The sequence below is a fragment of the Sceloporus occidentalis genome, unplaced genomic scaffold (genome assembly GCF_023333645.1).
Source record: "Sceloporus occidentalis isolate IW3139 unplaced genomic scaffold, rSceOcc1.0.p SCAF_248, whole genome shotgun sequence".
Lineage (NCBI taxonomy): Eukaryota > Metazoa > Chordata > Lepidosauria > Squamata > Phrynosomatidae > Sceloporus > Sceloporus occidentalis.
In genome coordinates, this window is record NW_028317228.1 from 755,130 (window position 1) to 899,308 (window position 144,179).

At 40.8% G+C, this 144,179-nt stretch overlaps 2 protein-coding genes across 4 annotated transcripts; one reads left to right on the forward strand and one right to left on the reverse strand.

The window, feature by feature from the left end:
* Positions 1 to 1,062: 1,062 nt before the first annotated feature.
* On the forward strand, positions 1,063 to 45,572 carry LOC149276085 (ceramide transfer protein). 2 transcript variants are annotated; one of them, XM_089503918.1, is made up of 17 exons: positions 1,063 to 1,158; positions 7,873 to 8,007; positions 24,330 to 24,446; positions 36,692 to 36,799; positions 36,956 to 37,094; positions 37,866 to 37,949; positions 38,158 to 38,315; positions 38,557 to 38,649; positions 39,601 to 39,684; positions 40,162 to 40,254; positions 40,968 to 41,030; positions 41,427 to 41,522; positions 41,935 to 42,067; positions 42,162 to 42,232; positions 44,089 to 44,217; positions 45,001 to 45,130; positions 45,445 to 45,572. In XM_089503918.1, the coding sequence occupies exons 1-17, from the start codon at positions 1,063 to 1,065 to the stop codon at positions 45,570 to 45,572; spliced, it is 1,857 nt and encodes a 618-aa protein (XP_089360044.1). The 2 variants fall into 2 exon arrangements, with proteins under 2 accessions (XP_089360044.1, XP_089360046.1); XM_089503920.1 differs by lacking the exon at positions 40,968 to 41,030.
* Positions 45,573 to 75,441: 29,869 nt separating this feature from the next.
* Positions 75,442 to 91,219, reverse strand: LOC149276086 (3-hydroxy-3-methylglutaryl-coenzyme A reductase). 2 transcript variants are annotated; one of them, XM_089503923.1, is made up of 19 exons: positions 91,055 to 91,219; positions 90,851 to 90,962; positions 82,839 to 82,926; positions 82,657 to 82,741; positions 81,951 to 82,056; positions 81,746 to 81,852; positions 81,458 to 81,577; positions 80,250 to 80,413; positions 79,789 to 80,021; positions 79,489 to 79,655; positions 79,188 to 79,382; positions 78,855 to 79,013; positions 78,545 to 78,702; positions 78,133 to 78,238; positions 77,670 to 77,840; positions 77,056 to 77,196; positions 76,384 to 76,542; positions 75,898 to 76,052; positions 75,442 to 75,496 (listed from the first exon to the last, which is right to left on the reverse strand). In XM_089503923.1, the coding sequence occupies exons 1-19, from the start codon at positions 91,217 to 91,219 to the stop codon at positions 75,442 to 75,444; spliced, it is 2,646 nt and encodes an 881-aa protein (XP_089360049.1). The 2 variants fall into 2 exon arrangements, with proteins under 2 accessions (XP_089360049.1, XP_089360050.1); XM_089503924.1 differs by lacking the exon at positions 78,855 to 79,013.
* Between the last annotated feature and the right edge of the window lie 52,960 nt (positions 91,220 to 144,179).

The window sequence follows — 144,179 nt, forward strand, 5'->3', positions numbered from 1 at the left end:
GTTGCCAGAAAAATACACCATATTAGAACCAAGTGTATGGTGATCAGCATACCTGGGAACTTCTGAGCTCAGGCTACCCAGAGCCTTCCCTTGCGGGATGCGGCCAGGACTGCGCTCTCACGTCGGTGGGAGTTCCCGCTGATGGCAGCAGGAAACACCCCCATTTTAAGGAAAAACGGGCGGGAAGCGGGCGTGTCCAGACCTCGCTCCCGTGACCCGGAGAACCAGTGCTCACCCAGCAATAGGTATGCTTATCAGATATCCATCCTGCTTTAACCTTAGAGGCATATGGAAACTACTGTATGCATGCAACACTGCATTCAAATAATTACAATTGTAGCTACCGAATTATTTGGCGGCTCCAGGCAGGTGGCGCATTCACCAAAGTGGCTCAATTCCAAAATGCACACCGTGCAAACAGGTTGAAGTCCGTGGATGTAATGCGCTGTGAGATAATAATTTTGCAGGCATGTTGTGGGCATACCTGGAGTCACACGCTCCTTGGTGTTACACCAAGGGATTTGGGCAGTTATGATGTGCAGCCAAACAACATGCGTTTGTTTTCTGTATAATGTTACATTTCTAACCAGTGTTTCCTTGTGTATGTATATATGTGTGTCTGTGTTATATATATTTAATTTGTAACTCATAAGCCAAATCTCTGACAGGCACGGAAACGTCTCGAAAGCCATACTGCCCGTAACAAAAATGACGGTGACGGAAGCACCGCTGCCACGTACCAACGCGCGTAGATTGTAACAGTAATGAACTGAGGCAGGTTGAGTGGGCGGAGCTGCCATAATAGGAGGAGGAGCAATAATGGGCGGGACGGAGTCCCACGGCGGTTGCCTGGGCAGCCCGCCCATTTTGTGGGAGGCTTCATTGCAGAATGAAGATGGCTGCTTTGGTTCTGTGGTAGTTAGTGACACTGCTCCGTGCTCTGTTTATTTAGATCCAGTTCCTTCGCGATTGGTCTGGTCGGCAGACACACAGTACAATCTGGACAAGAAGGTACGATTGGACGAGGCTCCTGAATACGCGCCCGTTTCCGGGCTCCCGCCGATGTCGGATAATCAGAGCTGGAACTCCTCAGGCTCAGAGGAAGACCTGGAGACCGAACCGGGGCCGCCCGTGGAGCTCTGCGGGGTCCTCTCTAAGGTGAGCCCTGTTTCCGTTTTGCTTTTCATAGAGGGCACTCCTCTGAGACTGTAGGGCCCTTCCACCTTTTGGTTCGCCAAGTCTTTACCCGTTGTACAGCGCTGTGGACTATGAAGGCGCTATGTTAAGCAGTCAATAGAAAACTCGTCTTCCCTGTGTGACTTCACGGCGGCCGGTGCCACACGCTGCAAACTGCGGTGTCTCCCAGACTTTAGTGGCGTCTGCCTGATAGCAATCAGCCATTGGGCATTAAACTGCCGTTTAAGCTGCAGTCATTTGATCCCCGCAGGCTGCGGCTCCTTGATGGTGACATCTGTCCTTTGGAGCTGCCCGGCCTTCTGGAGTTTACATGTAGTTCTGGGGAAAGGTGCAGGAAACGCCCCGTGCATTTTCTTATTATCTAATTTGAACCTTTCATTATAAGAGCCTTCTCATAAACTCTTCTTAAGGCTGTCTCCCTATACATGTCTGTGTGTATATATTACATGTCTAGGTTCTACCTTTTACATGGATTTTTTGTATTCTATTTTCTGCTTTGTGTATATATGTGTGTGTGTGTATATATACTTTATGTATGTCATCTTTTGCGGACTGCTAATATGTACAGCGATAAATTGAATAAATGCATAAAAATTAATTAATGAATGGCGTGATCTGCGTGTCATTGATGGTACACTATTTCTGCATCAGGCTGATTAATTAGAATATATGAGTAATATATGTTATCGCAGCTGCGAGTGTACTCTGTGCTTTGCCGGAGCCTGTGCAGTGTTATAATTCCGCTAATGGAATGTGACATTAGGGTATCTTAATATTTAAGAACCTGATTTAAAGCTTCGGATTCCTTTCCGGTGCAGCTTCGGGTCCGCGTGTGTCATCTGGTTTCTGCCTTAACTTAACGATAGACTGAGGGCTGGTTTTGGTGCAGAGGATCGATGATTTGGCTGATTTTGAGTTTACATTTTTTAGATCTCAGAAGCAGCCTCTAGAGATTTTGTTTAGCGCTACATATAATAGGCATTGTTTTTTCCAGGCATTTGCCCAAAGTGGTGCTTTGGGTATCTGAAGAAACATCTGTATGTTGTAGCGCTCCGTGTTTGAGGTTAGAGAAGAAGATGACTCAATACGCCAGCATAAAACACACATGTATGAAGGGAAGTTCTTATACGGTGACTAAAGTGGGGCCCCCTGATGTCTCGTTCGGTCTGTATGTTGGCAGCAGGGGCCTCTCATGCGTGTTGTTCATTTTGTATGTAGTCCGGTATAATGTCGTCGTCTGTTTTGTATTCTGTCATCTCTGCTTAAATGTTGGCTGAGCCACTGCTCTGCCACGGCCGTTCTTGGCGTGTAAGGGCTCAGGTGAGTAACGACCACAATGAGTAGCGTACAATCTGTACAGTAATGAAGGCCCTATGTGTAGGGTGTGGGGAGTTGGCACTCGTAGGCTGTTTGTGTGTCTGTTTTTTCCTTCTCTGTGTTCAGAACGTTATGCCTTTTCAGTTAAGTGAGTCCTAAAATGCTGCTTCATGAACATCCACGGGAACCGTTTGGATGATTGAGATGCTGGAAATAGCCCTGATGAAGCATAATGGTGCTACTTGATGCGTATGCTGGGAATATATAGCTGTATCAATTGACTTTTTGTACTTTGTATGTCGTAATATCACATGTGATAATTGACGTTTTGCAATACTGTGAAGAAAGTTGTAATCTTGCTGCCTCCTTGTTAGCGGAAGAATTAATCATGTGACCGTTGAGATGCGTGTAAATGGTTAGGTAATCCAACACAAGACTTAAGCTTTCAAAAGCAAGTGACTTTTTATGTGCATTTAATTTGCGGTGAAACGAAACACTGAAGCAAATTCCTAACAATACTATTAAATGCAGTACGTGATTATGGTAGATTTCTAGTATTCATAAAAGCCAAACGCAGCGGTCCGAGCCCAATACCCACGGGTAAAGTTAGTGTCGGAATGTAGCAGTTTTATTATTGAGTTTTATTATTATTGAGTTGAGATCTGCTGTACAGTATATGTACAGAGTATACCGTCCTGCCATAATCTCCAGGAATTTTTATTTCCGATGTTATCGCTGCACCTTGAACTTTATGCTTTCTCATTGATATTGAAACATAATTCTGGACTTTGTTCAGAAGCCTACTACCAAAGGTCACTCGAAGTGTTACTTAGCAGTTTTAAAAAAACTGCCCCAAAACTTAGACCAAATTCTGTTTTTTTTGACTTCCGGGTTTTAACTGATCCTTAAATCATTTGTGTCTTATATCCAAAGATAATTACTGTACTATTGCATCGTCAATATATTTGTGCTGCTCTTAACAATAGCAGATCTGTCACTTTTTTTTTTTTTTATAACTTTAAGAAAGAGTGACTTGTCTGCATTTACGCAGAAGAGCTTTATTTGTGATGAGCCTGTTTTTTTGTGATTATGGAAGGAATTATATCCGTGGCTGGAGTCCACGACCTTTACCCGGTATTCCAATCTCACAGCGTTCCATATCGTGTCATTTGAAATAAATTTCTTTGTTTTAGTAATAACCCCACAGACCCATGTGCTGTCCTCTAAATATCACATTTCACTTGGGAGGAATTCTCTTATTATAACCCAGAACTGCTTGCAATCAGGAAGTGGTAACTTCCTTCCTGTCCAACAGCCAGCGTTCCTATTTATCTGTTTCCTGCGGTCATTAGATTTTCCAATTCTCAATCCTTTTTATATTTTCTAATTGTTGCCGTATCAAGGACTCTATAAAAAGCCTGTATTCCTATTGTAACAGTGATGCCGGATCTGCTGCCGCTCTGTAAATAGAACGTAACCCAACGCACATCAGATTATTAATGCTACATTTCAAATCTCATCCCCAGCCTTTGCGGGTATTTAGTCCAACAGCAGGGATACAATGAATCCTCGGGGGGAATGTGCCAGTTACAATGGAGATAGCTGATCTCGCCAACTGGGCCCACCTAGGAGCCTGACCGCTTGCCTCCTGGCATCTCCAGGCCAGATGTTTGTCTATCCCTTGTCAGTGTGCTTTACTGTATTTGTATGGCATTACAGTCTTCTTGCCCCTCCCTGCCATCTCTGCAACAGACTAAACCCAAGTGCAATTTAGATAATTAACTATCTAGTCCTTATCTGCACATTTGCTCTTGCAATGGTTTATTGATGGGCATCAAAGTGGAAATAATGGAATCCAGGTTTACGCTTTACTTAACAATTCTAACCACACAAATACGTAACGCGTGCTAAGAAAACCTGCTGATTCATTTAAAATAGTGTTAATGCCAGAGAAATATCACTTTGGTTTCCTGTCTATTGTTTTTATTTATTTATTTTTGCGAGCTACCATACGCTTCCCATACATGCGTTTACATATACCGACACTTATACATGTACACACTTATATATGCAAACTCGCTCCAAGCGTTGGACACATCTACATTTAGGACCCCCTCCCAGATTACCTAGCTTTGTAAGCTCAGGGCAGGTTCTTTGCTTGTGGTCCAGCAGGTGACAGGTCTGGTCTCCTGCTCCCTTGCGGTTCTCACGCTGCTTGTGTCAGAGTGCTGGGGAATGACATCATATGCCGGCGCTCAACCAGCATGCGGGGACTAAGGGAACTCTGATACAGATAGCGGCGAGCACAGCCACCAGCAAAGCTATCGGTCGGTCATGGTTTGTATTAAGTACCCTTGAAAAGGATGTAATCGATGCTTATTATACCTGTGATTTTATTGTATTTGCTATGCACCTGTTTTAGGACATACCCAGAAAACATTATAGGCATCTTAGATACATAGTGTTGGAAAAGAACCGACTGGTCCATCCATGCTGCCCTTTATGAATCACTTAGTACTCTTAGTATTCTTTTGGACAGCAGTATGATCACCCAAAGCTTTCTTGAGTACGCTTGAGTTTCGCTATTAAATTTAATCTTAACAACTTGTGTTTTGTTTAGGTTGCAGTCATGGTGCCTCTGAATGCTGGCCATTGTGCTAATCAAATTTGTATGTGTATATATATATATATATATATATATATATATATATATAATAAATTAGATGGATGTGCTTGTACATGGTCATATTGAAAGACGAGTTTAGGTTTTGTCAGCTCTGTTGCTGAAGCAACTCCAAAAGCTTGTTAAACATTTGGTTTAGTTGTATGAGCCTTTGTGGTCTACTGAGTGTTAATAACTGCAGGAGACAATGCAACCCAATTTATATCATCATCAGCTTTAGTTTGGGATTTTTGGTTCGCTAAATCATTTTGCCCCATTTAAGCAAAATGAACCAATACTACGGCTTTCCTCTCTGAGAGACCAAGATATGAATGTGACGGTGCTTGACAGATGTCGCCACAATTCTAGAGCCAGACTGACGCTCTTTTTAATCAGCCAACGCTATTTTCTTGGTGGCCAGAGTGGGGATATATCCGTATTTTATTTTAAAATACATAAAACTGTTGGGAACAGCGCCATCATGTTTAACGGCAGGATTACCAATTACAATTCTGCTACCAACATGTAAATACTGACTATTTAATAACTAATCGTTCATATACAATGTGTTTGTTTTCTTCCCCGCTACTAGTTTTCCTCTATATGCTCTGTTTTGCACAAAAACATCATCTACAGTCAAGTAAATGACGGGTCACTGTAGGATCAAGGTCAAGATAGTGCTGGAGTGTGACAAGACCAGCCGGTTGGGATTGGGAAGACTCAATAAAATGCTCAAAGCAGTCTGAAGGAGGGGGTATTTAGTGGGCAGTTGGTAACGGGTGTCTGATAACAGAAAGGTGCAGTCTCCCCCCCCCCCCCCACCTATTATCAGATCATGGTGGGAGTTCATTACAAACCGATGGCTGGAACAGATATTCTTAATCCATTATTAAAAGGCTGTTCTCATAGCTGTGTATATAGCGTTAGTCTTAACCCTAATCTTTTGAGCTGTATAGACAATGCCTGCTAGCTTTGCACCTGTTTACGTTGATAATCTTTATGAGCTGCTATGGACTCCCAGGCAGTGCTGAAAGGATGTTAGAGGGGGCGATTCTAGAAAAACACATTCCCTAGCATCTGCAGACATCTATATAGGTATATCTTTATACACACCAAGAAATGATTTCCCTGAATTAGACGCAATTGCCATAAAAAGCGCTTTCATGTCTAGTTGTGGTATACAACATCTGGGGTAACCTTCAGCATTATGTTACGCAGGATTCTTGTTTTGTACTGAAAAGTATTTTCAGAAGTCTGGAAGAATCCTGTCCTTTTTTCTGCTGAAGGTGTCTCCGCTTGTCAATACTTGTACTCCAGTTTCCTGTTTGCATTAAGGCACTTTTATCTCTTGTGTATGGCTAATTATATATTTGAATAGCCCTTTTTGTTCTTTGCAACACAGTAGGATGAACAACTGTATTAACCACACATGAAATGTAGTAGTAAGCCAAAACCATATATTTAATCAGAAATAGAATTCAAGTGGTCTGGCTACTGGATAAAATATTAGAATCTTCTCCAAAGGCTCAGAAGTCAACATGTCATCAGGTGCTAGTGTCATTGTGTATGACGTAAATATTTGGTTTAGTAAGTAAAAAAAACATTTATTTTTTTTTTGGTTTTTTTTTTTGTTGCTGCCAAAGTTTAAAACCCACGTATGCTCCCTCCATCAACAAATACTGTGTATTTATTTTGATTGTGATTGTAGTTGGCGTGGCTTTGTGAGTCTGGACAGGAAACGGAGGGTGGCTACAACTAAAACTGCAAACACAAAGTGTGTGTGAGCATTTGTGATTAAGTTAATATCTGAGCCCAACCCCGCATTGTAGTTGAGGTTATAAAGAAAAGAGGACAGACCAACATGTCTGTAGTAATGTATGTTTCAATGTAAAGTCAAGATGTGTATTTCTTTATAGTGCTCCTTAAATTCTCATATATTCGTCCATTGCTGTTATGTAAAATTGTTCTTGCTCTGGCCGCTAGCCCAGGTAGTTTGTTTTATGTAATCTCTGGGCACCCAAAGTTGTACGTCTAGGACTGTATAGCCCTTGAGGTAGATGTGACTTCCCCATTCTTCATATTAATGTGACACACTTTCCCGCTGTCCAGTACATGGTTGTTAAAGTAAACTCGGCGAGTCATATGGTTTAGTTTATAAGATTGTGGCAATAGAAATGTAATTTGTTGGTCAGGGTTTTTATTTTGGATATGCAGACAGCGTCTTTGCATACGTCAGAACACATTTCATTTACATCCGGATGATCTTGTGGTTGTGGAACCCATCGCTCTAACTTTTGCTGTATAAAGACATGATATTAGTTCCGATTTCTTTCTGTGCTTTAGAATGAGGTGTATGCTGAGAGAAAGAAGACTCTGGGTTATTTGTTTTGTTGGCCATGTCAAAGTGCTCATAAAGCCACACGGTGGTGTGAGGATAGCGTTATGTCTAAATGGGCATGTGATAGACATAGAGCTATCCTCGCTATGGGACCAGACCAAGGACTGATGGGGGTTTAAATCCCTTGCATCAAGGTCCCTTACAAATGGGTCGAATGATTCTTATCAGCTTCTATGTTCTATTTTTTATTTTTTTTTTATGGTAGCCGAGTGTTTTTTCTTAGTGCCAATATAGCTAAATATTAGTTTTTATTGCTTTAGTAGTAGTGGTAACTAACTGTATATTCTTTTTCTTGCAGTGGACAAACTATATTCATGGTTGGCAGGACCGATGGGTTGTCCTGAAGAACAACACTTTAAGCTACTACAAATCTGAGGATGAGACTGAATATGGCTGCAGGGGCTCAATCTGCCTCAGCAAGGCTGTCATCACGGTAAGCCTGATTTCTCCTAATGACTGTCATATGATATGCATTTTTATTACAGAGCTGGCTTGAAATTGCCATTTTATCTTGCCTATTTCCCTTTAATGTGTCTCTTATAGACGGCCTTAAAATGCAAAACAATGGGAGTGTCTCTGAAATGCGATGCTGCCGTTTATGTGCACGGACGTACAATGTGGTGGGGTTATTTGCAAGTTAGCTAGTGGGCAGTTGTAGCCCAGCGAGTTCCGTCACTTTGTATCAAAACGTCTCACTTGAAAGAACTGTTTATCTTGTTGATGGGCAGTAACTTGAATCAGACCTGATCCTGGAACACTTTGTCACATTGTCCGTTAACGCACATTGGGTCTACTCTTTGTTCTTGCACCCTTATATTTTTAAGAATTGGAATGCTCTCACCTTTTCTGGACAAATAATTGCTGTAGGGTTCTGTGGTATACTATACTTCTGCAACCCGACAGGTGCCTATTTTTAATACATCAACTGTTCTAGCAGATTTTTACATTGAAAATGCTTGTTATAGTTGCATTTAGTAGTTAAGCTACTTGGGTTTGCGTTTTTGGGGAGATTGACTGAATAAAGGGTAAAAGGTCTGTGGCTGTTGCAGCATGGAGCTCCTTGCATTTGAAATAATGTGTGTAAGGCAGTGGTTCTTGAACCTGTCGTCATGAACACCCGTAACCAGATTTCAATGTTAGTAGTCCAGGTGGCTTCTCGATAGAATTAGTCTGTTGATTGACTTTAAGGACTTATGCCACCCTAGGTCAGAGGTGTTTGGTGATGACTTAAGGGACTCCTTGGGCAACATAAATGCTTTGTGGATCAATTACTTGGGATGGATGTAGGGCTGCAACAACTAATCGATAAAATCGATAATAATCGATAATGAAATTCGTTGCCAACGAATTTCATTATCGATTAGTTGAATCGATTATTATCGATTATAAAATGAGGGTTTTTTCAGAGCTCTGAAAAATACCCCTCATTATATAATCCGTTTAGTCTGACTCGCAGCAGCAGCTCCTACTTACCAGCCCCTCCCTGTAATCACTGTGACAACTGGCCCCGCCCCCTTCCTTCTCCCAGAAGGCCAGAACCACATGGCTGTGACACTCATCTAACTGTGAGTATAAAATTAATATTTGGGCTACTGAAAGTTAGGGGAGGTGGGGGTTAATTTAGGGGCAGTTATGGTTAATGGGGTGTTTAGGGGCAGCTGTGGTTAATAGGGTGTTTGGGGTTAATTTGAGGCAGTTGTGGTTAATGGTATGTTTAGGGTTAATTTAGGGGCTGTTGTGGTTGACAGGGTCTTTAGGGTTAATTTAGGGGATGCTGTGGTTAATGGGGTGTTTAGGGTTAATTTAGGGGCAGTTATGGTTAATGAGGTGTTTAGGGTTAATTTAATGATGAGGACTGAGGGTTAATTTGATTAATTTAATAAAGTTAACTTAAGGTGCAGTTAGAGATAAAGGGGGGCCAAACTAAGGGGAATCTAAATCCTGGGGGCAGTGAAGATTAACCCAGTACTTATTTAAAAAAGTATGGTGTCAGTGTGCTGTGAACGGGTCTGTGACTCTATGAGGGGACTATGAGATATCTGGGGGGTATAAGGCATATCAGGGGAGGACGGAGTGACATATCTGGGGGTATAAGGCATATACATTATATAAGGCATATGTGGGGAGGGCAGTGTGGCATGTCTGGGGAGGACGGAGTGGTGTATCAGGGTGTATAAGGCATATCTGGGGCCACAGTGGCATATCTGGGGGTAGACTGGAGTGGCATATGTGGGGAGGTAGTGTGGCATGTCTGGGGAGGATGGAGTGGTGTATCAGGGGGTATAAGGCGTATCAGGCACAGTGGCATATGTGGGGGTGGAGTGGCATATGTGGGAGGCAGCATGGAGTGGCATATGTGGGAGGCAGCGTGGAGTGGCATATGTGGGAGGCAGCGTGGAGTGGCATATGTGGGAGGCAGCGTGGAGTGGCATATGTGGGAGGCAGCGTGGAGTGGCATATGTGGGAGGCAGCGTGGAGTGGCATATGTGGGAGGCAGCGTGGAGTGGCATATGTGGGAGGCAGCGTGGAGTGGCATATGTGGGAGGCAGCGTGGAGTGGCATATGTGGGAGGCAGCGTGGAGTGGCATATGTGGGGGGCAGCGTGGAGTGGCATATGTGGGGGGCAGCGTGGCAAGCCTGGGCTCAAATGTGCATAAATTGGGGGGGGGGGGGCTGGTTGGGAAATACATTTCTTGTCTTTATCAAAGTTTTTTTTTTATTCTGCTGTTTGTATTTACCATCATTTGTTTATTAAATTATTTTAAATAAATGAAAAATTTACATTTTTTTTATCCGATTAATCGATTAGTTGGCCGATTATTTTTTCGATTAATCGATTAATCGAAAAAATAATCGGCCAACTAATCGATTATGAAAATAATCGTTAGTTGCAGCCCTAGATGGATGTGAAGACATATTCAAGGACTCTTGACTGTCGCTTAGTAAGATTATACTTCATTTCTATGAATTTAGACTAAAATATGAGTAGGTCTTTTAATAGAATGGAGGCTAGTCCATATAAACCGCAAATTATTTATGAAGTTAAGAGCCAGAGAAACAAATTGGGAAGTCTGCTTGATATTTTCTTGGTTGTATGTTACCCATAGAGAACAATATAAAATGGCACAAAAAATTAAGCTCTAGACCTAAAGACAAAGGAGACATGGGTCGATTTCCCATTCTAATAATAAAAAAAAAAAAGCTTTGATATTGCATGCTGTAAAATGCGGTCCGTGCAAAATGGTCCTTAACGTGCAGTTCAAATGGGAAGCTGGACTATACTTTCGATGTTTTTCCAGTGGAAGTTCCGTCTTCACATCCAGCATTTCCGGCAGCAGAATTTTCCGCAGACAAACTTGATGTTCGTTCTGCATGTGAAGAGCGACGTCTCTGCCAGGCACAGCGTATACTAGAGTTTGTTTTCCCGGCCTTGCATATAACTCAAACAATGCCTCTCTATTCTCCCCCTCCATGCCACCTTCTTAAACTAGCGAATAACTCTGGACTTTCAGGAATTCTTACCAGTGCGTTCTCTCCTACTCATTTTTATTTAACCATGTAACATTGTCATTACCATAGACTGCTACTAATTATTACAAATAGAAACAGGCAAGCCTTATGACAGCAATACTGCATGGGTTAATAAAGAGATAAGCATTTAACGGTATTGGAAACAACGCCATTGGTACTATATAGTGCTATCTAGACAGCATGTTGGAACTACAGAGCGGATGACTTGGCAGCGATGTGGTTAACACAGCTGCCTGAGTCTTTTACAATAGTGAATTAAGTTATTGCTGCAGTTAATTGGAGACCGCAAGTACTTCATTTACACACAGTTGTCCTTCTTGTAAGATATTAGTGATGAGATAAGCATATTTTTCTCTACCACGTAGCATAGTTTTGGTGGCTTTTTCTATGTTGGCCATAAACCATATCGCCTTTGACTCTTTCCTTGCACCATTATGACTGTATCCCTTTACCTTCTATATGATAAACCAGAGGTGCAGATTATGCTAGGGGGATGGTGGGTGTCCCTTTAACTAATCTTTGTCGTTTTGTGGCAATGTACAGTGAGTGTTCTCACCTTACAAGCTCATGGTGGATAAGCTCATCTGTAGGCTTATAGGAGAGATCTGGAGTGGGGTGAGAAGGTCTGTAACTTGATTCCCTTTTTTTTTTTTTTTTTTATGGGTAAACAATCAACATTTTTCTCTCTCTGCCAGCGTGGGGGCAGCAGCATTGCTCATCTAGATGATACTCGGTTAGGTTACTGAACTTGGGGCTGTCTCTTGATACATAGTCACTCATCTCCATCCAGGTACTAACGCCTGGTGCGTCTTGCTTATGCAGTTTGCTGCGGTAATAAATCCACCTGCGTCCCTTTGGCGCTCTCGGAGCAGAAGTCTTTTGGAAGGGGCATGGCAGCGAAGCGTATACTGTAATGTTGCGTAAATAAGTTATGCATAAAAATTCCTGTAAGCAGAATTGCCTGCACAAGACAAACAGTGGGTACACTGTGGTACCATTCTTTGTTACTTTACAGATTGTGTATGTGAAACGGCCTGCCCTGGGGTCCTGTGGCAAGGAGGGTCCGGAGCTGCCTTTTCTCCTCAGGTTGTTGGAGTGTTTATGTTGAAATGTTCTATTACAGGACATGGCTGGGCTTGGTCCTGGTATTATGGTCCTGGTCTTCACTTTGCAGAGTTGTCTTGATTTGTTTAATTGCTAATCTCCTCAACTGTGCTTGGAAATGTCACAAGGTTCTCCAGCGGGAAGTGAGGTTTAATTTCATAATTATAATCATGTGTTGAGGCACGCTGCTCCAGTGTGTAGCTCTTCTCCATCTGTGTAATATGTCATTCAGCCATTTCCATATGTTTACAATCGTTCCAAGCATTCCTATTTTTTTTTTGGCTGGTTTTTAATGGAAAAAATAAAAAGCTAAAATGACATCCCTCAAAGTCCTAGATTTTAAATAATAATTACTGTATTGGCTTTGTGTGCACAAATGTTTTGCAGATGCATTTTCTCTCCTTCACTAGAATGGGCGCAAAGTCCTACCCAGCTTTTCCTGTGCCTCAAAATTGTTTCCATCAGGAACACCATACATCGTGGTTCATTTGCTAGCACAGGCCCTAGCTTTTTTTTTTTCTCCCCATGACCTTTCATGCCATGAATCTAATTCCACTGAGTTCATTCACGAACCCAACCTTAAGGGGTTTATGCACCAGGCTTGTAAGCATTCCTAGTCCTTGCAGGTGCTGTCCTTTAACTGGGTTTACTTGCAGCTATTTGTATCGACTGCTCGTTGTACATGGTATCCCATTGTATAAGCATATACACCAACAAGTTACTATTCCGATGTTGTGCAGCTTGGGTCTCGCAGTACTTGACAAGCCCTAGGTTAACAATGTGGCTAGACCAGCATCAATGAGAGTGTAGTTCTCCAACACTTTTTGGCTGCACTTAATAATAAATGCAATAATAATACTAACATCTTTTCTATAGTGCTAACAATTTACGCAGCACTTCTTACAGTACATTATTCAGGGTATATGACAAGAGTAGAATTGACAGACTAAGATAAACGGATACTTTGAGTAGAGAGGGTCCTGCTTACAAGATGTGATAAGCGAGGCGGAAAGCCTTAGCATATGGGAAGAAAGTAAAGGTTTTTATGGTCAGAAATGTATGGAGGAGGGGGCGTGGCTAGCACTCGATGGAACAACACGTGTAGCTGCTGAGCTCTGAGGCTTTCGTGCTTTTAAACTACTAAAAGGGTGGCGATTTCCGACATGGGCAAGCACTCGAGGACCGCGACTACTCCCAAACCCTCCGGGGCTAAGGAGAAACACTCCAACACCTCCGTCCGGTCGTTTTTCCAAACTTTTCCTGAGGCAGACAATCGAGGCCTACCTGACAAAATGGCGGCGCCGCCTCCGAGTCCGCGAAGCGCTCGTTCCGGATCTCCTTCCGCGGCCGATTCGGATAACCTGCTGCCCTCTCAAGTACATACTTCCTGGCAGGACGCGGTGAAAGATCTGCCTACTAAGGCGGAGATGTCAGATTTGTTCCGCTCGGCACTTTCTGGTGTCCGCGAAGACCTGCACGACATAAAAGAAAACCTTTCACAACTTGGTGACTGTGTGGTTGCTTTGGAGGAAGAGCGGGAGAAGGTCTACACTAGATGACATCTCAGCGACGGTCTCCCATCACCAAGACACAATCTCACGGCTGCTACGACAGATGGAAGACCTTGATAACAGGGGCCGGAGGTCTAACCTTCGTATCAGGGGCCTCCCGGAGTCTGTCCCTCCTGCGGACATAATGTCCACTCTCACGTCCATTTTTAACAAGCTTTTGGACAGACCAGAGGACTCTCCAATTATTCTTGATCGTGCTAATAGAGCTCTCCGACCCAGAGGTCCTGACGCACAGTCGCCACGCGATATAATATGCTGCCTCCATGAATATCGTACTAAGGAACTGATCCTCCAAAAATGCAGATCGAAGACACCTATCCAGTATGAGGGCCACACCATCTCTATTTTCCAAGATTTGTCGCCCATCACACTCCAGACAAGATGGATGTTGCGCCCACTTACCTCCATGCTCCGCGAGGCCTCTATTCCTTATCAGTGGGGATTTCCCTTTGCCTTGATAGCCCGAAAGGGTACTCGGGCAGTGATATTACACCGTCCTGCGGACTTACCTGACTTCCTGAGCTCGCTGGATCTCCCTCCTCTGGACCTGCTGGAGTGGTCGTCTTCGTTGCGCGGACCGCCCATTACGCCTCTACCGAAAACCGGCTGGTCATCTTTACCGTAACGCCGCCAGCGTAGCAGAAGGATCTCTCAGATGGACGTGGGAAAGGACTGACCGCTACTGCCTTTGCTAGCCGACGTTTTTGCTTCCTTGAGCCAGGCGGTTTAACCTGTTGCCGTTCCTCCAGGAGGACCGTTGAGTATTTCCTGTTGGACTTTCCGTTGCGTTTTCGTTTTGCTTTGTTTATTTTCTTTTATTATTCTCAACTTACTGTTTTTTGCCCACTGAGGCACTTCCTCAGTGCCTTATGGTCACTTACCCTGGCCCATGTCCGCCTACACACACTTGCGCACACTCATCTAGGGCTCTTCAGGCCCTGTGTCTAATCACCCTTAACATGTATGTCTACACTCGAAAGCCTCCCTCGGGGCGCACGTATCTCTGCACCACTACACCTTTTTGTTGCTCCATAACACACTGTTTTTTATTATTTTATTGACATTGTTTTCGCTGATGATGCACATCTTGTGGTTTGGTAGTCTCCCCCCAGAGCCTACCACGCAGGGTTCCTCTGGACTCTGCCTTGTGGTCTATGTCCATTCCTTTGGTCATGATGCTCATTAGTCGATGCTACGGTATCCAGCTAATGTTACTTTAATGAGTATGTTTTCGTTTGTTGTTTGTTTTTGTTTTTTGCTCCAACACTATTGCTCCTACTGATCTTTATTGCTGGTTATTTTGCGTTGCTACTGTCTTTCCACGGTCCTGCCAGACTCAATCCATATGGCGCTTGATCCTATTACATTGATTTCCCTCAATATCAGGGGCCTTAACGAACCCGAACAGAGGTCCAAACTATTCGCTGAACTCCGTTGTACTAAATCCAGAATAGCTTTTATTCAAGAAATGCATTTTAAGGCCACTAAGGAACCCAAATTGACTAATAAACACTTTACCGCCTCATTTACGTCTAGTAGCCCGGATTCTAAATCTAAGGGGGTGGCTATCCTCTTGCACAAACACTTGCCATTTCGCATATTGCATCGCTGGCAGGACTCTGAAGGCAGGTGTATTTTTATTAAGGGGTTTTTTGGGTACTCATAAGGTCACCTTCGCGAACATCTATGCCCCTAATTGTCGCCAATCTAAATTTCTGGTTATGATCTTGAAGAAATTGATGGACTTCCAGGAGGGTATGACGGTTTTAGGGGGCGACTTCAACATGACTTTCCTCCCAATGCTAGACAACTCCTCTGGTACTTCGTCTATCCCCCATACTCAAATTAACTGGGTCAAGAAGCTGCTACATATGGCGCAGCTTATTGATGCTTGGCGGACCCAACACCCTACTACTAGGGACTACACGTATTACTCTGCCCTACATGACCGTTATACCCGTATTGACTCCTTTTTCCTATCTCATCACCACCTCCCCACCCTTCACACCTCATCCATTGGCCCTCTTGTACTCAGCGATCACGGCCCGGTCTTTATGACCATCAAACTTGCTTCGTTCCCTGTTCGGCCTTGGTTGTGGCGCGTGAACGAAAATATTCTTTCCGACCCGGCGGTTTCTTCAGAGGTTGCTGACCATTTACGCCTTTATTTTTCTGAAAACTCTACACCTGGAATGCCCTTGCCCACCATTTGGGAAGCCCATAAGGCCGTGGTGCGGGGGAAGTTTATACAACTTGGCTCTCGGCTTAAAAGTATCGCGTTGGCCGCCACTCTTGACCTAATTGGGAAAATAGTGGAGCTAGAAACGCTGCATAAGTCCCTCCGTGACCCCTCTCTTTTGACCCAACTTGACTCTCTGCGCGCCCAATTGGCTTCTCTCACGAATCGTCACCTTAAGCGGCAGTTTCTTTTGACTAAGCGACATTTCTATGAATAAGGGGATAAGCCCGGTAGACTGTTGGCTAGGGCGCTTAGAGCTCAGACAGCTAAACATTTTATAGCGCGGGTCCGCACGACCGATAGTAACCATGTTTCTTCCACCCCTGAGATCGCGGAATGCTTCCGCAAGTATTACCAGGACCTTTACAATTTGCCTTCCGTCCGGGACTCCTGTCCTGACTTTCAGACGGTCCTTGACAATTATTTGGATAAGCACTTGCCGCGCCCCTTATGACCGGAGGAATCGGACCTCCTTAACTCTCCCATTACACTGGAGGAGGTCAGGGTCGCTATTAAGTCTACCAAGCAAGGTAAATGTCCTGGGCCGGATGGCTTGCCTATTACCTATTATAAAAAATTCCTCCCTATCCTGAGCCCGCACTTAGTGAATACATTTAGCTCCCTTACATCGGGTTCCCACTTTGATCCTCGGTCTAACATGGCGCATATTTCTTTGATTCTGAAGCCAAATAAACCCTCTGACGTCTGTGGTAGCTATCGCCCCATTTCATTACTCAATTCAGATGTTAAACTGCTGGCAAAAATTCTGGCCTTATGGTTGTCACCTTACATCCCCTGCTTTATCCATAGGGATCAGGTGGGCTTCGTCCCTGGGAAGGGAGGCTAGGGACAATACCACAAAGGTCATTGACCTTATTAATTTCGCTAACCGTAATCATCTCCCTCTTACCCTGGCCTCGCTCGACGCGGGGAAAGCCTTCGACAGGGTGGCCTGGCCTTACCTCTTTCGTGTCCTGGAGCGATTGAGGCTTGGCCGTCACTTTCTAAGTTGGGTTAGGGCCCTATATCATAACCCTACGGCGTTGATTAAAGTTAACGGGCTTGTGTCTCGCCAGGTCACTCTGTCGAATGGCACTAGGCAGGGCTGTCCACTCTCGCCTTTTTCGTGCTGGTGATGGAGCCCTTGGCAAACGCTATCCGGACGAACACTTTCATCTCTGGCGTTTCTGTAGCTGGTGTTAAACATAAACTGACAATATGCGCAGATGATATGCTGTGTAGTAATACTGACCCTATGGATTCCCTCTCCCACATGTTACAGGAGTTGCGAACCTTTGGATCGCTCTCCAATTATAAAATCAATCTCGCTAAATCTGAGATGCTGTGTTGTAATGTCTCAGCGGAGATGCTGGCGGATTTGACGCACCATTTTCCGTTCAAGATTTGTGCTCGTGCCCTTTCTTACCTGGGTTTGCGGATTCCTGGGTTTGCGGATTCCTGGGGGCCCTTCCCTTTTTTCACTGAATTTTACCCCACTACTTACCACTGTCTCGTCCGCTCTGCGGAGGTGGGATTACACCCACGTCTCTTGGTTCGGTAGGGTGGCCGTTGTTAAAATGAATATTCTCCCCAGATTCCTGTGCCTCTTCCAGACCTTGCCCATTTTTCTCCCTCGGTCATTTTTTAAGAACTGCCACCGGGTTTTTCGCTCCTATGTTTGGTGCTCTAGGTCCCCTAGGCTCTCCCATGCCCACTTAATTAGACCTAAACTCAAGGGGGGTCTGGGGTTGCCGGATTTGGAAAAATACTGGCAGGCGGCCCATCTCCGTAGAATTGTGAAGTGGTCCATTACGGTCCCTAAGCAGTGGTTGGAGATTGAAGAGTCGTTGGTGGGCATCTCTCTTTCTTGCCTTCCTTGGTTACTGGATCCCAAAAAACATTTTGTCGCTGGGGCGTCGCTCACGGTCGGCGCTACTCTACGTGTGTTTACCAGGATCCTGAAGGAGGGTTCTTTGTCCTCCAGTCCTTGTCCCCTCTATCCGATTGTCCCTAACCCTGACTTTCCGCTCAGTATGTCTGTTCACCAGTCCCCGCTGCAGCCCTCCCTCCCATTGCGTGTCTTGCGTTTTCACACCATGTATGTAGGCAACAGGTTTGTTTCAGCGGAGATTTTTTACGGTAAGCAATCCCTGTCTCCGGCCGAACTCCGGTTTTACATTCAGACTCGCCACTTTGTGCTGTCCATCCCCAAGACTCCCCTCCTGTCCTAGCCGTTGTCCACTTTCGAGTCGCTCTGTTCCTCTTTTTCAGAAGCCCCTCACCTGCTCTCTGTACTCTATGCCAGGGCTTGACAAATTTGTTGTGAATCTAGGCGCCAGGTAAAAAAGTTAGGAGCCAGGATTTTTTTAAACTAACAGTTGGTTAGGAGTGATCGGATCATCATCAGCCCACTTACTAAACTCACAGCGTTTGACCTGGAAGCACTCTGGACTTTCAGGTCAGTGCTGTTTTTTTTTTATTAATTTTTTTTTTTAACCCTTTCGATGCTGATGTTCCATTGGAGCACAGCATTGACTGATATTTAGTCCCCACAAGCTTGTGGGGAAAAATGTTAACCCCTGCAATGCCACGAATGTGTCATACACAAGTGTGGCATTGAAGGGGTTACCGCTGCACTGTCGCTCTCATGGAGCGATCAGGCAGCAGGGGGGTGTTGGGGCTGGTGTCCACACTCATGTGGAGACCAAAGAACCCTCTCCCCTGTCCCTGAAGCTGCCTCTGGCAGCTGGGACTCAATTGCTGGTCTATAGACCAGCCATTGCAGGGAGGGGAGTCTTTGATGACTGCTGTAGGCTTCCATGCCTACAGGAATCATCAAAGGGCTTGTGGGTGCTCGTTTTTGCTGTTGCTGGTCTGCCTGGGCTTCCACCAGCAGCAGAGCCCCGTACAAAACGGGAATTAACCCCTAAATGCGGCATTGAAGGGGTTAACGCTGCACTGTCTCTCTCATGGAGCGATCAGGCAGCAGGGGGGTGTTGGGTCAGGTCCCCACACTTGTGTGGGGAACCAATCAACACACAACCCCCTTCCCTGAAGCTGCCTGTGGCAGCTGATAACACGATTGCTGGTTTTGCAGCAACCGCGGTTTCAGCCTACAGGATCACTCCGTGGGAGTGATCTCAGGCTCGGGGGCGGGCTCTGAGTGGCTGTGCTGTCTGCCCAGACTCATGGGCAGACAGCAGCAGCAGCGCCCCCGTGTGATTACTCAGCCTCTTACATCCACATTTTTTTATGGATGTAAAGGGGCTGACAAAACCTAGGCGCCAGGACAAAATTCTCTGTCGCCATGGCGACCTGGCGCCTGGGATTTGTCGAGCCCTGCTCTATGCCTTATTGTGTGACTCTGCCTCCAGGTCGAAACCTTATTTTTTGAGCTTGTGGGAGGGGGATCTTTCTGTCGTGCCGTCCCCCCAGGACTGGGATGGGGTTTTCTTTGCCACTCATCGGGGCTCCATCTGCAGCAGAATACAGGAGTGCTCATACAAGCTATTGACGAGGTGGTACAGGACACCCGTGGACCTTCACAGGTTCTTTCCCGCAGTCTCTGATGTTTGTTGGAGATGCGGATCCGACAGGGGGACGCTGTACCACATATGGTGGCTATGTCCTGCGGTTCATCCCTTCTGGCGGGTAGTGCGGCGTGTGGGTGGCATGGATCTGTTGGCCAAGCCCGAAGCAGCTCTATTACACCTTACCTCACTCACCTAGGGCTGCAACTAACTATTATTTTCATAATCGATTAGTTGGCCGATTTATTTTTTCGATTAATCGGATAAAAAAATGAATGTACATTTTTAATTTATTTAAAATAATTTAATAAACAAATGATGTTAAATACAAAGAGCAGAATAAAAAAAACTTTGATAAAATGCATTTCTTGTCTTTATTTCCCAACCAGCCCCCCCAATTTATGCACATTTGAGCCCAGGCTTGCCATGCTGCCTCCCACATATGCCACGCTGCCTCCCACATATGTCACTTCACTCTACCCCCACATATGCCACTGTGCCTAATACGCCTTATACCCCCTGATACACCACTCCATCCTCCCCAGACATGCCACACTGCCTCCCAGACATGCCACGCTGCCCTCCCCACATATGCCTTATATACCGTATATGCCTTATACCCCCAGATATGTCACTCCATCCTCCCCAGATATGCCTTATACCCCCCAGATATCTCATAGTCCCCTCATAGAGTCACAGACCTGTTCACAGCACACTGACACCATACTTTTATAAATAAGTACTGGGTTAATCTTCACTGCCCCCAGGATTTAGATTCCCCTTAGTCTGCCCCCCCCTTTACCTCTAACTGCACCTTAAGTTAACGTTATTAAATTAACCCTCAGTCCTCATCATTAAATTAACCCTAAACACCCCATTAAACACAGCTGCTCCTATATTAACCCTAAACACCCTATTAACCATAACTGCCCCTAAATTAACCCCAAACACCCCATTAACCATAACTGCCCCTAAATTACCCCCCACCTCCACCAGCCCAAATATTAATTTTATACTTAGTTAGATGAGTGTCACAGCCATGTGGTTCTGGCCTTCTGGGAGAAGGAAGGGACGGGGCCAGTTGTCACAGTGATTACAGGGAGGGGCTGGTAAGTAGGAGCTGCTGCTGTGAGTCACTGAAACGGTTTATATAATGAGGGGTATTTTTCAGAGCGTTTGCTCTGAAAAAACCCTCATTTTATAATCGATAAAAATCGATTCAACTAATCGATAATGAAATTCGTTGGCAACGATTTTCATTATCTATTTTATCGATTAGTTGTTGCAGCCCTACTCTCACCACAGGCTTATAAACGCACACTCACCATACATCTCCTCAATGCGGCCAAGGCCGTGATACCCATGTTTTGGCGTACCTCCACCCCTCCATCGATCTTTGTGGCTTCGGAAGGTGCAGTTCCTCAAACAAATGGAGGACTTGGTGTGGTCATCCAGGGGTAAGGGTTACCAGCATGCCAGACGCTGTTTCTGGTGGCAGGAATTTGTTGCCTCCGTGGATTTTAGGGCCATTCTTGGTCAGTACCTTCCAGCTACTCCTCCCCCGCTCTCCTCCCTAGTGACTGCTCCATTAAGTTCCCCTGTTGACAGGTAGGGATGGTTGACATTTTCTGTTTTGGGATCCCGGGTTTATTTTCTGGTTTATTTACTTCTCCACGGAATATTTTCTTTAGGTCATTATATGTCTTAGGCAATGGCAGGTCACTTCCACATTGTTTCTGCTATCCCTATGGGTTATTGATTTGACGCCTCATCTCTATGGGCGCTTATACTTACCCGGAGTTGCGGAGCTGTTTGGTTTTGTTTGAATTTGTATTTCTGTTTATTTTTCTTGGCTCCGCTTATTCGATGTACCCAACTCTTATTGCCACCTTTCTTATGCCATATCTTACACGCCTCTCTACCTACGGTTGCTGAGCTGGAAGTGCCAGGTGGCACTCCTGCTTTTCTTTCTTAAGAAACGGAGAATTCATGTCACGGTCTCGAACGTATCATGTACACCATTTCGATGTATTTACTGTGATCCTTTTGTACCAGTGCTTGATGGGTTATTTATTGTCATTTATTTCATATGCCTGTGTATCGTACATGGTCTCTGTATTTTACACTGTTTAATAAACGGAGAATGATAAAAAAAATAAAGAAATGTATGGAGGATCAGTCTTATGGGGGGGATCTTTATGATAGTACTAATAGTACACATTTAATTTGTAAGCTAATAGGGAGCCAATGGAGGGCTTTACTGTGTGGGAAAGCAGAAGGGCGAGAAGCTTAGCATCTGCGTTTTGGGCAGACCTAATGCACTTGACTCAATGACATAACCTTTTACAGATCTTTAGAACCTGTACAGGAGAATTAACCTAATGGTGTGATCTTCTAGTTGGCCAGCATATTCCTCAAGTAAGCATTGAAGACCACACAAGTCCCATCTGTAGATGTAATATCTGACAGCTGCTGATCAACAACTCCTATTTGCTTCTATCGATGGTGCTGTAGGAGGGGGAATGTAGCCTACAAATTCCTTAATTTGTTAAATTCCCGGATTTGCACACGGAGAATTCCAGCACATTATTCTAATTATGCAATTACATCTCTCATTTAGAGCCATTTGACTTTAACCACACTGGAGGATTTGAACAGTAACACATTCAAAACATCTCTCTAAAATTTTAATGAGGTTTTAATGGATAATGTGATGTATTGACTTGTATAATTCAGATGTGTGTGTATATGTACATTGGCAATAAAGTAAGTGAAATAGTCATTTACAACATTAACTTCTGCATTGTGTTTCTTGTCCATTACATTGTATTTTATGGACAAAATTTCCTTTTATTTCAAAAACTGGTAAACTTTCTTAGTGATCACAAACTCTTGAATGGTAGCGTATGTTTCTTTAACACAAATGAATGTCCTCTGTTAAGTGATAGAGATGCAAGAAGTCCTTACATAATCATTAAATAAATCTTTCATTAAAGCTGTATTTGGCAGCGTAGAGCAGTTGAAAGTTGTCCAGAGTCTCCATTGAAAGGAATGGAATTCATTATTCCTGTGGTTCAAACTGCGTAGTGCTGTTCTACGTTTTTTTTTTTTAATATTTTTAATCCATTAGTTTTTCCATCAGGCGCAAAGCCAAGGTAGACCTTGGACTATAGAGAACAGTTAAAAATGCTAATTGAGTGCATCCTTGGACTTGATATGTGCTAGCGTCTCCTCAGTGATAATGTTTTTGGTCCCATATTCTGGTCAGTTTTAAGCTTGTATTGGCTTTTCCTTTCCCCAGCACAGGAGCTAACTTGCCCCTCCAGTGGTTGATGTCTGACTTTGCCACTATAGGGAAAAATGTAACAAAAAACAAAGATAACTCCAGCTCACCATTTAGATGTTTTGCAGAGACGCTTCAAATTGCAGGGAGCACGGGATAGAAGGCCGAGCCATATCCTCGGTTAATCCAAATGACAGTTTAGATAGAAGATAATTAGACCAGTTAAAACATGATAGACAAAAAAAGAGAAAAAAAGAGAGATGTGCTCAAGTGATTGAGAAAAAATACGCCAATTTGCCACTATAGGGCATTTCTCAAGCAAGAGGAGAGCTTTGCCAGAAGGAAATAATTGCCCATCCTGGTCTGCGGCAACTAAGATCAATTTCAGTGAAGTCTGGAGCTCATAGCTAGCCTCCCGAGCGATAAGATTGTATATCCCACCCATTTTTTCAACGTACTTTTTGTGTTGTAACCAACTGTACTTTTATGCAAAGAAAAAGCAATGCTATATATTTTTTTTCCCAATTTTAATAAAACTAAATTAATTATGTTGACGTTCACATCGAACAAACATTAATGGTGAATAAAATATCACAAACACAGGTCAAAAAACATAATAGTCCCCTTGGCTGTGACTATATAAATATTAAAATTGAATCTGTATGTAAAATATATGTAAGCGGTATGCTGTCAAACGTGTTGTGATTTCACACTCTGTATGATCTTTATATTATTACAAAGGTCTGTATAACTTTTGATGCCAAGCACAGTTTTCATATGCGTTGGATGTAGGTGCTTGTTCTGGCTTCTTGAGGGAGCAGAAGAAATATTGTTCTTTTGTACCATAGAATACAAAGCTGTAGCTGCCAATCCTCCAAAAGCTTGACAACATTCCTTTATTGTGACTCCAAGAGAGGAAAACTGTGCCAAGTTTGTGAGCATGGGCTCCAGTATATTTATTAGCTCATCTTGGCAGTGCACAGCAGGCCGGTGCTGCATAGGAACTGGGCATCTATAAGGGTCTCGGCGTCAAGTTCACACTCCTTGCATGACCCTGGCTTTTGGTGTGTTTGTATATGTGTGTGTGTGTGTATATATATATATATATATATATATATATATATATATATATATATAATGTATGTAATACACACAGGTATTCTAAGCAGAAAAAAAATAGTGTACGTGGCCAAAACTCCTAATAAGTTAAAATGTAGTTCTGGGGAATGTGTTGGGCATTAAACAGTACTAGGAATGAACATAGTAATGTTGCACTAAGTTACAATCATGTTAAATTTAATAGAGTAGATGCAACTACTGGGACGACACTTGCTGTGCGCTTTGTCTTCACTTACACCACAAGCCTCGTTTCACTGGACTATGGGAACTATGGTTCGCCAACTCTGTGCCAGGGAGTATCTGCATCTAGCAGACAGTTTCATTGCATAGACATGTTACCTGCTTTTTGCTTGACTTTATTTTTCTCTTCTTTCTTAGCCCCATGAGTTCGATGAGTGTCGCTTTGATATCAGTGTTAATGACAGTGTATGGTACCTGCGTGCTCAAGATCCAGACCACCGACAGCGGTGGATAGATGCGATTGAACAACACAAGGTAAGTAAAAACCAAGATGCTGTTATATCTATTTACAAAAGGACATAATAGGTAAAACGCGTTAGGAGAGAGTGTGTGAATATATATGTATATATAATTTAACGCTTTGGACAGGTGAGGTCTTCGAATGTTTAATAGAATTGGGTTTCATTTCCAGTCTTTCCACAATAAATGCTGCGTATCCTTTTGTTAAGCACTGAACACAAAAAAATCCACTATTTCCTCATAACACTAGATTCTGTTTCATGAATACAGATTTAAGAGTAAAAGCTTAGGTAATGGTGTTTTGCAAGTGGTTAATTGAAGTAATTGTATTTTGGGTATTTACATAGAAACCCAGAATTAGCCTGTGTTCTCTCATGAAGATGGGTTTGAAGGATGTGGTGGTTATATCCTAAGTGGCATCCTATTCTGAATGATTTCAGAAATTACTAGTTTGTATCTACAGTTGGGCACGCATCATTGTCCCAAGGCCAAGGTTTTAAATTGTGAAGTGAGAGGTAGAAGTAAGAGCTGACTTGGCTGAAAGCCCTGTTCTCGTTGGGTTTTTAGTCCCTGGGATTGCCCATGCAGATGTGTGCAGACTTTCTTTCAGTTTGTAGTGCTTTCAGCTCAGCTCATGCATAGCTCCCTAAACCAAGCGTGGAATCCTTGTTGACCCTGGCATAACAGGCACCTCTGCCCTTGCCTACAGATTTATTTGTTCTTGCGTAGCACCATCCGCTAAACTTTCCTGTTAATCCAGTTCACAAAGCTTTGTGAACTAAGCCATAACACTACCTTCTTTAAATACAATACTTTACACCATGCTCATGAAAAGAAGTCAATCAAAGCTGAGTCCACATTGAGGCCGTGTTTCCAATCACACCATGGCTATTGCATTCAGGACATGTCCATCACTTACTGTGGAGAGGAAATCTCTGCTGTGTGTCCTCTTATGCTAGACAACTTGCATCATCTATAAGCAAGAAATGTTTAGCCCTCCATTGTGTAACAGTGTATTTAATCATAGGCTTCTGTGTTGCTTGACAGCAGCTTTAGCTGGTTAGGCCAATAGCCAGTCACATCCCTATTAATGCAAATTAAGTCAATGCAACTGCCCAACAAGGGATCTGTGGATTTTCGTGGGACTTGTCAATACATTGCACATACTCATGAAATTGTCATTTGCTGGCTTCATTATTCAGGCCCAATGCTGTGTGGATTACTTTTCAAGAGTGTCTGCTTTCTGAATTGTATAAAAGGCAGATGCTGTTTCATATAGACAAATGTAACTTGAGCTTGTATCATGTTGTAAACAATATAACAATTGGTAGACAACATAACAAGATGACCTGCAGAAACTGGTGATGAGGGCCCTGCTCACATAAGCTTACCATCTAGAGTTGAAGAGGTGGTAGACCAGGGGTGTCCAAGTTTTTTCTGCAGTGGGCCACTTCATCAGAATTGTATACGTGCGAGGGCCGCACTCATTTTTCACTGTGAGAAAATATGGCCTTTAATAAGATATGCAGATTAAAATAAAGTAAATGACACAAAACCTTTACTTTTTCTCTCACTGATTTCTGGGCCTAGAAAGGTTTGTAAATACTAATTCAGGATAATTCAAAATGAAATACTTCTATTTATTCTAGGGATGCACCAAAATGAAAATTCTGGACCAAAACATTCACAGTTCACTTAGCCAAAACCAAAAATAAAAGTAGGTAACACACCACAATTGGACAAAAAAATTAGCAATGTGACTTGGCATGATAGGAGTGTGATTGCTAACAGCAATCACACTCCTATCATACCCAGGCAACCAGTAAATGCTGGTACCTAGGCATGATGGGACTGTGATTGCTGTTAGCAATCACACTCCTATCATGCCAAGTCAGCCAGTACATGCTGGTACAGGGTGGCTGTAAGTGATGTGTAGACACTGCTGGCAGCATCAATACACAAGGGGGCAGCTCGCTAGGTTTCAGCATGTACTGGCTGACTTGGCATGATAGGAGTGTGATTGCTAACAGCAATCAAAGTCCCATCATGCCTAGGTTCCAGCACTTACACATCAATGCTATCACACACACACATTCATTCATTCATTCAGTCATATGCTCATTCATTCACAGATTAATTCCCTCAATCACGCATACTCATTCAAACACCCTCCCCACCCCCTTACCTGCACTGCAGCTCCTCGATGCCGCTCACAGACTTCAGCAGAGGGCGCGGCCTTCCTCTGCGTTCTCTGGTACTGCACAGAGGAAGCAGGACTGGAGCAGAGTCACGTGCTGTCACGTGAACTCTGCTAGGTTCCGCTTCCTCTATGCAGTACAGAAGACCCTCCCACAGGTAAGTAGCAGGGCTCGAGGTGCGGCCCGCGTAAGATTGTTGCCCTGGCTGCCGATCTTATGCGGGCCGCACCTCGAGGTCTCGCGGGCCGCATGTTGGACGCCCCTGTGGTAGACTATTAGCCTAAAATTATTTTTCAGATGGGGAAAAAAATGAAACAATGGTAACAATGAAAAAAACTTGACATTTGTTAAAAAGCACTCTGGTGATAGACACAGTATTTGATGACATTTCTAAAGCAGGTGCACCAATTAGTAGCCAAAAGGGACGCAACACCTTCACATACTGTGCGGCTAGCATGCGAAGGAGCTGGGTAATGACATATCATGGAAGAACTACCGGTCGTCTTCTTCCCCAGCTTTGGAGGTATCTACAGTCCAATGCACAGGTTTTTTTTCTTTTTCTTTCTATTCAAAAAGAACAGCGTCATCAGCCATTAGTCTAAAACCCATAAAGCTAAACTTGGCCATCCCTCCCAAATGATTACAAAATGCCTTTACTGGCTCAGAAATGTTTTAGATCCCTCGCTTCATTTTAATTACCCTCTGGCATTTACACAATCCTTTTTGGCTTAATGTGGTCGAAGTAAATAAATGAACAGCATTGATCAGAAAGCTCTCATGTTGTATGAACAGAACACAGTCTGGATATTCTGTAATGGCACACATTGTTTGTAAAAGGTCAGTGATCGATACAATACGACTGTGTGTGTTGTGATGGCGGCTTTCTGTTTCCATTTCTGAATGTGAAAATAGCAAATCAGGCGGTTATTCTTTTCAGGAATTCTTCAGGCATCAAACTTTTGTTGATTCTTCCTGATGCAATAAAGAGAAAGTAATGTCCTGATAAATTATAATTCATGTCATGCTTCCAAGTGCAGGGAGCAGAGGATGCGATCTCCCAAGTCATGAGATATAAGCATTCTGATTGTATATATTTGTCTTCAGCTTTTGCTTTGTTGTGTACTAGGTTCCATTCATGTTACACGTGTAACTGATTTAATGATATGCCAATCTTTGTCATCTGTATAATCTGGACCACAGACAATACAATTAATCCAGGTTAGTCATGTCTACTGGAACTGGCAGATTGGTGAACACAGTGCCGTAGGTTTAGTCAACTAATCCGTGTTTAATTGCCCTGCTTGGTCCTCTGTGTGCCAGTAAGGAAAATTTATCACAATTGAGACCTGGGTGTTTATAATGTTGCAAGTGAGTTTGATGTATACAGGGAAATATCACTTTTACGTTTTAAGTGGTTAATTGGATAACGTAAGGGAAACGCCTCGTGTATGAGTAACACACATTCTTGCACATGTAGTCATTGGTCTCCAATTGTTTGAGGTTATGCTGTCCATGTGATGAATGAACATTAGCGTGTGATCGGGGAGTGGTGTATATTAAGCAATCGTGTCTCTATTTCCCATCCTTCCTCTACTCATAACTGCGGCGCTCCGGTTGTAAACTGACTCACTGCGGTTTGACCCCTTGATTTCTCCTCTTAGGGTTTGGTGCTTGGCACAGGTTTTGAGAACCGCTCCTTAAGACATCTGAAAAATGTTTTTTTGGATTATTTCGCCTGCATAGCTTGTAATGTAATTAGGTGAGACATTGTCCTGAATCTGTGCTAGAACAGGCCCGCTCGCTAGTATCTTCAGTCGCCATGCCGGCATGTGACTTTAGAAGGATGTGTGGCCCCATGTATAGTTTGGGCACGGTCCTCCATGGTCAAATTGAACCGGCCCTATTAAGCCGCGGGACACAGCGGAGTCTGATTACTCTATATGAAGATCAAGATTTGCGGCTAAGGAGCTGCTGCTTTAGGCTGAGACCCCACTGTGTGCCTTTTACTACTATATATATCTGATGTAAGACTTTTATTGTAGCCTTTTACATGTCCACCAACAAAAGGGGCCTTAAAGAATGCTTGAAAGGGATGGTTTAATGTCCCTGACACCCCATCAAAAGAAGAATGCTTATTAAAGTATACCAGAAGTGGAAGAGACTAATGCAGCGAGGGAATTTAAAAATAAAAACATCTGCTGTCATTCTGTTTCCATGTTCCTGTGGTTAAGAAATACGTTGGTAGTTTGGGTTTGTTATGTCAAGATGAGCCACCATGGTATTCCCCATAAGGAAGTTATTTACACTACTTGTAAAAAACATATTATTGGGAATAAACTCATACGGAATAGAGCTTTTATTTATTGCCACTTTCTGCTTGCTTAGTGTACATTGTGGTGTGTATTTGTGGATTGGTTTAGTGTTCACGGCAGAGCGTTTTCATAGAATTATTATTATGCTCATTTGATCTCCATACAACTATTTCTGAATACAAACATTTTATTGTTTGAAGCCGAGCAGATTGATGCAGTTGGAATAGCTTGTTTTTGCCCAATAAAATATGTATATAGCATACCGTTTATAACACAAGGCTTGGTGTTGGCTGCAGCGTGTTACAAACTCCCATCGACATTGTCCCGAACACCATTGCGTTACTTTAATAGCCGAAAGTGCAATTAATAAGTCATGTTTCCTAGATAGAGTCCAAGGAGCTACCAGATGTTCTATAGAGCTTAAACCTCTAGCGAGTAAAGTCTATAAATAACGATATAGTGTCTTCAGCCGTAAATAAATCCACCCTGTGCATGTCTTGCATGACATGTCTGGACTCCAGTTCCAGCCGTGCTTTTTCAGATACACTAGTAAAGTCTTAAGTTTTGTGCATGCGCCGTTCTGCGCACTGCTGACCTAAATCCGCTTTCTGCCCTGAGCATCTGATCATGACTTTCTTTTTGCTTTAACACTCAGGTGCTAAGGAGCAAAGCTAGCGAGTGTCTGCCGTGTCTGACTAATGATGCCCAGGAATTTGACAGTACATAGCCACTTGACATAAATGTATCCAATTCCCCACCAATAATTCATCAAAGACACCCTAACATATTACAAACTCTGCACACAGGTGTATTGTGGGGCTGAAAAAGATATTAAAATCTAGGACTCCGCACTAGAAACTTTTACCGTTTCTAGTGCGGTACCGTTTTACCATTTAGCTCCACTAAACAGCATACAAATCTTTACCCTATGCCATGCTGTATAAAATATTATATGCAACATATTTTCATATACCGTAAATAGTTTTGCAGAGTTTGTTCTGTCTTGAAATGTTCACAGCCAACCTGTGCGCCGTGAAACTGTCGGGACGGAGCCGATTTTATGGTTTTTATGGCTGCACCTGTCGGGGGCTGCATGCCTTCTGGATGATCATAATGGAGCCAACTTAACGCTCCGCAGTGAGAATACCTGAAATTAACAGCTGCCGCACTGGGCTGGTGACTTCTGATGTCATATTAGATAAGAATAGGATCACTCATCCGTCACTTTATTGCAATCATTTTGGTGAATCAGCGATCCAGATCACCTCTACCAACTGTAACCAACTATTAAAAAAAAAAAAAAAAAGGTCAGGAGTGGACATTGCTACCTGAAAAAGGAGGACTTGTTCCTGGGATGAATCTTAATGTAGAGGAGGCAATCTTAAGAGTAAACCGTAAACTTGCAATCTTTGAGTAAATTGACTTGTTTGTGAATTGTGTATCCAAATTGGATTTTGGGATTGCACCTGTCTTTGAATATGGGGACACTTTGTACTCTATATCTTGCCTACATAATGATGCAGCTGGTTTGTTAATAGATGAAATGTTACCGAGATATTTCTTTAGCTTGTATCTCTGTGAAAGCAGTTGGGCCGCATCAGTAGACCTAAACCTCAGGGAAGTAGAACACTTTGTACCGCGCTCCTGCTTTTCATGGCACAGCACATTGATACAGTTTTAGACTTGAAACTCCGTAGATCAGTGGATGCCTATTCCTTTTCTATCTGCAGATGTATTGCTCCAGGAACGTTAGCAGATTTTAATTATCCCAGACAATAATGTTCCAGGGTAACATTTATAAATCTTAAAAATCTCTGTACCAGGGCATCTGGGCATTTTTACTTTACATATAAGAGTTGGGATGGCAGTCGGATTAAATCAAATGTAGTTTAAGCGTTTAAACAAAAACAGAGTCTGCAAAATAAATGCCAGTAGCCAGGAGTTTACAATATATCAGAACAAGGTTACTTTTGGTCTTTGCCCTATAGTAACCCGAAGTGTATGAACGTTGGCCTTCTTTCTAGCTCCATCTAGTGTTGTATAATCTTGTTGTATAGAGGTGGTGTGTGTTATTTGCTATTAATGATTAATCGGCACTCCTTCAGTCAGTTGCAATTCCTTGTTTCATTAAGGATTTTTTTCTGCTTGTAGAAGTTTAATATTATTGTAAATTAGACTTTGTTCATAATATTGCAGAGAGCTAAGACTATCCATGAAAGAACACATGCCTCATCTTTTTTTACGCAATATTTATTTGCTCAGTCTCCAAAATATTTTGCACTTAAATCGAATTTCTTATCCATTTTAATAACTTTTTGCTATTGCAACCAAGGATTTTATTTATATAGTGTAGAGGATTCATGTGTAGCATTGGGGAAATAGTTTAGTCCATTCCCCTACAAAGGCTATCTGTACCAGTTCCACGCTCCTGTGCACACAGCTACCCAACGTTTCCAGATGCAGCCCTTGGGAACTGTTATTCACCCTCTCCAGGCAAGAAGTCTTGCTCGATAATGTAATCACACAAGACTTCTTTTATACTTACAATTAACACTATGTTCCATTCACGTGTAATGTGTGCTGCTGATCATGCTGATGTATCCTTGTCTCCGTTCTCACAGCTCTGCTTCTTTTGGGTCTTGTTCTTGTGCCTTCTTTCTTCGTCCTTTTCTACCTGTGTCTTCTTTTATCTGCTTCTCCATGAACCTGGCCCCTGTCGCACTTTCGCAAAAGATATTGGAAGATTGGGAAATAGGCTGCCCCTGTCACTCCGCCCTTTTGTGAAAGTACTCTAAAAGGCTAGAATAATGAAAACTGATTTGTCGTGAAAGAGCAGTGTTTCTGCACCTCTTTCTCCACAAAGTTGTGTCCATTGTTCTGGCCTCTTGCAGTACTTCCATGGCTCCAATTGGGGGAGAAGCTCTGCCTTTTTTCAGCTGTGCTCTGGGAGACCTGATTAGCTGAGAAGCAAAAGAAGAAAAACACCTGGAGAAGTGCACGATAAAAGCAGACAGAAGAACAAGAGGCAAGAGAAGAAGCGGACCTGTGTGAAAGACAGGGACGCGGAAATGGTTGACTGAGAAGGCATGGGGACATTGTGAGAGTGTGTTAATTGTGATGATGGTAGATGGGAGTTGTGCTGTACCACCATCAATGTCTGGCTCGGTATACAGTGATTGGAGTACCAGGCTATGTTCTTGAGTGTTGTTTCTGAATGGCAGCTATTGTTCTAATTTTCTTTATAAAGTGGATCAGCAAATTTATCATAAAGAAAAACACCATTTCACCCTTGTATGTAAAATACTGCCCCACTCACAGAAAAGCATATGAGCATTGCATTGCATGTTCAAGCTCCTGCCAGAATGGATTTAGCCTCTTGACATCTGCTTTGTCTGGGTGTGGCGTTTGCAGAGGCTGCCAAGAGATTCCCAGCTGTTGGAGCACATTGCTGTGGTAGGGTTGTGATGGGATGGGAATCGCATACGGAGACGGCCTTTGCTGCTTTTTGTTGGCTTGGCGTTTTGAACCTACCCTGTACTGTTCTTCTGTGAGTTTGGTGGGCCCTCTAGCAGCAGAAGCAGGTAATGCACTGTGGTGTTGATAGCAATGTTTTGTTTTTTCTAGGATTTTCTTTTTATTTTATTGTGTGTGCATGTGTTTCTGTGTATGTTTGTAAAATATATAAATATATAAAATCGATACTACTTTGCTTCCAGATCTGAAGTTGGTTTAAAGGTTTTTTATATATATATTTTTATCAAAGGGTGTCTGAATTCAAAGCAGTTAAAGAGACAATGATATAGGCTTGTAGATTATGCTTATTTTGGAAATCAACAGGTCCTCTTTACTGTGATACATCTGAGGCAGTATCTTAGAAATAAGCTGTTAAGTCGATGTTAGGGGTCCAAGACAACGTCGGCATTTAAATGCTGGAGAAACTGAGTGCTGAAATTGTATGCGATTACGGAAGGTGGCCTGGGGATTGTCCCTCCTGCTGTTGTTTAAGTTGCTGTGGGAAGTTGTGTCCTTGTCTCAGCTGTGCCTCTAAGACCTATGTATTGTGTTCCTGTTAAGAATGATTATAGCTGTTGAGATATTTGCACAAACAAGGGGATGTTTTGTGGAGTTAAGGTTACACCATCATAATGGTCTGTGGTAGCCAGGCGTACAGGGCATGCTTAGCATATCTTTGGTCTTGTATTCACGTATATGTGCTTCCTGATTAAATGTACAGGTAAGAAAACAAAAAAGCTGTAAAAATATACTTTAAAGTAGATCAGTCCCCTTTTTCCAGCTTATTGAGTTCTGCATTCTAAATATACATATCGGTATTTACAAATAAGATGAGGGGAGCTGTTTTAAAGTTTGCTGTACCGGCTTTTCACACTGTCTACACTCAAGTTTCTGATCAAGCAGCATTTGTAAGGGTGAGTAAGGAGCAGGCATTAATGGTAAGATCAGGGAAATTCTTAGGTAATGCTGGCCCTGCTGCTCTAACACACTGACCTCGACTTCCCTGCAATGAACTTTAAATGTCTTGGAAAGAGTCTATAGGTAACGTGTTAAAATGCATTTTTCCGTTGGGCCCAAACTAATCATTAAAAACTGATTTAAGTGACTTACCGTCTGGCTCCTAAATTTCACATAGATGTATTGTCCCTGGCTATGATATATCATCTGAAAGATGGCTCTTAAATCGGCGAAAGCAAAATGTGTACATATTTCAGATGAAAAAGCATCTAAATGGAGGCAATGAATGCAGTAGATGCTTTTCCCATGATTCTCTGAGTCGCCATTATTGACCTGGTTGAGCTTACTGACAGACTGAGCGAGCGTTAAGTGTTTTCACTTGTGTCCTCTGAGTCAGTCGGGGATAGAGCTGGCTTCCTCTTAAGCTGCTGAAGAACAGGCGAGGTCGGGTGGGACTCGGATGCATCTTCTCATCTGCCTGGAAAACATTCTCTGAAGAACATGGATCTTGCACGTTTATCAAAAGTGCTGGAGAAGGTGACGCAGTGAAGCATGTTTCTTAGTCTGGGGGTGACATCACTCTATTATCTGTGTGCCACAAGCACTAGTAACTGGCCAGCTAACATCTGGCACTACCCCAACCCTGCCCCCATACAGCGGTGTTGAGGCAGGAGATGTGTGTTGTCTCGTGGCATTTAAAGCGTTAATGGAAGGTAGTGTATTCTGGTGGAGGCGAGTCTTCATCACTGATCGTCTCATTTGCTTTTCTGCAGGGAGTTGCTGATGAGGTCCTGCTTTACGGTATATGTGCAGCTTGGCCTGCCCTGGCTTACACGCTGCAGTCCATGTTCTGGTTAATTTTGTGTCTTTTCTTTAGCTAGCCATGTTCGCTGTTTAATCTTAGTCTATATGTCTGCAGTTCATGTTCTTATTTAGTATATCAATCTGTTCTGAGGAGTGCGGATGTCCATCTGCTGCAAGATCTTTTTAGGGTAAGAAAGGAATTCTGTGTCTGTAACTGACTGGTACAAAATTATTTTGATAAGTTTAGAATATTCTTATCAAAATTGAACCTGTCCTAGCAGCTGTTCCTCCAGCATGCCAGAGGACTTGTCTATTTGGGTAAAAAAAAAAAAAAAAGACTAATTCCTTCACAGTTTTATTGTAGAATAAACTCATGATAGTAAAAGCATCTGTTTTATGTTCAGCTACCTTTTTGCTTGGCTTTGCTTTATTACCAGGTTGGCAGTGATTGGGATGTTTTCATGCAGGAAAATAGTATGTTTTACGTTACATTTTACAGTCTGATAGAAGCACTTAAGACTATTTATAGGATCTGTATATGGTCGGCTTCAATGATTTTTCTAGCTTTATATTGCCTAGTGTGTCTGATGCAAAGCTTGGACGGTGTGCACAAGTCCCTTGCGTATGCATTTCTATATTATAGAAAAAGGACTGCGTATCAAAATGAAAAAAGGAAGGAGCACAACATATTTATATATATATATATATATATATATATATATATATATATATATATATATATATATATATATATAATAATATATGCTTTAAAAAAAAAATATTCGCTGCAAATTTATAAAACCTGACAAAATGTACTTGCATACAATATACATAAGATGCGCGTGTGGCAGAAGAGGCCCCCAATTAAAGAGTCTTTCCCAAGAGTGATCTCAGCTGTTTACGCTGTTCTGCCACATAAATATATGTGCTCTTGTGTCATATTATATGAAAGTCTCTACTTTTTGTAACGTTAAAACAATATTTTTTAGCATACATATATTGCTTGTGCTCTTTCCCTTGTTGGTTTTTGTGTGCAGGCCCCTTTTCTATATTTGATTGGTTTCATGCCTTTTGGTCACATGTATTGACAATTGCACTAACTCTATAAATAAACTAGTTGGCTTATACACTCACCGGTCACTTTACTAGGTACATCTGTTCAATTGCTTGATACCACAAATAGCTGATCAGCCAATCGCATGGCAGCAACTCAATGCATTTAAGAATGTAGATGTGGTCAAGACAACTTGCTGAAGTTGAAACTGAGCATCAGAATGAAAAAAGAGAGGGGATTTAAGTGACTTTAAACGTGGCATGGTTGTTGGTGCCTGACGGGCTGGTCTGAGTGTTTCAGATACTGCCTGTTTACATATTTAGAGAATCTTGACTTTTAAGCGGGTGGAAGGTTCACGTTCCGGGATACTAGGAGTGTCCTGTATTTAGTGGTGTTGGCTTACTGCTGTCCATCGTGCAGCACTTGCTGACTTCAGCTTCTTATTATAGCATTGACATCACTGACTGCTCCCAGGGATGCTCTGGAGTAAGAACGCTGGCTCGGTGATGGTGCCTGTAATAAACGGCATCTTGCTCTGCATTTTCCATGCTTTCCAACTCCCATCAGGCTTTTCCAATGGCTTTAGAGCAACAGGGTGCATGTTGCTGCTTAATGGCTTTATTTCATATACAGTCTTGTATTAGCTGCTCATCAGATGGGATTCCTGTTGCAAATGAAGGGCAAGGGACACTTGTAGACATTGGAAGACTTCATCCAAGGAGAAAAAAAGAGGCTATAACACCTTGTAAGGTCCATAATTATAAAACAAGTTATACAAATGCAGGTACATACAGATGTGTCCAAAACGTGCACATACTTCCCGGTGTTTCTCTCCTAAGGAAGGGGCACTGTGCTATTTAGGTGATGTAGTTGTCTCCATCTACTGAGAATTGGCCATCGATACATGCCGGGTCCAAACTGTGCCGTGTCCTGTAGCAGGCGCCATAACAAGCAAGCAGAAAAGTTCTACATCTCTCCATTAACTGAAAGGACTGCCACTTGCGTAGGCGACCGGACACTAATAAACTAATTTTTTGTTTAGCAGATGCCATTACAATCGCTAACTACATTTCTAATTCTGGAAGAGCTTATTGCATTCAGGGGCAGCTGGAGCCACAAAGGCTAATGTTTTACTACTGGCACCTTAATCTTGTGTACATTTTGCTTTTATCTGTATAGTTGCTCCTAAGTTCTTCCTAAATACAATCCATTCCTCTATTTTGGTTTCGGAGGACTTTGATGCTCGCAAGAAACAATTAAGATGTGACAATACAAACTTATATAGATTTTTTGAGATAACCGCATATTTCTGAAGTCGGAATAGTTATTTATATAAATGTAAATTCTACTAATGTGTTTAATTTGTAAATGCAATAAGCTTGAAATAAAAATATTCAGTGCCCCTTCTATCTGACATTTTAGTCTGAATCTGGATACGGATCAGAGTCCAGTTTACGGCGACATGGCTCGATGGTGTCCCTCGTTTCTGGTGCCAGTGGCTATTCAGCTACTTCCACATCATCATTCAAGGTGGGTGCTTCAATTCTTAAAGTAATAACCTATAACCTTTTTGGGAATGTGACTGACTGCACATTAACCTACAGTATATTCACATCGTGATCTTTAGACAATCTGTTTTATAAAGTGTGTGTATATATATAACGCTTTTTTTTTTTTTTTTTGCAGAAAGGACACAGCTTGCGAGAGAAACTTGCTGAAATGGAGACCTTTAGGGACATCTTATGTAGACAAGTTGACACTCTGCAGAAGTACTTTGATGCATGTGCAGATGCTGTCTGTAAAGATGAGCTTGAGAGGGATAAAGGTAATAGATCATTACTAAAATTGCCAAATCATTGTATTTAATAACTCACCTTTGATGATATTTTGGGAAATTTTAAATTGGAAATTATTTTATATAGTGCAGCCAAACCAATAAAGAATGCATATTAATCCCGCATTTGTGTAGCGCCCTTCCCCCGTGTGGTTTTAGTGATATTTTGTCTCTAGAGGCCTGCCAAATTTGGTAAATCTAAAAATGGTATTCCCTTTACTACCATTTTCAATAAAACCAGCCAATGTTTGGAGAATGATGTATTTTACAAGTTAACAGCAATGTTATCTCCAAAGTATTTTCACAACAGTATTGCCATAGCCCATGTCATTAAATCTGATGGCATAACTAGGAAATGTTACATTGAAGATACCGGGCACCGATAAGGGGAGGAGGGGTGCAAATTCTATTTTCGATATTCAGAAGCTGAGAAATGGTCTAAACCCTTAGTCAAAAAGGCAGTTATTGCTCTTTATCATTGATGAAAGGGCCACAAGTTGTCTCAGTATGGGGTGCATGCCTAAATGTTACTGAGCATTTTAATATAGTATTAGTAATTTGACTTGCTAGGTAACTCAGACTAATGACTAGTTTAGAATCTGACAATACGTTTGTTCTGATTTGTGTTCATTCCTGTTAACAAAACGGATTGGTTAAACACAATATAATGGCTTGTTTGTTTGCTAGTTACTTCTGTACAGTTGTGTCATATATAGGGTACTTTGTGTAGCTCACTCTAATCCCATTCTGCTTTTTGTCTAGTTGTTGAAGATGACGAAGAAGATTTTCTCCATAACCATGCTGATGGAGAGTACATTCACAACAGTAACGGCAATAAAGATAAATGTAAGTTATGTCTTTAGCTATTTTAATATAATTTGTTCTTTAAAGTTACATCTCTGTTCTCCGCCATTTCACCTATCCTTTTTAGATAAATCAGCATGTGTTACTTGAGTTAAATATGTGCTTCCGACGGCATTATTCAATAAATTTTATTTTGATAATTATGGGATGTAACCTTCCTTTGTATTGTGACAATAATTCTCCTTTTTAGTGTTCCAACATGTGACTCCGAAAGGAATAAATGGTATTGATTTTAAAGGAGAAGCCATTACCTTCAAAGCTACTACAGCAGGCATCCTTGCTACGCTGTCACATTGTATTGAGCTTATGGTGAAGCGAGAGGACAGTTGGCAAAAAAGGCTAGATAAGGTAAGCTTGGGTTTCATGTTTGCAGAAAAAAAACTGTGTCAAGCACCACACTCTTACTTACTACCAACAGTATTAGTTGTATAAAGTCACCTTCCTTTAATGTTATGGAGCGCTAACCAAAGTGAGCTCCTGCTGCAAGAAGAGCTTCACTGGTCTTGCATAATGGATAATTAAATTGGTGAGATTTCTTGAAAGTCTTCTTCCTTATATGCAAAATAAAATTTACCACCTTCTATTTTAGGAAATAGAAAAGAGGAGACGTGTGGAGGAAGCATACAAGAATGCAATGACCGAACTGAAGAAGAAAGCACACTTTGGAGGACCAGATTATGAGGTCAGTTAGTGACTAAAATATATAGTTTGGGGCAAGGGAGAGATAAGTGATGTGATCGAAACCTTTAAATACATAAATGGGTAACAAAGTGTTGGAGTGAATGTATTTCGAAGGAAGATAAATGTTAAACTGAGACCATGGTCTAAAACCAGAACATCAAAGGCTTAGGTTTAATGTAAGGAATTCATTTTGATGGTGGTAGCTAAATTGAACAGCTTCCCAGCAAAAATTATTAATAAGAGAGAGACCTTAAACATACATGGGATGGACATAAGGCCAAGGACCACATAAGATTTAGGTTTTTACAGAGGGGAAAAAATTGGTTAGTTTAATTGATACGTTAACTGCTGTGAAATTATTTTTTTCTTACTGTGACGATAAAGCAGAGTTTGAGGGCAGATAAAAACCATTCAGCCCATCTAGTCTGCCCATCATCCTGATGGAAAGACTCAGGCCTTAATCAGTCCTTGGTCTTGTCCAATGCTTCTGTAAACATTGCTTCTCTCCTTTCCTCAAAGCTATACATGTTAAGATTATACAGAATACTCCAGGTGAGGTCTGACCAGAGATCTTTAAAGTGGCAGAATTATTAGCAGCAGTGAATCAAGGGATTGTGACATGATGTGAAAGTAGTTTTAGACAATAAAAATAGCTCTTGGGTTTTAGAGATAAAAAAAGTCTACAAGGTCGGCTACACTGCAGCACCTTTGGTCACTGTAACAGGTAGCTGTGCCTTAGTACATTTGTCAGGCTCCATAAATATCCCATAGGGTTAATTATATAGCTTCAACCTTCTAGTTAGAAAAATAGCAACAGCTTTAGCTTGTTCTCTGCTACAGTGAAACTTAAATATTTACACGATGGGTATGAACTAATGAACTTATGAGATGTATTTTTAATTATTAGTAAAACCAACAGGAAACATTTACAGTTTCTCTCACTTTGTAATAGGAAGGGCCCAATAGCCTGATAAATGAAGAAGAATTCTTTGATGCGGTTGAAGCTGCTCTTGACAGACAGGACAAAATTGAACAGGTAATTGTTCTCACAGCACCTCACATGTGCAAGCCTCCTGGTTTGCCGCATTTTATGGATCTGCTCCTACAATCCGTCATGAACCCGCTCGTTCCGAGATCTTAAGTTTGGAAGGTGTTGCAAATTGATGTTTTCCGTTTTCCATACTGCTTATTAGTATGGTCTGAACTATATTTAACTCCTATAACTTTACCATGTAGCCCATCATTTGACCTTTCATACGTGTTATTCAGAAGTCCTGAGTACTGTCTTTTTGTCTCTTTACTGCTCCATACTTGAAATAGAGCTGGGAAAATAACTAATGCGTGCATTCACAAGAGTACGGCTTTAATCAGATCAGGACCATATTTTCACACCAGTACAGTTTGCCATTAATTTGTAGTATTTCAGACATTTGTAGTATTTTTTTTTTTACAACAGAAGTACACTTATTCCAATAGAGAACTGTAATCTAACTGACTTTCATTCTTTTCCAAGTCTCAGTCTGAAAAGGTCCGATCACAGTTGTTGTCGACTCTTCCAACAAGTGATGCATACACTGGCAAAGGCAACCACAGATTTGTTAAGACGGTAAGGCTTTCTTTCTTTTCCTTCCTTCCTTCCTTCCTTCCTTCAAGCGGAAGCAATATCCTCATAAACCACAATAAATTAAATTTAATCAAAGTTAATTTTTATTGGCCAATTTTTTTAAAAAAATTCCTTTAATACAACTAGTCACATCCCTCTTTTTTCTGTAAAGGAATATTTAGAATACCCAGCAAAAATGTAATGCAAAACTACATTCCATCATGGAAATCCGAGGTGGCAGTGTTAAGACTTTCCAAGTGGCTCAAATAAAAATATAAATTAGCTCTTCATTGACAAACACACAGGAGGAAGCTGCCCCATAATACTTTGAGAATATTATTTATAAATCTATTTCATAACCGCTAATTCTATAATTGGACACACTGGCTAATTTTATGATAAATAAAATGCCTGGAAAAAATAAAACATTTAAACAAAACTAAAAAATGTCAGAAAGGGGTTATATGTTTAAGGGATAAATCGTGTGAGCCCAGAAACATGAAGGTTATTTAAAGTGAATATTTTACAGCATTTAAAAGAGGTTGTCTTGTCACCATAGCAACCAGTAGAAGGTAGGTCAAAAGCTGGTCCAACATTGGTAATGACTGTAGAGCGTAGTATGGTGGCGAGGTGTTCCCACATTCTGTGCTGCTCGCTCATTAGACTAGTGCTTCTCATCTCATCTACTCACTCGCTCTTTTTCCTCCTCTTGGTAGTTTGTTGCTAGTTTTCCCAGTGATGTAGTGAGTGGCTCTGATGACCACAGATTCAGGAGCCAGGTACTATATTCTAGAGTGAGACTGATGATATTTATATCTCACCCATCCTACTAAGTCATTGGACTAATTATAACGTGATGGTTTCTAACTAGTAACAATACTAACCTATTTGTTTGGTTTTCTTCAGTACTTTATTAGCAGATTTTTTTCCAACCTGTGCAAGTTAAAGCATGATATGTATAATGTGGAGATGTTTAAGAACATTTAGTGTGTATATATAAGATGGGTAAGACATCAGGCTGCATGTTACATGTTTTAAGGTCTAAATACTCGTGGCAGTGCCTGTTTATCTCTTATTTATAGGTTTAATGTGCATGTACAATGAATGCGTGGTTTAAAACTAATGTAATTGGGTTTTTAGTTAAAAAATAAACTTTTTGTATGGTTTTTTTGTAGGTGGAGGAGATGGTACAGAATCACATAACATACTCACTACAAGATGTGGGAGGTGATGCCAACTGGCAGCTTGTTGTAGAAGAAGGTGAAATGAAGGTAATGACAGCAGACCATGAATAGAAATTACTTTAAATGGATATTAATGTTTAGAAATGCAGGCATTTTCTTGCCAACTCCCGGGTTCTCCACAGTGCTAATGGTTTCTATAAGAACGCGGAAGCTCAGGAGGTCCTATCGATTGACCTCCCGGTTGCAGCCCGTCAGAACAGTAGAGTACCAGAACTCCAAAAGTTGGAGCTATGTATTTTTTATATATATATATATATATATATATATATATATATATATATATATATATATATATATATATATATATATATATAATAATTTTAACCTTGCTTATTGTGGTTTACCAGGTTCTTATCTAGTCTTATCGTGGGTCTTGCTTTACAGAAATATTGTTTTTGACCAGTAGAACAGCCTCATAATTTTCTGTATGCGTTTAAAGGTTTATAGAAGAGAAGTCGAGGAAAACGGAATTGTCTTGGACCCCCTGAAGGCCACTCATTCGGTGAAAGGCGTAACTGGTCATGAAGTTTGTCAATACTTCTGGAATGTTGACGTTCGCAACGATTGGGAGAGTAAGAATTTCTATGTATTTTTCTTTGTCTTCTGGTTTAATATAGTTTATTGTGTATTGTGCACTTAATTTACTTTTTTTGTTTGTTTACACAGCAACCATTGAAAACTTCCATGTTGTGGAGAAGTTATCTCCGAATGCACTCATCGTATATCAAACACACAAGGTATTTATATCACTGAGCTCAGCTTGTGATGTTTTAGGTAGCTTGTTTTATGTTTACCTTACTTGTGCCCCTTAACCCCTTAAGGACAACAGGCGGTCCTTAAACCCATTAATGACAATGCGTTGTGAGCCCGTATATGTTACAGGCTTTGTCGTGATGTCACTAGAGGAACCATCCAGTACCAGCAAAATGTGTAAAAAAAAAAAAAAAAAAATAAAAAAAAAGTATTATAAAAAAATAATAAATAAATAGTTTATTATTTTGAGCAAGTGCTAAAATTTCTCAAAAATCTCAACACAGTTAAAATAAAAGCACTTCAAATACCCAAGGGGTGTCTAATATAAAAAAAAAATGGCTGATGGGGTATATTGGAGTGGCTGAGCGCAAAGATAGGGCATAGGTACAGACTGACCAAAATGGAGAAAAAAATCGCACTTCCCAAATGTGGCATTTTAAATCTCAAACACGACAAACCCATGCATGTCGGGTATCACTGCACTCAGGAGATGCTCCTGAACACACATTGGGGTATTGTTTAACAGTGACATATACCAGGACCTGTATATCTATAACTAAAGTACAATTTGTGTGGAAAAAAAATAAAAAAAATTATTACAAAGTTTGACAAAGTGGTTGTATAACTGTTGCATGGAAAGGGTTAAAATAACAGCATTTGAAATACCCTGGGGTGTCTAGTTTTCAAAAATATATGGTTTGACGGGGTTAAACTGAGTTAACCGGCTTCAAAGATGTTCCAAAGAGGAGATGGAGGCAGACTGACCAGATTTGTTAAAAAAGGTTTGGAAATCATAAAATGCTGCTTTTACTTATTGCCCTATAACTTACAAAAAACAGCAAAAAAAAACATTGGGTATTTCTAAACTCAGGACAAGTAGTAGAATCTATTTAGCTAGTTTTTTTTACATGCTTTTTTAGGTGAGTAAAAGATATGATCAAAATAATGGTATCTGAAGAAAGCCCATCTTGTCCTGAAAAAAACCAATATATAACTTATGTGGGTACACTAAATTGGTGAGGAGAAAAGTACAGCTGAACACAAGCACCACAAAAGTATTAAAACAGCCTCAGTCCCACAGAGTACAAAAAGAAAAAATGAGCCCGGTCCTTAAGGGGTTAACCTAGTCATGTGTGCAAATAGTTTTTGTGGTGTAAAAATAAACAAACCAAAAACCCGTTGAGAAACGGAAATGACTCTTATTCTGCTTATATAAGATGTCAAACTGAAAGGAGGTCTAAGGTTGCGTATAATTTAGTATTGCTTGGAGTTTCAAAAAAAAAATAAATAAAAAATAGGAACGGCAATGGTCAAGGATAAGCGAACAAAAAAAGCTTCTTTCAGAATTTGGCAGCCCCCACGCGTTAATGTTAGACCAGGTCTTACAGCAGCAAGTATACTTTAGTTAACGCAATCCATCCCAATCTGAGTACAATCTAACAGTTTGATAAAACCTGACAACATTAATATCATTAATTTCTGCCTGGGTGGACACCCTTGGGCATTTGGGGAAGTTCTGTATTGTTTGATTATTTTTGTTTTTGTTACTTTTGATTGGAGGCAAATTTAGAAAATAAGACGCAATATTTTTGTTTCATAATACATAAATTAGGGGCTACAATAAAAGGGGAATTTAATGTTTTAATCTTTACAACTCTGTTTAATATCACAAACAATGCCCGTAATAGATGGCCGAGTGTTACAATATGTGATTTCAATAATAAAGTGAGCGTACATAAAGGATACATGTTTAAAATAATTTGATGTATCAGTCAGGGTAAATATTTTACTGATTAACTAAAAATGTCTAATGTTATTTTTTTGTCAATATTTTTGGTAGAGAGTGTGGCCTGCCTCTCAAAGAGATGTCCTGTATTTATCGGCAATCAGAGTAGTACCAGCTGCTAGTGAGAATGAAACGGACACTTGGATTGTTTGCAACTTCTCAGTGGATCATGATGGCGCCCCTGTGAGTATCTTTACTATACTCTGTGATGTTTTCTGATGCTTTGAGAACTTTGAATTGGATTGATTTACGAGTACTTTAGTGCTTCTTGGAAAATGTTTTTGGGGCCGAGTGCCCACTTTTCCTTTGTGATCCTCAACAGCACTAACAAGTGCTAATGCTATGCTAATGTAGACTACAGCTCAAACGTTTTGGGTCGCTTAGAAATGCTCTTGTTTTTTAAAGAAAAGCAAATTTTGTCCATTAAAATATCAGATGGATCTGATAGCTGGAAACAGTTGATTTTTAATGGAATATCTCCATAGGCATATGGTGTGTTCCAATGGCACGTTGTTTTGTTAACCCACGTTTAAGTTTAAAAGGCTAATTTGTCGTTAGAAAACCCTTTCACAATTGTATAACACAGAAATTGCCTTGTTTCCCTAACAGCTAAGTCTCCCTAAACCTTTGAACATATATATATATATATGTGTGTGTGTGTGTGTGTGTGTGTGTATATATATATATATGTGCATATATATATATGTATGTATTTTGTTCCCTCCCGGTTAATTTTTTTTCTTTTGCGTAATACTTTGGGGTTTTTATTACACTGAGGGGACAGTTGGGAGAAGCTGGTTTTATTGATTTCCAGTCCTACCTGAACAAGGCTCTACATGTCTCTTTTTAGGTTCGCCAACTCTGCTGTATCTGAGGTTTTGGATATGAAAATTTAAAGTGATGTTTTTTGTTTTTTTCCTGACATCTTGTGTTCTGCAATTAACATATTTGTACTTGTTTCTTCAGCTTAATAATCGGTGCGTTCGTGCCAAAATTAATATTGCCATGATCTGTCAAACACTGGTCAGTCCTCCTGAAGGAAACAAAGAAATAAGCAGAGACAATATTCAGTGCAAGATTACATATGTGGCTAATGGTAAGAATTTCTCTTATATTCATATTTATTGGCAAATGACAGTGACTTTTAAGCAAGAGAGAGTAGAACTTAATTATTTCTTCCCTTTGATATCATCTACTTCTTGAACCTCAAAAGTTGGAGGAAACACAAGAGTGGTGGTTTTAGGACAATGAAATTTAATGTCAAGGGAAAACCAATAATCTTAGTCCTAGATAAATTTAACATTGATATAATTTTACGTAGTGAAAATTGTTTGACTTCTCTTCCTTGTTTATGCGTTATGCTATTGGTTCTTGTAAGCATACTATTTCCATTGCCTCTTCTTCTTCCAGTGAACCCGGGAGGATGGGCTCCTGCATCAGTACTTAGAGCTGTAGCCAAACGAGAGTATCCAAAATTTCTTAAACGATTTACTTCATACGTGCAAGAGAAAACATCAGGCAAACCTATATTTTTCTAACAATCACCAGGTGAGGTCAACGCCATCCTTTAGATAAATATTGTTGTAAAAACAAATTGTATCCTTGTAAAGTTCTTAAACGAGCGGTCGCAGGACTTTCCATGAATGTGACTGTATTGTCACAGTGTTAGTGCTTCCATCACGTCAGAACAGACATGCTGTGAAATACTGCTACGACTTATTGTATTTTGAGATTTTTTTTATAAATACGTGCGTATAGATATTCTTAATATATTTTGTATGGTAACTTTAAGTCCTGTTTTGCCCCCCCACAGTGTAACGAAGGCCGTATGAACATTCCACCTTGGATGAGAGAAAGTTAGTTCAATCAACACAAGATCTGCAGTCATTTTCCACGTTACTGCATTTAACAAAAGTGGATCCTACAAAGACTTAATATTAGTAGTATTTTAGCAGTGTGTTATTATAACCACATGTACTAAACCAAGTACAGGTCTGTCTTTATTTGCTGGCTTGCTTTGAAGGATAACAGGAGAATTTTTGTTAAAATCACCAATTGCTTGCACTGGGGCTTTAAATTTCTCTGATTCACAAACTGCTTGTCTACCATACCACAAAAATAACAACAGAAACAGAAAAGGCATAAGTGGGTTGTGTTTTGTGCATAAAAAGCAGATGCAAAAATTGATAAGAAGCATGATCTTTGCACAGCCTAACCAGTTATTTAATTTTTCAGGTCATTAGAAAGAGGTTAGTGGGAAGTTGGGTACTTTTTTTTTTTTCTCTCCTCTTTATACATACGTATATATATATATTGCTAGCCAAATGCTAATGTTTGCAGTGGCTCTGTAAAATTTCACAGATATTATCAGAGGGCTCTTAATAATCTATGGCTTTGCCTTTCCTTGTGAGTCTCCTATGAAGACTTTGTCTGATGGAGTACTGCAAAATTAAAAAAAAAAACAAAAAAACTTTATTTTTTCCAGAAATCTATATATTTCTATTGTATTTTTAGTTTGTGTGAATAATGTTGCTTACAATCTTCTTGAACATGATCCAGAAAGGTCTATATTCTTTCTCAAAGAGGACATAATACGGTGATGGTCACTATGGTCTTTTTGCCTAATTCCCTCTTGCCATGCTTTGGTGTTCAAAAGGTCCAAACCCTTTTGCATTATTCAGTTAAATAGATGTTGAAATATGTTTGTCGAGGTATCGGCTTTCACAAAAGAGGTTTAAAATACGGTCAAATTATTTTGTATGCCGCAGCCAATTTAATTGTGACGGGTAACGTCTCTTTTGACCATTGGATTGCTGTTGGCCTGCCGCAACGTAGGTTACCAGCATGAAGCTTGTGCTTGGCCACTTCTGATATTACCTGCGTCACTAAGTAGAATTGTCTATTTTTAGAGGCAAAAAATGTTTTATATTTGGTTTAAGCTTAGCGTATATGGTGTTTAAATCATAGTTCAGTCTGTCTTCATCATCACATTATCAGTGTTCGATTTAAAAGTTTTATTTTATTACTGTACACAGTTCCTTTTTGTTTGTTTTTTTGAAAAGCAGTCGGCAAATTCATTTAAAACAAAAACTGTGAACTCTAGATATTAAAGAGTGTGAAATTCTGACAACCCCTAAAAATGCTGATTGACCAGGTAATTAGTTATACAAGTCTTGCTACATCCCTCACGTGTCACAAAAGTCTGCTTTAATAGTTGTTGCCGTCCATAGTCTTTCTTCCTTATTGATGTAAGTGCAGCTAAGAATCCTGGACTATTTCTTAACCCTTTAATTGATTCATATCAGTCTTGTGCATCTGTTATCAAAGATTCACAAATATATATATCTGTGTTGCATACCTGCCAGTTATGTTAAATTTTTTTATGAACTGGGTTACAACAAATATATTGAAACAGATGTATATAATGTTTTTCGTGTAAAAAAGAAAAAAAAGACGACTTTGCAAAATAAACTACTACCTACTGATCCTCTGTCTGGGGACTTTAAAGCTCTGCTCTTCGATATACACAGATTTTAGAACGTTTAATACCTGCTTTCTGATCTATGCCCTTGATGGCCCACATGAAAAAGGCGCTTGCCTGATCACAAAAAAAGACTGTTCTGGTTTGTTGTTGGATGGAAAAATGGTAATAAATGTGTAAGTATGAAAACTGTGATGCCATTGCAGTAAAGCTTTGTATGCCTTTGTTTAGCATCTCCCATAGCAGCCTTCCCATGGTTTAATGTTTTGTTTTTTTAATCCAAACTGTCTAAAAGCATGTCCAGCCCAGTGTTCTGGAATGGAGCCTGTGACTCCCTCTCTCTTTGTCTCTGTGTGTGTCTCTTCCTCTCTCTCTTTCTTTGTCTCTGTGCATGTCTCTCCCTCTCTCTCTTTGTCTCTGTGCATGTCTCTCCCTCTCTCTCCCTATCCCTCTCTCTCTGCGTGTCTCTCCCCCTCTCTCTTTGTCTGTGCATGTCCCACCCTCTCTCCCTCTCTCTCTGTCTCTCACTGTTTTGCACCAGGGAAGATACACAACCCACCATCCTTTATAGTGATGCCGTATAAGTACCTCTGGAATAAACATTAGTGGAACAATGCTTTAGTTGCCACAAATGCTGTATTTCTAAGTCTTAAGCTATTAAACGCTCCTATTCTAAAAGCTCTTAATGAAAAGAAACTTCTACTATTTCACAGTGACACATTAGTTTAAAAAATGGATGCTGCAAAAAAATACTTTTTTTCTTTTAAATTTTTTTTTTCTTTTTAAACTTGTGATAATACCTGTGTCAGTGATGCAACACACATTAGGAGATACATGTCTCTGTATATTGTAAGGTTAACAAGAAGAAAACTGCTAAGTATAATAGGACAAAATCACTGACATGGAAACGCTGGTACATCGTGACCCAAAAAAGTTAATACATCAAAAAGTGGTTTAAACAAGTATTAAGGATGTGAGGCTTGACTCATGCAAACTACATGTTTCAGTATTTTACTATCTTTTTTTTGTCCAAAATAAAACCAGTATGACCTTACAGTAATTGATTTTGGGTTTGAGTGTTACATTACTTTTATTTATATAGCGCCAGCAGATTCCAAAGCACCTTACAATCGTTTTTTAAATATAAAATCACACACAATAAAAATCTGTTACAAATGGAAACGGCCTGCTCTTGTGAGTTTACAATCTAGTCTGTTGAGGAGAAAGTGAAACCGCAGGAGAGGACTGCTTGGATAAGGATGAGTTGATCGAGTCAGGAGGAGCTGTCAAGGTTGTTGTTCAGATGGCTTAGACAGGATGCTGGCTGAGAGTGTTGAGAAGGAAAGGTTGTACGCTTCTTGAAAAGGGTGAGTTTTCAGAGAGGTTTTTGGCCTATGAGGGAGACAATCTGACAGAACAGGTAAGTGAATTCCAGAGAAGGGGTACAGCACGAGTAAAATCCTAGATGCGGAAGTGGAAACGGGTAATGATGGTAGGGTGGTAAAGGGGGTGTATTTGGATAGCAGGGTAGAGATAAGAATGGGTGCAGACTTGTTAAGGTCTCTGTAGCTCGCAGGTTTGAATTTGACTCTGAAGAGTATGGGGAGCCAGCGGAGCAGCAGATGAGGAACGATGAGAGAGATTAGTCTGCGCATGGATTGGAGCGATGAAAAGCAGGAATGGGAGGAGATCAGTTAGTATTGGTGAGTTGTAATAATCCAGGAGGGATATCAAAAGGGAGTGGATTAGTATTTTGGTAGTTTCTTGTGTGAGGATTGGGTGAATTCGAGAGATGCCTTTCAGGAGGAGGAGACTGAATTTGAAGAGGGACTGAATGTGAGGGATGAAGGAGAGAGCGCAGAGTCTAGTGTGACACCGAGGCAGCAATCTTGGTCTGTAGGTTGGATGGCAGAGTTAAAATATCATGCAGAATCAAACTTTGATGTACCATTTGTAATTCAGTAGTATGACAGAATTGGGAAGTGCTATGAATTAAATACTTCTGTACTGCTCTAAGCCTTGTTCCGGTTTAACCATTTATGTGTGTCTAGTGCGGTGGGTGTTTAGCAGGCAGAGAGATATTGTGGGCTGGTATTGCAATGGTATCCACTGCTGTACCTGCACAATAAAACCTAATCCTGTAAAAGTTTGTGACTCATGAGTAGCATAAAAAATAGATCCACTAGGTGTAGCTGTTCCTTTATTCATTTGGGTGGATGTTTTCAGAATTGTTATACATCAGATGTCCTGTCCCCATATACACTGTCAGGGGGAACCCTCTTATTTTTTCTTTAAACATTGTTTGGATCACAAAAGGTGGGAGAAATAGCATATCAGTTCACTTTTTTTTTATCTCACAGAAGGAAGAAGGAACTACTGGACAAAAAGAAATAACATTGTAGAAAGGAAAAATCATCCTAATACTTATATTGTTGGTTTTTTTTAATTCTGTAAACCCCATCATTTTTAAGTGGGTGTACTGAAGTTGAAACCATAGTGTGTGGAAAGGTGGTCACACTGTAAACAATGTGCTAGTGGCATGGAACACTTAGTTGTAAAATTTAACAAAATAAAAAATTACCCTTGACATTTCAACCAAAATACCATGGACACACCCGCACACTGACACACCCACCTGAGCTGCCACACTACATTGTGATCCCACTCAACCCCGATATCTGACAGCCTTCTCCTTGAATACCATGGTCGTATTTCCCGTTGCAATGGAATGCTTGGATATTTTTTTTTGCTTATCCACAGATATCTCGCTTTGAACGGTTACCATAGTAAAGGTGTTTTAAAGAGACATAACATGCATTTCCAAATTATTTATTTTGAGTGTATTGGGATAATACTTTGCACCTGGATTAAAAAGTGCGTTGGAGGAGCATAGTAAGTAGAAAACAAGTTTTTAGAGAAATACACAATTACTTTTGTTCTTAATCTGATTTGGTCTGGACAGATCTGACAGTAGGACTGTACCCCCTTACTGTTGCCTGTGTCCATGGACACAAGAATCTGGCAGATGTCTTATCCTGCGCTAGATGAGGGACCAAATGCCACCCAATGGACATACAGGTGTGGCCTGACTAACATGCCGATGTATATATGTAAAGTGTAGCGGGTACTCCTAAGGTCAACACTACTTGCTGGGGCTCTGTGGCAAAGGCTTTATCACACCAGTCCCAACGCTCCCCTGCTGCCGATCACTCAGCATTAACCTTTCAATGTCACGATTGCGGAATTTTAAGGGTTAATGGCCCCAACAAGCTCCTATGGAGTACCCGCATTGAATGAGTAAAAAAACAAAAACCTTCAGCAGCAAAGACCTGGAAGTCAACAGTGCTGTCAGACTGCAGCTGTTTAAAGTTCTGCAGAGCCAGTCGAGAGTTGGCTGATGCTCAGATCACAGCCACCTCATGTCCCCCTCCCATGAGTGACAGCTGTCATGGGGGGGGTTTGTCCCAAGGCAAAAAAATAAAAAAACCCAAATTTTAATTTTCTTTTAAAACATACCGTATTTCCCCATGTATAAGACGCACCTTTTTTCGAAAAATGTGGGGTCTAAAAACTGGGTGTGTCTTATACAGTGGTTGTAGATTGCAGTTACTACTTCCCGGTACCTTCCTCCAGTCACACCGACTAGTGGCCCCGCCCCTTTCCTTATAGCGTCCACACTGCTCAGCAACTCATCTAACAGGAAGTATAAAATTGGTATTTGGGCTGGAGGTGGGGGTTAATTTAGGGGCAGCTAAACATTTTTTTTTCTCCAAATTTCGGCCCCAAAATTAAGATGCGTTTTATACATGGGAGCATCTTATGCATGGGTAAATACAACCTGATCAATATTTAGTGACACTTTAGGTCGCTAATTATTGATCGGTCTCACTGATCAATGTCAGTGGCCTAAACCTGTCATTTACAAGTGATTCTTTTATTTTTTATTAATTTTTTTCATTTTACAATTTTATTATACATTTTGCAAGTGAATAATACTGCATATTGTGAATTTCGGGCAGGTTTTATCTAAATTAAAAATGAATGCAGCCCATGTACACATTTTTAAAATGGCCCACTACAGGAACAACTTAGATCTCTGCACTAGATCAGCCTTCTGGCTGGCTTCAACATTTTTATATGCATGGTGGTCATTTGCTCCAAGGGGTCCATATGTAAAGTGGACACAGAGGTTACAAGAGGGTTGTTAACCTTATTTGCATATGTCTAACCAGGATCAATTGCAATTGTGGTAGAAGCACAAGTTTTGGATTTCTGGCTGATGTATGTAGATTAGTGTTTAATAATGCTTCTGCTAACCCCTTAATTTATTGTAAAAAAAATAAAAATAAATCTAAACATTTGATATAAACACACAAATCATTTAGTTTCCAGTGTGCTAGAAAGCTATATAAGGGCACCATAGCTCTTACCCGGAAAAAAAAACCACACCAGCTTTCCCAAAACATTTCCTGCTTGGTCCTTCTGTACTTTGCCCCAACTAGTTTTTTTTGGTTTTTTTTTTTAGAAGAAGAAATTTAGTTTATTTTATGTTATAGGTACAGAAGGTGAGTTCCAAAGAGACAAGCGTATCATAGTGGGTTTAAGAAATACATACACGCTGTTGCGCCCATAGAAATATTATACAGAGGCATAATAACAAAACAGGATTAGCCTTTGAAGTCGGACGTGGCGCCATAAAGGAGAAAGTCGTCAGGGCCTTGATTTACAATGTATGTGGGCCACTAATACGGAAAATCTGGTGGGTCCAGAGCCGGACCCAATACTGACAGTGGAAAACACCTATGAAGAGAGAAAGAAAGGAAGATGGGGGGGGGAACAGTCAAGAAAAATAGAAACAAAGAGAAGAAAGAAAGAGAGGAAAAAAAAGAGAGGGGGGGGGATTATGAGGGGCAAAGCCATCCGGCCATGGCCAACAGAACAAAGCGGAACCTCCCACGGCCAGCTCTCTCAAATCCACGAGACAGATGCACGTGATGAATCAAACTTCTCCAGCCACGGGCCCCAGGTGGCGAGGAATAAATGGGAGATGTCATGGAGATACGCCGTGATCTTCTCCAGCTTTAGCAGAATCCATATTTTAGCCTCAATTTCAGGAATTGAAGGAGCACCCGACTTCCAGATCTTGGCAATAGTAAGGCGAACCGCTGTACAAATACGAAAGATAAGGCGGTGAGCTGGTTTGGTCAGAGTATCCGAAGGGTAATTTCTACAGAGGAGAGCCGTCCAAGGCTCTGGTCACAGGGATTCCCCGAGAGCCTCACTCAGCATACAGAAGAAGTGGGCCCAGAGCGGCGTAAGTTTGGGGCATGTCCACCATATATGTAAAGGTGTTCCGTCTTCATCACAGCCTCTAAAGCAGGTAGGAGGATATGTTGGAAACATATGATGGAGTCGTGAGGGCGTGAGGTGCCAGCGGGACAGGACTTTAAAGCAGTTTTCCTGCACGAGAGTGCAAACGGTGACCTTCCAAACATTTTCATATATCTCCCCCCAGTCGGAGGAATCAAGCGTTTGACCCAGGTCGGCTTCCCATCTCCCCTCGAAAGATGGTGGCTTCGAAAATTTGATCCCCAGGATGTGAAAATATAATTGGGAAATGGCTCCACTTTGTTTATGAGACTGACGGCTCGCTTTTTCGTAAAACGTAGGTGCATGGTTGGGATGGCGCTTAAGAAATTGTTGGAGAAAATGGGAGAGCGGAAGAGTTCCGTGGCAGGGATCTCATGTAGGGATGACAACTGTTGGAAGGAGTGGGGGCGATCATTCAGGAGCAAATCTCCCACTGTGACAAGACCTTTAGCAACCCACCATTGGAACGGGCGTACTCGGAGACCCGCAGTGAACTCCGGGTTCTGAAACAGTGGAGTCATCCTGGTACCGATGTCTGTGAGTCGGAATTTACGTCGAACTTGAAACCACAAGGTAAGCGAGTGAAGGAGGGTGCGGCAATGCTGGATCTTCGATTTGTCTAGAATGGAGTACCACAAAAGCCATTGCGGCCGCGTCCCGGGGCAGATATCCGCTTCCAGGTGGACCCATCGTGCTGGGGGAGGGCTCACTGAAACGGATAGGAGCATCGCCAGTTGAGCTGCGACATAGTATTCATAAAGGAGGGGGGCGGACAATCCCCCGGCCGTCTTTGGGTGGATTTTGCCAGCCGACTACGTCGACCCTGCCAGACGAATCTCTCAATAGTACTTTGGAGGCTAGTAATGCCCTTCCGTCGGATCGGCAAGGAGATGGAGCGGAAAAGGTACAACAGTTTAGGCAATAGTGTCATTTTTACCGCATATATTCTCCCCATAAAGGACAGGGAATAGGAGGACCATGTGGATAGATCTCGCTTAAGGGTCGTAATTAATTGCGGGTAGTTAGCGGCATACATCTGCTCATGGGAGGGGGTGATATTAATACCGAGGGACCGTAGGGAGTGAAGTTGCCACCTGAACTCGAAATTAAGAGAAAGGAGCTTTACCATGGGACTGGGGAGGGACACATTCAAGGCTTCACACTTGTCGGAATTGATCTTGTAACCCGAAAGTTTCCCAAAGCGTCCCAACAGTTGATATAAATTAGGAAGAGACGTGAGTGGGGACGTCAAGGAGAGTAGGACATCCTCGGCAAACAGGCTAAGTTTATAATCGTGGCCACCAATCGTAGGGCCCCTAATGTCAGGGTGCAGGCGGATAGCCTGAGCCAAGGGTTCAATGGCCAGCGCAAACAATAAGGGCGACCGAGGGCATCCCTGGCGAGTCCCTCCCCTAATTGCAAAGGACTTAGAGCGAAACGTGCCGATGTCTACCATAGCAGAAGGCTGTGTATATAGGGCTTGTGTACCCCTCAGAAAAGCTCCAGTGAAACCAAAAGCCTGCATAGTGGACCACAAATATCCCCAATCCACCCGGTCAAAGGCCTTCTCAGCATCTAGGGACAGAAGCATCATTGGCGTTCTGGACCTCCGACACGAGTGGAGTAGGGTCAGTGTACGCCGAATATTATCTGGGGCCTCCCTGCCTGGGACAAAGCCCACCTGATCCAGATGGATCAGGGAAGGCAGGACCTCGTTCATGCGAAGGGCGAGAACTTTAGCGAATAGTTTTAAATCTAAGTTGATGAGGGAGATGGGTCTATAGCTAGTGCAAAGGGAGGGGTCCTTACCCTCCTTAGGCATCATGACTATCTTGGCCCTCTGCATGTCCAGGGAAGGACGCGCCTCACCTGTGAGAAAGGTATTGAAGAGATTCGTAAGGTGCGGCAAAAGACTTGTAGTATTTGGCGGTAAAGCCATCTGGGCCCGGGGCCTTCGGGTTCTTAAAGAGCTTCAAGGCAGCCGCCACTTCGTCCACCGTAATAGGAGCATTAAGTGCAGCAAGTGTCGTCGGAGCGAGTGAAGGGAGTTTACAGTCCAAGAGGAAGCTGTGCAAATCAGAAGCGAGGGCAGGAGATGGAGATGCTTTTTTGCCGTCGTAGAGATGGGAGTAGTACTCAGCAAATCTATCTGCAATGGCTTCAGGGTCGGATGTCAAACAGCCCGATCTGGTCTTGATGGTGCGTATAGTCTGGGAGCGAGTGAGGTTCGCCAGTTTCCTGGCCATCATAGTATCTGGCTTATTCGCCTTCTCAAAAAACTTTTGCTTGGTACAGAGGATCGCTTTAATGGAGTCCGTAGAGAGTAAAAGATTTAGTTGGCCCCTAGTTGCTACAATCTCTCGGAGAAGACGAGGGTCACCAGAACGCTTAGGGTCAGACTGCAATGTAAGCAACGCGGTAGTAAGGTCTTGAACTTGGGATTGAAGTCGTTTCCGTTTGGCGAAAGTCAGGGCAATAAATTGGCCCCGAAGGACTGCCTTATGCGCATCCCAAACAGTACTCAAAGCAACCTCAGAAGTGGAGTTCTCAGAAAAATAGTCGGTAAGAGATTGCGTGATGGTCCCTCGGACTTCAGGATCGAGAATTAGAGCGTCGTTGAGCCGCCAGAAGGGTCGCAAATTAGGAGGTTGAAGGTCCGCGAGCGATATCTCATGAATTTTGGAGGCAAGGAGCGAGGGGAGGAGGCGCTGATTAAGAAAGAAATAGTCCAGTCTGGAGTACATTGTGTGAGGGTGAGAATAAAAAGAGTAATCCCGGTCCGTGGGGTGGAGAAGTCTCCAAGCATCAAACAATACAAGGGTTTTGACAATGTTGTAAAGGTTTAAAGAGGAGCTTTGGTGGAGCTTCAGGTGGAGGCTGATGAAAGCATCCTGTCCACGTAAGGATCCATCACAGAGTTGAAGTCCCCTCCAAGGATGAGGCCTCCCGGCGGAACCGTGAGGAGCAGTTGCGTAAGCTTGTCAAAGAACGCAGAGTACGGAGGACTGGGAGCATATACGTTTACTATCGAAACTGGTTGGTCATTGAGCAGGCCATCCAATCGGAGAAATCTAAAATCCAAGTCTGAGGACGAGTGAATCATGCGGAAGGGAAGTAGTTTGTGTATGAGAATAGTTACACCGTTGTGCTTATCCGGAGCCGCTGAGTGAAAGTCCATGGGATATCGGGGGTCCCAGTAGTTGGGAATACATGTTTTGCGGAAATGGGTCTCCTGGAGGAGAATAATATCGGCATGTAATCTAAGATAGTGTCGTATCGCCATTCGGTGTTTCTGCGGGGAGAGCAGCCCCTTCACGTTGTGGGATATGATCTTCAGCCCTAGCGGTGGTGAGGAAGCCATTTGTCAGACGACCGGGCCTGGAGGCAGAGGGAGAGAAGAGAGGGAAGAAAAAAATAAAAATAAAGAGAGAAAGATAAGGGAGCACTGGTGGGAGAGACCACCAGGGAAAGAACAGTGCAGCACAATGACGCTTAACTTATTTTAAAATTATTGCACTTAAAGGGTGTAAACATTTTTCATCTATATTAAAATACTTTAACAAATGAATAATTTCAGTATTAAACAGGTGCATAAACTTATTACCCCCAGAGTGATGTTTTAATTAAAACTATAAACAAAGATAGTTTTAAGAGCCCTTCCCTTAATTAACAATCAAAGAACAAAATATTCTTTTGTTCTGACAACCCCATGTTATCGTTACATCTTTGGTTATACAGTGGTGAAACACTCAATTGCAGTCTATGGAACAGGGCACTGAAACATTCCATAGCTTAGATCCATCTAGGTTTTTCTTCCACACAACTAAACAACCAAATAGTTTGCTATGATAAAATGAGATATAACTGCATGTTTTTAGGTAAGGCTTGCTGTCCTTGGCAGTGGTAATAAAAGACCCTTCTTCCTAGCCAGTTAGGACAGGAAAAACTTACTTTTTTACTTAAACAATAAAGGCGGCACGAGAAGGAGCAGTTTAAATCCCCCTGGCATCCCACATGGGAATTTCCACTGAATGGCAGAAATTGGGTTTTCTACATGTAGAACTGAGGCAACAATGGCCAACACAAAGCTTTTCTCCATTTCTTCCCTTTAAGTCCAGTAGGCTCCCTGCAAAGTCTAGATGTTCTTATTTTATGTCTAAAATAAATCCCCCATATATGAAAATATTTTCTGTAGCTTAGGTTTCAAAGATTTTTTTTCTTTAACATAAAATGAAAAGCCAGATAAGAGCCATTGTAGCCCATCTAGTCTCCCACCCCTCAGTTAATGTTATCCTTTTGTGTGTTATTAATAAAAATCTATTTTATTATTGCCTTATTTCCTAACAGTCTACACACAGCACACTAAGGTCTGGGAGATAATGTGTATTCCTTATCTTAGTGGTGTCTGTGTCCTTTTCAGGGTCGGCCCTACCATGGAGCAGAGTGGGGCATTTGCTCCAGGCGGCACTTTTGAAGGGCGGGAATTTTGAAGGGCCCCAAGCTTCTTTCTTTTTTTTTTTTTAAAGCGGAAGAGAGAGAGGGCTCCAAGTGGTTTTCGCTTACCAGTACCCGCTCGGCGCCCCTCTCTCTCCTCTGCGAGCCCTCTAGCTTGGTCTCGATGCCGGCTTGTAATGCGGAGTGCTGGGGGGGCTGGATTTTAAACTTCGCCCCAGGTGGCATTATGTCTTGGGCCGGCCCTGGTCCTTTTGTATTGTTAATCCCTTTACTGCCCCTGTTGTCTCTGGGATGCAGATTAAGGGGGCGGTTTGTAACCCAGTATCTTGTTTTATGTTAATGTGTGTTTTACTGGATATATCCAGCCGTCTGTGTCTAAAATAAATCATTTCTCCTCTTGTTGTACCGAAAGACTAGTCTTGCCTGGTTATTTGGGTACTGGATAGCGATATCCCTTTACTTTGCTTGGGGATATTGCCTACAGATTGCGGGGAATTATTGTCCTGAAGGGAGAAGTCGCCCTTTGCGGAAAGGGACAACATGAGGTCCCTGGTCGGTCCGTCACAGTCTTGTTTTAGTGTATGGGAAGCTTTCAAATTCTCTCGCTGTATTAGCCTTTACCACGTCTGCTGAGAGGCTGTTCCATTTTGAACCAGAGAATTAAGATTATGACATCTAAGGATATGTTCACCTTCACAAGTACTTTTATTACACAAGATGTCAGCTGACAGTATGATTAATTTTGCAACAGAAAAACTAGAACACTATGTGCTTTAACAGTTTTTGTATTACTTAGGAACACATGCTCTATGATATTGCCCTTCAGGGTAAGCAAGTGTTAATCTATTTTTAATTAATATACTTTAATAGAGTTCATTTTAGTAATAAACCGTTGTATACAGTGAACGCCTTTTCTGGCATGTTAGTGCCAGTTCACTTTAGCTTTTTATAATTGTTTTGATGCCACTTTGGTGTATACCATATAAAAGTGCTTCCTGCACAAACTTTTAATAGAAAACTTACAGAAAAATATATTCACATGAATATCCAAAAATCTCCCACTGTAATACTTCTCATTGCTACTCTGGCTGTTGTTCGTTCTTGTGCCGATCGTTTAGCTCCTGTGTGTAGAGTCGCAGCTCAGTATCTGGGTGGTTTGGAGATAAAAGTCCCGGTCTATGCGTTTCGTGAGCCCAGTATGATTCGTTTTATAGCGTGGAGGAAATTTTAACTCTTCCTGGGTTGAATAAAATACCACAGTCAATGTAATGAATAAGTCAAAAGATGAATAAAGAGGGAAACATTTGTGTGTATACAAGATATGTGCAAATGGGCCAAAAAACATCCTCCAATTGTGGCAGTGGAAATCGCCGCAAGCGCCGCCATATTGCCCTACGTTTAGATTAGGGCAAAATGAGGGTGCGTTCGGTGACATCCTCTCCTTCGATTGGAGGGTCGGAGAGAGAATGTCAAGGCGGGCACCTCTGGATGTGGGCAAAGATAGATGTTGAAGCGAAGTGGTCGTCAGACAAGGTAGAGAAATATTTAGAGAGTGTGAACTCAACTGAGTGTGAGCCCATAAAGTTCAGACGAAAATTCTGAGTTTTTTGCTTTGTTTTCATCTGATTTGTACATCGTAGGGACACATAAAAGAATTGTTGTCAAAGCACATTCCAAGACAAGTATATTAATTTGTCTGAATAGCTTAAATACAAATCTTACACAGTGTATCCGGTTTGACATGGTTACAGATGGTACAACGTGTTCGATTCACAAATGTATTTTCCGGAATAATAGGTTACATTGTCCGAAGCAAATGCAACCATAAAGGAAAAACAAGATTACCGTATTTGCTCAATTATAAGACGCAGTTTTGCTTTCAGAGCAAATGCTCTGAAAAATATCCCCTGTCTTATATTTGAGGTTGTCTTCTAATCAGACCTCTGACTAGAAGACTAAGACAGCGCTGCAGGGGACCTGGATTTCTAGCAGCCGTTGGGCGTCTGTGCGATGCGCGCAGAGAACCTCAGCTGCCACTGTCGCTTCCTCTGGGGCTTCTATGGCAGAGCGCCGGCATCGCATGACCTTCCGGTGCGCAACCATAGAAGCCCTGGTGGAAGTGCCGGCAGCAGCAGAGGTTGTCTGTGCGCATCCCGCAGCCGGTGGGCGTTTGCAGTGTAAATCGGACCACAGAGTTTCAGCTTACTGCAGTTGATGGCCTCCTAAGCATTTTTTAATCAGATGTCTGCTGCCATATTATATATAGCTGGCACTGATGCCCAGGGCAGGAGCCACATGTGGGCCTCTGCTGCAGTTCTCATTGTTGCTGAATGTCTTGACATTGAGGCATTAAAGCAACACCAAAAATATAAAAATAGGTGATGCGCGATGAAACCAATATAAACACAAAAATATAGAAAGGTGCAGTGAAAACCACCATTGATAAACTCCACAATTGCCTAAACAAAACACACCAGAATAGTCCCTGTGTCCCTTTATAATAAGTGAGATAAAATATATAAAACGTAATATAACTCTATACGAATGCTCCAGTAGATGTAGGGAATCCAAATAGACTCATAAATAAAAAAACAAAAGTAACAAATATAGGCTAATATGTAAAGAAAAATTGCGGAAAAAATAAATACTAAGCCCCTTACAACATGAAGGGCAAAGATATGCCCATATGTAGAGTAGTGGAGAAATCCCTCTGGTTAAAGCAACACCATTTAAGTGAAGGTAACAGTCGTTAACGGACCGTTTTGTTTGGAAGGGGGATCAAAATAGTTTAGATTTATTCATCAACTCAATAACAATCCCTACCATCTATCACACACAAATCTTCAAAAAAACAGAATGTTGCAGAATCTTGTAATACCTTTTTTATTGGACTAACAGTATTTAACATAATAGACGAGCTTTCGGGAGTCCTCCCTTTATCAAGTCAAAAGCATTTCTGACCAAGCAAGTGAAAAACACAGTTTAAAACTGACCAGTACATGTTCTGATACAGGGTTAAAACAGGGATTAAAACAACACGGTAGAGAATTTGCAGACAAAAAACTAAGAGGGTCGTAAATAGTAAATAGTGGCATATACTGCACAGATAAGGCTAGAGGGGGAGCAGGGGTGAGCGTGTAGGAGAGAGAGAAGAAGAGAAAAAAAAAAAGCACAGGTTATAGGAAGTTTTGATAGTGTGCTAAGAAGCTCAAATCCACATTAAGTCCTCTGTTTTTACAATCATAAAAATGTATCATTTTGGCTTTAAATGTCTTTCTTTCTTGGGGGTTTTTGAAATTACCTCTCAGTGTTTTGATTTTAAGGTCATGTATGGAGTGACCGGTTTGGGTGAAGTGGTGCCCAACTGGAGTGCAAAGGTTTTCTTCATCATGATGGTTGATGGAGTATCTGTGCAGATTCATCCTTTTATTGAGTTTCTGGCAGGTTTCACCGATGTAACACCCTATAGTACATTTGGTGCATTGAATCATGAATACAACATTTTGTGAAGTGCATGAGTATGATCCTGTAATCTTGTATGTCTTGTTGTTGTGGGTGGCTGTGTTGCTGGTACAGATGTGTTGGCAAAGTTTGCATCTGGCTTTGTTGCATGGTTTGCTTCCATTATCTGTGTGTGTAGTTTCAGTATGTAGTTTGCTACTCACCAGCTTTTGTTTGAGATTAGCTGGTTGTCTGAAGGCCAAGATGGGGGGTTCAGGGAAAATTTCTTTTAACACCACATCCTCTGCTAGCATTGGCTGCAGATCCTTGATGATTTTTCGGATTTCTTCTAGGGCAGGATTGTATGTGGCTACTAGAGGTATGCGTGAGGATGTTTGTTTGTCTGTGTATTGCAACAGGTGTTCACGTGGTGTTTGTAGAGCAGAGTTAATTTTCTTATTGATGATCCTAGGTTTGTATCCCTTTTGTTTGAGTGTCCGTCCAGACAATGAAAATATCATCAATGTAGCGATAATATTTGTAGGGTTTGTGAAGTTGTGTTTCCAAGAATCGTTGTTCCAGGTCAGCCATAAATAGATTGGCATATTGTGGTGCCATTCTCGTCCCCATGGCAGTGCCCATGGTTTGCAGATATATATTGTTGTTGAAACTGAAGTAGTTGTGTGTGAGGATGAATTCTATGAGTTTAGTAATGGTTTGAGGACTGTATTTCTGGTTATGAGTATGTTCTGAGAGGAACAGAGAGCAGGCCTCAATTCCATCTACGTGTGGGATGTTGGTGTATAGAGATTCCACATCCATGGTTACAAGTATAGAATTGGCAGGCAAGTTTGTAATTTGACTGAGTTTGTTAAGGAAGTCAGTGGTGTCTTGTATGAAGCTCCTAGTGTTTTTAACAAAGGGTTTTAAAATATTTCCCACTAAGCCTGAAATTGGTTCGGTTAGTGTGTCCATACCTGTTATTAGAGGTCTGCCTGGGTTCCCTGGTTTGTGGATTTTCGGAAGCATGTAGAATGTCCCTATGTTGGGATTGGTGGGTATGAACGTTTCCAATCCTTTTTGCTGTTCCTCTGGGACAGATCTGATCAGCTTCCTCAGTTTGGCAGTGTATTCCTTGGTGGGGTCTTTGATCAGTTTCTTATAGTATGTGCTGTCTGATAATTGTCTGTTTCCCTCTTCTATATAATCTTGGGTGTTCATAATAACGACTGCTCCTCCCTTGTCCGCTGGTTTGATTGTGATGGTTTGATTATTCCTTAAATCCTTGATTGCATCTCTTTCTATTGGTGAAAGATTAGCTCTGATTTTATTATGATGCTGCTTTGTGACTAAGGATGCAGTTCTTAGCCGGAAACTTTCAATGTAACTGTCCAATTTGCTGTTGCGTCCTGGTGCTGGAGTGAATTGAGAGTTCTTTTTCTTGATATTGTAATCCGGCGTTGTGGTTGTTTTCTCTTTATTGTGAAAGAACTCTTTTAATCGTAGTCAACAACAATATATATCTGCAAACCATGGGCACTGCCATGGGGACGAGAATGGCACCACAATATGCCAATCTATTTATGGCTGACCTGGAACAACGATTCTTGGAAACACAACTTCACAAACCCTACAAATATTATCGCTACATTGATGATATTTTCATTGTCTGGACGGACGGAAAAGAAAACCTCAGAGAGTTCCATAACGCATTTAATAGATTTCACCCATCTATCAAACTCAAAATGGACTTCTCCACAGAAAGTGTAAACTTCTTGGATACAACTGTCACAATAAACAAGGACACACTACATACATCCCTATACAGAAAACCTACAGACCGATCCAACTACCTGCACAAATCCAGCTTCCATCCATCCCACACAAAGCAAGGCATCATCCATAGCCAAGCCACCAGGTACCACCGCATCTGCTCCAACACTGATGACAGAGACATGCATCTAAAAACACTGTCTGAGACACTCAAACAAAAAGGATACAAACCTAGGATCATCAATAAGAAAATTAACTCTGCTCTACAAACACCACGTGAACACCTGTTGCAATACACAGACAAACAAACATCCTCACGCATACCTCTAGTAGCCACATACAATCCTGCCCTAGAAGAAATCCGAAAAATCATCAAGGATCTGCAGCCAATGCTAGCAGAGGATGTGGTGTTAAAAGAAATTTTCCCTGAACCCCCCATCTTGGCCTTCAGACAACCAGCTAATCTCAAACAAAAGCTGGTGAGTAGCAAACTACATACTGAAACTACACACACAGATAATGGAAGCAAACCATGCAACAAAGCCAGATGCAAACTTTGCCAACACATCTGTACCAGCAACACAGCCACCCACAACAACAAGACATACAAGATTACAGGATCATACTCATGCACTTCACAAAATGTTGTATACATGATTCAATGCACCAAATGTACTATAGGGTGTTACATTGGTGAAACCTGCCAGCAACTCAATAAAAGGATGAATCTGCACAGATACTCCATCAACCATCATGATGAAGAAAACCTTTGCACTCCAGTTGGGCACCACTTCACCCAAACCGGTCACTCCATACATGACCTTAATTTCAAAAACACCCAAGAAAGAAAGACATTTGAAGCCAAAATGATACATTTTTATGATTGTAAAAACAGAGGACTTAATGTGGATTTGAGCTTCTTAGCACACTATCAAAACTTCCTATAACCTGTGCTTTTTTTTTTTTTTTTTTCCTCTCTTCTTCTCTCTCTCCTACACGCTCACCCCTGCTCCCCCTCTAGCCTTATCTGTGCAGTATATGCCACTATTTACTATTTACGACCCTCTTAGTTTTTTGTCTGCAAATTCTCTACCGTGTTGTTTTAACCCCTGTTTTAACCCTGTATCAGAACATGTACTGGTCAGTTTTAAACTGTGTTTTTCACTTGCTTGGTCAGAAATGCTTTTGACTTGATAAAGGGAGGACTCCCGAAAGCTCGTCTATTATTTTAAATACTGTTAGTCCAATAAAAAAGGTATTACAAGATTCTGCAACATTGTTTTTTTGCATTCTTATACACTGGACTAATACGGCTACCCCAAACTACAGTACACAAATCTTCCAAACCTAATATTGAATTTTTGGACCTTGAAATCTATGTAAGGAATGAAAAAATGTCACAAAAGAAGCAGCAATGCCCGAGGTTCAGCAATTTGGCATTCATAAAGGGAGGGAGGCTGAAATTCTTCAACTTAAGATATCGTTTATCAAGACATAAGAAATCAAGTTTTATTAGATCAAAAGTAAAAAAATAATAAAACATAGGAGCAGATAACGATCGTCTGGGAGCAGCCTGATGCTTTTTTCCAAGTAGAACTTAATCACAGTTAAGGAATAAAAAAGACACAGGCTAAAACATTTAGAAAGACACAGCTGATTATAACAGCATTATTCCTGCCAACAGTCATCGTTTCCATCCCTTTCAGACACTCGGTAATGAGAGAAACTCAAAGATTGATCTATGTAGAGCTATTGAAAAGGATACAAATCTATGTTTATATTTTAAAACCTAGCCTTGAATCTAAAGCTATGGAAGAAAAAGAAAATCAACTTCACTTAATCATTCATTACTTAATTTAGCAAAAGTTTTATATGTGATCCAACAAAACATTAAATAACAATGATATTTTAAAAAAACGAAACTCAAAAGCTAGAATATATAAAATTATAGATGGGAAGGACCACTCATATAGTCCGGAAGAGATAGGGCAGGCCTTTGGTGAATTCTACTCAACTTTGTACAATATTTCCGTCCAAGGTCAGGACAGTGAACTCATTAGGAAATATCTATTAGAATCTAGTTTGCTAGATAATACCACTTACAGAGTGTGAAGTACGTAGAGCGATAGTCACTGAAAACTAACAAGGCCCCAGGACCCAATGGATGTACAGCATTATTTTACAAAGAGTTTATTAAACAATTATCACCTCGACTAGCAAATATATTTAATGATATTAGATTAACCAAGACCTTCCCAAATGATATTGGGAGGCAACTAATTGGGAGTTGGAGGAAACTATCCTCGCATTCCAAAACCAGGGAAAGACTGTACAAAAATGTCCAATTTAAGCCCGATTTCTTTAATGTTGACACTAAGATATACTCTTCCATCCTCGCTGAACGATTCATAAGGATCAAACTGGTTTTGTTAACGGTAGACAATCCAACGATAATACGGGTAAAATTATTGGTCTCGTGGAATATGTATTTGCCTATAAAGTTCCCTCTGTGTTCCTGGCCCTTGACGCCAAAAAGGCTTTTGGCAGTCAGCTGGACCTTTCTTGAGGAGGCACTACGTTGTTATGGTTTTGGTGAGGGGTTTATTGGCTTGGTTATGTCCCTATATACAAAGCTGGCTGCCAGAGTGATAGGCCAGGGGCTTAGTTCTGATTGGTTCAGTATTATTAATGGTACTAGACAGGGATGCCCTTTGCCACCCCTACTATATGTTCTTACTATAGAACCTTTCGCATCCATAAAATCAGTTTATACCCAGATGATGTTTTAATATCTCTCTACGATCCAGTGAATTCTTTAAACGCGTTGATGGGAAAAATGTCAAATTGCAGTAAATTTTTCAATTATAAATTAAATATTAAAAAGACACAAGCGGTGATGGTGGACATTCCAGGTTTGATAAGAACAAAACTGGAGGAAGAATACGACTTTACATGGGAGACTAATAAGATTGATTATCCCACTTAAGATCTCCCATATTATTGAAATTAATTATAGTAAGTTACGAGATGAACTCTTAAGACAAATATCAGAGTGGAAGGGACTTTTTGTAGGCAGAATGAACATTATTAGATTTTACATAATCCCCAAATGGCTATATCTGTTAAGAATGATACCTATCAGACTCCCAAATCCTTGGATACAAACATTTAAAAAAAATATTGAAAAATTTGTCTGGGCAGATAAAAAACCTAGAATTTTCAGGAAAATCCTTTATGCTAGGAAAAGTAATGGAGGCGTAATTGTGCCCTGTTTGGGGAGATATGTTCAGGCTAGCATGTTAACGCATATTCTGAAGATACAATATAAACATAGTAATAATGAAGATTGGTTCCTTAATGAACAAGAACTGATGGGAATGTTAAACCTGCAATGTCTATTAAGGAAGCATCGGGATAGGTTAATTACAATGATAAAGTCTCTCCCTATTTCTCTTAAAAGTTCTATGGAATTTTGGAACTCCTTCAAGCACCGTATAGTAGCTCCCCTTTAGAAACTCTTCACAAAAATATCTCCCAGCTAAGTCTTAGAAACTGGAGTAATTTTAGAAATAAAAGAATGAGTGATATATTGATCTCAAAAAATATAAAACCTTTCTTTCAACTTTCTGAGGAATTTAATTTTGGCAACTCGGAATTCTTTAATGTATTAATGATTAGTTATTATATAAGCACTCATTTATATGTTGATGAAACATCTGTATTGAGTCAACAGATTAATGAAATGTTTTCCTTAGAGATAATCACCAAATGCTTGAGGAGATGTTATCTATTGTTGGAGGAGATAAAAAGCCCAATATGTATTAATGCCTTGAATTCTTGGTAATACGATCTCAGCGTTCAAATTTATCAAATTCAGTGGATAACTAGCCTATTGGAAATAAACAGAGCTTCCCATTGTTTAAACATGATAGAATTACATTATAAAATTGTTACGTTGGTACTTAATCCCTGCATATTGAAGATGCAACTTGGACCAAGGTACATTTAGACATATTTGGTGGGGTTGTAGTAAGATTGAGCAATCCTGGCATGAACTATTTGTGATAATTTCAGAATTCATAAATAGTCATTTTACCTACACCAGATAAAGTACTTCTACACTTGGACTTAGTCAATATATCCTTTAATCAAAGAGCCTTGGTCATACAGTGCTTATTGGCCATGAAGATGGTCATAGCAAGGAAGTGGCAACAAAAGACATCAATAAATATAGAGAACGTAATCATTCAAATAAAATATCAATGTTTAATGGAACGCGGTTTCTTTCAAGCACAACAGAGAATACACAAATTTTATACAATTTGGAAGCCCTGGCTGGCCAAGCACCCAATTACTTGTTAATATACATAGTAAACCAAAGTATTAACTATAAGAGTTGAGATTCCCGAGCGTATGAGTGGAATTCGTGTTTGGTATGAATGTGTTTTTTCTTTGTTCTTTTTTCTTGATGTGTTGGACCTGGAGATAATTAATGGATTTCCCAGTCTGTCTTAAATTCTGTAATCGATGTGTATATTATACTTATTCTATTCTTATGCTGTTATTTATAAGTACATCTATGTATCTGTGCATTTACATAATTGTAATATAACTGATATTTTAAAAAGACCATTCCTTTATCTATTTTTGTCAATGTCCTACAAAAGTTAGTAAAGATTTACCAGAAAAAAAAACATTGAAATGTCCTTAAAAGTGATCCTGTTTTGGCAAACTTTTGGGTTTCTAGGGCCCACAAATCTGAAATGATAAATTCATTTTCTCCTCACAATGGATTCCATAAAATGGTTGCTGTAATGCCTGCAAGAAAGCCATTGATCCCCTCAAAATAACACTATGATATCAATGATGCGTCACAAATTTACCTGCTTGAATGCCCTTGTACTAAACAATCTATAGGAAGAATTTCCAGGAATCTATTTCCCACTCACGCATGATGAGAGTTGCAGTCCACAACAGCCATTTTCAGCATGCATGGGTTGTGATCCTTTTAAAATTCCAGCATGCTGAGACTACAATTCTTAGCATGTTCTTAGGCACCTGTTTGAAATAGTAGTGCAAAAGAATAGCAATCTGTGGCTAACACTTCAAATTTGGTTTTAAACTCTGACAATGTTAACCATATTAATTGCTGTTTTTGTTCTTTATTTTCTCAATAGGTAAATATAAATATATAACACAATTATAAGTAATGATACAAAGTAGCCTCACCTACTTTTACATTTATTTTGCGTAGATTATAGTTATTTTTGTATCAATCACACATTTCATTGCAGACTGTGTACAGCATGTGCAGGACCTCCTCTCTCTGACTACGTTCCTCACCAGAGCACTGGGAACCAATGGCTTTCACTGACATCACATCTGCCCAGCTCGTGGTGTGACTGCTGAGCTCAACGGTCTCAAGCTAGGAACAAACTAATAGTGTTTCAAAACTCAACCTGCGTGAAATTCACAGTCCACAACCACATAATATATATCCTAAACCGTGCTACACTTGGTATGTAAAGCAGAGTAGAACTTTCAGTAGAAACACTCCCTTTGTATAAAAAAAAAAACCAGGATCATCTTTTATTAAAGGTCAGTGTTCCAGGCAGCCTTCTGAAAAATGAATGGGCATAAAAGTACTTTCACAGGGGAAAAGAATTCAAAAAACTAAAATAAATCACTAACATTTGGGGAGAATCTGCAGCTGCAGAGCCGCAGGAGAATGCCTCCTCTATGGTCCATCACGATACTCGTTTATTGAAATCGATGGGGAACAGTTTCTTCACAGGTGCGCACAGGGCATGGAAAGACACCTCCGCCCAAAAAACGTCTCTTAGCCAGCGCTGAAGCTTGAAGGATGTAAGCATATCACAAACAGCTGGGGGTTGGGGAAAGCAGCAAATGCACATTGGGGATTCTTTAATGTGTAAGACATAAAACAAGATCAAAATGAATGCTAGGTAAATATTGCATATTCAACTATTTGCCATGACACAGAAATGTTCATATTTTAGTATTGTACAAATACTTTCAATACCAGAGAATAAAACTGTTGCTGGGATACTTATTGGAATTGGATGATTCTTACAAATTGTCACTGGTGGACCCAAAATCTTGGAGCCAAGTACATGCTTAACGCCTGGCCTCATGCTCCTCCCATCATGTCTATTCTACTGCCCCACCTATTGCTCCATCCATCACTTCACTTTAGCTACACGTTGTGAGAAGCCTAGGGTTCGTGATATCTGGGTGCAGTATTTCTTCAAGGCCACTATAGCCAACATACATACATGCTAACACATAAACTCTCTTTAACACCCATTCACTCTACCAAACTTACATACACACAAATTCCTTCTCCCCCTGCCAGGCGTCACTAACCCTATGCTCACCCTAGACACTCCAACACCATGTGCTGACACAAACTCACAACAACATAATACACCGACACCCAGACACACATGCTAACACCAAGTATTAACACACATACACTCATGCTAACTACATATACGTCACAAAAATCTTACGCTATACGGTAACAGAAAAATACATGCTAACATCATATGCTCACAAACAGGAATGCTAACCACATATACCAATATACACACATGCGGATATAGACACTCATACTAATTCCATACAGCAGCACATTTCAAACTTTCTTTCTTTCAGACAATCCCCCAGAGAACGAGAGGCCAAAAAGTTATTCTCCACCCACTCTTGACAATCCAAGCCCCGGAAAGCTATTTTGACGACCATGTGTAGGCAGAAGTAGTATTTTGGGGAATGGTAGCCTCATTCGTAAAATGTAACAAACTTAAATAAAGTTAAGTATAACTGTGGAAATGTTGGTCTGAATAGTGTCTTGGTGTTCGGCATTTTAATTTGACAGTACCCCCTCTCTAGTGACAATTGTCTTCAAGGTTTAAGTGGTCGCTTCCCCTGTATTAATTGGTAACAATACCATTCCGTGTATTCAAACATACGGATAATGTACTCGCTATCCTGCCAATCCAGTGTGTTAATATATGCACTCCCAAGTGCTAATGATCCATTTAGCTGCTTCCTCTTTATGTCTTAAAGCGTTTGTCCAATCCATTTTAAAAAGAAAAAGCATAATTGACTTTTTTTCAGGTCCTCCCGCATCATCCAAAGCTGTAGAATGGTTTTCCATTCAACAATTTTTTCCATCCAGATGCCAAACCCCCCAGTACGTTTGTTTAGGCCAAGAACTACTAATTCAGTGAACAGGTATAGATCAAAATTCTTGGCCCTTTTCAGGAACAATTTAAGTCTCTGCCAAAAAAAGCTTGCTGTTTCGACAGGACCATAAGCCATGTAGGACATCAGAATTTGGTTGCTCACATTTACTAGAATTGCTATTCTGCAGCAGTCCCATTTTGCGCAACTTGACTGGGGACAGGTAGACATGTGTTGGTTTCTATGTCATCCCCACGTCTGCCAACATTTCGTAGAACTCATTTCATATGGAAAAAGGCCTTCATGATGTCCCTTGGGGTGTCCCTATGATCCAATATTTCCAATTGGCTAATTTTAATTTACAAATTAAGAAACATAGATACTTTTTAATTGATCATTTTCGCCATATATCCAGTGCCAAAAGTATACACCCTTATCTTGTGAGTCAGATAATAACAGGTAATTACAAAAGCAGTACAATTCAAAACAAACCTGTTCTAGTTGTCTAGAGAGTAAGCCAGGAGGATTAACCTTTGGCTAATACCATGAAAGGTTCTTGAAAGTGGTTGTCCAGAATTATAGCATTTTAAATATTCCACAAAAAAAACCTAATTATTGTTCTGGCATTGTTCTTCTCTTGATATAAACGTGTAATCACCCAAATCACGTGACAATTGTGTAAAAGGAATCGGACGCCGACAATCCACGCCAGTAATAGTGTTCAAAGCAAAAAAAGTCCTTTAACTGAGTTTTCGATGCGTTTTGCTGGTATTATACCGGCTTCCTCAGGAGAAAAAGTCTGTAAAAAATAAAAGCAATTTGTTGGGTTTTTTTGGGAACTTACCAACATATTACACTATTGTTGTTGTATTTTTCTTTTTTCCTTATGTACATGAGCCCCATTTTCGATTGAATTGTTCTTCTCTTGCTCTTTACAGGACAACTTTCTGTATGATATAACCACAAGATCCAACCAAACTATTAAACAATTCTATTCAGTCTTTTCTTATAAATATACATTGCTGGTAGATGATAAAGATCATATGCCAAAAGAACAGATGTGTAGGTGTTTGTGTGTGAGCATGGACATGTGTGAGATGTGAGTTCGAATGAATGTGTACATGTGTGTTTGTGAGTATGAGTAAATTTGTGCACATATGTGCACCAGAGTGTATGTTGGAAGGGGGAAGGGGGCAAAGAGGGCACAGACAAGTTGCTTAGGGGCCATGATTTCACAGACCAACTTTTGAAGTTGAGGGGCCCCGGGTCCCTGTGGTTTCTAGTTACACCCCTGCTCAGAAGCAAGTACCACTCTATTTAAACCCTGAGTACCTGTGCTCAGTTGTGTGTGCGCGCACCACTGTTACAAAATTCAGTTCGCTTGAACCTGTTTTTCTCTACTTTTTACTTCTAGGTTGGCCCTTTGTGGCTTGACCTCAGTTGTTGACCTTTAGTCTTATTTGACTTTGCCTTTCAGATTACCCTTGTGCTCCTTGAGGTGGTTCTCCTTTTGGCTTGTTGACACTGTTGCTGAACATATTCACCGGCTCCGACCTGCGGCAGCATGTCTTTCTCAACAGTCTCTGAACTACTTGAGTCCTGCAACTGGTTTCCTGTATCTTGCACCCTGCTCTTGGTCCCCGCTACTGGTTTGTCTGTCTGTCTGTCTGTCTGTCTATCTATCTATCTATCTATCTGTGAGTGACCGCAGTTTGTGGCTGCTACTACATACAGTTCTTCTACCTGAGCTATGGACCAGGTAAGGCCCTGATACCATCTCACTCACTCTCTCTAACTCACTTCTTCTCAGATCCATCTGCATTATTTTGGCCTAATGTACAGTGCCCCTTGGCATTTTTCTATTTTGCTGTATTACAACCTGGAATTGAAATGCACTTCCTGGTGTTTTGTATCATTTGATTTAAACAACCTACATGCCTACCAATTTGAAGATGCAAAAGAAGACAAAAACCAGAAAACTTGAGTGCACATAACTATTCACCCTCCCAAGGTCAACACTTTGTAGAGCCGCTTTTTGCAGGGATTACAACTGCAGGTCTCTTGGGATATATCTCTCTAAGTTTTGCCCGTTCTTCAAGTCAAAATTGCATCTTCAAGTTGGATGGACTCTGCTAGTGTACAGCAATCTTTAAATCGTACCAGATATTCTCAACTGGATTGAGGTCTGACCTTTCACTGGACCATTGCAAGACATTTAGATATTTCCTTTAAACCATTCCAGTGTTGCTTTAGCAGTATGCTTAACCTCTATCCCAGTCTCAAATCCCTTGAGGTTTCCCTCAATAATTTCCCTTTATTTAGCGTCATCCATCATTCCTTCAATCCTGACCTGCTCCCCAGTCCCTGCCGATGAAAAACATCCCCACAGCGATTCACTGTAGAGATGGTGTTCCCAGGGTGATTAGGTGTTGGTTTGCACCTGACATAGCGTTTTCGGTGATGGCCAAAAAGCTCAATCTGACGAGAGTACCTTCTTCCATATGTTTGGCGAGTCTCCCACATGCTTTTTGGAAAACAGCAAACGTGTTTGCAGAGAGATGCATTTGGCTAAATGCCTATCCTGCAGGGCATTTAGCCGGGGGGATTGGGAATACGGCAAATGCATGTGTGGCGAACCCCCCCCCTTAAAATGTGGCTGGAAAATCCCTTTAATGGAACAATCAGTGAGGAAATAAGAGAAAAGAGAATGGCATTTAAAGCAAAGGGATCAGCAGCATCATTTATAAAAGACCAATATGTTAACAAAAATGGCAACAGGGCAGTTAGAATGGCTAAAGTAGTTAATGAGAAACCGATAAGGAAACTAAGGAAGGAAGTGTAAAATTACTAAATTACTTAGTGAAGATCAAAAGGTGGCAAACAATTTAAATACATTTTTCTGCCTCTGCTTATATCATTGAAGATGCTTACAGCAATTACATGATTAGCTCAGACAGGACAAGGTGATTAACCTGGTAAATAAAGTCAAAATTAATAAAGCCTGAGGCCCTCATGGTATACATCTCCGGGTACTTGGGGAACTAAGCCAAGAAATAGCCAGACTATTGCTTTTGATCTTGCAAGGATTTGCTCTTGTCTGATATGGCGCCAGAAGACTGACATAAGTGGCACCAATATTCATATTGGGACCAGCCAGGTAACTCCCGACCTGCGAACCTGACATATGTGGTGGGGATAATATTCAGGAATGCCAATGTATTTATTGGACAAATTGTAAGACTCAACACAGTCTTATGAAAGACAGATCGTGTCAGACTTCATTGGATTATAACATGGGAGCAAAAATATAGACCAGGGTCTTTCAGCAGATGTGATTTGTATTTTGCTAAAGCATTTGATACAGTTCCTCAGAAGGTACTTTATTTAGACAAAAGTGGTAAGTGAAGTTCAGGTTCTGTCCTAGGCACACTGTTTAATGTCTTTACTATTGATCTTGTAGTGGCTATTTACAGACAAGCATTTGCAGATGGCACAACATTAGGTGGGGTAATACAATCTGAACTCAATGTTATTTCCCTGCAAGGAGGTTTGCTCAGATTCAAGAACTGGACAACCAAGTGGCAGATTTAATGTTAACAAGTGCAAGGTTATGTATTTAAGAAATACATGTGTAAACTATACCTTTAATTGGATTGTGTTGAAATCATTAATGAAAAGTTGTGAATAATTGCAGATAATAAACTTGACAAAAGTGATCAATGTCAGTCAGCTGCTGCATTGTCCAGTAAGATATTGTAATGTATAAGAGGTATTGGCTTATAGAAGGAAAACATTTTTCTTTCTTCAAAAAAGGACAGTACAGAGTTTGAAAAAAGTGCAGTCGGGTACAGATTTAGTTTAGAAGAAAGACTAAAGAAGCTGAACTTGTGTACATTAGAGAAAAATGGCATCTAAGAGGAGAACCCGTATAATAGCATTATATAAATAGAAACAGGGGCAAAACCAGCCACAAAGACTCTGTAAAGAGCAAGAGGTGGTCCATTCATACTTGAAGAAAGGAATTTTCACTTAAAGCAGTGAAAAGGGTTCTTCACAGTAGGAATTAAAAAAATGGATTTTACTACCAAGTTATTTTGTTATCAAATTCAATAGATGCCTTTAAATATGGGCTAGATGATTTATTAGCAAATAAGGATATACAGGGATATAATTTGTTACAGGGGTAGGCAGGGCTGGCACCACCTATAGGCAAAATAGGGGCCCGCCTAGGGTCATTTGTTAAGGGGCAGGGGAGGGGCTTGTTGGGGTGGAGCCAGGGGACGACAAAATTGTTTTGCCTAGGGTGGCAAAAATCCTTGCACCAGCCCTGGGGGTAGGATTAGTAATAGCTTGTCGATCCAGTGATAAATCAGATTTCCATTTTGGAGTCAAGACATTTTTCCTCTTTTGCAGGCATTAGTGTTTTAGTTGAGGATGATTATATATATAACTCATTCATCTTTCAGAACATATGCAATAAAATGAATATTTTCATATTGCATTTGCTGGTGCACATGTACACTGAATTTGTAAGTTCTAAAATGTAGCACAAAATAAAAAACAGGCATTCAAAAACTGAAATCTTACAAAAATAGGAACATTTATTTAAAGTATTCAAAACATTCCCTTGCTTTTTAAAGCAATATTATGTATAATAAAAAACAAAAATTAAGGATAGCTCGAGATTTTAAATTACAATAAAAGTGTGACTTTATCCCCAATAAAGACCAGAGGGTAAATAACAGAAATAGATGCTTTATTCATGATGATGTTGACTCTTACCAGTGCACAGTGGTCACACAGGCCCCATAACTAGTGGTTAAACATTGTACAAAGAATACTGCGTTCCAGCAATTTCACAAAATTAATCAGTTGCCAACAGGGCAGAATTAAAGTAGATGCATGTAAAAGTATGTTGGTATTATATAGGGGTGGGGTTACTGTAATACTTCAATAGTCAAATTGATCCGAAACAGACTTAATGGAATTTGTCTCGCTCCAGTGCATCCTAGAAGAATTACCCCCCTAGTAGTGTTAAAAATATCTTGCTAGGTGTCTTTAAACTTGGAATTTGGCAGTAATAATCTATTAGATGTGGGCATAGCACTACCGTAAACAGCCTGAAAAAACAAGCTATATCATAAATCACACATTAATTTGATGCAACTGGTGAGCGGCCGCCCCAAAACCTATCCTTGTAGAGACTTGGTAATGAAAATGTTATTTATCCTTAGTTAATGCTTCACATCTTATAACTAGGAAAGACATTTTAAGAAATAAATTATAATTTTACATTTCCTTAAAATTGAGGTATATTACAACTTAATAAAACATTAAGCCAAACTGAACAGTAGCATTAAAATTGGGATGCACTGCAGTCTTATGTCAAACATAACAAATCAACATATATTTTTAGATGAGAAACTTTTCTACTAACTGCAATATGCTGATCTGTCAACAGAAGACTGCTGGACCCACAAGGGTTATAAAAATAAAAGACACACGTTGGGTCTGATTTAACTGGCGCAGGTTGTGCTCCTTTAGTTGCCTGTATCACCACTTATCGGTTTTTGGATAAAGCACCTTTTTATTTTAGAGAACCGTTTTAATTAAACATTCATGTTTTCATTACGGTCCTTATAAGATTTCTCAATCAGAAAAATGTTGCGTCTTTTGGCTGGTCAAGCGGCTTTCTTTGTGCATGTTCCAGGAAGATCTTGAAGATTAATTTTGGACCTGAAAGATACATCAAAGCCAGAATTTAAGAATCAAAATGGATGTTGCAATGTCATCATAGATTAAATACTATGCAGTGAAGAACCAGATTCCACTAATTCAGCTCTAATTTTAACCCAATACATAAAAGATCATTAGTCCCAGAAAAGTTATGTTACAGCAAAATAAAAACTTTTTACAATTAATGGGGAACATTAATGGAAGATGACTAGAAGTAGTATTTTACAAAACAATCAGGCCCAGGCTGGCCACCTGGTAAATTGGCCCGAGGGCAAGAGTCGCTTAACTTTACTGCTGCTCATGTGGCAGATCTGGTGACAAAGTATAATCTTGGGGTAAGCGGATCACGTGTGTAGTTCATTCAACCATTCCATAAATGTGAGCATGCAGTGGTGTCTTACCTGTTGTGCACCATATGGCTCTTTACTAGATGTCCAGCTGCCAGAGCAGACATTAGAGAGAGCTCCCCCGCCATTACAGTAGCACAGACGATCTGCGCAAGTTGACACGCATTTTTCCCAGGAGTCTCTGGATTTGCTCCTTGTACACCGAGCATCTGTAAATTGAAAAATAAAGATGAGCCAACACTTCTCTCCGATTCCATGCCAGACCCAGTATGAACGCACACTGTCCTTTTATCAGGCCCCAAGCTAATTGTCATTCCTTCCCTTGTAGTGCTCCTGTGTTTCCCACAATAATGTTCCCACCCCGTTGCAGAAATCTCAAACTCCAGCCTAAAAGCATGTTTTTGGAGGTTTCTTACAGAAGATGGACTACCAGCCTTGCAGAGTAAATGGCTACCATGCACTGATTTTTTGGTGAGGTTAGGAGACCCCTCATGAGCACGGGGTCAACACAGGTACATTGACTTTGTCAACATATAATACCTGTAAGCATGCCTGTTGTGGGGCCAGGGTGGTTCCCCCTCCAACAGTGCCGATCTCAATTGAAGGCATGGTGCAGCTGATGTATAGATCTTCATGCATAGGTCCTGTGTGTTCCATCAGCGTGATGCAGTTAGAGCTCCCCACATTTTGAGCAGCATCCTAATCAGAAAGAAAAAAAAAAAAAAAATTCAACATTCATGAATCAAGGTAAAAAAACCAAAAAAACCAACATCAAAATTTGTTTGAAATAATAATTTTATAATAATTTAATTCACAGCATTATTGCAATTTGAAATCATGGGTGTCAAATACCTGGACGCAGGTTGGTGGATATATACATAACAAAATACAATCACTAAATTCCCACTACATTCAGTCGCTCTGTGGCATAAGCAGAACGTCCGGTACTCTTTGCAAAAGAGAAAAGCTTTTGCCCGCAGATGCTGTGTTGGTCACATCTCCAGCATGGAAAATTGCGGAGGATGGGGAAAAGGGAAAGTGTGTATGGGGGGGGTGTTCTGCAGATTCTTTCCATGCATTTGCAAGGGGGACCTCGCAGACATTTAAAGCAGCCATGCAGCTATCATATGCATTAAAATTGCATATGATGGCCGAACTGTCCCTTTAAAAACTAGATCCCTTGCTGTGTGTAATATGTGGAGATTCACTTACTTGTCCACATGCAATGTAAATAGCTGTTACTATGTTTGCAGCATGGGCGTTGTAGCCCCCAATGCTTCCAGCCATTGCAGAGCCCACCAAGTTCTTGTTTATATTGACGTCAACCAAAGCTGCAGTGGATGTTTTTAGTACCTACATAGAGATAGAAATCATGTGTTAAAATTATGCAGGAACATGAATAAATAACCCTAGGCTGTAAATAAAACAAACCTACAAAACATTTTCTAGATTTTCTGGAAATCTCTGCTTTAACTACACACCACCAAGACTATTTGGAATTAACTTTGAGAAGTATAAATATTTCAGAACCATTTTATTTAATAATAGTTTACCAACATGCTTTTGCTTAGGTGCCCAAACACTTTAAAACTGTATAAACATTGTCAATGGAGAATTTCATTCACCTTAAAATTCTAGCTGCAAACCTTAAAAAAGTTTGCCTTTGTAAAATTCATATTCTCTCTTTTAAAGCCACTGTTAACATAACTGACAATGTGAGATACAGCACAAACTAGCGATAGCCAGTATTGGTATTTATTTACCATAAAGTGGCGCCAATGTGTAATCATACCCGACACACAGGAATACACTTATTTTCATCTTACCTCTTGTACCACTCTGGCTGGGATGATTGCTTCACAGACTACAGACTTGCCTCTCCCTTCTATCCAGTTAATAGCAGCAGGCTTCTTGTCAGTGCAGTAATTCCCACTTACAGCTAGAAGCTGGACCTCTGGAAACTCTTCTTGCAGTCTGGATAGCGCCTGTTCTGTACCCTAAAGTTAAAAGATGTGCTATCTTAAACAAAACAACCAAAAAAAGCAAATCTCCAATAAAAGATCATGATTAAAAACGTATGAAGAAAAAAAACAAACAAAACAAAAAAAAAACCAAGTTTATACTTCATAGTATAAGAAAGTGCTTACTATAGCATAAAAAGAGGGCATCTACTTTCAGGATTACCTAGCATCAAAAAATAGCTTTACCCTATTTTTCCCCAAGTTACAGAAAGATAGAAAGAAAGAGGTAAATAAGCAATTGCCTAAAAAAGTAAAAATATTAATTTACCTTTGAGATCATGTTCATTCCCATCGCATCTCCTGTTTTTGACTGAAAACGGATGTACAGGTTTCTGCCAGCGATGGTGCTCTGGAGTCTCCCCAGTCGTGCAAATCTAATAAAATAGGAATGTACAATCAATCAATAACTATGCAAGTCTCACCGTGGCAAAAAAAGTGAAAGACCAATATCCAGGAAGCTCCAGAATTAAGTTTTTACTTATGTGGATAATCTCGATACTCCTTTGAAGTACTTCAACGCATGTTTTTTGGTTTTCTTATTAGTCCTCTAGCTTAAAACTTCTTGTGACTGTAGTCACATTAATGCAAATTGAACATAAGTGAACAAACACATACTGTACTGCATTGTGATGTGTGTTTAACCGCTACAAAATAAACCAACATTTTCACACGCGGTTTACCTGCTGGTGCTGTCAAAGGCATCTTTGATGATTTTAAAGCCTTCAGGGCTGTCTAACCAGGCCTTCACTTCTGCAGCATCACAGGCAGTGGGCAACCTGACAACTGGTCCCCGAGTCATTCCATCAGCCAAGACACGACTGTGAGCACCTCCTCCAAGCTGAAACAGCAGAAGATTTTCAGTTTTACTAGACAATAACAAGACATCAAATATAAAGAGCGGTATTGCTTGAACATACGATTTATCAGGTTTTTTTTTTCCCCTCAGTAGATTTAATCTCGCTACAAAAGATTGGATGCAATTTGCCTTACCATTATAGCTCTGCAGCCACGGTTTGTGCTAGCCACAAGACAGCCTTCTGTTGTTGCCATTGGCACCTGATACTCTTTGTGGTTTAGGAGAAGTGGTCCTGCCACACCTACTGGAATGGGCATATAACCGATGACATTCTCGCAGCATGCTCCCATGACCTAGAGAGGAAGCACGCCGTTAAGCAGGAGTCTATGAACAGTAAGCAAGTTTTATTCTCCTGCAAAATCCAGCTTCAGGGATTAATCCACCTATGCAACTATCAAGTTACTACTGTTGCCCCACACTGGGTGACTTTTTGTCTTGTCCAACTCAGTTTTATTGTATTTATTTACCAAGGAGTAGTTGTAGTTCTTGTAAGGCAAATTTTGAAGCGATGAAGACTGGGGCAATCTTGGTGACAGCATTTTTCTGCGAATAGCCACTCCTCTCTCAGGGGTCTCCATCATGGATTCCAATTTATAAGAAGGGATGTGTTTTGCATTCACTAGCCGGATCACCTCCTCATCACTCAGGTACTGAGCACCTTTCTACAGGGAATATGAAAGGAAATGTTAAAGTTAACCATTTACTGCTGCAACTAAATAAATACGAGTTCATATAGCGAACATAAGTTTTCTATTTTTTTTTCCTTACATCAGGGTTCTTGAGGATTTGAACACATTCTTCAATAGGACGGGGCACCTCTGGCAATTCAACTTTTTCTCTGTCCTCATCGGATGATGAATCCAAGGAAGAGGAATCTCCTACTACAAAGTTGGTTTTGGGTGGGCTTTCCAAAGGTAAAGGCTTTATTACTGCCTCTGCAGTAGGATAAAATGCAAAGTGTTTTTATTTTAACATCTTAAAATAGTTTAATTTTTAATGTAGCATTCCAGTTGCATTTCATTGCTTCATCCTTAAAACAACCTACACACAGATAACAGGGTCAATTACCTTTTATTTCTTTTGAGGACACTTGTTCTACTGAACTAACTCTGGCTTCTTGTTCAGGCTCCTTCCTGCAGCAACTTTCTATTGGTTTCTTCTGCATGGTTACAGGAGAGGTAATGGGATTCTTCAGGGAGAACGTAGATTCTGTCTCAGTTTGTTCAAAGAATATGTATTTAACGGCAAGAAGAAGAGCAAGGCCAAGTGTGATGACCTGCTCAATGTCCATAGTGAGCATTCTGTGGAATAATAGCAATATGTCATGCCATGTTCTGCACCGGAACCAGAGTCAGAACCTGCTTAGCAATCCTTTATGACAAATATTGTATGCTAATGCATTATTAAGCCCACAGAGGACAGTTTGGTGGGATGTTGCCTTTTTTGCAACACTATAATTTTATTTAGTAATAAGTGACACATATGGTTTTCACAATATCAAATTCATTTTGATCCTAAACTCTCCTTACCTAGAGAGATAGAACTGCCAAAGTGGCATGCTGGGCTCAATTCTCTTAGGCATGCTATCATCAAATCCAATGGGAATCTTACTGTCGTCAACAGAAGTGCTGTTTTGAGAAGAGGGTTCACTTATCCAGCGACTGTGAGCATGAACTAGAACCAGGCCTAAGGACTAAAGAAAACAAAAAGCTTATTATATACCGTATTTTTCGCTCTATAAGACGCACCTGCTGATAAGACGCACCTAGATTTTAGAGGAGAAAAAAAAGGAAAAAATATTTTGAGCTAAAAAATGGGCTAAAATATTTATTACAATAACTGAATAAGCTATGAACACAGTAAGACACACACAGTAAGACACACACAGACACAGTAAGACACACACAGACACAGTGAGACACACACACACACAGTAAGACACACACACACAGTAAGACACACACACACAGTAAGACACACACACACACAAACACAGTAAGACACACACAGTAAGACCTCCCTCCCTAACCCCCCTTCTCAGTATCTCCCCTCTAACTCCCTAACCCCCCCTTCTCAGGATCTCCCCTCTAACTCCCTAACCCCCCCTTCTCAGGATCTCCCCCCCCCCCCCGCCCCGGTCACTTACCTTAAACTCCTGTGTTGGAAGCGTGAGGCGTTTGTCTCGGGTGCCGGCGCTTCACTGCTGAGCGCCGGCGTCTGACGTCATAAAAGCGCCGTAAAGCGCCGGCACCCGAGACAAACGCTTCCAACACAGGAGTTGAAGCGCTGAGGCAGGCGGCGGTGGCGGCGGCTGCCGCCAGCAAAGGATTCCTGTATATCTGTCAGGCAGAGGGGCCCGAGAGTTGCCGAGCGGTTGTCTTCAGCAACCGCTCGGCACCCCTTGGGCCCCCCTGACTGGCAGAAATCCAGGACTCCTCTGCTGGCGGCCGCCGCCGCCTGCCTCAGTTGCGACCCCGGATTTATCGGCGTATAACACGCAGGTAGGGTTTAAGCTCCGGATTTTAGTTAAAAAAGTGCGTGTTATACGCCGATAAATACGGTATATCGTTGCCCCCCCTCCCTCCCTCCCTCCCTGCCTGCCTGCATGCATCTTCGCTCCATAAGACGCGGCTGATTTTTCATCCTACTTTGGGAGGAAAAAAACTGCGTCTTATGGAGCGAAAAATACGGTAAGTTCTTATAGTTTACTAGCTTAGTAGGAATAAGAGATACTTACCATGATCATTTTCACTCTCTGAGTAACAGGATTTGGCTTGTTATCTTCCTCCTCTTCTAATACACTGGCAAACTGACTAAGTTGCCAAATAGGCCGGCCCTCCCTACTCTCCCTGGAAAGCTAAAACGATAAAAAAGGCAGTTAGAAAGTAGAACAAAGCAAAGACGCAAATATTCACTGCGATGGTTTGGAATATTCATGGGGCAGATATAAAAATAAAGAAGGATGGATTAATACAGATTGAACATGATCGTTGGCTTATTATTAGGTATTCTCTCTGTATCTTACCTCTAATACCAAGGAAACACATGCTGGGAAGAAGGTCATGAAGGCAAAATAATTAGCTACGACAGACATACAACCGAAGCAGCACATGATTTCCAGCTGCCGCACACCTGAAAAACAAACAGTGATTAAAAGCTTTAAAACATGCCCTTTGCATCACGTGCTTTGTGCTGTCTTATAAACACATCGTATCAAAGGTAACACTTACCTGACATGGTGCCCACGCCAATAACAAGGCACTCGACAAGGGCATCAAGAGTGAAGGTAGGCCCCAGAATAGCCATGCCCCGGGCAATGTTGTCTCTGACCTCATCCTGCGAGAAGACAAATATTGCATGTAATATGAAATTTTACAGTAATTTGGCAGATTGGGAAAAACATATACGCTATCTATATTCTATTTTTACCACCTTCCATTGTTTGTTTGTAATATTAGTATATAGGATTATGCACATATGGCTTAAACCCATTTTGCACGTATGTTCTAATTTTTTTGGTTTTCAACCAACCACAAGGAAACCCCATACTTAATAGTCTAAGTACGGACTGCAAAACTAGATAAGACTATGCATGATCCACATGTTTATTTTATTTACAAGGTAGGTGAGATAACAGTTTGGAAAAAAAAAATCAAGGTATCCATGGAAGAAAAAATTACTGTCACAAAAATGTTCATACAAATAATTTTGTCTAATATTTAAAACAAATGAAAAAAGAGTTCTCATAACAAAAGTAAGTTTTCTTTGCAGGGGAATTAAAGGACGGGGGATAGAGCTTTGGTTATCCTAAGGGACTAGAGGAGATTTGTCTGCCAAGGTTATTTTCTATGATGCCATTAGTTAAATTGTCTTGAATTTGTATCCAAGAAGGCATGATGATAATATTTATTTTACATATTATGCAACTGCACTCACCTGTGAGTTGGAACTGAGAGCGAATTTGGCTAGGGCACTGGCCTTGGAAAGATCGATCAATAGCAAAAAGAAAGGGAGTGCCTCGCTGGAGAAGAAGAAAAGAAAAAGAAGATTTGTGAAACATTTCCATGGGGGATAAATGTAAAATGGTACTGTGCCAACCTTCAGTATTTGACACATACTTCAAACCTGTTAATTCCTTGTCCAGGAAGTGAATGACCACTGTGCTGAAGACAAAACTTGAGAAGATAGTAAACAGGCCAGCAATACCTAAGAAGAGAGATTAATAAAATGAATACAAAATTCATGGAATAGCACATTTTCAAAGTGGGCCGGCATAAAAAAAATATATAAAAATGACAGTCTGAAACATTGTCGAATCCCATAGAAACCATCAGGAAATGTTTGCTGAAATTGAAGCTTTATATGTATTGTATATGACAGTATTGGACTTATGGGGCCTGCATTTGGGCTGCACTCCAGGGTGTAGGGGCTGGGTCGGAGGCCGTTATCCCCTTTATTATACTTTCTCATTTTATGTTTTCCTCTTATATATCTTGTTACGCACTTCTGTTCCAGTTCATTGGTAAACCGATTACTCTCAGATATGCGGTGACATGGGATGAAATTATGTATTTAGGGTAAATCAATGTTTATTAAGTATTTTTTGGAGAAATCCAACAAAGGAGGGGGGGGGGGTACAAAAAGAAGAAGGGGGAAGGAGGGGGGACACGGAGAAGGGTACAATCCAAATCCATCACAACATATGCAGGAAGAAGAATTATGCAGCATGTTGGGTATACATTCGGGAAAAAACCATCTCTGGGTCAGCAGAACGACAATAAAAGCAAGACTGGTCAATCAAGATAGTTTACCGGAGAAGTGATGCCATCGCGGCCCGTGACACAACAGGATGTAGCATGCGTGAAGGGCTCCGTGTGGAGTGGGGAGTGGGGATGGCGAATCCAGGAAACTACGAAGGCGATTACAGCTAAGCGCCAACTCACAAGAGAGGCGAAAAGCGTCAGGGGGATAGCCGCAGCACAGTGATCGAGGCACCGTGACCAACCATAAGGAAGGCACCTACCGAGCGGCAAGCGCGGTATCGCAATGGACCGGGAAGGGGACGGTAAGACTAAGGACCCGGGAAGGAGAAAGGGAGACAGGGAGCAGAGGGTAGACATGGAGCGGGAAGAGAGAGAGAGAAAAAGAGAAGAAGAAGAGAGAAAAAAAAAAAAAAAAAAAAAAAAAGGGGGGGGGGAAAGCAAGGTGGGACTATGGGACGGGTGCGGCCGCCAGATGGGGGCGGATCTCGGGGCCAGACAGGTATTGCGCCCAGTGAAACCAAAGACGGAGATGTTTGTCAGACCTGTCGTCCGCCGAGCACATCAGCTCCTCAAGGGTACGTCTCCGCTCCACCCGCAGGATCCACTCCCGAATCGAGGGCGGGTCCGGGTCACCCCAATGTAGGGGGATCAGAGATTTAGCCGCCACCAGAAGATGGCGGAGTACCGTAGATTTATACCAAGAGACAGGGTAGGGCATATGCAGCAGCAGAAGGAACTCTGGGGTGAACGGCAGCCGCCTGTCGGTAAGGGCTTGAGCAGTAGAATGGACAGTTGTCCAAAAGAAGAGCATCCGAGGGCAAGACCACCATAAGTGAAGGATCGAACACGGGGAAGCCCCACACCTCCAGCATTCATCCCGTATATCGGGATTGTACCGGGCCAGCGTGGACGGAGGGCGGTACCAACCGGCCAAAAGCTTATAGGACATCTCCTGGTCCCTGTTACTGATGGAGCACTTGTGAGTGAGGATTGACATCTTATGCCATTGCCCCTCCGTAAGGGACAGATTCAGCGAGCTCTCCCACCTGCCTACATGGGGCGGGGTAGCGGTGTAAATAGCGGGCAGAAGGAGTCCATAAAGCAAAGACACACCGTGAGCCGGAGGCTCGTCCCGCGCACAAAGATTCTCGAAAACAGTAAGGTCCCGGCAGACCTCATGCTTACGGACCAGGGTCCGAAAGAAGTTGCCCAGTTGTGCGTAGCGGAACCGATCGAGAGGGGTCGGCGGATCAGCAGTCACCAGGTCCCTCAACGGCTTCAAATCACGTGAGGACAAGAAGGCTCGGATCCCGGACACACCCCGAGCTGCCACCTCCGGGAAGAGGTCCACGCCCATCCCCGGAGGGAAGTCAGGGTTATCACGGAGCGGCGTGAGGGGGGAAGGAATGGTGGAGATGGTGGTAGTGCGGAGCAAGGAGTGCCACACTCCGAGCGTCGCAGAGACAAAGGGGTGAGAGGCAGCTACACGACGGGCACAGGCAGCGGCAAGCCAAGGCAATGAACTCGTCGGGACAGGGAGCGAAGCACTCTCAGCCCCCACCCACAGCTTACGTCGCACCCCACAGGACCATTCAAGGACACGTAGCAGGTGACAGGCCCGATAGTATGTGCGGGGGCAAGGCAGAGCCAAGCCACCCCTGTCCTTCGGTAGGACAAGCACACCGTATTTAATCCGTGGGGAGCCACGGCCCCAAACGAACCGAAGGAAGAGAGTGCGAAGTGTGGAGAAAAAGGAAGGTGGAATTCGAATGGGAAGGGTTTGAAACAAGTAGAGGAGCCGAGGCATAGCATTCATTTTGATGGAGTTAACCCGTCCCATCCATGAGAGAGTGAGCCGAGACCACCGAGCAAGGTCAGCGCGCAACTCAGAGAGAATAGGCAGGAAGTTCATAGGGAAGAGTTGGGAGAAGTCCGCAGACAACCAGACACCCAAATAACGCAATTTTGCGTCGCACCAACGGAACGGGAAAGCGGCCGCGAGGGAAGCGCTCTCAGCCGCGGGGACACCCACCCCCAGAATTTCAGATTTGGCCATATTAATTTTGAAATTAGATAGGGAACCGTAGAGATCCAGTTCCTTCAGGATGGAGGGCAGGGACAACCGGGGTCGAGAGATGGAGAAAAGAAGGTCGTCGGCGTAGCCGAGGATCTTATGTTGGGTGCCGCCGACCGGTATCCCAGCGATGTCAGGGTTCAACCGGATAGCTTGTAGAAGAGGTTCGAGGGTGAGCACAAACAATAACGGAGACAGGGGGCAGCCCTGCCGGGTGCCATTGCTAATAGGAAAAGAGTCCGACAAAAGCCCATTAATCCGAAGCCGCGCCGAAGGAGCGGAGTACAACGAGCGGACCCAAGAGAGGTAGCCGGCTCCAAAGCCCATGTGCTCGAGGGTGGTCAACAGGAAGGTCCAATCCACGCGATCGAACGCCTTCTCGGCGTCCGTGGAGAGAAAGGCAGAGGGCAAGGAGGAGGACCTCGCCAAGTGCATTAGGCTGAGGGCGCGGATAGTGGACAAAGCCCGACTGGTCTGGGTGCACCAAGGCGGGAAGAAAGGGCTTCAGTCTGTTCGCCAAGATTTTAGCAAACAACTTGAAGTCCGCATTAAGCAGGGAGATTGGACGGTAGCTGCCGCAGTGCTCCGGGTCCTTGCCCTCCTTAGGGATAAGAGTAATGGATGCCAAAGTGGAGTGCGGGTGTATCCGGCCGCCGTCCAATATGGAATTAAAGGCATCCACAAAATGCTGACCAAGCTGTTCGCGAAAACGCGAATAATATTTCAGGGGGAATCCATCGGGGCCGGGACATCTCCCCGACCGAGAAGATGTGATAGCAAGGGAGAATTCCGCGAGGGAAATGGGAGCATCTAGGCCCGCCGCAGCCTCAGCCGGTAGACGCCGAGTCAGGGTGCGCGAGAGGTAGTCGCGGATGCGTGGAGCCCGAGAAGGCGAATCCCCCCTAGGAGTGGGAAGATTGTAGAGGTCAGTAAAGTACTTGAGGAAGCCGGCCGAGATGTCCGAGTGGAGGAGACGCACTACGCCATCCGAGGAACGGATCTTGGGTATATAAGTGAGACGGCGGGACTGCTGAAGAGCCCGCGCTAAGAATTTACCCGACTTATCTCCGTGCTCATGAAAAAGCGCCCGATTGCGTAAATAGGATCTATGGTACCTGGCATTCAAAAGAGAGGCTAGGTCTTTCCGAAGCAACAGCAGACGTTGCAGATGTTCCCCAGACAAAGATTCTTTATGGGCGCGTTCCGCAATCGCTATTTGGGCACAGAGGGACGAGACCGACAGGGCCACCGCCTTTTTACGCCGTGAGCAGAGACTGATGAGGCGCCCGCGCAAGACACATTTATGGGCCTCCCAGACCGTGAGACGAGGGGTGTCATCCGCGAGGTTATCACGGAAATATTGGGAGATCGCGTCAGCCGTGTCTGCGCAGACGCTGGCATCCGCCAGAAGGGACTCGTTGAAACGCCAAGTACGCTCGGAAGAGCGAAGGAGGGGAGAGCCAATGGAAATAGTCAGAGGGGCGTGATCAGACCACGTGGTCAAGCCTATGTGGGCACCGCGCAACAGGGCGGCATGGTGGTACGGGAGAAAGAAATAGTCGATTCGGGAGTAGGAGCCATGAGGTGCGGAAAAGAACGTGTAGTCCCTAGCATCCGGATGGAGGGCCCTCCAGCAATCAACAAGACGATACCGGGAGAGGAGGGAAACGATCCTGCGCAGGACCCGCGTAGGGGAACGGGAGTTGCCACTGGAGGTGTCAAAGGATGGGTGGAGGGCGATATTGAAATCGCCGCCCAACACCAAGACACCGTCGCTAAAGTCGCTGAGGCGACCAAGGGCGGACCTCAAGGCCACATGTTGGCCTCGGTTGGGTAAGTAGAGGTTGGCGAAGGTATACGTCTGGGCAGCAATGAGGCATTTGAGGAACAGGAAGCGGCCATCCGGGTCCGTCAACACGGCCAGTTCTCGGAAAGGCACAGATTTTGACAACAGGATGGCGACCCCCTTCGTCTTGGAGCCGGAGGTATTGCTAAAAAAACCCGTGGGGTAATAATGGTTGGACAGCCGAGGTGCAGAACCCTCCCGAAAATGCGTCTCCTGAATAAAGGCAACATCAACCCGCCCCCGCCGTAGGTCACAGAGCAAGTGGGAGCGCTTCTCCGGGATATTCAGTCCCCGGGCATTAAGGGAGAGGAACGTGAGCGGGTTCTCTTGGGCGGGGGGAGGCATAGTGGGCATGGGAGGCAAAGGGAGAGGAAAATAAATAAATAAATAAATAATAATAAAAAAATAAAAAAAGAAGGGGGGGGGAGGGGGGGAAGAGGAGGAACAGACACAAAGAGAAGGGGGAAGTAGAGAAGAAGAAACGGGCAATAGGGAGGGGGAAGGAGAGGAGATAGGGAAGAAACGTGGAGGGAAAAAAGGCACTAAGTGCGCCGGGAAGGGTGAAAAAACAAACCTCGCTACGCCGAGGCGAGAGAGGGATCACCCAGCCCCTACAAAAGAGGGCGCAAAGTGACAGGGCCTACACAGCCCCAAGGGAAAAAAACAAAACGGCGCCAGGTAAGTAGTAGGTATAAATAACTACAGCGAAGGCATCCGCCACCGCCCAGCAGAAGTGAAAGCAACAGCAAAACACGTGAAGGTGCAACTGGAGTGGCCAGTAGAGGGTCCAGATAACGCACCAGAGGAGGCATGGACGTGTGTGGAGAGAGGAATCGTGTTGTGTCAACGGTACGCAACCAATCGGCAGAAGTAACCATAAAAATCTATCAACCGGACAGGTAAAAGAGGTCAATGGATACAGAGCAATACAGGTCAAATATATTGTAAAAAAAAAAAAAAAAAAAGAAAAAACAATCAACAGCACCATACGGTACAGTACAGCGGTAAACAAGCAACCACATCGAGCGAAGGTACCGGCAGAAACATGAGGAGTACCCTAGAGCAATCGGAAGAGGGCAACAGTAGAAGGCAGAGACGCTGCCCCACGGTAGGACGAGAGAAAAACAAAAGAAAATAGGCAATAATAAGTAAATAAATAGATAAAGAAATGAAAACAGCAATGGTGCGTGACGAACCAGCCAAAGGAGGCAGGAAGGCAAGTTCAGCCGGACATGAAAGGCCAGTACCATACAGAGCAAAAGCATGAGAAGGTGCAGAACAATCCCGACACATGCAGTGGGACAGGAAAACCATAATACATGAACAGGCAGTAAATATGTAACTACAGCAAGTCAGAGTACCGGCCAAACCATGAGTGATGAGCAGTACAGTGGAAAAGAAAAAAAAAAAAAAAAAAAAAAAAAAAAAAGGACCGTCACCCCCCCACCCCCCGCGTGTAGCAAACCCATGAGGCGTGCCGCAAGGAGTGGCACAATGGCGCAGGGGCCAGAACACACGAACTGAGGTATGTGCGTCCGGACGCACCAGAGCCCAGGAGCGTGTTCAAATGTTGAATATGTTGAGTCCGCGTCGTGTGTGTGAGGCAGGTATGAGTGTGCAGGGAAGACAGCCACAGTGTGGTTGGAACCAGCACCCAGGAGCGCGCTCAAATGCTGAGCATGGGACTGTGCGTGAGGCAGGTCTGAGGCGCGCAGCGAAGACGGCCACATCGTGGGTGGAACCAGCGCCCAGGAGCGTGCACAAGTGGCGAACATGGGATTGTGCGCCGTCCGCGGCATGTGTGTGAGGCAGGCATGAGGTGTGTAGCGAAGACGGCCACAGTGTGGTTGGAACCAGCGCCCAAAGGCGAAGAGGACCATCCTGGGTAACGACCGCTCCCATTGCAGAGCACCATGTGCAATTTGGAGAAAATAATTAAAAAAAAAAAAACAACCCAACAAACCCCAATCATCATACAGCGTAACTAAGGTGAACCCAGGGTGTCACCAGCGAACAAATAAACAGGCGAACGGACCGAAAACACAACAGCTGACCCCCACATACATAAGCGCACGGGGGGGCACACATCAATAAGGATACGAAAAGTCTCAGGTGCTAGCGGAAAAGAGTCCTCTATTCTTCCGCATCCCGAGGCTGCGGTGGTGGGCGCGGAGGGGGCGCAGCAGCCGCGCGGTCTGGAAGCCGACGGGGGCGATCGGAGCGCCTGGGTTGGTGAGACGACGCCGGTCTGGAGGGTTCCGCTTCAGGGTCGAGGCCCAAAAGGGACCAATCGGGTATGGTGATGTCCGAAAGTCCCAAGGCAGATAAGACCGCAGGAAGGTCGCGGTAATAGCGCACGAGGTAGGAGGTAGCGCCATGCCGGATCGTAAGCAGAAAGGGGTGACCCCAGCGATACGGGATGCGCAGCCTGCTCAACTCCGACGTGAGAGGGCGCAGGACTCGTCTCACCTGGAGAGTTAGATCCGAGAGATCTTGGTAGAAGGTGATAGTACGGCCGTGGTAGTGCCAGGAGCCGACCTCACGCGCCCTAGCCATAATGGCTTCTTTCACGGAGAAATCCACAAAGTGGCAAATTATGTCCCGGGGTGGGCTCGCCGAATTACCCCTGGGTCTCAGGGCCCGATGCGCTCTGTCCACCTCCCGAGATGAATCCACACGGCGCCCCATGAGGTCGGTGAAGAGGGCCGTGAGTAGCTCAGGTAGGCTCTCCGTAGAGTCGCCCTCCGGCATCCCGCGTATGCGGATGTTGTGGCGGCGGCCCCTGTTCTCGAGGTCCTCGAGGCGGCGTCGGAGAGAGGTTAAGAGCCGGTGGTGGTGGTCAGTAGCACGTTGGGTGGCCCGAGCAGCCTGATGGTGCGAGGTCGCGGTGTCCTCCAGGGTCGTTACCCGGCGTTCCAACACGGAGAGGTCGGTGCGCAAGGCCGCCACTTCATCGCGGACAACCTGTCTCAGCTCCGCGATGAGGTTCGAGAAGTCTGTCCTCCACGGCGCAGAGGAAAAAATTTGCAGTGCCTCAGGTGTGGGAGGAGGCCGAGGAAGTGGAGGAGCAGGCTGGGGATCATCAGCTGAAGACAAACTGGCAGGGGAACCAGCCTCGTGGTCCTCAGAGGCCTGCGTGGCCAGGTCAGCTGGGGTATGAAAGTAGTCCCGCAGGGAGGCAGAGACCGGTCGAGACCGACCACCCGGGGTGGAGGGGTCCGAAGAAGGCTTCTTATTGCGACCCATAGCAGCACGTGTACGCGATTTCAGCGAAAATTCGGTGAGCGATGGCGGAGCGAGTCGGTTAAGCAGCCATCTTCCCTGAAGGTCGGGCACGCCCCCCGAAATTATGTATTTGGTGTTCTGGGAACTACTGCTATTTCATGCTATGTGCATCTTTACATGACATAATAAGGTTTAAGAAAATTTACAAATTGAACACTTTACCTAAAATGTATTTAGATCCAAGCTGTCTGAGGTTCTGGAACTGGAAGTAGATATACAGAATGGCAATACATCTTGTAATTGTCAAGATAATGATGTCACTGCTGAGGACATCCTGTCAGGAGAAAGAAGAAATGTCAGGGATTACATTATTATTACACCTTATCACACCATTGCACACATGGTGGAGCTTCTCTTTCAACTTACCTCCTCAAACTTTGGGCACTCATAGTTCCATCCACAGATCTTATCATTCCCAGTGAACATGTTCATTGACATCATGCAGATTGTAATAGTCACAGTACCTACAATCACCTCCCATGGATGAGAAGCCACAAATTGGCCATGCATGCGGAAGAGTCGAGACAGCATCTTTACGCTATTCTTGGTGACCTGCCAGGGATTAAGAAATGTTTCAATATTCTTGAACAAATTGTATAATAGTATACACACACACACACACACACATGGCGGCAACAACAGTTATGACCAACAAAAAAACCTGTATATATTCTTCTGAATCACAAAAATGTAACTATAATTGAATTCTAGTAATCCCATATTGCAATCCGGTTAATGATCATGAAGATGTTTCAAGGTTTTCCTGTATAGTTATTTATGGTTATTACCTTTGTACATATTAACTAATTGCACCAATGTTAAAGAAAACTAGACCTTGACTTGGTTTGTGTTCAAGTTCAAGAACCAAGTCAGAAAGTTCATGTAAAGAGGCTCCTCGAGTTTTTGATCAGTTTCTGGGAATCATTTATTGATTATAGATCATTAAACCAGGGCTTGAAAAACCCTATAAGGCAGGTTGCCATGGCTACTAGAAAACACTTCCTGGCGCCCAGAGTTTTGAGGGACAAGGGGGGAAAAAAAACTGTCCAGGGCTACCGTTGTGAATTGTGACCCACGTCAACCACTTCACTTTGCCCAGCAGGATGGCCCAGGGTTCACAATGGCAAAAGATAGACAGAGGCGTGCGTGTGTGTGCGTGTGGGGGGGATACTGCATGTATGTATGTATGTATGTATGTATATGTGTGTCTATACTGTAGTGTCAGACTCAGTGTGTATATGTATAGTGCTGGAGTCAGCGTGTGTAAATGTATGTACAGTCAGTGTGTTTTTATATGTGCCAGTGTGTGTATGTTGTTGGATAGTGTGTGCATGTGTAGAAGAGTGTAGTTTTATCATGTGTGAGGTTGTGTATGTTACAGTATACCATAAGCATGTGTGTGTATGTGAGAATATTGTATTGTGTGTCTATTAGTATATGGTTTTAGCATGTGTGTAGATGAGTGTAGAATGTTAGTGTTTGTGTTACTGTAAGGTGTTAGTGTTTGCGAACATAAGATGTTAGTGTCCGTTACTGTATGGTGTTACTATGTGAATAAGTATAAGAATAATGGTTGAGCATACAAGCTTGAGTCTTTATGGTATAAAATAACCCCTGTCATGAAGCCATTAGCTGCTATACCGTAGAAAGCGTTGCAGCACTAAAGAAAGGTGTGTTTTATGTTGTATTGCCCCAATAAACATATTTTGAACAGTAAACCAGGGGGTAATATATAAAGACAAAAACATGATTGAGGGGGGAAAAAATTGGCTCCTAAATGTTTTGGGCGGCTCCTAGATCCAACCACATTTTGCAACCATGCATTAAACATATGCCAAGCTTGGCAAAAAATGAGAACAATTCAGACTGAAGCTGAAGATTAAGATTGTAATAAGTTGGGATGGAAAGGCTACACGGAGAACAAACATGAGTGAAGAATTCTGTATATTACAAATGATGTAATGAGCACAAAAGTAGCCAAGTATCTGATGAGCTTCTGCACCAATGTGTACTCTGAAATGAGGCCTAGTTGAAGGCGTATCTGGGAAATTTCCCTTTTTGTTTTGCCTCTGTGACCAAAGGGGGTTTTCCAATCCTGAGGCTTTTCCATATTTGTCATCAAAATATTTATCTGAGATCCACATGGAATACAAAAGTCCCATGAAGCTACGGCTAATGTGTTTTTTATCCGTGCATTAAAAGTAAGACTACTTTCCTTTACGTTTGTTTTATTTATTTTTACGGATATGCCATCTCCCTTTTTCATTTAATACACCATTATAAAGTCAGCCAGGATCATCTCCTACACCAAAGGGCACAATGTTACAACACACATTGTATGATTAGGTTAAGTTAGGATGCTCCCACAAAGCAGGATAACAACATACATGTATAAATGCAATCTGTAAAATACTGTTACATGTTTCTGTTTAGCTTTTGTCAGATTAGCTGTGATTTAGATATTTGACTTGCATATTGAAGAAATTGAATATTTTTTAATTAAGAGAATGGCGATCCGTCATAAACCATACTGACTAGAAGTTAAAAGAATAAATACACTGTTGCCACCTGTTTTACAAACAGCATTTGAAACCAAAAGGATCAGCGGTTTGCGTGTATATTATTTATATTATATATGAAAAAAATCTCTTCCGTCCTCACAATTTCTACATGTTATAAGAAAAAAAAGCTAGGGCCGAGAAAGACCAATTGGGAAACATTACAGTGAAACGAGAGACCTGTTTCCGTTATCAAATTTAATACAGCCTCGCAATAAATAAAAAAAGAGAATTCCAGAGAAATTGGAATATTTTGACGAGGGTTATATCATTACCTGATGCAACAAAAATGTCTGTTCTCTTATAAAACAGGCCTAAGTTTACATGATAGGTTAGTACTGTATGACCCCCATCATTACTATGATAAAATGATTGTGGTTAACATATTTAATTGGGCTGTTATAAATGCCAGAGTCGTTTGACATGTTCTCACAGGACACCCTCAACATATTTTGTACACCCGTAAGGCAGGCGATGTATTGGAGGATTAATAACGTCAACGAAGTTAATATATGCAATACCAATCAATGTAAATAGGTACGAGGAGAGACAATACGATGAATATGGATGTTATCATCATCATCTTTTATTTATAGAGCTCCATCTATTTATGCAGCACTTAATACAATACATATATTCAAGGGGTATGACGAGACGAGAACTGACAGACTAAGACAAACCGATACATTAGGAGGCTCGGCTCGCAAGCTTACAATCTTGAGGGAATGGGGTGACAAACATAAGGCACAGAGAAAGGGTGAGAGGTAGTGTGCTGCTTGTATCAACGACAGGAAAGTTCTAGCAGCTAAGATGATGCGGCTTCTCTGAAGAAGTGGGTTTTTAGATGTTTCTTGAATGTCAGGAGGGAGGGTGAATGCTGAAGGTTTGTTGGGAGTAGATTCCAGAGATATGGGGCAGCTGGAGTGAAATCTTGTAGATGGGAAAAGGAAGAGGTGATAAGTGAGGAGGAGAGCCTTAGCCCATGGGAAGAACATAAGGATCGAGTAGGAGAGTATTTGCTTATGAGGGCAGAAATGTATGAAGGAGCAGGGTTATGGAGGGCCTTATATGTTAGTACCAGGATGTTATGTCTTATCTTAAATTTTGGGGGTCTTTTCATTTTTTGAGGTCCATTGGAATGATCAAAAGCATGTGTATACAAGCAGAAATAGGTGATGTAAGGGTTAATGAGCATTGCTTTAGAGTAAATGGGTAGGGTGATGTAACAGGTGGGAATCTATTATTTGATGGGTATGTTATATAAACTTGTGTGGAATGAGGTGATTATCTTGAAAAAGGGTCTGGAGGCGATCCAAAATGTTGGTGGAGTATAGGAATTCAAATTTCTTTAAGAAATATATATATATATATCACCAAGTATCACCAGATAGAATTCAATGAAATTTAAAGAAGATTCAAACACACTAGTAGTATCCAACCCAATCCTCAAGTGCCGCAACATGACAAGGTTTGGTTATAATGCGTCAGACACTGCTCGGTGATTTCATCATTTATATGGTAAATCCATTGTTACACTATATATGGTCAATTCATGTATTTCACACACATAAATATGTTTTTAACATGTGTACAATCTTTTTTAATCATATATGCTATATAAATGTTTATTTATATCTGCTGGGGGGGAAAAACAAACAAACAAACAAAAATCCCAAAACATACAAACATTCGGCTCACCTAGTCTGGCCATAAAAATGATCATGTGAAAGTGAAACGCTGCCTTAATGCCAACACGCAACAAATATAAAAATGTATTTTTTTGCAAATGCTTATCCTTGCATTATGATAATAAACACGTCTGCATACAGACGGATCGTTGTAATGGTGCCTACACAATTGTAAGACAGTAATGATTTGCTGATCAGTGCTGATTTTCAGCAACATTATTATTATTTTTTTTATATAGCTCCATATTCTGCAGCGCTGTACAAAGGCTAGACAGGACATAATTAGTATATAACATAACAAGATGACATAGGGCAACAACAGGTGAGGAGTACCTAGATAACAACCCTACTTCTTTGAGGGGCACAACTACAAGACAATAATGTACAGTATTTTTTGGAAACGGGCTTCACTTAAGAGGATATGGTACATATCTCATCACTGACAACTTTCATAGCAAAAGCAAAACAGGATACAGCGGCCCACACACAAATAAACACCAGCCCTAGCTAGTCAATATGTATATGTTGTCAATCATTATACATACCTATGGATTCTTATTTGACAAGTCACCCAAAAAATGAATCACCTGTTGTCTGCTTGTACTTTTTGCAAATGATGATGACTGGTGACAGACTAGTCTGGGGATCTTTAGGTGGAATAATTGAATTTAAAAGATTAAGTTCACCAGTCATACCTCCTTACGGACTCTTAAATATGGCTGCGGGGTGTGCTGCGAGTGCAACCAGTCTGCACCAACAGAACAGATGGCTCTCCATGAATGCCACAATGGACAGAACCCAGACCCAAACACACAAATATACCTTTATAAAAGCATCTGCTAGTGATTCCCAGTAAAAATATAATATATATAAAAAAACTTTGCTGTCCACCAATCAAAAAGTGTGATATATATATATATATATAGTGAGTGAAAGAGAAGCAGAGAGAAAATGTGAAAGAGACGTTTTACTCCTCTAAAAACACAGAAAATAAATGTATGTATATGGATTTATTCTACCTGTGATCATAAAAAGCAGTATGGAAGTTGAGAGGACACTAATCGTGAACATTATGAATCATGCTTGAACGAGCATATGATAAAAAGGCTCCAGCCTTCAAGATGCAAAAGAAAAAGTGAAAGGCATAAAGATTATATAGACATATAGGTATAGATTTTACTTGCCTATTAGGTGTCAGGCTTCGCAGACTGGTGCTAATGTCTCCCTGACATTGTATATAAACAGCGAGGTCAGGTCACTCCTACCTTTTTCCCAGCAGCTGACCTCATCTCCTAATGACAGGAAAAAGCTCCCCTACTTAAAGGACCCAACTATCGGATAAGCCAGTGGGTGTCCGCAACAATGCCTGATAAAATAAATCAAACAAAAACGCAAGGCAGACACATTTTACAACCCGAACAGCACGTACGATCCACTTACCAGGTTGGTATCCGGTGACTCCCTGCGGCGGCGATAGTAAAGGCTTCGACGCAGTACCGGGTGTACTGCTTCTTGCCACCGCCGCTAAGCGAGTGAGCGAGCCTGTCAGCTGACAAGCTAACTGACACACTGAAGGAAGGGGTGGGGCAAAACTTTGCAAGGCCGCCAGTGGCCTGATCCGACAGCCAATGACCGCTCGAAACAGGTGAGGTCGTCATCTTCTTGCCATAGCAACCAGCAACCAGCATCTAGGTGAGGAGAGGAGGCGAACGCGCGATCTCTCCTCACTGGCGGGGAACCAATCGCCGCTGCGGACACGGCGAATAGGGATGCGCCGATAGAGACTGCTGAGGGAAATAAGGCGCAGTGAGCGGTGCAAATTGGCCGTGAACTATGGGCAGTCAGACTGTAGCGTGACGAGCACACCCCGCCGGCACTGTTGCTGGGTGGACGTTTCATCATCCCGTGTTTGCCCCTGAAATCTCTGGCTCGTGTTTTTGAAGAAAAAAAAGGAATTTCATATAATAATATATTCAAATTAACGCCTGAAGCTGGAGAAAAATATTATTCTGAGGTTAAACATTTATTCTGTGCCTTGAAACAGCTGATTCACCACACGAAAGCCACACATCATTTTTCTAATTGCTCCCCTAGTAGTGCTTCTCTGTATCCCCTGTGTTTTGGCTCTTTAGAGTGAGACTTACATTATATTTATATAGCGCCAGCAGATTCCGTAGCGCTGTTACAATCAGAAGAATAAAGTCACAAACAATAACAAACTGGTACAAAAGGAGGAGAGGGCCCTGCTCTTGTGAGCTTACAATCTAGTCGCTTGAGGGCGAAGTGAAGCGACAGGAGAGGACTGCTTGGATGGGTATGAGTTGATAGGGTCTGGATGATCTGTAGAGGTTGTTGGTTGTTCAGATGACTTGATTAGGCTGGTGGTTGAGAGTGTTGGGAAGGAAAGGTTGTACTCTTCTTGAAAAAAGTGAGTTTTCAGAGAGCTTTTGGTTGTGTACGAGAAAGTCTGACGTAACGGTGAAGGCAATTCCACAGAAGCGGTATAGCATGGGTGAAATCCTGCTGGTTGCTGGGGAAGATGGTGTTACAGCTCCCTGCAGTTTAACTCCAGTGTAAATCTAATCTAATATTGGGATGATGCCCCTGCATCTACATTCCAAGAGGATTTCAGTGAAACCTGTTTTAGTTCTCAGAATTAATAGCAGTTCTGTACGCCCACGCGGAACACAATAGCCGTGTGATGTCACCGTAAGCCCAGCTGGTGCAGTGCATGGATGGTGGACTTGAGTGATGCAAAATCCTCTACTTACCTTAACCGGAGAGTGACATGTGTGATCATTGTGATTCATGTCCCTCTTTACAGTGTGCATGTTGATAGTAAAGTGTTAATATGGTAAAGAACTAGAAACAATGTATTAATCTGTCAATTTTAATCTGTCATCATTTCAGTTTGGAGTTTAAGAATACTTACTTTTGTGAACTAGTTATAATATGTAAAACCGGTGAACTAAAAAGACATTTGTCAGCAACAAACAATCTTCCACAATTCTTTAGTTAAAATATTATACATTTTTAAATACTTTTGTGATCTCTGTAGTTGCAGTGGTAGATGATTCGTAGACTCTTGTTTTATTAGCCCTTAATGAGAAATAATATCTGTGACAAACCCTGTAGCATAAGGGCCACACATGTCACATTTAGGGGTCCTAAGCACAGTCCTCTTGGGCAATCAGAGTCGGGAACACCAGTGTGTAACAAAACCTAGCTCCCAATTGGAGCCCTCTCTAACTAAACTATGCTGGTCCAGACTGACCAGCCTAATTACCCACTAACTCAACCTCCCAGCCAGACCCAGCTAAGCCAGGCTCTGGAAAACCTCCCCCAGACAGCACACAAAAGGTCCAGGCAGGTATTGCCTCACTTGGCTCAGGGATGGTCTTCTTCAGGGCCTCTCCTTGCCCTGGGAGCGCAGGGAAACTTCCTCTTCCCCCAACAGTCTCTCTGAGTATCAAGCTCCAAGGGTTTTTAATGCCCAGCACTTGTGCCTGATGCCGGCCCCATAGAAATCCCAGACCGGATCCTGCAGACCTCTAGCCTCCTGGAAAAGCCGGCATGGATTTTCCACAGAATGGGGGAACGGAGCTATGGCCCACCCATTATGTATTATTATATGTATTATCTGTATAGCAGCTGGGGTTCACAGTCTCGCATATCTCAAAATATTGTATATTTTGTATTTTACATGTCAGGTCTAAGTAAAAAAACAAAACACACACGCACACTGTGAAAGCTTACTATGAACAAGCACAGAGTTATTTTCCTGGCTGTTTTCCCCTGGTACTATTCAGTATATCAGATCACAATTTACAAAGATCTGAGTAACGTGTGCTGACCTTGTTTTGCAGACAATAACATGGAGGTTTCCCAGAAAGCCTACGGAGAAATAAAAACAGCCAACTTAGTGGAAGAAAATAAATGCCATTTAGATAATTTCATTAGCTTTTCTGGTTATGATAGTGATGAAACAATAGTAGAGGACTCGATGCTTAGCAGTGAGGAAGAAGAGGACCCATTGCAATTGAAAAGGTAAAGTCTCCAACTAAATGCATGTAGGCATGTACTGTATACGGCACTCATGGTTACAATGTTACAGGCAAGCTAGATTTGCAGGCTTAGATAGAGTGGCTTCTCCACTTACCCTGTTTTGGCCAGCGTGCCATATCTGCATATTGCCTAGCATTTCTATGGAAATGTGTCTAGGGTGTGTTTTGAAGCAGGGCTAGATGGCATTATTAACCCCTTAAGGACTGGGCAGTTTTTTTCTTTTTGTACCCTTTGTGAGCGAGGCTGATTTAACCTTTTTGCAGTGCTCGTGTTCAGCTGTAGTTTTCCTCTCTCTCCTTTAGTTTACCCACACAAGTTATATATTTTTTTTTCAGCATGAGGATGGCTTTCTTTAGGTACCATTTTTTGATCATATCATCTATTTTTTTTGAAAAAAATAAAATATGTTGAAAATTGAAAAAAACACTTTTTTCCACTTTTACTTGAAAAATCTTTTACTCATCTACACAAGCTAATGAAAACAACCTGCTAACTAGAATCTTTTATGTGTTCTGAGTCAGTCTTTGCAAAGTTTCTGCTAGTAATTTATTTTGGTTTTTTTTCACACAACTTGTACTTCAGGTATAAATCTACAGCACCTGATAAATGTTACTTCCAAACAGCATTCCTAATATGTGTTCAAAAACATCTCCTGAAAACAGTGATACCACCCATGCATAGGTTTGTCAGGTTATTAGGGGCTAAAAGGCCACACATGGGACATGCGCAATTCTGTTTTTTAACTTGGAATTTTGATATCTGGTCCTTCAGCCCCCATGCCCTATTTGGGATATTATTGAAGCCAGCCAATTAATTTTACCGCATCAAACCATATATTTTTAAAAACTAGACACCCCACGGTATTTCAAATGGTGATATTTTACCCTTTCCACGCACTAATCCTATCGCCAACCTTTGTCAATGTTTGGGATAGTATTTTTTTGTGTTTTTTCAACATACAACTGTCTTGAATGTTTTCTACTTTCCGAGATTGATGGGAAGCAAGAATTGCTTCACGAAGATCATTGCTGATGTCTTTCCTGCTTGGCATTGTGTTAACACACACCCGAATACATCAGATCAGCAAACTGCTAAAACGTCAGCTTTAATAGAGTTGGTCACACTTACTGATGATCAGTTAATCAAAGGCATTTGATTAGCAGCACCTGTCTGCTACTTAGCATTTTAATCCCTATGGAAGCAGTAAGGGTATATTTAATTTCTGCCATTATTTAAAACTGTCGGTGGTAACCATGAAAAAGATAACACTCGCAGGGTAACTTTTGTTTTGCACTTCTAGATGCCACTATACATTATCAAGCTCCATCCCCAGAGAGCGTCTATGGTAGAAAGAGCTTTACTAGCCCAATTTTAATAAATAGTTGAATTTCTTGAAAATCCCCTCATCCATTGAATTACACACATAGAATCAGTTCAGTCTTTGTTCCTGGAGAAAGTGTCCCCATTGACCCTTCATAATGAATAGTGAATTGAGGGCGTTGAAACTACAGTTCTTCTACCAACTCTTTTAGTAAATAATCCCATCTTGTTTATTTATACATTACTTTTACCTAAGGTTTGTACTTTTTACCTTCTATAATTTCAGGAACTGGCAAAACAACATGTATAAAGATAACGGTGAAAAAAAGATGACCAGTAGTTTTGACCAAACCAATCTTCTAAATCACGACACCGTTGGTATGGGTTCTCAATTATACTTATGGAAGTCAGAGTTAAAGCTATACCCTATGTTTAGAGCCCTTGTTTTCCATACGTCTAAGACAGTGGTTACATGCATGTGCAACTTATAATACTTCTAATAACGGTAACGCCTGAGACTGCAGACACAAAGCAAAACAAATGTATAAATATTTCCCAAGCTATCTATATATCAGGATTGCTGCTGACCATTAACTGTATTAAGAGATTGTGAGTTGGCAAGACCACTAGCGCTGTGAACCTAGCTGCCAGATCTGCTTTGTGTTTTCCTAGTAGATTGTTTTTTTTGCACTAAAGGAATAGTTGAGAGGAGAGATGTTCAACTACTTTGCCATTCATTATGAAAGGACAACAGTGGTAGGTTTCTCCAGCGTGAAGCACCAACCTGGCTGTGTAAAATGCACATAATACATGCGTAAGGAGACTTTGATTTTATTACACATTGCACAGGGTCAACCAATGTCTTCGTGCAATAAAAGCTCACTGTGTGGACCTTAAAACTCTCCCTTTAGTGTATTATCCCCAGTGTCAGTTTTCAAAATAAAAAGTATTTTACGTGTACAATGAATACCATTAATATTTTTTTTTATTTTTTTATTTCTGCAGGGCCCACAGAGTCTCCTAGGATAGAGGTCAGAACTATATCTTAAAATATGCAATCTAAAACATTTCTTTTAATTGTATTATGTTTGTATTATTTTTGACTAAATTGTAAAGGAAAATTTACTTAACATATTAATTGACAAGTTATAAATAAATGATGTGCTAATGGTGCTTAAAATTATTATATACCAAACATATTGAAATAAATAAAAGGCTGCAACGTATAATGTGCTCTTTCCAAACATGCCAAAAACAGTACAAAAATGTGACCAAGTTGCACACACATTTTGTAATGAACAAAATATATTTGCAATGATCCAACTTTTCACTTAATTTGATTACAAAGGACTTTTTGACAAGTGCATGAAATAACTTAAAATGATTTTCCTAAATGGAAATAGTGTTCGTGCTGCTTATGGGATACCTTCTTAGATGTATTAATACATATTTCATTTTATAAGATGTTTTCTTATCCTTGAACAACTATTAGTAGAATTGGACCCGTATAACTGGACCCGTTTCTAGGTATAGGGATTTTGATATATGATCCTCTGATAGGCAGCAATAAAGTTGAATAAGAATTAGTAATGGAGAGAGGAAATCTTAGTTTAGGACAAGTTTTGCAACTCTTTGTGCACATTTTTTCATGTGTTTGACATGGAAAATGAATTACCAAAGGGATGGGAACTGCTGTAATCAGATTACCGTAATTAACTTTTGTCCTCAAGTTGCAAGTGAAAATAGAACTGTTGGTTTTTTTTATTGTTTTAGATGCAGGACATCAGGAGTTTATTTGAATCTCCTAAGAATAGACTGATTTTCAGTAATAGTATGGCATCATCTATTGATGAGAATGTGCTACTTCATGCAAACCTAGGAAGAGCGCAACCTCTAAAATTATACTTGGATCCTAATGCTGTCTGTGAAGTAAATGAATCACACACTGCAGTAGAAGACAGAGAGAACTGTCTGCCTAGCCTGTTATCTTGCATGTCAGATTCAAAAACATGTGTGACACCATCAAATAGTGATGACAGGGAAGTGCATGCTTCTGAGTCACAGATATTATTTCACAGCTCAGAGTACCTTTTATACATGGACACTTTCCCAGAGATCAGCACCGATCTCTCATTTATATTTGAGAAAGGAATGGAGACCCATGAGCCAACAGAAATACCCATACAAGAGCATGGAGAAAATGTAGCAGAGGACAGGCAAAGTCCAGACAAAGAGAAAAAGAGATTTGGGCTTGAGGAATGCCAAATGGAAGCATCAGAGATCACGATTGACAGTGTGTGTTGTGAGAGCAAGAAAATAAGACACAGTGAAAATTATACAAATGTAAGCTTAAATTTTAATGAATATCTTAGAAAACACTTTGGAGTGTCTTTTGCAGCATACCCTCATATATATTTTTTTAAAGTGAAGATGCTTCTTTGGATTATATATTTTCCCTATGCATACCCTATCTTTTTAAGACTTCCTTTACAAATTTGTATGCAATTTTGGGTTTTGTAGCCTGTGATTTGCTAACCCCTTTGTGAAGGAAGACATACCAGCTACGGCATCAGAAAATGCCCCTATGTCACCACAATCATGGTGATCGCGGGGCCACTGCTGCTGTGTCTGCCTGGAGGTCTGGGCAGACCAGCAACAGCAAGAAAAGCCACCCTAAACGTGCCATGAAGGGAGCAATGATTGAGGCTTAACTCCGCAGGCAAAGTCAGGGACAAATCGCTCTGTTCAGCACCGACTGTCTCCTGCTAACCAATACCTGTGAATTGAAAGAGTTAGAAATAAATAATAAATAAAAACATCTTCAGCAGCAAAGACTTCCAAGCTGTTGCTGCTGCAGACTTTTTATTTTTTTCATTTAGATTCTGCAGCAGTTCAAATTGCTGCAGTGCTAATCAGTGAGCTGATGATGATCAGTTCACTCCTGACCAATAGGAGTGATCTGTTGATTATTGCAGCCACTTGATGTCTCCTTCCCATAAGTGACAGCTGTCATAGAGAGAGAGGGGTCATCCAAGGTAAAAAAACAAACAAAAAAAAAAACCTAAACACAAATTATAAGTAAAGAAACAAATATTTTGAATGCATAATTATTATAACTTCATCATTTATTAGAGATACTTTAGGTCACTGATTATGGAGATTATGGATGGTCTCACTCATCAATGTCAGTGGCCTAAACCTACCTCTACATTTTTGGAAAAAAAATGCCCCAAACCTAGGGAAGGAACTTCACCAAACACCATGCCATGTGTACAGGAAACAAACAAAATCCTCATATTCATTCAGATATGAGGATTCAGATTTAAAAAAACCTCTTTGCGCTGTCATGATTTGGGGATAACATGTGACATGGTAATCATGGCATACTACATATATGTGCTCAGGAGAAAAGAGGTATTCATTTTTTCAGCTTCCATGCAACCCGATTTGAAGCTTTTATCCCAAAATGGCACTGCAAGGTAAAAAGGTAGACCAAAAACCTCAAAACTGTAGATTTGTGGTTGCAGTGGGCCACAATAGTAATTGGGGTTTCTTCAAATCAAAGGGATCTGTCAAAATTCCAAGTATGAAAACTAAAATGTGCCTGTTCCAATTATTACCTGACAATATCCGAGAAACCCACCTACTTACTCATGCATGTGGGGTATTGCTAAACTTGGGGGGGGGGGTGCTAAATGCAAATGACAAGTTGTTTCAATAATTGGAAAAAAAACCTAGCAAAATATTGCTTTTGTATATATTGTGGTTGTTAAAAACTACATTTTACTGCAATGATTGGCACTAAAATGTTTAAATAAAAAGTTTTAAAAGACCCCTAGTAAAATACTTCGGGTGATCGTCTTTTAAAAAAAAATACTTTTGTTAAGCAGTTTTTTTCTAGCTGCCTTTGGCCCAGCTCCCAGCATATGACATCTTTAAAAAAATCATTCAAATTGAACTACCTGTAACTTCCAAAATAAATGGAAATACAAGGCATATTAGGCATTTCCAAAATCAAGACAAATACCTAATTAATGTTTTTTTATTTGCATGGCCATGTACTAAATAGCATTGGTAAAATTAAAACATGCCATTTCTCTATTAACTTAAATGTCTTATACAAATAACGTTTCCCTTACAGCTATATTCACTCAGTAATGTTTAGAACCTGTCCCCTCGACCCCATCCCTTCACACCTCACAAAGTCTCTATATCCATCCCTTTGTCCATCACTTACCCACCTATTTAATCTTTCTCTATCATCTGGAACTGTACCATCTGCCTTCAAGCATGCGCTAATCACACCAATTCTAAAGAATCCTTCCTCAGATCCTGTCTGTTTGACTAACTACCGCCCTATCTCTCTGCTTCCTTTTATCTCTAAGCTGCTTGAACGGATTGTGTACAACCGCCTCATTAACTTCCTCTCCTCTAATTCCCTCCTTGACCCTCTACAGTCTGGTTTCAAACCCCTTCACTCCACTGAAACAGCTCTAACAAAAGTCTCCAATGACTTGCTCTCTGCCAAAGCAAAAGGTCACTACTCTATTCTAATTCTACTGGATCTCTCTGCTGCTTTCGATACTGTTGATCACCACCTTCTTCTACACTCACTTGCTTCTATAGGCATTCGAGATACAGCTCTCTCCTGGATCTCCTCATATCTGTCTAACCGTTCCTTCTCTGTCAACTTCTCTGGCAAGACATCATCACCCCTTCCACTTTCGGTTGGTGTCCCCCAAGGTTCAGTCCTTGGCCCTCTGCTGTTCTCTCTTTATACTTCCTCTCTTGGCAAACTAATCAACTCATTTGGCCTCCAGTATCACCTATATGCAGATGATACCCAAATCTACCTGTCTTCTCCTGATCTCTCTCCATCTCTCCTGTCCCGTATTACCAATTGCTTGTCTGCTATTTCTTCATGGATGTCACAACACTACCTGAAACTTAATCTTTCTAAAACTGAACTCATTATCTTCCCTCCCTCCATCTCCACTCCACTACCTGAATTCTCTATCACCATCAACAACACGACTATCTCTCCTACTAACCAGGCCCGATGCCTTGGGGTCATCCTAGACTCAAACCTCTCCTTCATCCCTCACATTCAGTCCCTCGCCAAATCCTGCCGCTTGCACCTAAAAAACATCTCTCGTATCCGCCCATTCCTCACCCAAGAATCCACAAAAACCCTGGTTCATTTCCTTATCATTTCCCGTCTTGACTACTGCAACACTCTTCTGGTTGGCACTCCACTGTCTCGACTCTCTCCTCTACAGTCTATCCTAAATGCCGCTGCTAGGCTCATCTTCCTTGCACGTCGCTCCTCTTCTGCTTCCCCCCTCTGTGAAACCCTCCACTGGCTCCCAATTACCTTTAGAATTAAATTTAAGATCCTGGTACTGACATATAAGGCCATCCATAATACTGCTGTATTAAGCACTGCGTAAACTGTTGGCGCTATATAAATAAAGGATAATAATAATAATAACTCAATGGAAGAACAGAATCTCTGTTTTTCTTTTTTAGGTTTCATGTGCTAAAGATGAATTGATTCAGTCATCACTTGAAAATCTGCAGCTTGACTTTAAGAATGATAAATCCAATGAAAATCTGGCTTCAGCATGTGATGTAAAGTAAGCTTCTTATGGTAGACCATTTCTCTAAATTGGGCAATATATGTACTACGTCCTGTCTACTTCTAAACCAAAGTCAACTATGCTAACAATACTAATTGCGGCAGTGCAACTAGCTTGGTTCCATCTTATTGACATCATTCTTACAAGGGTTTACGATGGCTTATTAATGGGCTGAACAATGATAGTCTTCTTTTTGGCTGTTTTATTCCATCGTATGATCTGCAGAGGATATCTTTACCATCTTCACTTTAGTGTGACTAGAAAGTAAATGACTTATTCATGTAATCCTGCATTTTTAACCAACTTGAAGAATTCGTATTTGAGTTTGTGCCCTCACTAAGAATAGAATTCAAATGCAATACCTTCAAATGAAGATATATTTTTTTGCATACATATGCAATACTTTCAAATGAAGATATATTTTTTTCCAAACATATGTAAATGAATGCAACTAACAACATCTCTGACATCCCTGCCATCCCTTAATATCCCAAATAAAAGCCTCATTGCTTTCCTAATACGTGTCATTCTGACCTGGGTTATGGCAGCCCCTCTGCATTGTTACCCCATATGCACATGTGGCAAGACCTGTTTTTTTTAGGGAGAGAGTTCATTTGGTTCCATGGCCACATGCCAGACAACCATGACAGATTTATCCAGTTATCAGGTCTTATAAAGGGGAATTCAAGCTCTTCTTGGAACAATACTTACTTTTCTTCACTAAATTAAAGCATACCATACTGAATTAAATGCTCCAAGAAATATATTTATTTTACTAAGTGGTTCTTCTCTTACTTTTACTGTGATTGTTACTGCTGTGTAGAAAATACATGGGTAGAAATTATATTTAGTGGCTGGTTTTATGTATTATTTAAAATATCTTGTATGATGCAGGGTTACACAAACACTTAGTAAGAAGAAATCAAGGAATGCCAGGCCATCAGCTAGATGTCTAGTACCTGTATTATCTAAGAGCAAGAAAATCTCAGACAGCAAAAGTAAGTTCTCGGAAGAATAACTTTAGTAGACCACTGATACACATGGTAATATGTAAAATAATGGGAAAAAGTAATTTTACCTCAAAACCGCTTTAAGTTCATTGGAGACCTGTCAAAATAAACCTATAAATGAATTAATCAGTGAAAACCATTTATCATCTGTGTTATTAAGCCATTGGAGACAGTTATTATTAGTTTGTTAATAAACTAAAGTATATATTTTAAAGCCCTGATATTTTCTCAGACATAAACCAGAGACCCTCCACAGATTTCTTGTTTACAGTGTCCCTATAATGTACAATATATACATACACACGCACAAAATACACAAAATTTAAAAAAAAGTGCTCCTGTTACAGCCGATCCCAGAATTCAGCTCAGATACATTTGTTTGGCTGCCGCTACTTACTTTGATTTCAATGGAAGTGCTACAGCGATGTGTAGCGAGCAAACTTTGTTACATTTTCCAACCCAATAGCAAATAAATTCATGCACCAGTTTCCTTGCCATAAAATGTATCCATTATCCAATGCAGAATGGACTCAAAAATTGGAGTACCTATTCGGACTGTAAATTATGACATCATCTAAATATGCAGAAAGCAATTTGTTTGGCATTTTACAGCTTTTCCACTCATCATTCCAGCTCATCAATGAGAGGCATTGGGTAGGCATTTAACAGTTCATTTAGTTTCCTGAACTCATCAGGCTTGACCAGCTGCTATGAGACTCTTTAATAACTCTTAGGTCTAACATCTTCCAAACCCCAGTTTGAATAACTTCCCTTTTTGCTCCAGGAACTATGTATGGTTTTACCACTCGTCTTAACTACATCATGGCACATGTCATTCATATATATATAGACACACATCCTCTTCACAATGTATTGAGACGATATAGACACACGTTCTCTTCCATGTTGATTCCTAACGTTTCCAGTTGACTGGAACTTCTTAATTATTGCCCTGATGGTGGAAATTGGCATTTTTAATGCTTTTGCTTTGTTCTTATCACCACGTTCCATTTTGTGAAGCTCAACAACCTTTTGCCGTTGACGACGGGAATTTTGCCTATGTGTTACCTACTATTTATATCTCTGTGAAATAGGGAGCCACAGTTAAACAATTTCCTGTTGCTAGTCATCCAGGTGTACTAAAAAATGTAAAATATCAACTGTATTTTTCTCATATGAATTCATAGGGGTGCCGTTAACTGTGTCACACATATAACATTTTTTAGCCTCAGATCTTTTGGAGACCTACCAATGCCCCTGGCTTTAACCTTTCCTGAAGCAAGGTTTTTCCAATAGAGTACCACTTCTTAAACCATTTGTGGTATGGCACTTGCCAGGATACCTCTAGGGCCATAATTCAGTAAGGCTTTTGGAGACCCAATGAGCTGTAACACTTTTATTTAAACAATTGCAGCCTTAGCATGCTGGCCCTTAAAACCTTTATGACGTTCCATACTGTCGTGAAAAACGTGTCCCAAACACCTATCATGACGGCATGGAATGTTATGACGAAAGTAGTGTTGTGCGCTCCCGTGCAATATGTATAAAGTGTCATATTTGCCTGTAGTCGACCTTGTCAATAATATTATTTTGTGCAAAGCAAAAAAAAAGTCTAGCTCCTGTAATCAAATTGTTCTATGTCCAGTTCATACGACTGTAACAGTGTGAAGAGCTTTCACTTCTTTGACCTTAAGCTGGAGAAGCATTTGGTAGCCATAATATATGAGTATGCACAGTATTATTTATGCTTTAGCTGGGCTAGAATGATAATACTTGCAAATATCATTTTTGACTATTTTTGTTCATGCACAGATGTTTATCTACACCACATTATTGTTATGCACAGATGTTTTAGACTGCTGCCTTTGTGTCAATCCTTCTTATTTACTTTACAATTGGTTGTTACATACCCATGCAAAATAATATTACAAACTCTTTTTTGGCAGCTGTTGGACAAAAGCATAAAATAGTTCAGACCGTATCTAACAGGGGGAAGCCAGGAAGAGTACATTCCCAAGTAAAGGTAATTTCTTAGACACAGGCCTGGGTTGACCTGGGTTGAAAACCTTATTCTTTCATTATTCATAAAAGCTTATTATTAGCACATGTCAATCACTGAGAGAAAATATGTCTTTCTTTTCAAATTTGCGGGGTGGAGCTTAAAGGACAACTGTAGTAAGAAAATGATTTCTTTAAATCCCTTAAACACTGATAAAAACATACATGGGGATGAGCAGCTTCAGAAAGATCCAACCAATATCTTATGCATTATGGGAGTTATATATTTTTTTTTACTTCAATTATGCTATTAATGTTTAAATGTTTCTAAATTTAAAGAAACTTTTTTTTCTCTCACTACAGTTGTTCTTTAAAGTAAGGACCAGACAGAGAGCAATTGCAGTACTCTGATTGGTCCCTGTTCTGCCCAGCCTTTCAATTCCCACAAGGACATGTGTCCTCTGTTCCTTCCATATTCCTCTGCCGCCCCCTTTTACCCCCTACCTCTCCCCACCCCCTCCAGCTCCTGTCTGATCCTCCCGGACCCTTACTGTCCCTATGGACATGAGAAACCTACCTGCTTCTGACACATCTACTGCTAATTTTTATAATCATGGACCCTTAAAAACCTGGACATGCTCTCAGCTTTTCTTGCTGTAACATTGTACTATCTTGCCTTGCAAACTGGTTTGTGTGTGCTACACATTTATTTGGCTTTTATCAACGGTTTGGACTCGAAAACCGATTTGCACTTTTGTACATTATTGACTCTGACCTTTGCTGTGGACTTTGATTACTCCATTACCTGGTTACACTGGTAGTGTACCAAGGTGCGTAATGAGATGAGGATTTGGAACAGTAAGAGGACGATCTTTGTGCAGCTAAAAGAACATGAGGATACTGCTACTACCCAAGCATACTATTCCTGTGCAAAAGATGTGGAATCTATGGGCACACGCTGACAATCTGCATACTTGTCCCCATGCCAGAACTGTGAAGAAAGAGGCCACCTCACTGTCAACTGTGGGATGACAAGCTGTGCAGTGGATGTGTCAGGCTGGGTCGTGTTTATAAGCCCTGCCCCAGCAGGCCTCAGTGTTCATGAGCAGATATGGTTGGTGGGAGGCCTGGGAAGTTAGATAGAGGACCAAGCAAACTCTCCTGTACAGCTGACCTGAAAGAGCCTGTCATGGTGCAGCCACTGGATGAAACCGCTCTGCTGGTTGCAGTAAGATCAGTCTTTCAACTTAATGGAAATTAGGAAAAGGCTGTTTCAGAACCTACATACATATAAACATACAAACTCATACAAACACACAATTACACATGCATGCTCACACATACACACACAAGTACACATGCATGCTCACAAACATACACAAGCACACATGCATGCTCACACACACACACGTACACATCCATGCTGACACATTCACACACAAGTATACATCCATGCTCACACACACAAGTATACATCCATGCTCACACACACACACACACACACGTATACAGCCATGCTCACACCTGTATCTCCGTACTGGTTTGAAACAATTTTGAACCGATATGAGGAGACAGGAAGAAGGGGTCGCACTGTATCACTGTGTCATAATACTTATTTATTTTTTTCTTTTAGAGCTTGAACACTGTCAGGAAGGTCAGAGGAAGTTTTAAGCAGTCTCAAGAGAGGAACAGAAAAAAAGACAGTACTGTGATAAAAAGAAAAAGAATACCCAGACGTGAATGTTCAAATTGTGACAGAACTGGGGTGAGCTTTTCAAACAGGTATGGAGATGGTGAAAATAACAAAATGACGCAGGTTAATAAATGTCCCATTATATTAGTGGGGCTTTATAATTATTACAGTATCCAATATATTTGGCATTATGATTATAATCTGTCCGTTACATATGCAATATTATATATATATATGACATTTCATTCTTTTTATATATATATATATATATATATATTATATATACCGTATTTGCTCGATTATAAGACGACCCTGATTATAAGACGACCCCCCAAAATCTGAATATTAACTTAGGAAAAAAGAAAAAGCCTGAATATAAGACGACCCTAAAGGAAAAAAGTTTTACCAGTAAATGTTAATTCATGTAAACTATTTTTTTTAATAAAAGCTATGATTGAGAAAAATATTTTTTTTGTTTTTATTTCTTGTATTTTCCAGCCTGTCCCCCAGTTACGCACATCTGCCCCCAGGCTTGCCACACCAATATGGCACTGTGGCCCATGATATGCCTTTTAACCCTCTATATGCCACTGTGCCCCATGGTATGCCTTTTGACCCCCTATATGCCACTCTGCCTCCAGAAATGCCTTATACCCCTATATCCCATTCTGGCATTTAGGGGGTTAAAATGCATATTATGGGGCAGAGTGGCATATAGGGAGGTATAAGGCATTTCAGGAGGCAGAGTGGCATTAAGGGAGTTAAAAGGCATTGTATAGAGCACTCTGCCTCCAGAAATGCCTTATACCCCTATATGCCACTCTGGCATTTAGGGGGTTAAAAGGCATATTATGGGGCAGAGTGGCATATAGGGAGGTATAAGGCATTTCAGGAGGCAGAGTGCTCTATTAAATGCCCCCTTAACGCCACTCCAGAAATGCCCTATGCCCCCATTTAACTAACACACACACACACACTCTCTCCCCTCCCCTCCCCTCCCCTCCCCTCCCCTCTCCTCTCATACCGGTGCTTCCAGCCGGGGCAGCGGGTTGACGTCGAATTCTGCTGCAGCCGGAAGGAGGTGGAGTTGGCAGCGGGTGTTTGTATGCGTCCGTCGCGTATACTTTCCCCGGCTGTCAGAGATCAGAGATCTCTGACAGTCGGGGAAGGTCTACGCGACGGACGCAGACAACCCCCGCTGCTAGCCACACCTCCTTCCGGCTGCAGCGGACGTTGTCTACGCGGATCGCGTAGACGTCAACCCGCTGCCCCGGCAATACAGCAGGAAGCACCGGTAAGTGTGTATGATGGGGGGGGGGGGGGGGGTGAGACAGGAGGATCCAGGTCCCCTGCAGCGGTGCGGGGGATCTGGATCTTAGTCTCCTAATCAGACTCTATTTGAGGTCTGATTAGAAGACGACCCCGATTAGAAGACGAGGGGTATTTTTCAGAGCATTTGCTCTGAAAAAAACCTCGTCTTATAATCGAGCAAATACGGTATATATAGAAAAAGAATGAAATGTCATATTCATATTTGGGACTGTATTATGGTATTCAGATAAAACTACTTAACAACATTGCACAATATCGCATTGTATTAATCAATAATGCTAGTTTATCTGCATCCAACAGTATGAAATGGTGCATATGGGTTTTTGCCCAGAAAAACTATTTACCGTCAAATTAAAAAATCTGATAGATATCTGATACAATCAGATGTGGATAGATTTTAGGATATAGTTAAACGTTTAATTAACAGATTATACAAAAATGTAAATAAAACATCAAAATTGGAAACATTTTAAGTCCCTGAACACATGCATAAGCCTGAATAATATCACAAAGGATTGCTGTCCAATAGAAGGATCCAACAGGCAGATAAACAGACATTTGATTATTTGAATGAGTCTTCTCTTGAGTCTGTTCACTCAGGGGAAGGTATAAGTTTTCTTATAGGTTCTTGTTCCAGAAACGTATTATCTGGAAACTGTACAGTCAGTGGGAGAGTATTAGGGGAGTTCTTTCAAGGGGGCAGTTACCCCATGGGCTGCTCTGATTTAAACATCCTGGGCCGGTACTTTACTTGCAGGTCAGGACAAGGAGCATCACCCGGAGAGCATATTATTATTTATGCTTGATTATGTAGTATTTTACACTGGAATTCCTGAATACAGATGCCTAGTAACATAGTAACAGTAAATACAAGACCTAACTGCTACATCATGATTCAACTGAGAATCTGCTTTGCTGACATTAGCTAAATTGAAATTGGCCAATTAGTGTGCTGCCCATTATCTTCTGGTAGAAATCAGAAGGAAGTATGAGTCTTGTTGACACCGTTGGATTGTCTACATTTTAAGGGGTAGTAGAAGCATTATTAAACACTCATCTACAGACACCAGACAAGCCAGAAGGCGTGTTTTTCCCTCAGAAATCTCATTTTTCTCTGAGGGAAAAACAAGCCTTCTGGCTTGTCTGGTGTCTGTAGATTAGTGTTTAATAATACTTCTACTACCCCTTAAATTTAAGTGGAAGGGTTTCCATCACCTTTTACCCACCATAACTTATGTAATGGTATTTCTACATTTTAAGGACATTCAAATGTTGCAATGTATTTTCTGTCATTAAAAAAAACCACTAGATGGCAGTATGCACATGGGTTTTCTGTTAATATTCTTTTACCGTAATTAAACTATAATGTTGTACCCAGTGTATATCTTGCTAACATTTAATTAATATGCAAATTAAACTTTAAAAGCCGAAGTTGTGTGCAAGTCATGTTGTGATTTGGGATGGGATACATTGACCCTCACCCCTTTTTCAGCATTGCCGAATGGTCAAAGAGTGTAATGTTTAGTTACTTTATCTGCCCTTTATTGATGATTTCTAAGTTATTAAAAAAACGATTGAGAGCTAATTTTTAGACTCAATTAATGGTGTCTAGGAAAAAGAATCTATCTAGTCTATCCATTCCCTACCTAAGAATTCTGAACTCTCTCAAATGTTATTGTTGCTTCTAAATTGTAATTCCCCCCCCCAAAAAATGTATTCCCTTATTTATATAATATACTATATATTATATACTTTTTAGCACAGTGCACTCATTATCTTTCAGTAAGCGAGTTAAGATCTTACAAGGGGCTAACCCTGTACACAATATACCCAGCTGTGTAAAATACGTCATACAACTTCAGAGTTGCTTACCCCATTTACTGCAGTAAGTTCAAAAAAGGGTCCAAAGTTCTTAGGAACTAATTGTAATTGGTGGAGTGAGCAACCCTGAGCTTGTTTTCTATTTTCCTTATTTATCTCCATTAAATACACTTATACTTTTCTGCTTGGTAATCTCTCAGAGAACGACTTCAAAGTAACAAACCCACAAATAGAAGATCAGGAAGTTCTAATAAGAATGGCATTAAAGGCATGATGACAAATGGAAAGCTTTTGAAAAGCTCTACCGGTGATGTCAACTTTCCCTCAAAAAAGACAAAAGGGAAGTGCACAAGAACAGCAAGTATGCATATTCAATGTTACAATTTTACAAGAAATGTAAATCCTTATTATTAGCTTATCTTATAGAATATATAGAACATATTGCTTATTTTATAAGTAAATAATACACACACTTTCTGAGTTGTCGCCCCAAATCACATTTCTTTCTGATCTTTCTAGCTGCCAAAAGCAATTCTGTCTCCGTCCAGAAACCGATGCCTAAATTTACACATAGACAGATTTCCAAAAAGAATTTGTTTGGGGAAACAAAACTACACCAAGCTGCAAAACAGAATAATATAGATTTGATATATGCTTTAATAGAAGCAGGTGCACAAGTAAATGAAGCTGATTATGGTGGTAAGTCATTGTAATGTTTGAAATAAGTGATAATAAACAGTGGCATTTTTATATAATGCCTTAGATTAAAAAAGGGGAGTTACTAACTGAACCATAGTTTGCAAGTGACTTTGTAGGGCCAGTACTGGTGGGTTTTCTGAAGAAGGCTCAAATCAGCTGGCATACTACATATATAAAGAGACAATATTTCTTGATTGGATTCTCATTGATTTAATTATGCAGACCAACTCCATGTCCCTTAATGCACAATTGATGTCCCTCGCATGTCATGAGGTTAAACCGTTTTTTTTTAACCAAACAGTGTTGCTGTAATACCTTGATATCAAGGCATTCAGCAACGCTGAAAACTGCTGAAGGGGCCCCGTCTACATATGGAGTCGGCTGCTTGCTTTAAAACAATTGTCTCATAAGCTAAAACGGAGTTGCTGAAATGCCTTAATATTGGCTGCAAGATGGCGGCGCCAACTAAAAAATTACCATAAATTTGACAAAGGGCTGGAATACCCTGGGGTGTCTAGTTTGCAAACTTATATGGCTTGATGGGGGTACATTGAACTGTACGGCTTCAAATATGTCTCAAATCGGACATAGGGGCAGAATGACCAGATTTTAAAAAATGGTTTTGAAATAGGAATATGCTACTATGCCCTATAACTTGCAAAACCCCCACAAAATATTGGGTATTTCTAAACTCAGAACAAATATTAGAATCTATTAAGCAGGTTTTTTCATAAGCTTTTGTAGATGAGTAAAATATTTTTCAAATATATTTAAAATGTTTTTTTTTTTTAACCATAATTTATATTTATTTTTATTGTAAAATAGATATCATCAAAATAATGTTATCTAAAGAAAGCCACTTTTGTCCTGAAAAAAACTATATAATTTGTGTGGTTACACTACGTGAGAAACAAAAAACCACAGTTAAACAGCAATACCGCAGAAATGTTAAAGCATTGTAACAAAGAGTACAGAAAATACAAAAACACATCTCTGTCCTTAAGGGGTTAATACATTGCAAAGCCATTGTGTAGCTTTGTTTTAACCCGACTCTTGCAAATCAACGGTTAGGTATACTTTGTTAAAAAAAATTATTAAAGCATCTATACTTATTATTTTACCATACAAAGTACTAAGCAATGCTGACAAACAGCATTATAAAATAAGGAACCTGGTAGAACTTTTGTTTTTAAAATATTTGTACATGTTTGAAACAAGCTCAAATCACCAAGAGATTTTCAATCTGGTTTCTCAGGATGGACACCATTACATGAAGCATGTGTTGCTGGCAATTACCAAGCAGCCAGATTACTCTTACAGGCTGGGGCTGATGCCAATGTTAAAGGTTTGGGAGAAATAACCCCAATACATGATGCTGCCAAGAAAGATTATTATGAGGTGAGGTAGCATGCCTTTTACTGCATTAGAGCTGAAAAATCTGTATATATGTAGCTATCAGACAGTAGTTATACTTGCATTGCATATAGTAAGTAGTTAAAATGTAATGAATTACAGCTATTTAATTGAGTGATTTTGCTAATGCTGTGACACAAAAAAATGATTTTATTGATGACAGGAGGTGAATATTATGCTGTAACCTCCTTTACTGATCCCAATGGCATCAAAGAAATTACTATACAGCAACTCAATAGTTAAAATATTTTTACAGTTCAAGAATATTCAATGCACCAATAACATTAAAACAGAGCATATAGAAAGCCCTGTAAACATCCATAAATCCTCTTTCTTTGGCTGGTCCAATAATGACCAAAATCATTTGGAACTAGATAAGTAAATCCAACGAAACACAGGAATGGAAAAAAACCAGTCTGGATGTAGTGACACTCAAGCGCTTTTCTCGAAGGGATGTGATAAATTCTTAACCTAAGAAAAATATGTAGAAAATAGAAACAAAGAGAAGGTTAGTAAAGTATTCTCAGGGAGGGAAAATATTTGCCTCCTGTCTTTAATAAAATCATTATTTTGCATCACAACATTAGCAAAATGACCAGAATTTATCACAAGAAATGAAACTCTTTAAATGCAGATATCCTAGATTTAAACTATGAAGTATTCTAATAAGAATTTAAAAGTTAAGACTTACCAAACTGGCGCAGCACTGCTGTTCCATCCAAGTAATGTTGCAAATATGGAACAGCACATAAATTAGGATAATTAGGAAAAACTAGAATAAAAAATTGACTTTATAAAAGTTTTTGTTCTTCTGGAAATGAAAAACGTGACACCCGTAGAATCAAAAGATTTATTGTGAAAAGCAAGAGCACAGACATCTGAAACATGTTTGCACAAAATTAGACATAGTTAGTTTTGCAGATAGTTGTTTTAAAGACAAGGATTCTTAAGTTTAATTTATCTCAATGCCTGACACATCAATGGATGTTTTCAAATAGGAAAGGAATCCACTAAAGCGTGTACCGTCATTAAAAGAAAACAAATGAACTTGTCACAAAAGGGCTCTAAAACTAGTTCCAAGCTAGTCCATACCTTCCAGGCTGATCCATAAGCAATCCTGCCACCTGGTGCTCAGATGTCTCATATTTATTCCTTAATGACCAATCTTGGAGACAACCATCCACTGCTAGAGTTTCTAGAGCAGTCTCCTGCTAAATAACTTTGTTAACTGGGAAATCAGATTGGTCCACATGGAAGATAAGCATCACGCTTCCCAACCTAGATGACTGGCAACTGACTCTATGACTAGAAGTGCTCTGTAATGAAGAAGAGCAAGTAAAATAGCTTGGATTGATGCTGCAAGCATTCTGACAAATCTGGCAAGACTCAATTAAGCTTCTATGGAGTTTATTCCATATCTCGCTCTCCAGTACACTGAATAAACCTATGCAGTAAGTTAAATAAGATAAGCTATGTATATACATACATATGCTCACCCTAGTTTCCTGTGGTTGTTATGGTGATGGGGTGGAGTGTTTGTTGGATTTGTACCCTTTAATCATTCACTTGTAGCGCATCTGGACTTGCTGCACACTGGTGTGGATAAGCGGCTAGCGCCTTCCTTTTTATTTCTTTTTTTTAGTTTGTTGGGTAATCTTAATAATGGGTTGCAAACCGACCAGGAACATCAATTGTTTTTCTGTACCTTGTCCCGTGAGTGCTCTTACATTTTCTAGTCCATACCTTCCAGGCTGACCCATAAGCAATCCTGCCACCTGGTGCTCAGATGTCTCCTATTTATTCCTTAATGACCAATCTTGGAGACAACCATCCATTGCTAGAGTTTCTAGAGCAGTCTCCTGCTAAATAACTTTGTTAACTGGGAAATCAGATTGGTCCACATGGAAGATAATATAACCCCAAATCATTTGAAGTATCCAGAGGAATGCAGTAATTTTTGACCATTGATGGGTAAATCTGCCACCCACTTTTTCCAGAGAAAAAAAGTGGTGTTTAATTTTACCTGAAGCAGACTTGCATCTCAGATATCCTCTGCCTCCCCTGGACCTGCAAAACCATCCTCTCGATGGGAAGAAATTGGGTCTGTTTTATGGATCCATTTGCTAGGATTGCGTGTAGTTTGTGGAGCATCTGCTCAAAGCTGGCGTATGAGTGGCTGGAAAAAAGGCTCCATCCTTTTTCCGGTCCTTTTGAAAACCTTTTGGAAAAAACTTTTTTCATCAAGTATTTAGCTTTATCAAAAGAAGTGAAAGTATTCACATAGTTTTCCAACTCTTTTACAAAAAACATTACCCCGGGCAGACAGTCCAGGTCCTTTTTTAGATAACGCTACCAACTGAGGGTCAAGATGAAGAAGGAGGCAGCAGCATCTCCTTTTCATAGTTAATGCTGAGTTAGCCTTTCCCAGCAGGCAAATGGACCTTTGTATCCAGCTTCTCAATATATCCACCTCAACAGCGGATTTGTTTGTTTTAGCAAATTCCGCTAACTCAAATATTTTGGGTAGAGGCCCCATAATATCCAGGAGTTTATCCTGTCAATTTTTTAGTGAACAATCCCTGCTTTTCCTGGGATCTTTCCAAGCCTTGGACTCATATTACACAATGGACAGATCTTTTATAGAGGTCAGCCACTTTAGTCAATGATGGTCTTGGGCATTCAGTTTCTAGCCCCCCTTTGGGCTTACAAATCCAACATTCAATATATTTAGCCACATGTGTTGTTGTTTTCCTTTCTAAGGAACATGGATCCCGATCAAAATTGAGTGTTCCCAGTTCACCCTGTAGGGTATCATCCCCTGTATGAGCTGAAAAAACCTTGTCTTATATTCAAGGAAATACAGTAGTGGAAATCAACGAAGGAAATTGACAAAGACCCACAACTGCCGCTGCGAGAAACCAGCACTACAAAATGTCTCCCCGATACGAAGCTACCGAAACATACCATCAGACGTAGCTACTGCCATGGAAATAGACATTCACAGCAAGGGAGCAACAGACAAATATAAATATGTAGCCTAAAGTGCATAAATGTTAAAATAACAATGTTTTTTGTTTAAAAAATGTGAGAATAATAATCTTTCTGGGAGCAGCAAAGAGAGGTTTTTTGGACGTTCGAGGGGCATGCTATATGCTCTGTTGTAATATTATTGGTACATTGACGATTCTTATATGAAACTATTCAGTTGCTGTATAGTTTTTTGTTTGTTGCTAGTGGGAGAAGTAAAGGAAGTTATGATATATTATGAAGCATCCTGTCTTGTGATAAAATCAATATTTAATCGTTTCATTTATGTAAGGCGCTGATATCATAGTTATTGGTACCTGGCTTGTGGATGTTTGGTATTAAACTGCTCTGCACATTGTACAAAATAAGTACTCACAGCCAGATTTTATTTAACCATTGCACCCAGAGAACCGATTTGGTCTCTTAGTTGTAGTTGAACACTTGAATGTGAGAAAGTAGTTGAGTGCCTCGAAGGCAAGTAAACATGAAAAGGTTAACAATGATTAACGGTAATTCCGTATCTCGCTCTCCAGTACACTGAATAAACCTATGCAGTAAGTTAAATAAGATAAGCTATGTATATACATACATATGCTCACCCTAGTTTCCTGTGGTTGTTATGGTGATGGGGTGGAGTGTTTGTTGGATTTGTACCCTTTAATCATTCACTTGTAGCGCATCTGGACTTGCTGCACACTGGTGTGGATAAGCGGCTAGCGCCTTCCTTTTTATTTCTTTTTTTTAGTTTGTTGGGTAATCTTAATAATGGGTTGCAAACCGACCAGGAACATCAATTGTTTTTCTGTACCTTGTCCCGTGAGTGCTCTTACATTTTCTATGGACTGTGTGTATGTATATATATATATATATCACAGAAGCAGCCAGTAGTTTTATCTCCCCAATTGTTAAGTTGTTCTCGGATGAGGGGAAGTGAGGCAACTTAACAACAGGAAATCAATGATATTTTTAGGTATTCTCCGCTTCCCTGAGGTATAGTAGTCCTCGTTTTCAAATAAACATTTAAAAAATAATTACGTATGAGTAATGAGACAGTTCGCCTTTATAAAATCCCTATATACAGAGTTATGCTTAGACTTTATATTTAGTGTTTACCAGCTTTAATGCCAGCATTTTCCATGTCCCTACTTATCATTTCTTTTAAAATAATGTATTGCCCGTAATTGTAGGTGGTACAGCTTCTTCTTCGCTACGGTGCAGACCCCCATTTGAGGACTAAAAAAGGGACGACAGCTTTTGATGAAACTGAGAATGAGAACATAAGAAACCTGCTGTTTTCATCAGTTTGTAAGTCTACTACCTTAGACATACTCACCGAAAATAAATATACTAACTGATTACTTTATGCCTGTTAACTTGTTAAAATATTGTTCCCTGTTTTGGCTATGGGAAAATACTCCCATTAAAATAAAAAATCTTATGCAAGCCAGTGCTGGCTGGAGGTGAGTATGAGTGCTTGCACATCGCTGAGTGAGTGTGTTCTGTCAAACACATCTCCTGCATGGCAAAACAGCTGGACACGGCCACAGAAGCTGCCCCTGGCGCGGCCGCAGAAGCAGCCCCTGGCGCGGCCGCAGAAGCTGCTACAGAAGCAGCCACAGAAGTGGCCCCACAGAAGTGGCCCCACAGAAGCAGCCTGATGCAGCTGACGTTCAGGCCAGTGAATCGTGAGCTGGGTGCTGTTTCTTTTTCCTTCTTTGTTGGTTATTATCTCAGGACTTTTGATTGAGATTTTTTAAGCATACTAGCATACTTCTGTTAATTGCATAGAGCCTGGACCTAGAACTACCTATTGAGGCAGCCCGGTTCTGACCCTCTCTTACCACAGAGAGGGCAGGAAATATTTTTCATTTATATCTGCTAACAGGTCTCCACCACTAAGTATTGCACATTCCCTATCTTTTATCATTAAACCAGTAGATTGTGGCAGAACCTTTTTTAGTTAGCGTTCAGATTTATTATCTCCAGTGACATTTTTAATAGTTATTTTTGTGCGGCACCTTTATTTTGTTTGTTTATTATTGGATTGCAGGTATAGGACCCCCCCCTTTTACTTCTTCTCCTTGTCAAATTGGAATGATACATATTTAGACAGTACACATTCCTAACTTACCAGGCTCTTCATTGAATGTATGGTTAGCAGTTATGTTTTAAATTAAGGCTTTTTCCATTTACAGAAAATATTAATTGGCATCTGACAAATGTAACATGTTTAATAAAATATCTATCATTAAATACAATAGTCTACCATTCCTCCAGCAATAGGTTTGGTATCGTTTTTTTTTATTTTGGAGTTTGAGTATAAGACTTGTGTCTGATTGTTTCCTCTCATCATTCTCCATAATTTACAGCCACAGTATTTACGAGCGCTGCCTGTGCATCCACTGTAATGCATATGAGCTTAGCTTGCAAATCTTAAATATTTCTTTATGTATTACGAAATACAGTTAACAAGACATTCAGTTTGTGAAGTTATCCTATTGTATATAACTTGATGCAAATGTTAGCATCTGTTCTACATTCAAAAGGTGAACAGATAAGGTATGTAGATAATGAGAGAAATAGGATCTTAGATATTATGTAAGGAATCACCCAATTGTACACTAATCTCTAGGACCTTGTGTTGTAGGTCATAGCACAATTCCAAAATAATGCCCCAGCGGGGACAAGGGTAAGTTACAACTACAAATAAACCAATCCCGTTCCCGGGATCAAAAAATACCCTTATTATAACCCCACCCTAAAACATGACTTTTATTAATATGTTTATTAAAAGGTATAACCAAAAAAAAAAAGATTTTTAAAAACACCAGTGTCACCAGTCCTACCATGAAAGGTATACGTCACAGTAACATAAGCTGTGTAACACTAATATTAGGTCGTACATACTGTTGATGGCTGCAGTCCTAACAACAGAAATAATTAAATTATGACCAGTGACAGAGGCTAATTAAAAACTCAGACAAGTAGCCCCCCTGACATGTTTCGCTCCTCAGAGCTTCATCAGAGGTCTGGGCTAATGGCTTCCAAAATGGAGACTGTTTGGCCTTATATCTCCTTTGTTAGTGACATCACGGATTCGGGGAGGGAACAATCATATCCAATAGTTACCGATGTATTAGATGTGTTGCCAGATCCAGCCAATTGCTTTAAAGGTGACTAAGCATGACATCACCCACATAGTCCAATAGAATTCCATATACATGATGGGCAGTGGTTCTCTCCAATTCCCAAAGGTGAGCAGTCAAAGAAATTGAATGACAGTTATTCTCACCAATCATAGATGTTCCTTTCCACTCAGAACCACTCCTATTACTAGATCTCCTATCCATTGTAATTCTTATTATTCAGATTACACACGGTTCACCAATGCAAATTGCCGGGCAGCACAGTGGCCCAGTGGCCTACACCGTTGCCCTGCAGCACTGGGGCCCAGGTTTCAAATCAACCAAAAAACACCAAGGCACCACATCCAAAAAACACCAGTGCAAATTTACATCATTTTGGCATATTTACCGTACATAGTTATACGCTTCACAATTGAATAATTCCCTTCCCAAATATCCCTATCACAATGTAAGTCTCCATAATATGGTCATACCTCCATATAAAATGTAAGTAAATCATTATCAGATAATCAGTATTACAAATCAGAGTCCTATTATTTAGAATCTACAAATAGGCTGAGAAGGAGAAACCTTCATTTAAACCTAGAGGACTCAAACTTTTGAGTCTATAGATCCACTTGGCTTCCTCTTTTAATAGTAATCGATCCAGATTCCCTTTTCGTGGACCAAGTTTAAGTTGAGCGATACCCCAAAACCTCAGAGACTCTAGATCTCCACCATGGAAAAAATTAACATGACGGGCCAAAGATGTTTCTTCTTTCCTCCTAATCGTGCCCAGATGTTGGGATATACGTCTATGGAACTCTTGGATGGTTTTCCCTATGTACAATTTATCACAGCTACATTTAGCAGCATATACAATTCCCTTACTTTTACAGTTTATGAATTGTCTGACTTCATAATTCCTGCCATCCACGGGATTCCGAAATGTTTTTACAGTAGGTAGATATTTGCAAAAGCTACAGTTCCCACATGAATGTGAACCAACCAGTTGGGATTTCAACCACATTCCTTTCTCTTTTTTATCAGTCATAAAATGACTATGTACAAGCATGTCTTTAAGGTTAGGGCCACGTCTATATGTAATCATTGGTCTATTTCCGATTACATCTTTTAGGTCTGGATCAATGGTCAGTAATCTCCAGTGCCTCTTAAAAATCATTGACACCTCAGTAGAGTAACAGGCATAAGTTCCAATGCACCGTATCACTTGTGGGGAACCATTGTCTACCTTGTCTTCATGGAGTGCCCGATCTCTGCTGGTATTTTTTGCCCTTCTAAACGCTTTCTTTAAACAGTTGATGGGGTATCCCTTAGCCATGAATCTAGACTTTAAATTCTCACATTCCTTTTGGAAAGTGGATTCCTCAGAGCAGTTTCTCCGTGCTCTGAGGTATTGTCCTACAGGTATTCCTCTTCGTAGTGGTTCTGGATGACAACTAGTCCAATGGAGCAGATTATTGGTAGAAGTGGGTTTTCTATAGATGTCAGTCTGTATTTTCAGACCGTCATCTATATAGATAGTCATGTCAAGGAAATTGATCTTTCTTGTCTGAAGTTCATGCGTGAACTTCATCCCGATGGTATTATTATTGAGAATATCAACAAAATCCAAAAAAAGTGCAGGATCACTTACCAATGTCACAAAATGTGTATGCAGGGGTACAATCCTCCCAACATACCGGAGCCCCTGTACCCTCTTTTCATTTTTTTAGGGATGACCAACCCCCTTCCCTCCATATAGGCCACGGCTATGATGATATTATTGGAGGGAATCAAGATAGTGATTCCTCCCTACGGATCTTTAATTTATCATCCCATCAATTAACTGAGGACCAAATAAGTGTTCTCAGAAAGGGTTTATCCTTTACTCCGGTTCCTAATTTCGATGAGTTTATGTGGGCAAAAGATATTCATCTATTTGCCAGAAAACTGGCCCTACATAAGTGGCATACCAACAGGGAACAGGATATTAGATTTTTAAGGGACAGAGAATCAGAAGCGATTGGGGTTCTGGATAGCCTCTTGAGAGAGAATGAGGGGACTGAATTGGTTCCATTGACATCCCAAACAAATTTAAAACCGCGGTCACAATTTACACCAAGTATCTCACAGTATCCTAATGTTGAGACTTTCGTGACTCTTGTCATGGAGGATATTAAGAAGTTACATCCCAGGAAGGATAGGATTCATTCAAATCTGACTATTGGTGAACAATCAGCTTTGGTTGAGCTAAGAAGTCTGGATAATGTGGTTGTAAAACCAAGTGATAAAGGGGGCAATATTGTCCTCATGGAAAAGTCCGATTATGTTTCTATGGTTAAGAATCTGCTGGATGATTCTGATACATATACTGTCTTGCCCAATAATCCTACCGTCGATTTTCTGCAGGAGTTAAGGGGTATCCTAGATGATGCTATGTCAATAAAATTGATTTCTACTGATGAGTATAAGTTTATTCTAAATTTATCACCTACTTTGGCTACATTTTATGCACTCCCAAAAGTGCATAAGAACACTTTTCCGATGAAAGGGAGGCCTATTGTGTCGGGCAATGATAGCCTGACACAAGGGGCCAGTATTTATGTTGACAAGATCCTTTCTTCTTTTGTGAACACTTTACCCTCATTTTTACGGGATACCAAAGATATGGTGAAGAAAATTACCGATATCACAGTCACTAACACCACACTTTTGGCAAGTCTTGATGTAGAATCTTTGTACACTAATATCCAGCACGATTTAGGGATTCAAGCAGTGAAGAGTTATTTGAACACTAGAAGTATTATCTTTGGGGAACATAATTTTTTGGTCCTCACATTACTACGGTTTGTACTCACGCACAATTTTTTTTTGTTTGATTCCACCTTTTATCACCAGATTAGGGGTACCGCCATGGGGAGCACATGTGCGCCCACTTATGCTAATTTATTTCTGGGGTGGTGGGAGCACGAGCACGTTTTTAATGATGATTTATTATTTTACACTAGTCACATTTTATTCTAGGGGCGGTACATTGACGATATTTTGATTTTTTGGGATGGGGATCCTGCACTTTTTTTGGATTTTGTTGATATTCTCAATAATAATACCATCGGGATGAAGTTCACGCATGAACTTCAGACAAGAAAGATCAATTTCCTTGACATGACTATCTATATAGATGACGGTCTGAAAATACAGACTGACATCTATAGAAAACCCACTTCTACCAATAATCTGCTCCATTGGACTAGTTGTCATCCAGAACCACTACGAAGAGGAATACCTGTAGGACAATACCTCAGAGCACGGAGAAACTGCTCTAAGGAATCCACTTTCCAAAAGGAATGTGAGAATTTAAAGTCTAGATTCATGGCTAAGGGATACCCCATCAACTGTTTAAAGAAAGCATTTAGAAGGGCAAAAAATACCAGCAGAGATCGGGCACTCCATGAAGACAAGGTAGACAATGGTTCCCCACAAGTGATACGGTGCATTGGAACTTATGACTGAGGTCTACTGAGGTGTCAATGATTTTTAATAGGCACTGGAGATTACTGACCATTGATCCAGACCTAAAAGATGTAATCGGAAATAGACCAATGATTACATATAGACGTGGCCCTAACCTTAAAGACATGCTTGTACATAGTCATTTTATGACTGATAAAAAAGAGAACGGAACGTGGTTGAAATCCCAACTGGTTGGTTCACATTCATGTGGGAACTGTAGCTTTTGCAAATATCTACCTACTGTAAAAACATTTCGGAATCCCGTGGATGGCAGGAATTATGAAGTCAGACAATTCATAAACTGTAAAAGTAAGGGAATTGTATATGCTGCTAAATGTAGCTGTGATAAATTGTACATAGGGAAAACCATCCAAGAGTTCCGTAGACGTATATCCCAACATCTGGGCACGATTAGGAGGAAAGAAGAAACATCTTTGGCCCGTCATGTTAATTTTTTCCATGGTGGAGATCTAGAGTCTCTGAGGTTTTGGGGTATCGCTCAACTTAAACTTGGTCCACGAAAAGGGAATCTGGATCGATTACTATTAAAAGAGGAAGCCAAGTGGATCTATAGACTCAAAAGTTTGAGTCCTCTAGGTTTAAATGAAGGTTTCTCCTTCTCAGCCTATTTGTAGATTCTAAATAATAGGACTCTGATTTGTAATACTGATTATCTGATAATGATTTACTTACATTTTATATGGAGGTATGACCATATTATGGAGACTTACATTGTGATAGGGATATTTGGGAAGGGAATTATTCAATTGTGAAGCGTATAACTATGTACGGTAAATATGCCAAAATGATGTAAATTTGCACTGGTGTTTTTTGGATGTGGTGCCTTGGTGTTTTTTGGTTGATTTGAAACCTGGGCCCCAGTGCTGCAGGGCAACGGTGTAGGCCACTGGGCCACTGTGCTGCCCGGCAATTTGCATTGGTGAACCGTGTGTAATCTGAATAATAAGAATTACAATGGATAGGAGATCTAGTAATAGGAGTGGTTCTGAGTGGAAAGGAACATCTATGATTGGTGAGAATAACTGTCATTCAATTTCTTTGACTGCTCACCTTTGGGAATTGGAGAGAACCACTGCCCATCATGTATATGGAATTCTATTGGACTATGTGGGTGATGTCATGCTGCACCTTTAAAGCAATTGGCTGGATCTGGCAACACATCTAATACATCGGTAACTATTGGATATGATTGTTCCCTCCCCGAATCCGTGATGTCACTAACAAAGGAGATATAAGGCCAAACAGTCTCTATTTTGGAAGCCATTAGCCCAGACCTCTGATGAAGCTCTGAGGAGCGAAACATGTCAGGGGGGCTACTTGTCTGAGTTTTTAATTAGCCTCTGTCACTGGTCATAATTGAATTATTTCTGTTGTTAGGACTGCAGCCATCAACAGTATGTACGACCTAATATTAGTGTTACACAGCTTATGTTACTGTGACGTATACCTTTTAATAAACAGATTAATAAAAGTCATGTTTTAGGGTGGGGTTATAATAAGGGTATTTTTTGATCCCGGGAACGGGATTGGTTTATTTGTAGGTCATAGCAGTTTCTGCATCCCTTTCCTAAATATGTCGCCTTCCTGGATTAAGAAAAAAGAATAGGCTATTTCTTTGGTACCCTAGAAATCATTAAATGCATAAAGGCAGTATAATTTTTCTTTTCAATATATGTTGCTAATTTGATTCTTCTGTATATTTTTTTCCAGCCACAACACCAGCAATGAATTTGCGCAGGAAAAGTAAAACCAATGAGCAGGTAGATTCTGTACAAAATAAAGATTTAGAATCAGATAGGTATCATGAATATGATATAAAATGAAAGAAATCGATTCAGATATTGTTAAAAAAGAACATGATGCCCATGTGTAATGGTCATCATATCGCTGAACCTGAGTTAAAATCAGTTATTAAACCTCAAGACGCATAAAACACTGCATAAATTCTGCACTTAAGTATTATTCCTCAAAGTATGTCCCTTGAGACCCCATGTAAAGAGTCTTCTTTAAGAACTTTTATAAATGACTCCATAAGTCCTTATAAAGATAACTCCAAAAACAGAGGCGTAACATCCATGCTCAAACGCACACGCACGTACACACAAGTACCCATCCATGCTCACAGACGTACCCATCCATGCTCAAAAACACAATGTGGAAGTGAAAGCAGGAAAGACAGGACAGAAGACTCAATCTCAATGTCATTTTCAACAAACAAGACTTTTGCCCATCCAAAGAAAATATGACTGTGGAGAAATGTTCAGATAAAAGTGTTTCTCTTCAGCACTATTCATGTATAATATGCAATGTTTTTGAGAAATGTTCAGATAAAAGTGTTTCTCTTCAGCACTATTCATGTATAATATGCAATGTTTTTGAGAAATGTTCAGAAGGTGATGGGCATCCTATGGAAAATTATATTCCTAAATGTCACATTTCCTTCAATGATACTCCGCTTGACTCTTAATTCTTTGTTATCAGAGATATCAGTGGAGTCTTAGATAGGACTTTTATTTCAGAAAACATTGAACTTCTAAATTTCACTTTATTGCAGGGTCTTCTGGATGTTGATGTAGAAACCATGTCCCAGTTCCAGGTTTCTCCTACAACTTCATGCAAAAATGATTCAAAGTCACTAAAGAAAAAAGGTATTTCTCGCATTTCCTTTTTCCTATTTTCAGTACCAACATCCAGTGCTTCTAGATTAGAGGTTGCAGGAGGTGCAGCACCATTTAGGATGTCTAATGTTAAATTGTTGTTCAGCTGTAAGTGTTTTTCTCTTCAGAAACAAGCAACATGCAGATCACTGTAGAGCAAAAAATTAAAGATCCATAAATCAACAGGAGCATCCTCTAGGAACACCCTCCCAACAGAAAGGAGAAAAAAGTTTGTTTCTTACAAGTAATGCAAACAGTTGCTGTCTCATGATATGCAACAGTGGACAATAAACACACATCAAAATGTCTTTTAGTTTATACATTGTTTTTGCCTGATATAGTTGTGTTAAACTGCTGACTTGCATGGTGGCTGACCACAATATATATATATATATATATATATATATATATAAAGGTGATATCACCTACCCAAAATATTATGTTTAGAAATAATGTTTACAAATTATCTATGTACGTTCTTCTTCACTAGATTTTATTGCTGAAATGGTAGTGCTTGCACTCAAAGCCAGTGCTTTCTGTTGTTTACCACAATTCAGTAATTTGTATCTAGCAATGTGAAATAAAATGAGCTCTGTACACAAAGTGGTCATTCCACAAGAACTGGCATAATTGAAAGATGGTAGAGATATATAATACAATTTAAATATGTGAAATGTATGCTTTAATTTTTTAAGCATCTACCAAGCAAGCTGTTCCCATCAGACCTCCTGAAAATATGCACAAAAGAAATGACATGAGTGAAACACAACTCTGTCAAGCTGCAAAAGTTGGAGATGTAACGCTGGTCCGATATCTTCTTGATTCTGGTGTAAGCGTAAATGAAAAAGATAGCACAGGTGAATATTTTCCTTTCATTATGTTATAATTATTGCAATTAACTGTTAGTTTTAGAATGATGAAAGTAGTGTCAAAAACTCTCAGTACATCACATGCAAGCAGGGAAAGTGAGCTGGTTTAAGGGTCTCCTTAGAAGATTAAAAGGGGCTTATTTTTACATTAGAAGTTAAACATGGGTGCCTTGCTTTTTAGTGTTAAATGTGCATGCTCTCTCAGATAATCAGAGAAGGCTACTGATCAGTGATTACATTGCATATTACATTTATAGGTTGATACAGTAATGAAATGTAAACATGCAAGATCAAGGGCAGATTCACATGTGAGTCTTAGATCAGGAAAAATATGCAGACTAGATGGGCCTGTTCTTGTCTAATCCGTCAGATTCTGTTTTTGTTATTTATACAGTTAAGAAAAATAATACTATAAGGGAATTTAAACATGCATGGGATAGGCATGTGTTATCCCAAAGACAAGACCAAGGACCTCTTAACACCTTAAGAACGGAACTCTTGTTTAAAAAAATTTTTACACTTCGTGATTTTTGTGGTGCTCATAATGAGTTTAGCTGTAATTTTCTTCTTTCTCGTTTACTGTACCCACACAAGTTATATATTTTTTTTTTAGATACTATTTGATCATATCATATGATTTACTCTAAAAGTATATAAATTAATTGTAAATTAATTATTACAAAATTATAAAATATAGTGATTTTTTTTAAAAAAAAATGACTTTTATTTACATGTTTTACATCTACAAAAACTAATGAAAAAACTGATAAATAGATAATAAAATGTGTCCAGCGTTTAGAAATGGATATTTCAAATGCCAGTATTTTAACTCCATTCCAGGATTTTTGTGAAGATGTATCACTAATTTTAGGACTTGCTCAAAAAATAAAGTTTTTAAAAAATATATGTTTGGACTTTTTTTTTTTTTTTACATTTTGTTGTAACTGGATGGTTCCCCTGATGATGACATCATTGGGAAATTATTTTCACATCCTACCAGATTTAAAATTTTTCTTTTCAACTATTTTTTTTTTTTTAATGTATTTTACTTCACATTGTGATTAGCTGAGCTCCATTGACTTCCATGGTTGAATATAGTATCTGTATTCAACTTGCAGGGGGAGCTCAGAGTTCCCAGGAGAGTGTGAAGTGGCCCTCTTGGAAACTTTTAATTTTTTAATGGGCATCACTATCTTGCACAGTGCAGTAGGTTTTCGGTGTCCCCAACTGCCTCAATGTCAAGCCATTTTACCAACACCGTTTAATCTTAGAAGGCGATCATTAACTTTTTTTTTTTTAAACAGATGGCATCAGATTAAATACAACGCATGTTGATACTCTGTGGAGTGATCAGACGAGTGTTATGACAGTATCATTAGCACATGTTAAGACATGCTGGTGTTCTTACAAGCTTTCAACCTATAGATTGTAAACATAATTGGTGCATAGAGTAGACAACTTAATATGGCTTCCTGATACCATTGCAATAGTGTTAAGAAAAATTGCCTGCATGTTGGCAGGTGATCTACAGGTTGACTATTTCCTTGGTTATTCTTGCCTCTAGGTTGGACAGCGATTCATGAGGCTTCCAGTAGAGGGTTCACCAATGTGATAGCAGAGTTAATAAAAGCAGGTGCAAATGTGAACAGCATAGGTCTGGATGGTGTCCTGCCCATACATGATGCTGTTTCTGGGAATCATTTTAAGGTAAATGAAAGTATTGCATTCATCATTTCTGTTTTTGTACTATTTTCCCATTGTTTACACTATGAAATTCTCTGCCATGCCGACGCCTAAACATACACACACCAGGAAAGGCTCTGCCACACCGACACCCAAACACATACACCAGGACAGGCTCTGACACCCAAACACACACAAGGACAGGTTCTGCTATACAGACACCCAAAGTGCATTATCCGAGAATTATCCGAGAGCGCAAATGCAGAGGCATATTTTGATTAATGCATTTGCATGAGGAAAATGTTAATTTAAAATGGACACTTGGCTATCTTATGCATTCAAATCTGTATAATGGCTGTAATGTCCCCTTAAGCATATTTGTTTGTTGGAGTTTCATGATAATGTGCACAGAGGAGCATATGTTAATGTGAGATGTGGGCCGTACGTTAGTTAACATCATTCGAACTCGACTCATGCTGATTATCATGCTGTTATCATTATGATGATTATATGCAAAATCATCAATAGAGTGATATTTGTGTTCTGTAAGCATTTCCTTCATTAAGAGTGGTTTATCCATGCTGAATAATTTTATTATAATATTTTTTTTATATAACGCCAATAATTTACATATAGACACATTCAAAACTAGACAAAACTAAAATTGACAAACTAATACATTGGGTAAAGAGAGCCATAGATGACTGAATGTACATGCTCAAAAATATCTATACATCACATCCGCTGCAGAGGGAGCCAAATAATCATACTTTGTCTGGGACTGATGTGAGAGTTTCCAGTTGGTTTGGTAGTCAATGTTTTTTCCCCCCCAAATAAATTAATATGTATTCCAATCCATGTTGTTTTTATTCGTTGTGGGACTTTCAGAGAAAATACAAATCTACAGAATATACCTGATAATTTGATTAACGTATAAGATCAGAGAACTTCTTGAGGTCTTGACAACTTAGAAATACTAAATCACTGTCATATTGCATGCAGCGTTATTAATAAATATCATGGACGATCTCAGTCAGGATGAGTGGAGGTGTGGCGACTTCCCATATACTGAAATTAAGTACCCCCTATCCGCTGCTGTAGGCAGCCAAGTTTTCCAGATAACAGATACCATCATTCCTGCATTATTAACATTAACAGTACACACCAAATCAACACAAAGTATGCATCAGGAATTCAGGTGAGGCCACAAAGAATCTTAACCCCTTAAAACCTTCATGATCTTCCATGCCATCTTGAAAAAAGTGACCTAAAATCTATCATGGAGGCATGGAACAGGAACTGCCATTAATGATCCCCAATGATTTGGTGGGCTGCAAAACAGTCTCAAATGAGACATACTGTAGGTTTAACAAAATAAATATAAAAAACAAAAACTGTCTGCGCTTCTCGCCCTAATAAAGTTGTCAACAAATATATAAACATAAAAGAAATGAGAGGTTTTGGTTATATGAATTGGCCAAAGAATAATTGAGCTCACCTGCCACATCTAGACACGCTCTCAATTTTGTGCCCTGTAACTTCCAAAAAAGAACCCTTTCAAGTTCAAGACATTTACATTAATATATTTTGTGATATTTTGGTCAACTGAACTGGTTTGGGGACCATTTTCATAGTAAAATCTCTATATATAATTTGTGTGAGTGCATGAACAATTACAAAGGATTGTATCCTTCATGGTTGTGGAAACAGTGTAAAAATGCTGAAAAAGTCTCAGGTTTTTGGGTGGACCATCAGTAAAAAAGGGGTTAAACAAAATTATGCGAATTATATATTTTTGTATTTGCAGAAGAGTTGAACCTTTCAATTTACATAATGAAGGGCAAACCCCAATGAACTTCTCCTGAAGAAAGGTCTGAGGAAATCCTGTATAACTATTGGTAATGAGCAAGCCCTCTGGTTTCCGGGATGCATGTAGGCGGTCCCACTGATGTCGGGGGCGGTCCTGCGGATATCAGTGTCCTCATGTAGCTTGCACGGCTAGGCCGACACAAAGGAAAACTGCCATGGTTGGAGGGGATAAGGGCAGGGTGGTGGGTGTTCTGCAACGCAGCTCGTATGATCTGGAGTTTCTCTGCTGTGACCTGGAGACCCAGAGAAGCGGTGCTTCTGCAATACCAGATCAGTACTCTGCATACAGCCATATTATGCGGTTGAAATATTCAAAAATTCCCACTTTAGTGACACTCCCATCCTCTTTACTATATTTACTTATTCCATATAATATGGTTACTGCATTCACAAATTATAGTATATACTGTCGGGAGAACGTGGAAACGAACACAAATGTTACATTTTCTTTGTTAAAATGAATGCCGAATAAACAAATATGGCGGTGGGAAAACGTAGATGAAGACGAAGAAGCAAAACAATCTTTGTTTCTTCATGTTCTTCTTCATAAATATCTCCTAGCTAATCTCCCTGGTCCCTTCCCCCCTCATACATGTCACTGCCTTTAGCCTACCTAAAGTCTTCGTAGCAGAAACGGGAATCCGTAGGATCGCATCGGGAGATAAAGGTCCGTAGGAGTGGCTCTATTGATCGCTGACAGGGGCCTCGTCTCGCTTTTACAGACCTTTAAAATCCTGGCGCCAGACCTGCTGCTAACTGTTAGAAAACCAGAAGGAAACAAAGAGAAAAACGAACACAAAGAACGTATATGAATATTCGCCCCAAAACGAACACAGGAACGGGCAAATATTTGTGAAATACGAAGGGTTTTTTTTCCACACAGACGAACTAAAAGACTTGGCCGGATGTCCAAGTCTGGTATATAGTATACTGTATGGTATTGCTGATTTTAATACTGCAAATGTATCTTTTTTTCTGTTGTAGTCTGTTGAGCTATTGCTACAGCATGGTGCAACTCCCAGTCAAAGAGATGGCAAACAGGAAAATGCATTCGACAAATCTTACAACGATCGGATGACAGATCTCCTGAAATATTACAGCTCCAACATGCCACCATCAAATGTACCTGGTGTGTAAATGATCATATTTCACAGGTTGTTACTGGCACTTATTTCTTGTAGATATTACTGTAAATCTAAAATCAGTATATAATTGTTTCTGCCACAAATAAAGCAATATATGTAATTTATTCAGAGCCTACTGGATTTTTTTAGGGTGGAATACTTTTTAATGGTAAAAACGGTAGCACGTAGTAGGACAGGGGCATCCAACGTGCGGCCCTCCAGCTGCTGCAGGACTACATCTCCCATACTCCTCAGCCAGGCCCTTAGCCAAAAGAGAGTTATGGGAGATGTAGTCCTGAAGCAGCTGGAGGGCCGCAGGTTGGACGCCCCTGTAGTAGGAGATAACTCCGCCAATCTAGATAGGGTCGAAAATTATAAAACTCCTGGAACATCCCCCTTACCCCCAGTGTTTTTTTTGTACTTCGTCTGTGCAGGTGTGTTATCTTCCTCCTGCTTGTTGCTTTATTGATCTCAGCAGTTTTATGAAGACTCTGCTTATTATTACTAAACTTTATTGTCTTGAGGTTGCTCAAGCTGAAGATTTCTATCTGACAAGTGTCCTGCTATCAGTTATTTTGTTTCCCTCCCTGTTGCTTTGTCAAAACTAATACTAAATGCTACTAGGAGTGACATGAAAACTGATTTTTTTTTACCCAAAAGCTCCTTTTCATTGTCATTTCCTGGTAGCGCGATACTCACCCTAAAAAGGCTAAGGGGGGAGTTACAGCTTTATAATTTCCTTGTCCTACCTGAATAGTCCAGGCTATCTCTTACTAAATGCTACAATGACAAGGAAAATAAATTCTCGGATAAGAATTTTCTGTTTCTTTTGCTAGTCAATGCAGGGAAACACTGGCTAGTTAATCATCTGGGAAAAGTGTCCTGTTTCCATCAAGACTTTTGAAATTCCTGAGCATGAGTTTCCACTCTAGGCCCAACAATGTCCAACTCCTCGTAGCCAAGGTCTGACATCCCTGGTGGTTCACATGAACCATTCTGGGCCCCCAGAGGATGACTTCCTGCTGTTGCTAATGTACTTAGATTCCAGGGAACACTGTTTTAAAAAGTTAGATTTTAAACATTTGCATTACTATGTTTGCCATTCTGCCCATATCTCTTTTTTTCTGTGATGATGAGATACCCCTGTCCACAGAACCAGTGCACCCTCTTTCCAGTTCGCCACCCAGCCATGTTGTTGCAGGAAAGTCAGTGTTGTTTGAAAATCCCACTTTTCTTGCAATAACTACATGACCAAGAGAGATGAATTTAACAGAAAGTACACCCCCTTTTTCCACCATTGATAATGGTTGTTTTAATGAGCCATTATGTCAGACTATCCCATAATGGGTTTTCTTCCAGGAACGGAGTCCTCACAAGTTGAAATTACTTTTCCTGTATGTGCAAGAGAGACACAAAGATACATTACAAGAGGAAAACGTTATAATGTAAATATAGTATTTTTTCAACTTTTTCTTGTGAATGTACACAGATACTTATTTGAAAACCCTTCATAGGTAAGACATTTTTATGTTGAAATACCAAAAATACAAAGCTTTTTTTATTTCCTTTTATTTATTTCCAATGCAAATGTAGTTATGATCAATAATGTATCCATACATACAAATATGTGTACTCAGTACAGAAATAAATTCCAATAATATAGAAAAGCAGACGGGCTGTGTCTGGGTCAACACATCTGTGTGTCTAATCTATTCAACCTCCTGCTCTTGTTAAAGGTTTTGGTAAACATCCTTGCAAATACTTTCTAAGGTTGTGGGCAAGACCAGTATTTCACAAGCCACTGATGCAAGCCTTGAGTCCAACTTGACCTTGGTTTGTTCCATTCACTGGCTGACTCGCGTACCTATATAGAATTTACTAGAAAAAAACCCATAAGGCCCGTCATCTTCTGTACCTGTAAGTGTTTGACTTCCTTATGCCCTTACTATGGTAACGTAACAAAGGTCTTTTATGGCAATTTTGTGAGCCTCTTAAATTCCTGAAATAGTTAGTTTTATACCTACCTGTATATTATATTTTATTGAGCATGCTAAAAGCTAACCTGTTTGAGAGCAAAACTTTAAATGATAAATATTCAAAGGAAATAATTTGATTTTAGTATGTTTTTTTCCCCAAAGGCCATTATTGACACTTTACAGGATATTGAAAATCGTAAAAAAAACCTCTCTGTGGCAAAATTACAAACATCAGAAGATACAGGTATAATATGTCCATATTGACACTGACAAATATAATTTGACAATACATTGAATTGCTGTATGATGAATTAAGAATCCTTGTTGTTAGCTGGTGTCCACATGCTAATTTTCCCACTCCCTCTCAGCAGTTTTATTGTAAATTGTGTTATTGTTGCAAAGGCATTAGGCAGAAACATAATCTGTGGTTTTTGACAGTAGATAAAGTGGTTATGATTTTTCTGTTTAATGTAAGATAGTAAGATACTAACGCCCAATTAGAAAAAAGTGCAATCCTTGTGGTACTGTGTCCCTGTCCACAAGCCCTAATGACATAAATCAGAGTATAGAGGTGCATATTTAAAAAGTGTTGATATTGAGCATTATCAGTTAATTCAAAGTAGAAACTCAGCAAATGCAATGAATATATCTGTACTGACTGTTTAAGATGATCCCAGACGAGTAATATATGAATGACATGAAAGTGTTAGATTTATTTTGAAGTGAGGAATGGATGCTGTGGAAGCTGTTTTGTATTTCTCAGTTTGCTGAGAAACCAAATTTTTAGTGGTGACTGTCACGGGCAGGGCTATCGGCCGAGCCGCGACGTGGGAGTATGGGTGTACCAAGGGTTAAACGCCAACCAGACTTCCGGCGCGTTTGGTCACTTTCCTCGCAGGGCACCAAGCAACCACCACCAACCCCAACCAGTCACCCCAAAACTCCCAGTGTAAACCACGCTGCCACCACCAAGAACTTTAAAACCGGGCGTCTTAGGTTACCCAATAACAATCAGACCGCGATAACTACACAATCCCCAAACTGATATCTATATAGTTAACCGCTTAGTAACGTGATGTATTTATATGTATACAAAAGGCTATCTCCAGGCTGAATTCGATTAGAGAACAAAGACAGAACTGATTAAAAATGTTTAATCTGAGTATAAAATGGGTCACAGTGCTGTTACATAAAAATGCATATAAAAAGAGACATAGACTTAGATACAAAACAGTGTAAAATAAAAGGGATAAAACAGAGTATCATACCATACTTCCTTGGAGCCTTGATGTTGTCTCTGTGATGGTAAAAACAGGCTCTCCCCCCATTACCAATTGCCCACCTTTTACCATTGTCACGACACAGCGTACAGAGGAGACACCGTAGTCAGGTAGGACTGGCAAAGGATGGTCCAGAGAGCCGAGGTCAGGATACCGGAGAGCAGGATAATCGAGGAGCAAGCCGAGGTCAGGATACCAGAGATCAGGATAGTACCAGAGATCAGGATAGTCGAGGAGCAAGCCGAGGTCAGGATACCAGACATCAGAATAGTCGTGGAACAAGCCGAGGTCAATAACAGGAACAAGCAGGAAATAACGCGTACTGGGAAGGCACTACCGAGATAGGCACGACCATCAGAAGGCAAGGTCAGAGTGTTAGAGCATCTCTTAAATAGTCCCAGGAGTTATGGTACTAATTAGGGATTTCCCGCCAAATATTCAAACTGCCGATACGTCACTTCCTGCGCGGCCATCTTGTGAATGGCGTTCACGTAATCTCCCAATATAAGTCGATGTAGTTTCCGCTGGCGCCACTAGGTGGCGTGAAGAAGAACGTGTCCGGACACCAGAGCTGGACCTGTGCTCCGGCTGAAGCTGCTGGGAACGCGGCCTGGATGAGGTAAGTCCTCCTTCAAGCTGCAGCGGCTGCCTCCGCTGTGCAGAAGCGGGGGGTCTCCCCCTTCTCCGCGGCAGCTGCGTCTGCTGTGCAGAAGCGGGGGGTCTCCCCCTTCTCCGCTGCGGCTGCGTCTGCTGTGCAGAAGCGGGGGGTCTCCCCCTTCTCCGCGGCGGCCGCGTCTGCTGTGCAGAAGCGGGGGGTCTCCCCCTTCTACGCGGTGGCTGAGGTTGCCGTGCTGGGGCAGGGGGTCTTCCCCTACCTCGCGGCGGCTGCTGCTGCCGTTCAGAAGTGGGGGGTCTCCCTCTTCTTTGCGGCAGCTGTGGCTGACGGACCGAAGCGGGGGGTCTCCCCCTACCTCGCGGCTGTTGCCGTTGCCAGCCGGGGGACCCGGAGGATCTCTCTGCCGGTAGCGTGACAACCATATCTTATTTAGGGGGCTTCATAGCATTTGGACTATTCTGTGCATGTCCATTACATGAAATCCAAATATGCATTTTAATTCCATGTTGTAATGCAACAAAATAGGGAAAAATGCAAAATGGGCTGAATACCTTTGCAAGGCACAGTAAGAGCATTTGTCTCACTATTACAATAGAAGGTGAAAATTAGCAATTAAAATTAGCACACCTTAAGACATAATAAGGTTTGTAATGCTGTATTTAATGATAAAATTGTTGCACTCAGGAAAGTACTTAAATGGACAGTCCTATAAAAATATATGCCTATTCCTTTAAAAAAAAAATTGTTATACTCTGGTATATCATTTTCATGAATTATAATATATGATATATATAATTCATATTTTTAGTATATGTCCATATATTTATGTTTTGTATTTCTCTATATGTGCAGATAAATTTATTGCAGAAATGCGTCTGATCCAGGATGCTTTGGATGAGGTGGATGCCCTGCAGAAAAATGAAGGGGACACGCTTGCAAAAAAATACAAGTAATTAGGCACTTCAACTTTTCTACCGTTATGCAGAGTATTTAAAAGAAGAAATATTACTACAACAAGAGGACATAGTCTTGAGCTAGAGGGACAATGGTTTAAAAGTAGTATATAAGCAGGAAATATTACTTTACTGAAAGGGTAGTGAATGCAGGGAACAGCAGAAGCGGTAGAGTTTAATACAAGAATGGGGTAGGCATACGGCTAAACAAGAAATTAGATAAGGAAATTATTATGAGGTTGGGCAGACTAGATGGGCCGATTGGTTCTTATCTGCTGTCAGGAGCGTACCTAGAAACCACGGTGCCCTGGGGCCCCCCAACTTCAACTGCTAATCTGTGCCTTCATTGCCCCAACACAACTGGTCTGTGCCTTCTTTGCCTCTTGCTTCCCCGTCCAACATACAATATATATGAACCCACTTATACAAATTACACACTTCCCCATACTTACTAACACACTCTGTCTCACTCTAATTACACATCCACACTCACACACACAATAACACATCCATGCTCACACAATAACACATCCATGCTCACACAATAACACATCCATGCTCACACACATTCACACAATTACACAACCATGCTCACACACAGACACACAGACACATGTACACATCCATGCTCACATCCATCCATACACACACACACACATATATATATATATATATATATTTACACACACAAACAGAAATACCTATTTCCCACCTCCGGACCCCGCTTACCTATGACCACTACCGCAGCTATTTCACGCACAGTGTGTGAGCAGCCTCAGTTTTATTGAGAACCTGATTTCCTGTCTCCCTATGCTGGTTCAAAATAGTTTAGAAAGGTCCCGTCTCATCTGGATTGGTGCGGCGTAGGTCCGAAGGGGCCTTTGTAAACAATTTTGAACCGGTATGAGGAAACAGTAAGGAGTCGTAGAGGTTGAACTACAGTTGCGACCCCTGTAGTGATGCCAGTGTCTGCCGTCACTTTCTATGTTTCTATTAAGTAACAATTGTGTGCTTATTGTGTTTGTAATATTTTCTTATACTGCTAAAGGCATCTTTGTGGTAGGTCCATGTAAAGCTTCATTTTCTAAATCTAATGCAAAATCTCAATTGAAGATTAGTATTTTATTCACTTTAAACTGGAAGAGGTGTTAATTGTCCTGACGAGCAGATCACCCTAGGTCGTTTCAAGTGGGTTTAGTTAAAGAATGTGATATCTTTTAAAGTTACTTTCTGGAACCAGGGACCAGTGTGGTATATAGTATATCTACTTAAGCCCAGGATCAGGTCCCCATTGAAATAAAAATGACTTCTCTCTGTCAACTTTTTTTTTTTTTTTTTTTTGTAAACACGCTCTTTCATATCAGTAAATCATGGTGCCTACTGAAAAATGCCATTGATATGGCTTTCTTTCTACTAGTCCATTTGATTCCCAGTAAAGCTCTGTAGCTGGTGGGCTTGGCTTTACGTAAAGTTGTCAAGTTACTGCCACAGACCATGTGAACTGCCATAATGAGATATACCAAGGGATATCTCTTATCTGTGTCTCCTAAATTTTGGTCATCATCTTTGTGGGTTTTAATTGCCTTTCTGTTTCTCTCACAAAGGGCTTCTGTGGATTATTTAAAAAAAGGAATATTAAGAGACAAGATAGCCAAGCTGGCATCCAGCCAGAAGAAACTGTTGCAAGTCCTTAATAATCAAAATGAAGTAGCATATAAACAAAGTAGGAGATCAAATGCTAATAATGGAAAGAAGAGCTCATCTCTTTTTTGTCCTAATACATCTCCTGGGAGGAATCAGATATCTGCTTTATGTACAGTTAATGAAGGGCTTTGTGCCAATCATACTAATGGAAGCACCATGGCAACAATGGTTCCAGACTCCATGAGCCCTGCATTTCAACACTCATTTATGAGATATGTAGGATCTCCCGAGGTCTGTAGTATTGAAGATGTTCCTGGCACACGCCTGGCATCTGAGAGAAGAAAAGAAAATTCCAGCTCAGAGCTCATATTAAGAGGAAAGCCCAGAAGAACAGAAAATGTTTTATTACGTTCTGATTTATGTTCTGGAATTGCCCCTGCAGACCTGCACGACAAAATAAATGATCATTTAGAATTTTCGGCACCAGGAAATAACTCTTCTAATTCTATTAGTGTTAAAAGCATATTAAATATTACAGACACAAGCAATAATATTGTTGGAATGGATCACCAGATGTCCCTTGCCAGTAAACAGATCTCTCCTGCAGGTCCATATCTGCAATTAAATACATTTGGTGAGACCTCCCAGGGAAATACTACGTCAGCATCTGTTATTTCAGACAGAACATCCAATGTGGGAAACACTCAACAGCTATTTGTGTCACAAGGACACAGCAGCCCTGCAGAATCCCACAGTCCTGATCAAAACTCAGCAGGCCCGTCAGCCAACCGGCAGCTAAGTGGAAGAGCTGAGAGAAAAATAAAGAGAGTTCAAATGAAGGAGCTCATAAAGACAGGGAAGATTAAACCAGGGAAAGATGTCTTGGAGTTTCAGTTACAGGTATTTTAGTCCATTGTGTGTTTACAGACGTTTCGGCAAAAACTTGTCGTACATTTAACACTCTTGGAACAGTCAGTTTGAGATGGTTTCCGAAAGATATATATATATATATATATATATATGTATATATATATTGTGACAAGGTTTCTGCAGGAATAGCCACTCCACTGTTTTTCCATATGTTTATTTTCAAAAGTTCAATGCATTTTGCTCTGAGGTCTAGTGGGTCTCATACAACAATTTAATGGCACACATAGACATTGCAGTTGTGTTTTGTTCAGACACCACACAATTATATATTAAACTGACGTGAGTTGACTGTGTTCACAATCCTCTTGCTACCATGCCTTATTTTGGACCCCAAACCTACAACATGGTTATAGGTGACAAGCATACTTGCCTCAGCTTCCCTTCCCTTTTTCCTCCCATCTTCCGTTGAAAAGTGTGTACAAAATGTGTTGGCGTCAGTGTTTTATTGCATTTTTTTCTACCTACATTGGTGTCTCTGTGAGGACATCTCCTCCAATCCAGGACCTGGGCAAAAAGTGTTGGGACAGAAAAAATGGAGGTCAGATTGGCGATCTTAAACAATCAGAATGTGTTTTAAGTACCATAACAGTAAACTACAGCAGGCATTGCTCACTAGATCATTAAAGCTGTTTAAATTAACATCAATGTTGTGATATCCGTTTGCTTGAAACAGGGTTAATCAATAGTTATATTAATCACAATGTTCCTATAGATAAATTCCAGCAAACGTCTTTATAGTTTGAATTCTATTAGTCGCCTTAATGTTATCCGCACTAATAAAATATCATGGCTCAGGACAAAAACATTCTTACTTCCATCGATCAATATCTTTCTGGCTCACAGAGCACTCATGTGCGCTAAGATTAATAAGGGACTTGGCATAAGTGTTTGCATATTGCACTCAAGTGAGCTTCAAGCCTCCAGGAACACTCCTTGTGAGCAGTTGCTCTGCAAATACCTTGTGTATTCTACTGTTCAAGTAAATCACGTCAATCCCACTGGAAGATTTTGTATAATAAAATAGATAGATAGTGGCAAGCCTTTTGAGTTGTTAAAAAAATAATTGAAAAATCCTCTGCATTACATGTATGTGCTTCTGTGTAAAATAGGGTTACTCGGTCACCATTTCGCTTGCAGGGATGTGACATTCTGAGAAGGCTGGCACTTCCATTCTGAATTGTGAGGTTATAGGGACACTCCAATGTTCAATGCAGCCCCAACCATGAAGCATGCATATTAGACTACTTTTAAGTACTATGTAATATGTATTCTTTACTTATAGAAAACATACATAAATACTGCTATCTAAAGCAAAACTCCAGTGCCCTAGGGTGCCCCTTGAACAATGAATGCAAATGGAAGTGCTTTCAAAGTAAGTACTTTCCTATGTATTAATTTAGCCTTAAAATCTATATAACTTACCTTAGAGAGAAACTGCAGCTCCCTGCTCCTTCTGTGGTCTGATGTTTCACAGCATTGATTGACTGTTTGAAGCACTGATTTCAATGGAAGCACTTTTCAGGCACGTGATGTTTGCCAGTCAGTACTGATGGCAGCTCCATCTACAGAATCCTTCCATGCATTTGCAAGGGGACAAAACAACAAATGCAAGGAGCCTGCCAGCTATCATATGCATTTAAGTGCATCGGATGGCTGTGGTGTCCCTTGAAGTAGAGGTTTGAGAGAGGAGCAGATGCACAATAGATGAATAGATAAAGTTCCCACTACATACATTCTTTTTGGTTTGGTCGTTGGAGGGTTTTTACAGGTTTCATAGTTACACTACTGTATATAATACGTAATATGTAGACATCATATGAAAGCTGTTTTTTATTTTTCTTTTCTAGGGCTGTAGTCACAAAGCCAGCCTTTTGCTTGATGGAAGAATAAGAGCTTGCAGTGGAGTAAATTATCGAGATCCTGTTCAGTGGGTAAAAGCACTTCTAGGGAATGACATTCCAATCAGTTGGAAGTATGTAATCAACAAGGTTAGTCTGTCTTTATTTCACATAATATCTCTTCTTATTAAAAATATGTATTAGTTTAATATCATATTGTACCATATACAAAACTTGATGGGGAATTTCATTCGTTTATAGATTCAGGTAAGACTATTTATCTCTTCTAACTTGGTGACCTATCTCCTTTAACAATGGGAACAGTTACAATGCTTAGCAAGTTCAACCGATCCAAGTATCTGTTGCTATGCTAAAGTTAAACTGTTATAACCCATGATGGCTATGTGAAATGCATCCAACCTTTTAATTAAAGTTTTAACTGGATCTGCCTAAACAAACAACTTGGTGGTGAATTCCACATATTAACTGCCTTGACTGTAAAACAACCTCTATTTTTCTTAACATGAAAACACTTTTCCCCTAACCCTAGAAGGATGCACCTGTGTTGGCTGTAAAGAAAAGATCCCCAGACAGCCCTTTGTATTCTCTTTGCATGTATTTGTATATGGTAATTATATCTCCACGTAAGCTTCTTTTCTCCAAAGTAAACTACCCCAAATTGGTAAGACAAATTCCTTTAATTTATCATTAAATTAATTTTGTTGCTTTTGAGTGAATATCTGTGCAATCTACGTCTCCAATCTGTATGTTTGTGCAGTCTTTGTCCCCAGACAGCCTCTCATGCCATCTATTCCCTCCCACTTACACTTCCATGCTTTTACATACTTATTCATTCACACATACTCATGCATTCCCACATACTCATACATTCACTCATTTACACACTCATTCTCATTCATTAAGACTTGCAGCACCTGGTAAAAATACAGCGGCTGCTATGAAGTCTACACTATGCCTTTAGTGCAGTTAAATAAAATATGGTTTCTGCTGACATTGTTAGTGTCCACTTCTGGACCCATGTAAGTGCTGATACCACAGAATCACTATTTTGCTTTTCAATTTGGTGGTTGGCCATGGATATGTGAGCAACTCTGCATAGGACAACC

What these genes read in the sequence shown, in the direction of transcription:
- LOC149276086 (XM_089503923.1), bottom strand. Translation starts at nt 91,219, where the DNA reads ATGCTGTCTCGACTCTTCCGCATGCATGGCCAATTTGTGGCTTCTCAT. An exon ending in GTGTTTCCTTGGTATTAGAG is followed by an intron (nt 81,578 to 81,745) that starts GTAAGATACAGA and finishes TTATCGTTTTAG; the next exon opens with CTTTCCAGGGAGAGTAGGGA. An exon ending in AGAGAGTGAAAATGATCATG is followed by an intron (nt 80,414 to 81,457) that starts GTAAGTATCTCT and finishes TGTTTTCTTTAG; the next exon opens with TCCTTAGGCCTGGTTCTAGT.
- LOC149276085 (XM_089503918.1), top strand. Translation starts at nt 1,063, where the DNA reads ATGTCGGATAATCAGAGCTGGAACTCCTCAGGCTCAGAGGAAGACCTG. An exon ending in CTTCCACATCATCATTCAAG is followed by an intron (nt 36,800 to 36,955) that starts GTGGGTGCTTCA and finishes TTTTTTTTGCAG; the next exon opens with AAAGGACACAGCTTGCGAGA. An exon ending in TCGTATATCAAACACACAAG is followed by an intron (nt 42,233 to 44,088) that starts GTATTTATATCA and finishes TATTTTTGGTAG; the next exon opens with AGAGTGTGGCCTGCCTCTCA.